The sequence below is a fragment of the Sminthopsis crassicaudata genome, chromosome 1 (genome assembly GCF_048593235.1).
Source record: "Sminthopsis crassicaudata isolate SCR6 chromosome 1, ASM4859323v1, whole genome shotgun sequence".
Classification (NCBI taxonomy): Eukaryota; Metazoa; Chordata; class Mammalia; order Dasyuromorphia; family Dasyuridae; genus Sminthopsis; species Sminthopsis crassicaudata.
In genome coordinates, this window is record NC_133617.1 from 112,431,250 (window position 1) to 112,575,428 (window position 144,179).

General features: G+C 34.8%; 1 long non-coding RNA gene across 1 annotated transcript; it reads right to left on the bottom strand.

Moving 5' to 3' along the window:
- Positions 1-1,935: 1,935 nt before the first annotated feature.
- Positions 1,936-115,775, bottom strand: LOC141552820 (uncharacterized). The gene is made up of 5 exons (XR_012485250.1): positions 115,590-115,775; positions 56,477-56,560; positions 12,658-12,767; positions 4,293-4,461; positions 1,936-2,694 (listed from the first exon to the last, which is right to left on the bottom strand). It is a non-coding gene; the product is annotated as an uncharacterized LOC141552820 (long non-coding RNA).
- Between the last annotated feature and the right edge of the window lie 28,404 nt (positions 115,776-144,179).

Genomic DNA, 144,179 nt, shown 5'->3' on the forward strand with positions numbered 1-144,179 from the left:
TTATATCTGGAAACTCCCACTGATGCATAGTAACCTAGAGCACTGAACTATTAAGTGATTTTTTTCAAGATTATACAATTAGCAAAGGCTCCTTCTTGGTTGAAATGATGAACAGACTGACTTCAGAAAAAAAGCCTGGAAAAATTTACATGAACTGTAGTTGAATGAAGTGAGTAGTACCAAGATAATATTACACATAATAACAAAATTATGAGGTGATCAAATGTGATGGACTTGACTCTTCTCAACAATGCAGTTATTCAAGGCAATTTCAATAGGTAGATGGATGGAAAGTTCTGCTTGCATTCAGAGAGAGAACTATGAAGAATGAATGTGGATCAAAGTATAGTATTTTCCACTTTTTGTTTGTTTGTTTTTCTTTCTCATATTTTTTCCTTTTGATTTGATTTTTCTTTTGTGGCCTTATGAATATGGAAATATGTTTGGAAGAATCACATGTGTTTAGCCTATATTGTATTGTTTGCTTATTTGGAACACAAGGTTTTGCAAAGGTGAATATTGAAAACTATCATTGCATATATTTGAAAAGAAATAAAATACTATTAGAAATTTTTTAAAAAATGATTTTACAATGTCTACGGTTCACAAACAATTTCAATAAGACCCCCCAGTTATCAGAACTAATCCTACCTCACCTACACTTAGGTTGTAACTATAGGAGAAAAAGACTGAATGAGATGTCATTGGTACAGGCAACTCAATGAATGTAGATAAGTATGCTCTCTGTATATTGTAGACTTAGAGATTAAGTCACTTTCCCAGGTCACATAGTCAATACGTATCAGAGATAAGATCTTAAAACCATGACTTCCTTGCAATGACACCAATTCATCATAATGCCTCTGCTAAGTGATGTAGGATGTTAAGAACTATAATCACTAATGGACTTTAGCAAAATAAGGCACTGCTCTGAAAGAAATCAATCAATCAATTTTACTTAATGCCTATTGTAGATAATGGCAAGATCAAGAATATGATCATCTTTTTTTTTTTATTGAGATGAAGCTTATGGGAAGTAAGAAGTTTATGAGACTTGAATAATTAGGATATTTGAGTAGTTAGGATGTTTGAAGGAGAATCTTTCTCTTTTCTATCTCTCTCTATCTTCATATGTGTGTGTGTTTGTGTGTGTTGAAATCCCTTATGGAAGGCATGAGTTGGTGAGGAGAGATAAATTATGAGCATAGTACTAAATTCACTAAGGAAGGAAGAACAGCAACTGAGGATCTGTAGACAACAGTTACCAGGATTTTGAGTGGGTGGTACATGAGAATAACATGAATATTAGAAGAAGAGAGATTACTGAGTGATGCAGGAAACTAGATGTGAAAGTGTGAAGCCACAAGTATTTCAACTTCCTTTCCTCAACCAAGGTGTTGAGGAGAATGAGTGAAGATAAAGCCAGGATTGGAAAGGGAGTCCAAGGAAATAATCAAAGGTAAATCAGGTCAGATGTCAGGAGTTGAAAAGCAAAAGATTTAAGATGAATGGAACTTTGTTATTTATGGAACAGGCATTTCAGAACGCAAAATTAGATAGGGTTAGGTATAATTAGGTTGGAACCTGGGTAAGGAAAGTTAAAGGGGATAGGAATGAGGAATCAGGTAGTAGAAGTGAGGAATAGGGTTTGGATGATGACCTACGGTAATATTGTTGAGGGAATTCACCAAATCAGTATTCCATTCCAGAAACAAAAGACTTGATATTATAATACTCTGCATGTGAACATTTTAAGAGACTCCTATTAGTGGGCCATCTGGATAATCCTCAAAGAACTCATGAAAAAACCACCATTCCAGTGTTGCATTATCAGTATTGATACATGGTGGTACACTTAGTAGAATGACAAACATGAAGCCAAGAATGAAATACATGTCACTTCTCTAAGGATCAGTTTCTTTATCTGTTAAAAAAAAAGGGAGGGAGGAGTCAATAATATAACATCAGTCTAATAGGCTGTTGTGACAATTAAATAAAATAAGATATGATGCAAAACTATAGGAATTTTAAAGGGTTATATAAATATCAACTACTATTTCTAGCATTGCCATGGTATCTGACAAGAAGTTTGTAGTCCAAGATAAATCTTAAAACACCCTGATTTTTAAAAATAAAGTTAATTTTCTGATTTGATTAAATGTGTTAAATAATTAAAAATACTTATTTTGTGCAAAGCAATACTGTCCATGACATCTCAACTACTACCTCCCTAAACACAAACTGGACTTTTGTGTCTAGAATGTTCTCCCTTATCACCTCCCCTTCAGAAAACATTTAGCTACCTTCAAAGCACAGTCCAAGTGTTACCTCTGTAGGGGGTCTTTCTGGATCCTTCAAGTTGTAGTATTTCCCCTATTTCTTCTCATCCTCTCTCCACCAATAAGAATTTATTATTTACTCTCTTTATAGTTGGTACAGAATAATCCTTGTATATATTAAATATAATATAAGAATATAAGCTTTGATATTTAAGTACTTGATCTAAATATGTTCAAAAACTGCAAAAAGATTAAAATTATACAACAAAGTAGCTCAGTGGAGAGACCATTAGGACCAGAGTAAGAAAGATGTTTTTTTTCAGGTGTGCAGGATTCTTTCTGAATACATTTGGATTTTTTCTTGAAAAAGGTAGCAGAGTGATTTACCATTTCCTTCTCCAGTTCATTTTGTACTCTAGAAAAATGAAACAAATAGGGTTAAGTGATTTGTCCTGGGTCATACTACTGGGAAGTATCTAAGCCAAGATTTGAGCTCAGAAAGAAGAGTCTTTGATTCCAGGTCCAGGACTCTATCCAATGCATTACCCAGCTTCCCTAATCCAGATTTAGACATTTACTAATTGTCTAACTGTGGGCAAGTAATTTAATCTTTGTATGCCTAAATTTCCTTATCTGTAAAGTAGGGATAATAATAGCACTAAGGTCCTACTTCTGTTGTGAGTATTAAATAAGATAATATTTTTGAAGTGCTTTTCTATTTTATTATTACCATCATCATGAACATTGTTATTACATCATTATTTACTAGATATAAAATAAAGTTTACAATTATCATCATGTTTATGAAGATTCTTCCCTACCTAAATATGGTTCTGATCTTCTCTTCCAACATTGTCATATTTAAATGACATACTATGCTATAGAAATGCCAGATTAGAAATGTTTTTGATTTCTAAAATTAAACTTAACTCAAAGATACAGATCAACTAAGTGATTCTGTCATATGAATTAAACTTTTTTGAATCCACAAAGAAGACCACAATAAAAGAAGCCATAGATGTATATAATGAATTAAATTTCAGAGGAATCATATGAAAATGAAAATATGCTGAAGAAAAATCCTTGGGAGTGATACAAATTATTCTGAAATACATCTTAGTGTGCCAATAGTATACTATGAAAAGTACTTGACCCTTGCTTTTTGATATGCAATTCTGTGTTGGATTTCACAGATCATGCCTATCTGTCACATAAAAGGAAACAGCAAATAATGGAAAGAAGTAATCATTTACATTGACCTATGGGACTCAGGTGGCAGTAGGAAAAGGGGTCTAGTTGACTGGGATTATACTAGTTAACTAGCAGTGATCATTTGGAAAATAAAAAAGGGTGAGATGAGGCATTCAGTGTGGTTTAGTAAACGTAAAAGACTTGCTTGTGAAAAATGAAAGAAAAAAAAAAAGTTGCCAAAAGGGGAAAAAAAAAAAAACAACAGTTGCCAAAATTAATCTAAACACTGAAACCAAACTTTACAAAGACAAGCTTATACACTATGGTAGCCTTTTCTGTTTTAAGCATATACATATTTCATAGATAAGAGAGACTCTCCCTACTCATCTTCTTACCAAAAAGATAATTTTCCTAAAGTACAGGTCTAATCATGTCACTCATTCAATTAACTTCAGTGACTTTCTTTTACCCTCTGGATGAAATACAAAAATGTTATTTTTGCTATTTAAAGCCCTTAATACCTAGGCCCCCTTCCACTTTTCCAGTTGTCTTATACTTCCCCCCCAAACATACACTCTTATATACTGTATAGAGACTAACTTATTGCTGCTCACACACTTTGTTGTTATTCAGTCATGTCCAATTCTTTTTGATCCCATTTTACAAATGAGGAAACTTTGGCAATAAGTGTTAAGTGACTTTCTCAGGGTCACACAGGTAGTAAGTATCTAAGGTTGGATTTTAACTTATTGGATTATCCAGGACTGGAACTTTTTTGACTGAAGTACCTAGATGCCCCATATACTATACCTCATTAATTACCTGGATGTTTTTGCATTAGTCTTCTCCTGATAGAAAACTTTTTCTCCTAACTTCTGCCTCCAGGGTTTTCTTGTCTCCTTCAAAACTTTTTTCTTCAGAAGAGTCACCCCAATCCACCAACAAGTAATTATTTCCTTTGGAGATTATCTTCTTTTTGTTCTGCATACATCTTGAAGATACAAAATTGTTTTGCATGATATGTCCTACATTAGAATATAATCTCCTTTAGGTCAAGGTGTAGGATTTTGCTTTTCTTTATATCTCTAGTAGTTAATGCAATGTCTAGATATAATTGGTGTTTAATAAATTCTTGACCAATATTCCCCATTACTCCTCCAAAATCCAGTGCTCAATGACAAAAAAAATGCTTTGGGAGTCAAAGTTAGGAAGGATTAGCTCTAAGGACCCCTAAAGGTAGTTTATGTGTTAAATACCTCTTTATAATATGATATCAGCTACCCAATCTTTTTTAGGCATTTCCCTTTTTAGTTATTCTACAACAGCATGGGGAGAGTCAGTCTCCTCTGGCTCTCTCCACTTCATTTCTTTTATATTTCATTGTAAATTTCATTTCATCCAATATATGTACCCAATATGATTCCAATTTTTGTGTTTTTTTCTTGTTTGTTAGACCAGTGAACCTGGGTAACTAGAGGCATATAGCCAGCCATCTGGTAATGATAACAGCAACATCACAGTAGAAGAAGATCAAGGATCCAATGGCCAAAAGGTAATATGGAGTGTATTTGTGGAGCTATGAATAATATTTAATAGCATGTTTTCTGCTGTGAGACTTATGTTCTCCAAACTGACAAAAGTAGGTCAAAGAACCCAAGCATATTACATGCATTGCATTAGGCAAGGAGAAAACAACTTTTGGCTCACATCTGTTCCAAATTTTGGCCCTGACTTACAACTTTTACTATGATTCTTAGAATCCCTGAATCCTAGAAAAACAGAAAAAAAAAACAATCCATGAGGAGGTCACTGGTCCTAGATAGATGAGCAGGCTGGCTCTGTGCAATTTATTCCTTCCCATATGTCCCAGACTCATTGTTAGTTTCCCAGTTGTGAGGCTTCCGCTACTTCCTGGGTAGTCTGAGTTGTAATTTAATAAAGTTCATGACTTTCCTTGATATTCATTCTAAACTTTCTTTCCCTTCATTTCATCTCATTACACCCAGATTTCCTTTTTAAAAAATATTGTGGTAAATCATTCTCTCTTCTCTTTGGTGTTTACACTAGCCTAATATTTATAGATTGTTAACTCACCACACATTAGCTATTTAAATAAGCTATTCCTATTTCCATTCCTTTGTTTTTCTTTACAAATGCTTTTATTCCCTTAATCATCTATGTTCCCCCAACCTGAATGCCTTCAATTGGGTTTCCTAGAATGAAGGCTAGCTTCCAAGTAGTTTGACCCAAGCTGTATAGGGTAGAAATGAAGCCTTCCTATCTTGCAGTAAAATATCTCTGGAATCACTCCATTCAACAAATAGTTATTAAGTGCAATTCTGGGTATCAGGGATGTAATAAAGTAGTCCAATATGCACCTTAAATTTTTTGCATTTCAGAATGATGAGGAGTAAACTGAGGTTCCAAACCGAGATGGGTCAGTTCCTTTTCTTCTGGGTCTGATTAACTTCTGTCTTTCCCCAAAGCAACCAAGGGTGGGTTAGGTAGCAAATTCATTTGCTACTCAATGCTGTATGGAAACAAAGTGTTTATTGATAGTAAAGGGATAGACAAGCATTTGGCCTTCAGGAAGACCAAACTGCCTGCAAGGGGACACCAACTGATCCATCTCAGTTTAGAACCTCAGTTTACTCCTCATCAAGCATAACCTGAAATCTACTCTCATATCCTCTGACCTGATTATTTTTTCAGCTTTATCTTGATCATAGAATCCACAGCTTTTACTTATTTTACCCATCACCATCCCAGTTAAAGTCATTTTCCCCTTTTCAGTAATTCTCTAGTGGCTTCCTGCCAGAGATGATTTTTTTTTCAATACAAACTGGTTCTTTTTGATAATTTGAATACCATTCCCATGCTTGCATGAAATAATCAATTAAATAACTAGGATTAATTAAATGCCTACTATATTTGTCACTGTACCAAGCACTGGAGAAAGCAAAAAGTCTGAAGAAGAATAAAATAGACAGCTGACATGAAGAATATAAAACCTGAATTGTTTGATTCACATGCTTGTTATGTGAGGGGGCAAATTAAATTATATGTGAAAAGTACTTTGTAGTAACAAACATATGTAACAAACACATTTTTTAATACTGAGTTAAAGCTTGGAAAGACTTTGCATGAATTAGTTTCTCTTTAGAGAACTTGTCTTTTATGACACTTTATAAGTGACTGTCTTAAATTCCCAATACAACTTTAATCCCAGTTTGTTTATTAATTAGTAGGAGAATTGAAAAGAAGAAAGGAGATAGGTTTAAAGGTCATTAAGAGATTAAAAAAAAACTGCTGATGGCTATGCTTCTACTGAAAAGGAGCTATGTTTTCCTCATTTTTCTAAACTCTAGCAACTCTCTGAATCATACTCTTCTCCATTCAGAATTTAATAAGTACCTGCTCTGTGCAAAGCATGATACTAAATCCTGGGATTAAAAACAAATCAGTCCCTGAACTCAGGGAGTTTACATTCTTCAAGGAAAAAAATGGCATATATAAAATATATATGTAGCTTAGCTTTCTCTTTATAATACATGATAGAGAATTATTTTTTATCTGTCACAAAGACTGACATTTAATTAACTGTTGAGCTGGAAATCCATGAATATACTAAACAGGAAATTCCTGGTCCTCCTGCTGATCTTAAAGTGATGGACAATTCTTAGAACTCTGAAAGGACCATCACAGAAGGGCCTTCATTGCAGTTGGATAGCCAGTGAACTCATGATATCCTTAAGCAAGCCTGTGTTTGGGTTAGAGCCACTTCCTCTTTGTGTCTTCTTGCCTTCAGTTGAAGGACTCGGTAAATCTCAAAAGGCAGCTGGTAAATTCCCATTTCCTGGGCAACCCAGTGGAATATTGGATACTGGAACAGTTCTACCAGATATGTCAGTGTCAAAGGCATCCCCAGATTAGTTGAGGGGGACCAAGTTACCCACAGAGAAAAGAAACTAGCACAAAGAAAAGCATTCATTTGGCAGTGATAAGGCTGAACCCAGTGGAGGGGGAACAAACAGATCTCTTACAAAAATCCTAGTGAGATTTTCATATTGTCAAATAATTGGAATATTTTATTCTCTATTGTTAAATCAGTTCTTTTCTGTAATAGGTATAAAACTGCCCTGTCTATTACTGATATATGTTTGTACTCACCTAAAAACAAAAGAAAACACAATACTATTGTTGCTTAGGATTTTTAGGTAGGCTGAAATAAAAGAGTCAAAGCTCAATCCTTATGGACTACCTTAACCTGACAATTGCCTTGAGAATGATCAAAATTTTAAAGTAATCTTTTAACTTATTTATTTACCTTCTTTTTCATTTTCATGGAATAAATATAACAAATAAGTTGTCTTTAAAATTAGCCTTTATTTTCTATGCATTTCAGGTGACTGAGTTACTCCTGAAATACTATTGGAATTTTCATCACTGCTAACATCTCTTTATTAAACATAATTTCTCTCTTTGCAGGAAGCACAGATAATATAGATATTTTTTCTTGGAAACCCTAAATTTCCAACTGATAAGAAAACTAAGGAACAAACAGGGGAAAGTGACTTTGCCCATGGTTGCAGAGGTAGTAGGAAGGAAGAGCATGATTTGAAACAAAATTCCAAATTTCCAAATCTATTGTTCTTTCTAGCATAGCAAATTATCTCTTGGTCAACTATCTACTTCTTTATGAAGTGATGAAAGTATTTCTGTCCTAAATTTTGTACAAATCTTATAAAGTACATCAATCTGCACACTTCTGACCTTTTGATTACTATTAACTTTTCAGGGTGGAAGTGGGGGAGGGCTGCTTATTCTCAGTTGTCAGGATAAAATAAACCAATAAGAAAATATGTCATGTTTTGATTTGAAGTCAATCTTTACTTTTTATAACCATTGTTCTTCTTTTTAAGATGTTTTTATTCATTCCTTTCTGGAGTTTTCTTGGCAAAGATACTGAGGTGGTTTGCTATTCCCTTCCCCAGATCATTTTATACTTAAGAAAAAAAGTGAGGAAAATAGGGTTAGGTGACTTGTCCAAAATCACACAGCTAGAAGTGTATGACATCTGATTTGACCCCAGAACTCTATCTACTACTCCACTAAACTCACCTCTTATTATTCTACTTGTTGGTATACTGAATAAAGGGCTAGTCTTGGAATTAGAAGGTTTTGGCTTCAAATTACATTCTAAATAAGAAAAAGAAAAAATCTCTGTATGGCTCAGTTTCCTTATCTGTGAAATGAAAATGCTAGACTGAATGGCCTTTGAGGTTTCTTTCAGATCTAAATCTAGAATAATTACAATGTATTACATTATCAACTACAATCTGCCTACTTTGTAACTTTGTCACCTTTATGATCTCTAAATCAGAAATGTCAAATGTGTACAAGACTACTTCAGCTGCAATACTCCCCAGCACAATCAAAAATATGATTTGGAAGTAATTGGGAAACATTTAGCAAAATCAATGAAAATATAATAGATAATGTTGCTAAGTGAATTTCTAAGTCAATATGCCACCAGTTGCTTACTTTTCTATTTGACTTTGACATCACTGCTCTAAATAATATTCCTCTCCCTTTCCAAATTAAAACACCTCTCTTCTTAATCACTGATTTCTGAAAAATTTTAGGAGGAAGGTGATATGATTCAATTATTCTATTGTGAATCTCCCAATACATCTTATACAGAATTATTCACTTACTATCTTGATTTGGATACTTCTTTCATTGTGGTTGGAGACACTAGCAGTTTTCTTGGCACTCTCTTGTTTATTGTTAGGATTCCTTTCCACGCTCCTACACTTCCTCGAGGGAAAAACCCTCATGGTTTGAGACCCAATGAAATCTGGCAAATGGATATGACCCATTATAAATCTTTTGTTCATCTGTCTTTTATCCACGTTGTGGTAGATACCTTTTGCAATGCCAACAGCAAAAGAGACAGCCTGAGTGGTCACTGAATTCCTTATCCAAGCATTTACAATTATGGGTGTGCCACAAGAAATAAAAACAGATAATGGACCTGCATATACTTCTAAACATTTTACACACTTTTGTGCACAGTATAAGATTTTACACACCACTGGCATACCTTTTAATCCTCAAGGTCAGGCAATAGTAGAAAGAAGAAACAGAGACATTAAGACACTCCTCAAAAAACAAAAGAAAGGGAGAACCATGGGGAACCCTAGAGAGCTTCTAAATTTAGTTCTATATACCATTAATTTTTTAAAAATTTTTGACAAAGATGCACTGGCTCCAGCAGACAGGTTTTATAATCCACCAGAAGGGCAGTGTCCAGTATGAGCAGCTCCACTGGCTTTAGATAATCACCAGGTGATGTGGAGAGATCAAGAAAGTGGTGAATGGAAAGGACCAGACAGGTTAACTACTTGGGCGAGAGGGTTTGCTTGTATGTCCACAGATGGAGAAGGAATCAGATGGGTACCAATGAACCATATTTGCCTTCTCCATCAGAGAGAGTCAGAAAAAAAGAAAAATCTGGAAACAAAGGGAAAGACTTAAGAACAAAATCTGCAGGAATCATTGGATTCCCTAACACAAGATGAGACTATTGCAGGACTTGAAAACCATCAGGAATCATTGGGTTTCCTAACACAAGATAAGACTGTTGCAGGACTTGAAAACCAGCAAAGGATTAATGGATTCCTTGAGATGAAAAAATGTTCATGAGACTATTGAAGGACTTCAAAATTTGCAGGAATTATTGGATTCCTGGCACATGAACTAATGGACAATGGATTCCTTTTGGACTATTTCTAAGACTTGTGGATATGTATAATTCCTCATGTGTTATGTTACTATGTGCTTATGCAATTTATGTAATTATGTGTAACACTTCCAATATTGATGGATTTATGTATACCTGTTTCAAGTGAGCCTCTTCAGAAACCCACTAATCTGATTTGATTTCCCATTTCCTTTGATATTTTCATCTCCCTGAGAAGTTAGAGAGGGTGTGACTACCTCCTTTTTATGATGTTTTCACTTCTTTTTTGAGCCTTCAGAGAAGGAGTGATCACCTACTTTTTTGGGGTTCTCATCCCCTTAAGAAGTGATGACCACCCTATATTCTAAATCAAAAGAAAGGGGGAGATGTTAAGATTTTTACAAGGTACTAAGTCACTAAACTAATAATTATCTAATTTAGCATGGTTCAGTATGACTGATCTGATCCTACAAGGAGATGTTATGGGCCAGAACTTGAAACAAGGTACTAAGTGGAATTGAGGAGACAATGATTAAATCTAATTTAGCATTGATTAATCCTACAACAAATAATGGTTTCCTAATGATGAAATGATTAGTATGTACTCAATGGGCAGCATATAAGCAAGAAGCTCTCAGGGCCAAGGAAGACTTCAGAAGAACTTCGGGAGAGGACTTTGGGATATTTAGAGTCAAGATTCATTACAACTTCCACCTTTATGCTGGCTGGAGACATTGAGGAGACTTCAGGAGAATCAGATTCAGGATTCAATCAAGGAGATTCACAACTCGGGCAGAACGAAGGAAGACAGAAAAGTGGTGGCAGGCTGTCCTGTGGAGAACACTGAAACCAAGATCCAGAAGGCCTCCAGAAAACAAGCCAAGCCCCAAGTGAAGGAGGTAAGATTTGGAAAGAGACAGTAAAGGATTTGGACTCTTGGCTGCATTTGGAATTATTGAACTGGACTGAAACTAAGGCTGCCTCCAGAAGCTCCCCAAGAAACCTGCTCCCAGAGAATGATTACAATTTAGAGAAAAGAACATTACAGGTTTTCATCTGACAGTAAATTTCAAATAGTCAGTAGCATCATAATTTTTGCACTAATCTATCATGGATACCTTAATTGATTGGCATTATAGAGATGAAAAGCAAACTCATTGACATGCCTTCACCTAATATAACTCATTCTTTATCCATCTTGTGTTGATAGACTTTATTGATCACAGATTTAAAGTTGCAAAACTATTCAAAGGTTAATTAGAATGCCTCTTTCTTTGATAGGTGGGAAAACTGAAGCTCAGAGAGATTATCCATAGTACCCAGTATTAGAGAGGATATAAGGGTTAATGATATCAAAAGTCAGAATGCAATCAAAGATCCTCTGACTTCTAAATTTCAAATTATCTCCCCCATGTCATTTTATCTTCATGGATTCCTCCACCACTTCATTCTCCCTAACATCTGCAAATGTCATACATTTGGAGCTTTATTGTTTTCAATTTGCTTTATCAAAATTTATTTTTTTAAGTTAGCTGATATGTACACAATAATTCATTTTCAAAACTCTATTTGTAAAGTTTTGTAAACTTCATTTCATGAGTCTTGCAACAATCCACAGGCACTTTTGTTTTGTTTTGTTTGTGTTCTTTTTCTTTGTTTTTTGTTTATAACTATGATCTTATTGCTGGAAGGGACTTCTGGTAAGAAAATTCTCTGCATCACTAATTCATATTGGCAACTTTTCTATAATTTACAACCTTAAAAAGGTAGCCTCTGAGGGTTTGTGACTTGCTAATGGTTACATAGATAATATCTGTCAAAGACAAGATACAAAACCTGACATTTCTAGCTTAGAAGCCAGGCTATTCACTCTTTTGCTACCTGAGATGAACAACAAAAATAACATTTTCCTCTTTTTTTTTTCTTTCAAATAGATTAAGCAATAGAGTAGGTGACTGTTACTTGCATACTTTCACATAATTAGTAGCTATTAGAGGCTAGATTCAATTATGAGGATTTTTCATTCTAGATCTAGCTTTTTATCAAGTCTTCCATGGCACCTCTAGAATAAAATGTAACTGCCTAGTTTGGCAATAGAGGTCCTATGCAATATAATGGGCAGATATGTGCCACTGTGGATAGAGATCAAGATCTGGAATTAGAAAAAATTCATCTTCCTATGTTTAAGTCTGGCCTCAGACACTTACCAACGGGTGACCCTGGGCAAGTCACTTAACCCTGTTTACCTCAGTTTCTCATATGTCAAATGAACTTGAGAAGGAAATAGAAAACCTCTCCAGTATCTCTGCTAAGAAAACCCCAAATAAGTCATGAAAAGTCAGATGTGACTGAATAACAATAACAATAACAATAGATAATGCATTAGGAAAATGTACTTCTTTTAATGTCAGGGGACCTGGTTTCAAATATTATCTCTCTTACCTTATGTCCTGAATGAGTGTCCCTGGACAAGCTTCATAATCTTAGCTTTCTCTTCTGTGAAATGTGGAAGCTTTACTAGATGACTCAGGAAATCCCTTTCTCCTCCAAATCTGGGATTTTAGGAAAACAATTAGCTCTTGTCAGGTGAGGTAGAATTTGAGATTAATTAATACAAGTTAATTAATTTTATTCCTCTCGTCCTTTTAAGAAGAGAGTAAAAAAAGGGGAGGAGAAAGAAAGGCCTAGTTGAACTGAGAAATTACATCTGGCTGCCATACTGAAAGCCCACATCTGTATGATAGTTAATTTCATTGAAAGCTGTACAGTAATTATCTCACAATGTACATAAATCCTGGCGGAAATGTTGATTTTTCTTTCCAAGAATTTTGAAGCCAGCCAGGGTTTTTTTCCCCCCTTTCTTACCAGTGTTTGCTTTTTCTATATGTTCCTTTTTTAAATACTATGATTGAAAGAAAAGGGAGAGGGGGAAAAAAGGCATTACTTAAAGAGTTCTGTTTAGTAACAGATATCTCAAAGTAGCCAAAAATATGTTCCTTTTGCCAGAGCATCAATGTCATTACCAGTCACCTCATTTTTTTTTCTTTTGGATATTGAATTATGAACTGTCAGGGCTAGAAAGAAACTTTGAAATAACCTGGTCCAAGATCCCCATTTCATACAGGAGGTAACTCAGGAAAAGTGACTAGCTTGGGTGACTCAGAACCAAGCCAAGAACCTAGCACGGTTTTGGACTCTTCTTCAGAGTGCTTTGCAACATATCAAACCGATCCAATTTAAAATTAGAAAGATATCTTCTTGAACTCATTACTATTTACACAATAATATGGCTTTTAAAAAAATTATTATTAAACACAAAAATTGAATTAGTGTCCTCCATAATAAAGACTTAGTTTGTGTCTTGCCAGAGCAAATAGAGGAATCAATCATTTTAAGTGATCTTTTGACATAATATCACATCCAAATTTTTCTGAATATCCAGCTGTTTTAGCATCATGTAGACTCAGTGAAAACAAAAATGGGGAACTGAATTTGTTCTGCCTCTGACAAATCCAATATTTGGAGAGGAGAGAGGAATTAAGCCTAGAGTTTTCATGCAAACCAGCCTGCTTATTGTTCCCCATATATTGCTTTCCATTCCCTCATCCTGTCCATTTGTCAGTTTGTCCCTCTGTCCCAACCCCTTTAGGGTCACCCCTTGATGATACCACCTCTTCTATTTATTAGAACCTCTACCTTTCTTTAAAGCTCATCTCAAGGACCACTTTCTAAAAGAACCACTTCCTTATTTCATCAATTATTATCTTGTATCAAATGACAAAATTTATATTTACTTATCTCTGTTCATGTTCTCTCCCCCACCTCATTAGAAAGTGTCAATCTTGGGACCCTTTCTTTTCTCCTGTAATACTTTCTTGCTTGGTCTTTTCATCAATTTCACTAACTTCAATGATCATCTCTAAGCAGAAAACTCCTAGATTTATATAAACATCGCTAAGATCCCTTCTGAGAAATCTAGCATCTCCAATTGCCAGTTGGACATCATGAACTGAATGGCTTATAAGCATCTCAAACTCAGCATATCCAAAATAGAACTCATTAGCTTTTCCTAAAGTCTTTACAGCTTACTGTTGAGAAAACCCATTTTCTCTAAGTTACCTAGTCTAACAATGTGTATGTAATACAAGATTCTTCACTGGAACTCACCTTTCTCAAAATCTCCTGTGATTACCCCTTTTCTCCTCTGAAATACCTGCCACTGTATTATAGGTTTTCTCATTACTTAGTGTCTAAACTATTAAAATAGCTTACTGATAGTCTCCCTGTAACAAATTTATACAAATTATAACAAGAGTAAATGGTGCCCTAAAAGAAAGAGTCATGGGATATGGGACATCAAATTCCAAAGATGAACTCTAATTCCTATTAAGGCTCTCAACTAGGCTTCCTAGAGTTACATTTTCTCAAGGTGTAACTAGAGCAATGATTAGTAGGGAACATTTGTATTACATGAAAAACACTCCAATGAACTCAGGTCTCCCATAATTCTTAAGAATTTATAGGTATAGGTCAGGAATTTGAGATAGTGTAACTCAGTGTTAAGTGCACTGAAGGATTGAGTTCAGAACTTATCTCCATCATTTGCTACCTGTATGAAATTGGGCAATTCACAAGTTCCCTAGGTCACAGTTTCTGAATATATAGGATAAGAGGCTTCAACCAGCTTTTACTTCTAAATCTGTGATTTTATGAAATAGCAATAAGGGTCCAGAACTATAAATACAAGGCACTTACCCCTATAGACTAATTTATAAGCCCTTTATCCCCCATGTCCCTTTGGACTTGAACATAAAGAACTTTCATAATATTGAGCACTCATTTCACATCTGTTTTGCTTCATTCTCCTCAAATTTTGGAATTTGATATTGGGGGAAGAACACAGCTATTATTTATATGCAAATCAAAATTCTTTCAAACTTAATTGTTTAAAAATCCATCCCATGTTTCTGTAGATGTTTACAGTGAAATTTGAGACAACTTATTTAAGTTTCAAGTATTTTGAATTAATAAAGCCAGAGATGAAAGACTCAGAGCTAATTCCAGCAGGCAGCAGACCACACAGTGAGTAGCCTTTCCATGGGCATTTGATATCCTGGTGTCCACAGAGGAAGGAGATAACCTGAATATCATGAGCTATAGGGGATTTCTCCACAACTGATTATCAGAGATTAGAAATCCTTTTAATTTTCAAAACCTGCTCTTGTATTTTCTCCAAGAAAAACACACATAAACTATTCTTCTTTCAATTCTCTCTCTAGACATCCAAATACATGTTACAATATGAGTCTATCTATTGTTTTTCATCTCCCAATCCTGTATATAATTTATGCTATTATGTAGTTACTTATCTAATTTAGTGAAATAAAAATGAAGAATTCAAGGAACAGATACCAAGGAGATATTGCTTTATTTCTGTTGTCAATTCCAGTGATAATAAGACACATGGTAGCATACAGGATAGAGTCCTGAATTTGAGTTTAGGAAGATCTGATTCATATCTCATCCCAGACACATAGTCAGTATATATTTTTTACATGTCTATTTGTCAGATACTGCCTAAGCACTGACAGTACAAAAAAAAAAGTTATTATCTAAATCTAATGGAAGAGACAACAGGCAAACAACTGTGTACAAAGAAGATATATACAGAATAAATTGGAGCTAATCAATAGAAAGAAAAATGCTAAGATTAAGGTGGATTGGGAAAGATTTCCTGTGGAAAGGTAGATTTTTCTGGACGTGAAGAAAGTCAGGGAAGTCAGGAAATGGAGACATAATTTTATTAACTTTGACTAGTTGCTTTCATTTCCTCAATTTGATCTTTAAATGAATATAATTAGTAGTTTCACATCATTGGGTTGTTCTGAGAATCCAATGTGATAGTATATTTTAAAAATACATTTACTTAAAAGGCTATATAAACATAAAAATCATTATTAACTATTTTCTTGGGTTTTTTCAACTTTATTCACATCTCTGGATATATTTCCTTTGGTATTTCAGTTTTTGTCTGTACATCTCCCCACTCCTCACTTCTGCTAAGAAGGATCCTGTGTCATAGTGAGATCATTTGAAAGAATTAGAAATAGTAAGCCTGGAGAAGAAAATAGTCAAAGTAGAAACCATTAGTTGTATCCCATTATTTGAACAGATTGTATGGAAAAGAGATTGGACATATTCTGTTTTATCCCAGCATGGAAAACTTGCAGTAATAGATGTAAAATGCAAAAAAGATGAATTAGAGTGAAAACTTCCTAACAATTAGAATTATACAGAAATGGAATAAGAGATCTGTTCAGGAGGTAGAATATTCTTCCTTACTTGAGGATTCAAGCTAAGTAAGATAATCAATTGTTAAGTATGTCTTATAGAGGAGTTGTTTTCTCATTAAAATTAGGACCAGATGACTTAAGTCACATTCTTATTCATAATCTATCTATGTATCTATCTGTATAAGAGTTTATCTTGAGGCCATAGTAGTAGTATAGAATTTAGAGAATAAAGGGATCTTGAAGATCATTTGATCTATCATTTTACAAATAAGGAAATATCATTCAATTTAAAAAAAATAATTTTTTGTCAGCCAGGTGGTCCAGTGGATAGAATGTTCTTTCTATCCTTATCTTCATGAATTCAAATCTGACCTCAAACAAGTAATTTGTCTCAGTTTCTTTATCTGTAAAATGAACTGGAGAGGGAAATGGCAAACCACTAAAGTATTTTTGCCAAGAATAATCTCAAATGGAGTCAAAGAGTTAGACATGACTGAAGTGACTCAACAATAACAATCAAAATAATTTTAAAGTGACTGCTGTGTCAGAAATTATTCTAAACACTAAGTGATTTGCCTGAAGTCACAAAGAGAGTGTCAGCCCTAGGATTTGAATCCAAGTCCTTTGATTCCTCCCTCTAATAAGGAAAAAAATTATTACTTCTTAAGGCAGCCTCTTTCATTTGTGACCTCTTGAAATTATTAGCATCTACCCAATGCAGGCTCCTCCATTCACCTCAAATTTAAATTTAACTCCGGGCGGAGCCAAGATGGTGGAGAAGAAACACACGACTCTGTGAACGTCCTCACTCCCTCACAACCAATTAGATAAATCAGCCTCACAAATAGCCCTGGACTGATAGATACCACAAGGACTGGAAGCACTACTTACCAGCTGAAGAGAATCTGGAGTTTCAACAGAAAAGGAGGAAGAAGAGAGGTCAGCACAGATGGCTGGGTGCTAGCATACTGCGCCGATTGCGCTGGGAAGGGCTCTGGGATCAGAGAAGCCACTGAGATAAAGGAATCTGGCACAGGCCGTTAGCTCTTCTCTGCTTATAATATAGCAATTCAGAAGAGAAAGCTAAAATACTTTTAAAAAAACTCAGATAGATTAGATTTTCCAGGACCCTGGGGGTGAATCAGCAGATCTCGGCAATAGGGGGTGTGGCCTCAGCTACCACCTGAGAATAGTTAAGTGATTGACAAGTGGGTGGATACGGCCCAAGGCAACACACATTGCCTAGCTTAGCTGGAGGGAGTGGAACTCAGATCCGGAAGTACCAGAGAAGTGGAACCTTTGAACTAGGGACCACGGTTTCTGGCAGACACTTCCAGTTTGAGCACAGGGGCTTCTCACGTCACCTGCTGCAGACATCCACGCCCCACCAGAACTCATAGGCTAGGCTTTGTGCTGTATTTACTGTTCAATATCAACCTCAGGGAAGCCGCTAAAACACAGCGCCCTCGGGGCACAGCAGTGCTAGTCACCTCTGAGGCACTTCCAGGGAGGGGGTGGGGAACTCTCTCCCAGAGCTCTATCTTAGCTCAGGCACAAGAGCCTCTGCATCCATCCTGTCTGGGAGGAAGCTGGTAAAGAAGTAAATAAATAATTTCCTACCCTAGGGACAGACCCCAAAAGATTTTTTAAATATGAACAAAAAAAGCCAGAAAAACCATAGATTCCTTCTACACAGAGAAAGAGCGGGGATACAACCCTGAGGAAGTTAACAGCAGAGAGACAGCAGATAACAACCTAAAGGGGAACGATTCCTGCCCCCCATCACATAACTCTCTCCTAGATGAGACTATTAAAAAGTTAAGAAAGCTTGAAGAAAAATAGGGAAAGGAAGGGGAAGCTATGATAGAGAATAACAACATCCTGAAATTGGAGTTGGAAAAAATAAAGAATTCACAGGAGATACAGGAAAACAAAATTTGTGAATTAGAAAAGGTCAAAAAATCACAGGAAAGTAGGATTTCTGAATTGGAGAAGATAAAAAAGTCTCAAGAAAATAGAATTTCTGAATTGGAAAAAGAAAATAATTCTCAAAAAAAAAAATTAGGGAAATGGAAAAAAATTCAATAGAGCAAAATAATTCATTTAAAAACGAAATTGGGCATTTACAGAAAGAACTAAAAACTGTGAAAGAAGAAAATAACTCCTTAAAAGTCAGGATGGAACAAATAGAAATGAATGATTCACAGAGAACCCAAGAATCAGTCAAACAAAACAAAAAAAAAAATGAGAAGCTGGAGAACAACGTCAAATACTTACTGGGAAAATCTATAGACCTGGAAAATAGATCTAGGAGAGATAATCTGAGGACCATTGGACTTCCCAAAAACTATGACCAAAAAAAGAGCCTAGATTCTATTTTACAGGAAATTATCAAAGAGAACTGTCCAGAGATAATAGAAACAGAAGGGAAAGTAGATGTGGAAAGAATTCATTGAACTCCTTCTGAAATAGACCCTAAAAAAAGAACACCACAGAATATTGTGGCTAAGCTGCAGAATTACCACACAAAGGAGAAAATCCTGAAAGCAGCTAGAAAAAAACAATTTAAATACCAAGGTGCACAATAAGGGACACTCAAGATCTGGCTGCCTCCACTTTAAAAGATAGAAGGGCCTGGAACCTGATATTCCGAAAGGCAAAAGATCAAGGACTGCAACCAAGAATGAACTACGCAGCTAAGTTTAGCATCTTTTTCCATGGAAGAAGATGGTCATTCAATGAAATAGAGGAATTCTATGTGTTTCTAAGAAAAAAACCAGACTTAAACAAAAAATTTGATCTACATCCACAAGACTGAAGAGAAACAGAAAAAGTTACACAGAACCCTTGAGAACTGTAACTCTGTTGTGGGTATATAAAAAGTACTCAAGGATAATTTGATTTTACTGATATATAAAAAAAAAAGGTGGGGTAGTAAAGAGAAGGAGGTTGTTTCAGAAAAAAGGGGAAGGGATGATAAAAAGAGGGAAACTACATCCCAGGAAGAGGCATAGAAAATACACCATATCTGAGGGAATTTAGTGAGGGGGAGAATTATTGTGTGAATCTTACTCTCATCAGGAGAGGCTCAAAGAGGAAATAATCAACATATTTGTTTTTCAGAGAATTTTCTCTCACCTCATTAAAAGGGGGGAGAGGAAAATGGAAAAGGAAAAGAAGAATAAGTGAAGGGACTTGGAGGGAGGGGGGAGGGATACTAAAAAAAAAAAGGGGAGGGTTGCGCATCACAAGGGGGGTCTGTAAATTAAATATCAGGAAGGGAGATCAGGGGGGTCAAGGGAAAAAGCATAATCTGGGGATAATATGATGGCAGGAAATACAGAATTAGTAATTTTAACTGTAAATGGGAATGGGATGAACGATCCCATCAAATGGAGATGGATAGCAGATTGGATCAAAAATCAGAACCCTACAATATGTTGTTTGCAGGAAACACACTTAAAGCAGGGAGATACATACAGAGTAAAGGTAAAAGGTTGGAACAGAGCCTATTATGCTTCAGGTAAAGCCAAAAAAGTAGGGGTAGCTATCCTTATCTCAGATCAAGCAAAAGCAGAAGTAGATCTAGTTTAAAAAGATAAGGAAGGAAACTATATCCTGCTGAAAGGTAGCATAAATAATGAAGCCATATCAATACTAAACATATATGCACCAAACGGTATAGCATCTAACTTTCTAAAGGAAAAGTTAAGAGAATTGCAAGAAGAAATAGACAGTAAAACTATAATAGTGGGAGATCTCAATCTTGCACTCTCAGATTTAGACAAATCAAACCACAAAACAAACAAGAAAGAAATTAAAAAAGTAAATAGAACATTAGAAAAACTAGGTATGATAGACCTTTGGAGAAAACTGAATGGCAATAGAAAGGAATATACTTTCTTCTCAGCAGTTCATGGATCCTATACAAAAATTGACCATATATTAGGACATAAAGATCTCAAAATTAAATGTAGGAAGGCAGAAATAATAAACGCCTTCTTCTCAGATCACAATGCAATAAAAGCTACATTCAGTAAAAAGTTAGGGGTAAATAGACCAAAAAGTAATTGGAAACTGAATAATCTCATCTTAAAGAATGACTGGGTGAAAGAGCAAATTTTGAAACAATTAATAATTTCACCCAAGATAATGACAATGATGAGACATCATACCAAAATCTTTGGGATGCAGCTAAAGCAGTAATAAGGGGAAATTTTATATCTTTAGAGGCTTATTTGAAGAAAATAGAGAAAGAGAAGATTAACGAATTGGGCTTACAACTTAAAAGGCTAGAAAAAGACCAAATTATAAACCCCCAACCAAAAATTAAACTTGAAATACAAAAATTAAAAGGAGAAATCAATAATATTGAAAGTAAAAAAAACTATTGAATTAATCAATAAAACCAAGAGTTGGTTTTATGAAAAAGCCAATAAAATAGATAAACCTTTGGTAAATCTGATCAGAAAAAAGAAAGAGGAAAAACAAATTGATAGTCTTACAAATGAAAAGGGGGACCTTTCCACCAATGAAGAGGAAATTAGAGAAATAATAAGGAGTTACTTTGCCCAACTTTATGCCAATAAATTTGATAATTTAAGTGAAATGGATGACTTCCTCCAAAAATATAGGCTTCCTGGATTAACAGAGGAGGAGATAAATTGCTTAAATAGTCCCATTTCAGAAAAAGAAATAGAACAAGCTATTAATCAACTCCCCAGGAAAAAATCCCCAGGGCCAGATGGATTTACATGTGAATTCTACCAAACATTTAAAGAACAATTAGCCCCAATGTTATATAAATTATTTGAAAAAATAGGGGATGAAGCAGTCCTACCAAACTCCTTTTATGACACAGACATGGTACTAATACCTAAACCAGCTAGATCGAAAACTGAGAAAGAAAATTATAGACCAATCTCCTTAATGAATATTGATGCTAAAATCTTAAATAAGATATTAGCAAAAAGACTTCAGAAAATCATCTCCAGGATAACACACTATGATCAAGTAGAATTTATTCCAGGAATGCAGGGCTGTTTTAATATTAGGAAAACTATTAATATAATTGACCATATTAATAATCAAATTAATAAGAACCATATGATCATCTCAATAGATACAGAAAAAGCATTTGACAAAATCCAACATCCATTCCTACTAAAAACTCTTGAAAGTATAGGAATAAATGGACTATTCCTTAGAATAATCAGGAGCATATATTTAAGACCATCAGTAAGCATAATATGCAATAGAAATAAACTACAACCTTTTCCAGTAAGATCAGGAGTAAAACAAGGTTGCTCACTATCACCATTACTATTCAATATAGTACTAGAAACGCTAGCCTCGGCAATAAGAGCCGAGAAAGAGATTCAAGGAATTAGAGTAGGAAATGAGGAAATCAAACTATCACTTTTTGCAGATGACATGATGGTATACTTAGAGAACCCCAAAGACTCTGCTAAAAAGCTACTAGAAATAATTCAAAATTTCAGCAAAGTGGCAGGATACAAAATAAATCCACAAAAATCCTCAGCATTTTTATATATCACTAACAAAATGCAACAGCAAGAGATACAAAGAGAAATTCCATTCCAAACAAATGTTGAGAGTATAAAGTATTTGGGAATTCATCTACCAAAGAAAAGTCAGGAATTATATGAGAAAAATTACAAAACACTTGCCACAAAAATAAAATCAGATTTAAATAATTGGAAAGACATTCAGTGCTCTTGGATAGGCCGAGCGAATATAATAAAGATGACAATACTCCCCAAACTAATCTATTTATTTAGTGCTATACCAATCAGACTCCCAAGAAACTATTTTAATGAACTAGAAAAAATAACAACAAAATTCATATGGAAGAATAAAAAGTCGAGAATTGCAAGGGAACTAATGAAAAAAAAAAAAAAAAACTCAGAGGAAGGTGGTCTAAGTGTACCTGATCTAAAGCTATATTATATAGCAGCAGTCACCAAAACCATTTGGTATTGGCTAAGAAATAGACCAGTCGATCAGTGGAACAGATTAGATACAAAGGACAAAAAAGGGTACATCTATAACAATCTAATCTTTGACAAGCCCAAAGATACCAACATTAGGGATAAAAATTCATTCTTTGGAAAAAACTGTTGGGAAAACTGGAAATTAATATGGCAGAAATTAGATATGGATCCACACTTAACAACATATACCAAGTTAAGATCAAAATTGCTCCATGATTTAGCCATAAAGAGGGAGATAATAAATAGATTAGAGAAACAGAGGATAGTCTACCTCTCAGGCTTGTGGAGGAGGAAGGAATTTATGACTAGAGGAGAACTAGAGATCATTATTGATCACAAAATAGAAGATTTTGATTGCATCAAACTTAAAAGTTTCTGTACAAATAATACTAATGCAAACAAGATTAGAAGGGAAGTAACAAATTGAGAAAATATTTTTAAAAGTAAAGGTTCTGACAAAGGTCTCATTTCCAAAATATATAGAGAACTGACCCTAATTTATAAGAAACCGAACCATTCTCCAATTGATAAATGGTCAAAGGATATGAACAGACAATTCTCAGATGAAGAAATTGAAACTATACTCACTCACATGAAAGAGTGTTCCAAATCACTACTGATCAGAGAAATGCAAATTAAGACAACTCTGAGATACCACTACACACCTGTCAGATTGGCTAAGATGACAGGAACAAATAATGATGAATGTTGGAGGGGATGTGGGGAAACTGGGACACTAATCCATTGTTGGTGGAGTTGTGAAAGAATCCAGCCATTCTGGAGAGCAATTTGGAACTATGCCCAAAAAGCTATCAAACTGTGCATACCCTTTGACCCAGCAGTGCTACTACTGGGCTTATATCCCAAAGAAATACTAAAGAGCGGAAAGAGACATATATGTGCCAAAATGTTTGTGGCAGCTCTTTTTGTTGTAGCTAGAAACTGGAAGATGAATGGATGTCCATCAGTTGGAGAATGGTTGGGTAAATTATGGTATATGAAGGTTATGGAATATTATTGTTCTGTAAGAAATGAACAGCAGGAGGAATACAGAAAGGCCTGGAGAGACTTACATCAACTGATGCTGAGTGAAATGAGCAGAACCAGAAGATCACTATACACTTCAACAACAATACTGTATGAGGATGTATTCTGATGGAAGTGGAAATCTTCAACATAAAGAAAAGCCAACTCACTTCCAGTTGATCAATGATGGACAGAGGTAGCTACACCCAGAGAAGGAACACTGGGAAGTGAATGTAAATTGTTAGCACTAATATCTGTCTGCCCAGGTTACATGTATCTTCGGAATCTAATGCTTATTGTGCAACAAGAAAATGATATTCACACACATGTATTGTATCTAGGTTATATTGTAACACATGTAAAATGTATGGGATTGCCTGTCATCGGGGGGAGGGAATAGAGGGAGGGGGGATAATTTGGAAAAATGAATACAAGGGATAATATTATATATATATACATATATATATAATAAAATAAAATAAAAAATAAATTTAACTCTATATCTTCATCCACTTTTTCCAGTTCTGTTGTTCTGTTCTCTGGGACTAAGGAGAAAAAAGTTTCATCCATTTTTCATAAGATCTTTTTATTTTATTTATTTTTTGCTAAGGCAATTGGGGCCAAGTGACTTGCCCTGGCACAGCCAGGAAGTATTGTGTGGGAGACCAGATTTGAATTTAGGCCCTTTTGCCTTCAGGGATGGCGTTCTATCCACACACCAACTAGCTGTCCCAGATGCTTTTTTTAAAGTTTTATTTTTTTGTTTGTTTTATGTCTTCCTGATTTTTAAAAATGCTATCAGGTTCTCCCTTATTAAAAGAAATTTATTGGAGCTTTAAGCTTTCTTTAGGTTTTTTAAGCTGACATTAAAAAGAAAATGGAGAAAAGTAGCTTAGTCAAAACAACAAATCAATAGTATTCGATGGTCTATGTTATGCAACATTCCAAATCAATAGTGCCCTACATCACGAATAAATGAAGGGAGATCCATATTTTCATTTCTTCCCTGAGTTCATGCTTGGTCATTATATCAAATTACTCCATTAAAAATTATTTTGTTTTTATATAACCTTCACTTACAAGTAAGTATATCTCTCTTCCCTTTCTCTCCCATAAGACTATCTTGGAGAAGTAATGTGGAAGAAACTCAGAAAAAAAAAAAAAAAAAAAAAAAAAACAAGCTTATTAACATATCAGCTAAGTCTGATGATTATGTGTTGTGTCCCACACCCATAGTTCCTAAACTCTATAAAGAAAGGAGAAGAATATAATCTCCTCTTTTCTTTGGGATTAAATTTAATTATCATAATTCCATTGTTTCAATTATTACTGCTGCTATTTTTCTATGTATACTGTTATAGACATATGTACTGCTGAGTTGTCTCTAATATCTCTTTGCATTAATTCTATACTTTGCCAGACTTTTCTGCACTCATCATGTTCGTGGTTTCTTACATCACAGTAATGACATTTCATTACATTTTTAACTCACAGTTTTCTGAACCATTCTCCAGTATATATCAGGTCACATATATTTAACAATCCTCTTCATGTTGAGGACCCTAAGATCAAAATACCCAGCCAATGTCATTCTGGTGAACATCTGTACTATTGACTGTTAGTTGATTACTTTGACCTGGATGTCTTACTGGCATCTCAAATTCATTTTGTCTAAACTCTCCCCTCCTCTGAACTTTTTTTTAGAGCACTAATATCCTTCTAGGTTTAATATACTCCTCCATATTTACTTTTAATACATATATCTATTCAGTTTGGATGTTAGTTTGTTCCAGTGGCCATGAAGGTAGCTGAAGCAGTAACACAAAGTTTGATCAGACATCAAAATGCCAAGGTAATACACTGCATTCTGTTGCATGGCTAGTTATCCTAATTGTTGTCTTATTCTTGGAAAGAGACAGTGAGGCTAATAACTGTGCAACTCAGCAACTCAAGATTTAACCCAAAATATTAATGGTCCTCTTTGAAAATGAAGGACAAACAACAATATTTCCATCTCCCTAATGCCCTTCACTTATGTTTCTTTTTCTATTATCCTACGTCAGACTTAAATCTCCTATTATTTTGACTCTTGCAAGAGCTTCCTATATTAGGCTGCTTGCCTCAAGAATTTATTTTTCTGTAAGATGTCCCCCACATAAAATAAATATGTCTCCCACATCATAGTTTTTTTTTTCTAAAGGGCAAAGCTGACCAACATCACTTCTCTATTCAATAAAAACCAGTGGCTCCCTATTACTTCTAATATCAAATATAGATTCCTCTGTCTGACATTGAGATGTCTTTGTAACCAATACTATCCTTAGCTTGTCAGCCTTCCTATATATTATTCCCCTTTATACCAACTATACTCAAGCTATTCTGGATAACTTGTTGTTCACTCACAATACTTCATCACCCTGGAGTGGTTGGTCCTTATACTTAGAATGCACTCATATTTCATTTTCACCATTTAGAATTCTTTGGTCTTTCAAAACTTTGAAATACCACCATCTCTTTGACACCTTTTCTGATCCCACCTTCCTTTCCCCAGTTGTTTGTGCATATGCTGCCAAAACTAATTCATATTCCTTATTTATCATTATCTTAGGAAAGGGACTGTTTCATTTTAATCTGTGATCTCGCATACTTGGTGTAGCACTTGACAAAGAGTAGAAGCAGCTAGTTGTAGTATGGGCATAAATTACTAGACCTGGAATTAGATAGAACTGAGTTCAGATATATCCCCAGATTCTTACTAATTATGTAATCCTGAGGAAATCACTTAATCTCTACCCACTTCTGTTTCCTCTTCTGTAAAAGAAGATTATAATAGTGTTTGTCTCAAAGAGTTATTATGAGGATCAAATGAGATATTTGTAAAGAACTTAGCACAGTGCATGGTACATAGTATGTGCTGCATAAATGTTAACTATCATTAACAAATGCTTGCTGATTAGGTCTTCTGACTTTATCCATTATTATAAAGCCTTCCCATGCTTTGTTGTCCTTTTTATATTTATTGTTTCTGTAGTCAATAATACTCTATTCCATTTATGTATCACTACTTGTTTATGACTTCCAAATCAATGGACATCTACTATGTTCCTAGTTCTTTCCTACAACAAAATATAATGCTAAAATATATTTGGGTGAGGCAGTGAGATATCTGGGATATATATTTTAGTTGCTTTCTTGACATAATTCCAAATTATTTTTCAGAATGACTGGGACATTTCATTGGTCTTCTAGAAATAAATTATTGTGCCTGTCTTTGAAATGCCTTCAATATTAGTCATATTTTGCCATCTTTACCAATTTGCTGGGTTCGTGATGTGAAAATACATAATTGTTTTGACTAACGTTTCTCTTATGGTTGATCTGAACAACCTGTCATGTGATTAATAGTTTGCAAATTTTCTTTTTTTTTTAATTTAATTTTTATTTTATTTTATAATTATAACTTTTTTTGACAGCACATATGCATGGGTAATTTTTTACAACATTATCCCTTGCACTTACTTCTGTTCAGATTTTTTCCCTTCCTCCCCCAAACCCCTCCCCCAGATGGCAGGCAGTCTTATACATGTTAAATATATTACAATATATTCTAGATACAATATATGTGTGTAGAACCAAATTTCTTGTTGCACAGGAAGAATTGGATTCAGAAGGTAAAAATAACAGTTTACACTCATTTCCCAGTGTTCCTTTTCTGGATGTAGCTGATTCTGTCCATCATTGATCAATTGGAATTGGATTAGCTCTTCTCTATGTTGAAGATATCCACTTCCATCATAATACATCCTCATACAGTATCATTGTTGAAGTGTATAATGATCTTCTGGTTCTGCTTGTTTCACTTAGCATCAGTTGATGTAAGTCTCTCTAAGCCTCTCTGTATTTCTCTTGTTGGTCATTTCTTACAGAACAATAATATTCCATAACATTCATATACCATAATTTACCCAACCATTCTCCAATTGATGGACATCCATTCATCTTCCAGCTTCTAGCCACTATGAAAAGGGCTGCCACAAACATTTTGGCACATACAGGTCCCTTTCCCTTCTTTAGTATTTCCTTGGGATATAAGCCCAGTAGTAGTATGGCTGGGTCAAAGGGTATGCACATTTTGATTACTTTTTGGGAATAATTCCAGATTGCTCTCCAGGATGGTTGGATTCTTTCACAACTCCACCAACAATGCATCAGTGTCCCAGTTTTCCCACAGCCCCTACAACATTCATCGTTATTTGTTCCTGTCACCTTAGCCAATCTGACAGGTGTGTAATGATATCTCAGAGTTGGCTTAATTTGCATTTCTCTGATCAATAGTGATTTGGAACAATCTTTCATATGAGTGGAAATAGTTTTAATTTCATCATCTGAAAATTGTCTGTTCATATCCTTTGATCATTTATCAATTGGAGAATGGCTTGATTTCTTATAAATTAAAGTCAATTCTCTGTATATTTTGGAGATGAGACCTTTATCAGAACCTTTAACTGTAAAAATGTTTTCCCAATTTGTTACTTCTGTTCTAATCTTGTTTATATTAGTTTTGTTTGTGCAGAAACTTTTTAATTTGGTGTAATCAAAATTTTCTATTTTGTGATCAATAATGGTCTCTAGTTCTCCCTTGGACACAAACTCCTTCCTCCTCCACAAGTTTGAGAGGAAAACCATCCCATGTTCCTCCAATTTATTTATGATTTCGTTCTTTATGCCTAAATCTTGGACCCATTTTGATCTAATCTTAGTATGTGGTGTTAAATGTGAGTCCATGCCTAGTTTCTGCCATACTAATTTCCAGTTTTCCCAACAGTTTTTGTCAAATAATGAGTTCTTATCCCAAAATTTGTGATCTTTGTGTTTGTCAAACACTAGATTGCTATTTTTATTCACTATCCTGCCCTGTGCACCTAACCTATTCCACTGATCAACTAGTCTATTTCTTAGCCAATACCAAATGGTTTTGGTAACTGTTGTTTTATAATACAGTTCTAGATCAGGTACAGCTAGACCACCTTCACTTAATTTTTTTTTCATTACTTCCCTTGAAATTCTCGACCTTTTGTTGTTCCATATGAATTCTGTTGTTATTTTTTTCTAGATTATTAAAATAGTTTCTTGGAAGTCTGATTGGTATAGCACTAAATAAATAGATTAGTTTAGGGAGTATTGTCATCTTAATTATATTTGCTCGGCCTATCCAAGAGCACTGAATGTCTTTCCAATTATTTAAATCTGACTTTATTTTTGTGGCAAGTGTTTTGTAATTTTGCTCATATAATTCCTGACTCTCCTTTGGTAGATATATTCCCAAATATTTTATACTATCGACTGTTATTTTGAATGGAATTTCTCTTTGTATCTCTTGCTGTTGGATTGTGATGGTAATGTATAAAAATGCTGAGGATTTATGTGGATTTATTTTGTATCCTGCAACTTTGCTAAAATTCTGAATTATTTCCAAAAGCTTTTTAGCAGAGTCTTTGGGGTTCTCTAAGTATACCATCATGTCATCTGCAAAAAGTGATAATTTGATTTCCTCATTTCCTACTCTAATTCCTTGAATCTCTTTCTCGGCTCTTATTGCCGAGGCTATCGTTTCTAGTACTATATTGAAAAGTAATGGTGATAGTGGACAACCTTGTTTCACTCCTGATCTTATAGGGAAAGGTTCTAGTTTATCACCATTACATACGATGTTTACTGAAGGTTTTAAATATATGCTCCTTATTATTTTAAGGAATAGTCCATATTTTCCTATATTCTCAAGCGTTTTTAGTAGGAATGGATGTTGGATTTTATCAAATGCTTTTTCTGCATCTATTGAGATGATCATATGGTTTTTATTAATTTGACTATTAATGTGGTCAATTATACTAATAGTTTTCCTAATATTAAACCAGCCCTGCATTCCTGGTATAAATCCCACTTGGTCATAGTGTATTATCCTGGGGATGATTTTCTGAAGTCTTTTTGCTAATATCTTATTTAAGATTTTAGCATCAATATTCATTAAGGAAATTGGTCTATAGTTTTCTTTCTCAGTTTTCGATCTACCTGGTTTAGATATCAGTACCATGTCTGTGTCATAGAAGGAATTTGGTAGGACTTGTTCAATCCCTATTTTTTCAAATAGTTTACATAGCATTGGAGTTAGTTATTCTTTAAATATTTGGTAGAATTCACATGTACATCCATCTGGTCCTGGGGACTTTTTCTTAGGAAGTTGGTTAATAGCTTAGTCTATTTCTTTTTCTGAGATGGGACTATTTAGACTACTTACTTCTTCCTCTATTAATCTGGGCAAGCTATATTTTTGAAGGTATTCTTCCATTTCATTTAAGTTATCAAATTTATCGGCATAAAGTTGAGCAAAGTAGCTCCTAACTATTGTTCTAATTTCCTCTTCATTAGTGGTGAGTTCACCCTTTTCATTTTCAAGACTAACAATTTGCTTTTTCTCTTTCCTTTTTTTAATCAGGTTTACTAAGGGTTTGTCTATTTTGTTGGTTTTTTCATAGAACCAACTCTTAGTTTTATTAATTAATTCAATAGTTTTTTTACTTTCAATTTTATTAATCTCACCTTTTATTTGTTGAATTTCAAGTTTTGTGTTTGTCTGGGGGTTTTTAATTTGTTCCTTTTCTAGCAATTTGAGTTGTAAGCCCAATTTGTTGGCCCTCTCTTTCTCTATTTTATGCAAGTAGGCCTGTAGAGATATAAAATTTCCCCTTATTACTGCTTTAGCTGTATCCCACACATTTTGGTATGATGTCTCATTATTGTCATTTTCTTGGGTGAAGTTATTAATTATGTCTATGATATGCTGTTTTACCCAATCATTCTTTAGTATAAGATTATTTCGTTTCCAAATATTTTTTGGTCTGTTTTCCCCTGGCTTTTTATTAAATGTAATTTTGATTGCATTGTGGTCTGAAAAGGATGCATTTATTATTTCTGCCTTACTGCATTTGATTTTGAGGTTTTTATGCCCTAGTATATGATCAATTTTTGTATAGGTTCCATGAACTGCTGAGAAGAAAGTATACTCCTTTCTGTCTCCATTTAGCTTTCGCCAAAGATCTATCATATCAAACTTTTCTGGTATTCTATTTACCTCTTTGACTTCTTTCTTATTTATTTTGTGGTTTGATTTATCTAATTCTGAGAGTGCAAAGTTGAGATCTCCCATTATTATAGTTTTGCTATCTATTTCCTCTTGCAGCTCACTTAATTTCTCTTTTAAGAATTTAGATGCTGCACCACTTGGTGCATATATGTTTAATATTGATACTGCTTCATTATTGATGCTGCCCTTTAGCAGGATATAATGCCCTTCCTTATCTCTTTTAATTAGATCAATTTTTGTTTTTGCTTGATCTGAGATGAGGATGGCTACTCCTGCTTTTTTGGTTTTGCCTGAAGCATAATAGATTCTGCTCCACCCTTTTACTTTTAGTTTGAATGTCTCACCCTGTTTCAGGTGTGTTTCCTGTAAACAACATATAGTAGGATTCTGACTTTTAATCCAGTCTGCTAACTGCTTCCTCTTTATGAGGCAGTTTGCCCCATTCACATTTATGGTTAGAAGGACTAATTCTATATTGCTTGCCATCCTATTAACCCCTGCTTATGCTTTTCTCCTTTCCTTCCCTCTTACCCCCCTACCCAGTATTAAAATTGTGAACACCATTTGCTTTTCACAGCCCTCCCTTTTTAGGATGCCTCCCCCACCTTAAAGTTCCTCCCCTTATTTTACCACTTTTCCACGAAATTTCTGTATTCCCTTCCCCTTAGCTTACTCCTTCCCTTTCACTTTTCAATGAAGTGGAAGAAGTTTCACCATAAATCAAATATGTCTGTTGATACACACTATGTTCATCTCCCTCTTTTCTTTCTCTCAGATATAATAGGTTACCTTTGCCTCTTCATGAGATGTAGTACCACCACTTTACACTTTTTTATGATATAATTTCCTTTCCACCTCTAGTTTCTAAGACAAATGGTACATATGTTCTTTACATATTTTTTTGGCCGAAGTGTAGTTCTCAAGATTTCTTTTTACCTTTTTAGAAATCTCTTGTGTTCTGTATTTGAAGATCAAACCTTTTATGTAGGTCTGCTTTTTTTCATCAAAAATAGATGGAATTCATTTATTTCATTAAATGTCCATCTTCTTCCCTGGAAAATGATGCTCATTCTTTCTGGGTAAGTTATTCTTGGCTGCATAACAAGTTCCTTAGCCTTTCGGAATATCATGTTCCAGGCCCTTCGTTCTTTTAATGTGGACGCTCCTTGATCCTGGTTTATCCTTATTGTGGATCCTCCATATCTGAATTGCTTTTTTCTAGTAGCTTCCAATATCTTTTCCTTTGTCTGATAGTTCTTGAACTTGGCCACTATATTTCTTGGCGTTTTGATTTTAGGGTCCTTTTCAGTAGGTGATCGATGAATTTTTTCAATGTCTATTTTACCCTCTGTTTCCAGAACATCTGGGCAGTTCTCTTTGATAATTTCCTCGAAAATGGTGTCCAAGCTCTTTTTTTCCTCACATTTTTCAGGGAGTCTGATTATTCTCAAATTGTCTCTCCTGGATCTGTTTTCCAGTTCTGTCATCTTTCTAATAAGGTACTTGACATTCTTTTCAATTGTTTCATTTCCCTGGGTTTGCTTGACTACCTCTTTGTTTCTCCTTGAGTCATTCATTTCTACTTGTCCGAGTCTAATTTTTTTTTTTTTTTTTATTATATATATATTTTATAATATTATCCCTTGTATTCATTTTTCCAAATTGCCCCCCCTCCCTCTATTCCCTCCCCCTGACGACAGGCAATACCATACATTTTACATGTGTTACAATATAGTCTAAGTACAATACATGTGTGTGAATATCATTTTCTTGTTGCACAATAAACATTAGAATCCGAAGGTACATGCAACCTGGGCAGACAGATATTAGTGCTAACAATTTACATTCGCTTCCCAGTGTTCCTTCTCTGGGTATAGTTATTTCTGTCCATCATTGATCAACTGGAAGTGAGTTGGATCTTCTTTATGTTGAAGATTTCCACTTCCATCAGAATACATCCTCATACAGTATTGTTGTTGAAGTATACAGTGATCTTCTGGTTCTGCTCATTTCACTCAGCATCAGTTGACCTAAGTCTCTCCAGGCCTCTCTGTATTCCTCCTGCTGGTCATTTCTTACAGAGCAATAATTTTCCAAAACCTTCATATACCACAATTTACCCAACCATTCTCCAACTGATGGACATCCATTCATCTTCCAGTTTCTAGCTACAACAAAAAGAGCTGCCACAAACATTTTGGCAAATATATGTCTCTTTCCGCTCTTTAGTATTTCTTTGGGATATAATCCCAGTAGTAGCGCTGCTGGGTCAAAGGGTATGCACAGTTTGATAACTTTTGGGGCATAATTCCAGATTGCTCTCCAGAATGGCTGGATTCTTTCACAACTCCACCAGCAATGTATCAGTGTCCCAATTTCCCCACATCCCCTCCAACATTTGTCATTATTTGTTCCTGTCATCTTAGCCAATCTGACAGGTGTGTAGTGGTATCTCAGAGTGGTCTTAATTTGCATTTCTCTGATCAGTAGTGATTTGGAACACTCTTTCATGTGAGTGGATATAGTTTCAATTTCTTCCTCTGAGAATTGTCTGTTCATATCCTTTGACCATTTATCAATTGGAGAATGGTTCGGTTTCTTATAAATTATGGTCAGTTCTCTATATATTTTGGAAATGAGACCTTTGTCAGAACCTTTGTTTTTAAAAATATTTTCCCAATTTGTTACTTCCCTTCTAATCTTGTTTGCATTAGTATTATTTGTACAGAAACTTTTTAGTTTGATGTAATCAAAATCTTCTATTTTGTGATCAATAATGATCTCTAGTTCTCCTCTGGTCATAAATTCCTTCCTCCTCCACAAGTCTGAGAGGTAGATTATCCTCTGTTCCTCTAATCTATTTATTATCTCCCTCTTTATGCCTAAATCATGGACCCATTTTGATCTTATCTTGGTATATGGTGTTAAGTGTGGATCCATATCTAATTTCTGCCATACTAATTTCCAGTTTTCCCAACAGTTTTTTCCGAATAATGAATTTTTATCCCTAATGTTGGAATCTTTGGGTTTGTCAAAGATTAGATTGCTATAGATGTACCCTTTTTTGTCCTTTGTATCTAATCTGTTCCACTGATCTACCGGTCTATTTCTTAGCCAATACCAAATGGTTTTGGTGACTGCTGCTATATAATATAGCTTTAGATCAGGTACACTTAGACCACCTTCCTCTGAGTTTTTTTTCATTAGTTCCCTTGCAATTCTTGACCTTTTATTCTTCCATATGAATTTTGTTGTTATTTTTTCTAGGTCATTAAAATAGTTTCTTGGGAGTCTGATTGGTATAGCACTAAATAAATAGATTAGTTTGGGGAGTATTGTCATCTTTATTATATTCGCTCGGCCTATCCAAGAGCACTGAATGTCTTTCCAATTATTTAAATCTGATTTTATTTTTGTGGCAAGTGTTTTGTAATTTTTCTCATATAATTCCTGACTTTTCTTTGGTAGATGGATTCCCAAATATTTTATACTCTCAACATTTGTTTGGAATGGAATTTCTCTTTGTATTTCTTGCTGTTGCATTTTGTTAGTGATATATAGAAATGCCGAGGATTTATGTGGATTTATTTTGTATCCTGCCACTTTGCTGAAATTTTGAATTATTTCTAGTAGCTTTTTAGCAGAGTCTTTGGGGTTCTCTAAGTATACCATCATGTCATCTGCAAAAAGTGATAGTTTAATTTCCTCATTTCCTACTCTAATTCCTTGAATCTCTTTCTCGGCTCTTATTGCCGAGGCTAGCGTTTCTAGTACTATATTGAATAGTAATGGTGATAGTGGGCAACCTTGTTTCACTCCTGATCTTACTGGGAAAGGTTGCAGTTTATTTCTTTTGCATATTATGCTTACTGACGGTCTTAAATATATACTCCTGATTATTCTAAGGAATAATCCATTTATTCCTATACTCTCAAGAGTTTTTAGTAGGAATGGATGTTGGATTTTGTCAAATGCTTTTTCTGCATCTATTGAGATGATCATATGGTTCTTATTAATTTGATTATTAATATGGTCAATTATATTAATAGTTTTCCTAATATTGAACCAGCCCTGCATTCCTGGAATAAATCCTACTTGATCATAGTGTATTATCTTGGAGATGATTTTCTGAAGTCTTTTTGCTAATATCTTATTTAAGATTTTAGCATCAATATTCATTAAGGAGATTGGTCTATAATTTTCTTTCTCAGTTTTCGATCTACCAGGTTTAGGTATCAGTACCATGTCTGTGTCATAAAAGGAGTTTGGTAGGACTCCTTCATCCCCTATTTTTTCAAATAATTTATATAACATTGGGGCTAATTGTTCTTTAAATGTTTGGTAGAATTCACATGTGAATCCATCTGGCCCTGGGGATTTTTTCCTGGGGAGTTGATTAATAGCTTGTTCTATTTCTTTTTCTGAAATGGGACTATTTAAGCAACTTATCTCCTCCTCTGTTAATCTAGGGAGCCTATATTTTTGGAGAAAGTCATCCATTTCACTTAAGTTATCAAATTTATTGGCATAAAGTTGGGCAAAGTAACTCCTTATTATTTCTCTAATTTCCTCTTCATTGGTGGAAAGATCCCCCTTTTCATTTGTAAGACTATCAATTTGATTTTCCTCTTTCTTTTTTTTGATCAAATTTACCAAAGGTTTATCTATTTTATTGGCTTTTTCATAAAACCAACTCTTGGTTTTATTTATTAATTCAATAGTTTTTTTACTTTCAATTTTATTGATTTCTCCTTTTAATTTTTGTATTTCGAGTTTAATTTTTGGTTGGGGGTTTACAATTTGGTCTTTTTCTAGCCTTTTAAGTTGTAAGCCCAATTCGTTAATCTTCTCTTTCTCAATTTTCTTCAAATAAGCCTCTAAAGATATAAAATTTCCCCTTATTACTGCTTTAGCTGCATCCCAAAGATTTTGATATGATGTCTCATCATTATCATTATCTTGGGTGAAATTATTAATTGTTTCTATAATTTGCTCTTTCACCCAGTCATTCTTTAAGATGAGATTATTCAGTTTCCAATTACTTTTTGGTCTATTTACCCCTAACTTTTTACTGAATGTAGCTTTTATTGCATTGTGATCTGAGAAGAAGGCATTTATTATTTCTGCCTTCCTACATTTAATTTTGAGATCTTTATGTCCTAGTATATGGTCAATTTTTGTATAGGATCCATGAACTGCTGAGAAGAAAGTATATTCCTTCCTATTGCCATTCAGTTTTCTCCAAAGGTCTATCATACCTAGTTTTTCTAATGTTCTATTTACTTTTTTAATTTCTTTCTTGTTTGTTTTGTGGTTTGATTTGTCTAAATCTGAGAGTGCAAGGTTGAGATCTCCCACTATTATAGTTTTACTGTCTATTTCTTCTTGCAGTTCTCCTAACTTTTCCTTTAGAAAGTTAGATGCTATACCACTTGGTGCATATATGTTTAGTATTGATATGGCTTCATTATTTATGCTACCTTTCAGCAGGATATAGTTTCCTTCCTTATCTTTTTAAACTAGATCTACTTCTGCTTTTGCTTGATCTGAGATAAGGATAGCTACCCCTGCTTTTTTGGCTTTACCTGAAGCATAATAGGCTCTGTTCCAACCTTTTACCTTTACTCTGTATGTATCTCCCTGCTTTAAGTGTGTTTCCTGTAGGCAACATATTGTAGGGTTCTGCTTTTTGATCCAATCTACTATCCGTCTCCGTTTGATGGGATCGTTCATCCCATTTACATTTACAGTTAAAATTACTAATTCTGTATTTCCTGCCATCGTATTATCCCCAGCTTATGCTTTTTTCCCTTGACCCCCCTGATCCCCCTCCCCGATATTTAATTTACAGACACCCCCTTGTGCCGCACAACCCTCCCTCTTTTTTTTTGGATCCCTCCCCCCTCCCTCCAAGTCCCTTCACTTATTCTCCTTTTCCTTTTCCCTTTTCCTCTCCCCCCTTTTAATGAGGTGAGAGAAAATTCTCTGAAAAACAAATATGTTAATTATTTACTCTTTGAGCCTCTTCTGATGAGAGTAAGATTCACACAATGATTCTCCCCCTCACTAAGTTCCCTCAGATATGGTGTATTTTCTATGTCTCTTCCTGGGATGTAGTTTCCCTCTTTTTATCACTCCTTCCCCTTTTTCTGAACCGACCTCCTTCCCTTTACTACACCCCCTTTTTTTCTTTTATATCAGTAAAATCAAATTATCCTTGAGTATTTTTTATATACCCACAACAGAGTTACAGTTCTCAAGGGTTCTGTGTACCTTTTTCTGTTTCTCTTCAGTCTTGTGGATGTAGATCAAATTTTTTGTTTAAGTCTGGTTTTTTTCTTAGAAACATATAGAATTCCTCTGTTTCATTGAATGACCATCTTCTTCCATGGAAAAAGATGCTAAACTTAGCTGGGTAGTTCATTCTTGGTTGCAGTCCTTGATCTTTTGCCTTTCGGAATATCAGGTTCCAGGCCCTTCTATCTTTTAATGTGGAGGCAGCCAGATCTTGGGTGACCCTTATTGTGGCACCTTGGTATTTAAATTGTTTTTTTCTAGCTGCTTGCAGGATTTTCTCCTTTGTGTGGTAATTCTGCAGCTTAGCCACAATATTCCGTGGTGTTCTTTTTTTAGGGTCTATTTCAGAAGGAGTTCGATGAATTCTTTCCACATCTACTTTCCCCTCTGTTTCTATTATCTCTGGACAGTTCTCTTTGATAATTTCCTGTAAAATAGAATCTAGGCTCTTTTTTTGGTCATAGTTTTCGGGAAGTCCAATAATCCACAGATTATCTCTCCTAGATCTATTTTCCAGGTCTATAGATTTTCCCAGTAAGTATTTGACGTTGTTCTCCAGCTTCTCATTTTTTTTGTTTTGTTTGACTGATTCTTGGGTTCTCTGTGAATCATTCATTTCTATTTGTTCCATCCTGACTTTTAAGGAGTTATTTTCTTCTTTCACAGTTTTTAGTTCTTTTTGTAAATGCCCAATTTCGTTTTTAAATGAGTTATTTTGCTCTATTGAATTTTTTTCCATTTCCCTAATTTTTTTTTTGAGAATTATTTTCTTTTTCCAATTCAGAAATTCTATTTTCTTGAGACTTTTTTATCTTTTCCAATTCAGAAATCCCACTTTCCTGTGTTTTTTTAACCTTTTCTAATTCACTAATTTTGTTTCCCTGCATCTCCTGTGAATTCTTTATTTTTTCCAACTCCAATTTCAGGACATTGTTATTCTCTATCATAACTTCTCTTTCCTTTCCCCATTTTTCTTCGATCTCCCTCAATTTTTTAAGAGCTTCTTCTAGGAGAGAGTTATGTGATGGGGGGCAGGAATCGTTCCCCTTTAGGTTGTTATCTTCTGAATCTTTGCTGTTAACTTCCTCGGGGTTGGATAACCGCTCTTTCTCTGTATAGAAGGAATCTATAGTTTTTCTAGCTTTTTTGCTCATACTTAAAAAAATCTTTTGGGGTCTGTCCCTGGGGTAGGAAATTATTTACTTCTTTACCAGCTTCCTCCCAGACCGGATGGATGCAGCGGCCCCCGCGCCCGAGCTAAGATAGAGCTCTGGGAGAGAGTTCCCCACCCCCTCCCCGGAAGTGCCTCAGAGGTGATTAGCACTGCTGTGCTTCGAGGGCGTAGAATAGTGAAGACAGCAGGAGGCCCAGTCTATGTGTCCGGGTGGGGAGTGGATGTCTGCAGCAGGTGACGTGAGAAGCCCCTGCGCTCAAACTGGAAGTGTCTGCCAGAAATCACGGTCCCTAGTTCAAAGGTTCCGCTTCTCTGGGACTTCCTGGAGCTGAGTTCCACTCCCTCCAGCTAAGCTAGGCAGTGTGTGTTGCCTTGGGCCGTATCCACCCACTTGTCAGTCTCTTAACTATTCTCAGGAGGGAGCTGAGGCCACACCCCCTGGTGCCGATTCTCTGCTGAGTCACCCCCAGGGTGGGGGGGGGGGGAATCTAATCAGAGTTTTAAAATATTTTGGCTTTCTCTTCTGAACTGCTAAATAATTAGCAGAGAAGAGCTAACAGCCTGTGCCAGATTCCTTTACCTCAGTGGCTTCTCTGATCCCAGAGCCCCTCCCAGCGCAATAGGCGCAGTGTGCCCCTACCCCACCGTCTGTGCTGGTCTTTCTTATTCCTCCCCTGAGAACTGACCTTTCCTGTTGAAACTCCAGATTCTCTTCAGCTGGTAAGTCGTGCTTCCAGTCCTTGTGGTATCTATCAGTCCTGAGCTAATTTTGAGACTTAATTTATCTAATTGGTTGTGAGGGAGTGAGGACGTTCACTGAGTCGTGTGTTTCTTCTCCGCCATCTTGGCTCCGCCCCCCGAGTCTAATTTTCAATGATGTATTTTCTTCACTCACTTTTTTTATATCTCTTTGTAATTGTCCAATTGAGTTTTTATCTTCTATGGAATTTTTTTCCATTTTATCCATTTTATTTTTTAGAGAGCTGTTTTCTTTTTCCAGCTCACTAATCCTGTTTTCCTTGGAGTTGTTTACCTTTTCCAGCTCACTAATCTTGTTTCTCAATGATTTGATTTCTTTATCCACTATGTCTTTAAATGCATGGGATGACTTCTCTAGGCTCTCTTTCCAAGCTTCCCTTTCCTTTTCCAGTTTGTCTTCTAGCTCTCTTGTGAGAGCCTTTTTGATTTCCTCTATGAGATTCTTTTGTATTGAGGAGCAGCTCATATTCCCCTTAGGGGATTCCTCTGGGGACAGTCCGTTTTTAGTCTCCTCAGTGTTTGAAGTCTGCTCTCTCTCCATACAAAAGCTGTCAATGGTTAGAGCCCTTTTGAATTTTTTGTTCATTTTGTCAGAGTAGGAATGGAAGAAAACAAATTGACAAGAGAAACAATTGGTCTGTTTTATGGGAGATGGGGCTGGATGGTATTTATGGGCTTCCTCTACAGACTGGGGGTAGGGCAGCAGAGAGCCACTAACAGAACAGTGATGACTGTACTGAGTCTGAGCTCTGAGGCTCTGAGAAAGCACTGAGTCAGTCCAGGTTTGGGTTGGGGGTGGCCGGGTTCTGAGAGATGCTAGCTTTCCAGGGTTTTAATCTTCACCTCAGGTGTTTACACCCTCTCAGCTGCTCTTGGCTTGCTGCCAAGACGGAGTATCCACACTGGGGTAAAAGCCTTTTCGCAGAAATGGCAGAGATCGTACCCCTCCCCCTCTGGTCTGAGCTGTGTGAGCTGCCTGTGTCGCTCTGGCTTTCCTGCCCTCAGTCTGTGCCCAGTCTGATTGACCCTCCCCAGAGCAAACACAGACCTTTTCTGGGGACTTTCAAGGATGTCTTCTCTTGGTAATTATTTGTGGGTTTCTTTCTGGGTCAAGCATTAACTCTGAGACTTGTCATGAAGTAAGTTCTGAGAGAAAACGCAGAGCTCAAGCAGCTGTCTGCCTCCACGGCCACCATCTTGGCCAGAAGTCCGCAAATTTTCTTTTGATAATTGTTTTCATATCTTTTGAACTCTTGTCAATTGGATAATGTTGGGTATTACATATCTATATCTATATAGATCTACGGTTCCATTTCTTTGAGTTATATAGATATATTTGTATATGTATACACATATATGTATGTACCTCCCTCTGTGTATGTGTGTATATGTGTGTGTGTGTGTGTGTGTGTGTGTGTGTGTGTGTGTGTGTGTGTAATTGACCATGACATCTTGGATATCAGATATATATCAGAACTATTTGGTACAAAAATACTTTTTCCATAAACTTATTGCACTTTTATGCTTCTTTTTCTTACAAAGTCAGCTGTGGCACAATGGATAGCTTTCTGGGTCCAGCATCAGGCAGTCCTAGATTCAAATTTGGCCTTAGATAATTACTAGCTATATGACCTCTGAGTAAGTCATTTCCTTTCTATTTGCCTCAGTTCTTTAATTATAAAACTGAGGAAATAATAATACTGACTTTGTAGGCTTGCATGAGTATCAAATGAAGCAATATTTGTTAAAACATAAGAAAAAGCACTTAACATAATACCTAGTAAAGAATCAATATTACATAAATGCTTATTCCTTTTCCCTTATTCTGTTTCTATTGATTTTGTTCACAAAAACAATAAGAATAAGAAAGAAAGAAACAAGCAAGAAACAAACAAAAAGAAAAAAGAAACAAAGAAAGGGAGGGAAGGAGGAAGAAAGGAAGGAAGGACAGATGGAAGTTTGCCTGTGAATTCAATTGTATGTTGAAGCTTCTAGATGCTCTGAGAGTACCTTCTTCCCTATTCTCAAAGAAGGCTGATAGTACTGGGTTGTGACTTTTAGGAAGAAAAAAAAGTGTGTGTATGTGTGTATGGGGGGGGGGGTGCAAGAGAGTGTGAGAAGTGAGAAGGAGAAGGTGCTGGATAGTTCTAACAATACTCAGTATTTGAAGAGGAATATTTTGTGGGAAGGAGGGAGCAAGGTGGCTCAGTGGATAGAGTTCTGGACCTGCAGTCACAAAGAACTGAGTTCAAATTTGACCTTATACCTTATCAGCTGTGTGACTCTGGACAAATCATTTGACTCCTATTCCCCTTAATCCACTGGAAAAAGAAATGTTAAATTACTCTAGTATCTTTTCCAAGAAAACTGTATGGGCAATATGGTCCATAGGTCGCAAAGAGTTGGACATGACTGACCAATAATTATGCTGTGGTAGAGGCATCAGATTGGCTTTGTTTGGCTCCAGATGGCAGAATTAGACCATGAAAATTGAAAAGCAGAAAACTCACACACTGTCAAAAAATGATCCTAATAAGCAGAGATATTCATCAATAAAATGGTGTGCTTAGGAGGTAATTAATGGCTTCTACTATCAGAAGTCTTCAAGCAATTCAACAAAATCACTTATCAGGTAGAGAAGGATTTTTATTTAAGAATGGTTTGTGACAGACCTCTTTGTGGTGGCCAGAAACTGGAAACTATGTGGATACCCATCAATTGGAGATTGGCTGAATAAATTGTGGTATATGAATGTTATGGAATATTATTTTTTAGTAAGAAATGACCAACAGGATGATTTCAGAAAGGCCTGGAGAGACTTACATGAACTGATGCTGAGTGAAACAAGTAGGACCAGGAACTTGTTGTATACTTCAACATCAATACTATATGATGATCAATTCTGATGGATATGGCCATCTTCAACAATGAGATGAACCAAATCAGTTCCAATAGAGCAGTAATGAACTGAACCAGCTACACCCAGCAAAAGAACTCTAGGAGATGATTATGAACCATTACATAGAATTCCCAATCCCTCTAATTTTGTCCGCCTACATTTTTGGATTTCCTTCACAGGCTAATTGTACACTATTCAAAGTCCTATTCCTTTTGTACAGCAAAACAACTGTTTGGTCATGTATACATATATTGTATTTAAATTATACTCTACCATATTTAACATGTATTGGTCAATCTGCCATCTTGGCGGGGGAAGGAGGGTAAAAATTAGAACAAAAGTTTTGGCAATTTCAATGTTGTAAAATTACCCATGCATATATCTGGTAAATAAAAACTATTAAAATAAAAATAAAAAAGAATGGTTGCACTAAAGTGAATAAAGAAGTGGTTCTGAAAGTCAGGAGAGCCTGAGTTAAAATTCAATCTCAGATATTTTACTAATTGTATGATCTTAGACAAGTCACAACTCTAACTGACTCCAAAAGAATGATTCATTCTAAATGACACCTGTCTAAAGTTCAATAAAAGATCTTTGTAACGAGCTGTCGTCTCTTGAAGCTGCCGGATCACTCTCTGGGAAGAGATCTGCTGTGTCTTCTACTCAAATCTCTCAGACAGATTCTTCTTCCTGTAACGAACCGTTGTCTCCAGGCAGTTGCTGTTAACTCTTGTCCAAAGAAGTGACTTCCCTTCCTGCAGAGAGCCCCGTCAAGCCTGATGCAATTCAGAGTCTTTCTCTTGAATCCTGGCTCTGAATCTCCTCCAACTCTTATCCTTCTTCAGGCCGATCTGCTCTCTGCGCCCAGTGCTGTCTCTTTTTATTCTCCCAGAGAATGGGCGTGGGATAATGCAAGGGCTTCTGGGAAGAACCACCCCAGCCAATGTGCTTGCCCCCTCTATCAAGTCAACCTGAGTTCTCACCTTGTAATTGTCCAGAAAACCTGAATTCTCACCTTGTCACTATCCAGACAACCTCAGTTCTCACTTAGTAATCCTAACAGATCTTTATGATTCTGAATGAGTATCCTGTAGGCAAACCTATGAATTATTTAATCTCCAAAAGCTCATGACAGCCTATTCTTTCCTTGAGGAATTGAGAATAGATAAGCCTTATTAGAAAAGGAAGTGCATTTGTAACAAAGAAATGCCTTTTTCTTCCTGAATATCACTATACTACCTGAGATTCACCTACTTTCTTATGCATATTTTTAGAGTCAGATTATTTTTTGACATTGGACTAATTTTTGCATACTGATTATTTCTGAGGCTTAGTCTCTATGAATATAGTATAAGTAGCACCAAGAGCTATACCTTTCTTTACCAGATTGGCCCTCATAGGTTTCCAATTGGGTTCCAGAAAGACATTCTGGGATATTACTTCTTATAGATACATGCAGAATCAGTGGGAAGAATAGATACTCATGGAGGACACTATTAGTGAAGCAGGGATGTAGGAAATGCATGAAGCCAAAGTTGTTACATCTCTGGCACTCTATAGCCTCAGAGATCTTTCTCATGTAGCTTCCTCAAGGAACAGTAAATGCTGGATGGATCACTTGGCTAGTCTCCACAGACCTGGTATTCTTCATGGCTCAACTTCTTATTGCCAAGGCAAATTTTCTCTTGAAGCCAGAGTTGACTCATTTCCTTCCACCTGGAAGTCACACTTTTTATAACTGTTTCAATTATCTCCCCAGACTATGTCCTGCTTTTTGAAAGACACAAGAGACACAACTAATGCTTGGCCAGAAAACATCAAGTTGATACCTTCATTTTTTTTTCCCAAGGAGAACTTATTTGCATTCTGTAAAGGGGTGATAGAGTATAAGTATATATCTTTTCTCAGTTCCTAATCATTTCCAACCCATGTTGTCTGTTCTCTGGCTATCATTCTCTTCCTATCCCACCAGTATCTTGAACTCTAGCCCCAGGATATTTGGCTTTTATAGGTGAATATTCACTTCATCTTGCCCAGAATCAAGCCACCATGTGACTTCCTGGCCATCTCTACATTATGCTGCTCCCCCTATCCACTCTTTTCTAATTTTACTTTACTTGCTACTCAAATATAAACATCAAAAAAGTGACTAGGATCACATTTGAACTCAGATATTCCTAAATCCTAATCCAGCATTCTATCCACTGTTCTTGACCAATATCTTACAGGCAAAAACATCATCATAAATACTTCCCATGAAGCCAAGCTCCCCTATCTCTAAATGTATTCTTTGTCTCCTTGGGCTCTATCCCTTTTGAGAGAGAGACAAGAAAAGAAGCTTTGAAACAACTACAGCAAAGCCCAAGATAGCATAGAGCTGAAGGTTCAATTGTATAGATCAGAATTCAACTGCTGTAGAGTTGATGAGGAAGAAGGGGAGTTCAGTGTAGTGAGAAAGAGCACATTTCCTAGAGAACAGTCTAAAGTGCAATTCACAAAGTTAACTTGATTTCTTCTGGCTAGGTCCCATGTGAGCACTCTCCAGGATCATCTCTGGAGGCCAAGTCTTTGGAGGGTTGAAAGAGCCAACAGTGAATGTCACTGTAGCATTTTATTATGCAAGATTCAGATATGTGTTTACCATATCCTTTCTCACAGATTTCTTCTCCCTAGTGCCCAATTTCAACATTTGTTACATATTATTTTGAAAACATTGCTGGGGGCAAAGCCACATCTAACAGCTCTTATGTCTATAGCTTCCAATTTTGATTTGAACATTCTCCAAAGTCATAGACCAAAATTACAAAGAACCATATGGAAGGTATGGATAAGGTAAAGGTGTCATTAAACAAGAATGCCAGGTACCCTGAGAATCATTGCCCATTTATGTCCAGCTTATCTTGTTCTACTTCCTAAGGCAGTGAGTTGTCTTTGAAAATGTTTGAGAGGAAACAAGATGGCTCTTTAAAAAAAAACAATATTATAAATGTAAAATATCATAGCAGAGAGAATGCAAGATCTGGTATCATAGAATCTTGGTTTCAAATCCTACTCTTGATAATAAACATGTCATGAACAAGTTTACTAAAATCTCTGAAACTCAGTCTTATATAAAAAATGGGAATCATAATAGTATGTAATAATAAACAAGCAGATTGACACTCAGATGAAATCATGCTTATAAAGCAACTAGTGTTATTCAGGTAAAATACATAAAGAAGATGATCTTCAAAGATGTGTGGGATGTGTTTCCAGAGAAGTTAATGAGAGCAAAATCATGACCAGTGGGTAGAAAACAAAGAGAAATCTTCAGGCTAAATGTCAGAAAACACTCCATAACAGAGTTATCCACAATTTTGACAGTCTTTCAGGTGTTAATAACAAGAAAATAACACTGACATTTACCTGGCATGTTAAAGTATACATAATATTTTATGTTCTTTACTTTTATTTCTGTCTCACCCTGTAAGCAGTTGATAAAAATAGTTTTATTCCCATTTTACAGATGTTAAAATGAAGATTCATAGAAAGCAAGAGGCTTTCTTATTCAGATACTCTTTGGACTATATATCCTGTAAATTCCCTGACAATTCTGATTCTCTAAAATATATATTTGGGGTCAAGAAAGCCCTGTTACAACAATATGTTCTGTTGAATTCTGCCCTAATTTTCCCATGTCTCCCTATGTACTCAAATAATTCTATTTTGTGAATTTGTATATACTTAAGTGATTTCTTTGAGTGTCTTTGTTAATATGATCAACTTCATCAAAAATGGTCATTTGAGGGCAGAATGCTGAAGCAGCTCCATAGCCTACCTCAGACTTCAGAAGACCTGAGTTTGGCCTCTGACACAAACTGGCTGTGTGATTTAGGTAAGAAACTTAAGTTCTCTTAAAGTCCTGGGAAAATAAGGATTATAAATTAAAGAACAGGAATTAATCTGCATCAGTGGAAGGAATTTACTCATCAGGAATTCCAATGAAATCATAAATCTCCCCTTCCCCTAAATTAAAAAATAAATAAATAAATAAAATAACAAAACAAAACAAAATGCCAAAAAACAAATGCTGTAAGTGGTTAACTACCTGGCTCTGATTTTAGGATTTCATGTCTCCAATGGACCTTCAATGAACAGAGGAAGGTGCTGAATTCTGGTGATTATACAGCTAGCCTAACGATACTCTAATTCTCTCACCTTTTTATATAGGATTTAGGCTCTAAATCAAAACTTGGAAACTGCTTATTGGTATTAAATCTACTCCCTCTACTGGTAGACATGGTCAATGCCTCAAAATATTGTCCCTTAAGATTATATACATTTGGAACTGAAAGAGATTTTAGAATTGATCTAATCTGCCCCATCTCATTCTACAAACAGGGAAACAAAGACCTTTAATGACGAGCCTAAGGTTCAACAGAAAACAAGTACCTAAGTTTGTATTGAGAGCCTTTGACTACAAATGACAAACATCCTATCACAGAAATGCCTGAATCTACCACTCTACCTGTTTCCCATTAAACTATACTGTCTCTCACCCAGATTCATTTGGCTTGCTTTATTTATTATTTTATTTTAAAAGGGGCTTTTCATTGTCATTTCAGCTTTCAGAAGCATGGCTGTATTATATGTATAGGTGACCTTGCTGTAATTTAGTTTTGGTTTTGTTTTTTGGTTTTTTTTTTTTTTGTTTTTGTTTTTTTTTTGTTTTCTTGAAGACAACAAGGTTAAGTAACTTGCCCAGTCACAAAGCTAGTAAGTGTCTGAGGCAGGGCTTGAAATCATATCCCCTTCACTCCTGGCCAGTGCTCTATCTAACTGCCCTTAAGAGGGCTTTTTTATGCTATTTTGAACTACTAAATTAAACCCTTACCTTGAAAAAGTCTATAAAGAAAATCACAATAAATAACCATGAATACTACTTTACAATATCTCAAAGTAAGAGAGAACAACTAGAAATCCTTATGTAAATATAGTACATCATTTAGTACCAGTAATGATAAGGAAAGAGCTTCCAGTTTTAATTTGGCTCCTCTTTCCCAGACAGCTATCCCTAGAATCTTTTGCAGTTATCTAATAAAACATTCTTAAACTTGTTTCTCATAAAATACAAATTATGACTTTCCTCAAAAGACTAGACTAATATGTCAAAGGATTAGCAAAACACCACATATTTTCAGGGAAATTTCTATATTAGTAGCAACAATATGAAACCAAAAAAAGTAGCTTTTGTATGTTGAAATTGTAATTAGTACAGACACACACAATTCCCACAGAATAACAACCTATTATATTTTACCTAGATACCAATGAATGCAAAATACTAAGTCTAGAGTTTTTGATATAGAAGGTATGTGTGTGGGAAGGTGCCAGTTTGGCAGAGCATCCTTTAATCTCTCCCTCGAAACAACTTTAAAAAATGCTTCCATACAAATTTTGGGCTATTAGAATCCACAAAAGCATGGAATGAAACAATTTTCTAGTCCAAGCTAACTGCAGTTATCAAAAAAGTCTGCTGTACTAATATGAGAGTGTTGCACAGCCCAGTACAGGCTGAGGCCCAGCAAACTAGCAGTAAGCTTTGGGAACTACTGACTCAGCAACAGCAGAGATTGCTTCCTGACTTCTCAGGCCACAGATGGTAAGATAGTCAGAAAGGGATTATAGAAGTCTCTGCTGGCACTGGGCAGGGGTAGAAGTCTGTTGCTTTGCCAATATTTTGACTCATTTCATAGTACTGGGGAGAAATACTGGGTGAGGATGAATAGCTTGTATCCACAGTGGAGCTGAGACTCATAATAGTTCCAGGGCAGAAAAGAGTGCTTGTGATTTTTCATCAACCAGAGTATAGGATAGGAGGGTAGCAAATGCAGGTTTCCTTAGATTATACCACTTTGGAAGAACTAAACATGTGCAGGTCCTTAGAAGTAACTAGGAAAACACACAAAAATTTCTGAAGTTGTAATAGTGTGCCCTGTAACATGCTGTCCTGGCAGTAACAATTCTAGTCTGTCCTAGGCCCAACAGAGTACCTTTGACCACTGACCTTTGCAGTGTCAACTCTACCCGGCTCGCCTCCTCTGAGGCCTTCAAAGGTCTCTGGCAACAATTTCTTGAATAGTAATTAAACTACACTCAAGCACGCTCAAGAACAGCCACATGTAATCTTAAAAGCCTTTATTATACATAATATATTATCACATAATGCCCTGACTTGATGCCCTGACTTGTTAGTTCCCTAATGAACACCTGGTCTGAAGAGCCACATGTTCACTACCAAACTTCTTACCTCTCTCGGCTATCCATCAGCTTGGCTTGGCTACCCCAGGGTAGGGAGCCAAGTTAAAGAGCGCCAGATTAAAGAGAGTGACTGCTGTCTGCAGTGGGCTTATAAAGGGCCTGTGAGGTCACACACACAGCCAACCAGTAAGAGAGCCGTCACCCATTACAAAGCTATCTCAATATGGCCAAGATCCCACCCTCAAGGCAGTCCTATATCCACAGCATTGTTGTTGAAGTATATAATGATATGCTGGTCCTGCTCATTTCACTCAGCATCAGTTCATGTAAGTCTCTCCAGGCCTTTCTGAAATCATCCTGTTGGTCATTTCTTACAGAACAATAATATTTCATAATATTCATATGCCACAATTTATTCAGCCAATCTCCAATTGATGGGCATGCAAGTAGTTTCCAGTTTCTGGCCACCACAAAGAGGGCTACCACAAACTTTCTTGCACATACATGTGCCTTTCCCTTCTTTAAGATCTCTTTGGGATATAAGCCCAGTAGTAACACTGCTGGATCAAAGGGCATGTACAGTTTGATAACTTTTTGAGCATAGTTCCAAATTGCTCTCCAGAATGGCTGGATGTATTCACATTTCCACCAACAATGTATCAGTGTCCCTGTTTGCCCACATCCTTTCCAACATACGGCATTATCTTTCCCTGTCATTCTAGCCAATCTGACAGGTGTGTAGTGGTATCTCAGAGTTATCTTAATTTGTATTTCTCTTATTAATAATGACTTGGATCATCTTTTTCATATGGCTAGAAATAGTTTCAAGTTCTTCATCTGAGAATTGTCTGTTCATATCCTTTGACCATTTAGCAATTGGAGAATGGTTTGATTTCTTATAAATTTGAGTCAATTCCCTATATATTTTGGAAATGAGGCCTTTATGAGAACTTTTGACTGTAAAAATGTTTTCTCTTCCCTTCTAATCGTATCTGCATTAATTTTGTTTGTACAAAAGCTTTTCAATTTGATATAATCAAAATTTTCTATTTTGTGATCAATAATGATCTCTAGTTCTTCTTTGGTCATAAATTCCTTCCTCTTCCACATGTCTGAGAAGTAAACTATCCTATGTTCCTCTAATTTATTTATAGTCTCATTCTTTATGCTTATATCATGAACCCATTTTGACCTTATCTTGGTGTACAGTGTTAAGTGTGGGTCAATGCCTAGTTTCTTCAATATTAATTTCCAATTTTCCCAGTAATTTTTGTCAAACATTGAGTTCTTATCCCAAAAGCTGGGGTCTTTGGGTTTGTCAAACACTAGATTATTAAAGTTATTGACTGTGTTGTCCTTTGAACCTAACCTATTCCACTGATCAACTAGTCTATTTCTTAGCCAATACCAAATGGTTTTGGTAACTGCTGCTTTATAATATAATTTTAGATCTAGTACAGCTAGACCACATTCATTTGATTTTCTTTTCATTAATTCCCTTGAAATTCTTCACCTTTTGTTTTTCTATATGAACTTTGTTGTTATTTTTTCTAGGTCATTAAAATAGTTTTTGGGGAGCCTGATTGGCATATGGTTAAATAAATAAATTAGTTTAGGTAGTATTGTCATCTTTATTATATTTGCTCACCTTATTCAAGAGCATTTAATATTTTTCCAATTGGTTAGGTCTGACTTAATTTGTATGGAAAGTGTTTTGTAGTTTTGCTCATATAATTTCTGATTTTCCCTTGGCAGATAGATTCCTAAATATTTCTTACGATCTGTAATTACTTTAAATGGAATTTCTCTTTGTAACTCTGTTGGATTTTGTTAGTGATATATAAGAATGCTGATGACTTATGTGGGTTTATTTTGTATCCTGCAACTTTGCTAAAGGTGTGGATTATTTCTAATAGCTTTTTAGTAGAATCTCTCAGGTTCTCTAAGTATACCATCATATCATCAGCAAAGAGTGATAATTTGGTTTTCTCATAACCTACTCTAATTCCTTTAATCTCTTTCTCAACTCTTTTGCCAAAGCTAGCATTTCTAAAATAATATTGAATAGCAATGGTAAGAGTGGGCAACCTTGTTTCACTCCTGATCTTATTTGGAATGGTTACAATTTATCCCCATTACATGTGATGCTTACTGATGGTTTTAAATAGATGCTACTGATTATTTTAAGGAAAAGTACATTTATTCCTATACTCTGAAGTGTTTTTAATAGGAATCGATGTTGGATTTTTATCAAATGTTTTTTTCTGTATCTATTGAGATGATCATATGGTTTTTGTTAATTTGGTTATTAATATGGTCAATTATACTGATAGTTTTCCTAATATTTAACCAGCCCTGCATTCCTGTTATAAATCCCACTTGGTCATAGTGTATTATCCTGGGGATGATTTTCTGTAGTCTTTTTGGTAATATCTTATTTAAAATTTAATATAAATATTCATTAGCGAAATTGGTCCATAATTTTCTTTCTCTGTTTTCAACCTGCCCTGTTTAGGTATCAGTACCAAGTCTGTGCTATAAAAGGAATTTGGTAGGCATTCCCTATTTTTTCAAAGTTTACATAGCATTGAGGCTAATTGTTCTTTAAATGTTTCGTAGAATTCACATATAAATCCATCTGGCCCTGAGGAATTTTTCTTAGGGAGTTGATTAATAGCTTGTTCTATTTCTTTTTTTTTTTTTTTTTTTTTTTTTTTTTTTTTTTTGAAATGGGACTATTTAAAGAATTTACTTCCTCCTCGGTTAATCTGGGAAGCCTATGTTTTTGGAGGTAGTCATCCATTTCACTTAGGTTTTTCAAATTTATTGTCATGAAGTTGGGCAAAGTAACTACTTATTAGTTCTCTAATTTCCTCTTCATTGGTGGAAAGTTCTCCCTTTTCAATTTTAAGACTAATAATTTGATTTTCTGGAGGAAACATTTTGAAGAGAAATGAAATGTGTAAAGGTCCTGTCGTCTGTCTCTCAGTTGTAATCCTTCTCTGGAAGAAGAGAATGGAAGAAAATCATGGGGGAAAAGAGTTAATAGTTTCATTAAAGAGTCATCAAAAATATTAAAGAAAATAACACATTAAAACCAGAATAGGCAAAATAGTAAAAGAGGTATAAAAGACCAAGAAGACAAAAAAAATGGAAAAAATATTCAAAAATTCATTGAAGAGAAGAATTCCTTAAGAAGTAGAATTGGCTCAATTGAAAGGAATGTACAAAAGATCACTGAAGAAAACAATTCTTTAAAAATTGGAATTGGACAAGTAGAAACTAATTATTTTATGAGACATCAAGAAACAATAAAACAAAACCAAAGGAATGAAAAAAAAAAACCAGTTAAGAAATTATGAAATATCTCTTTGGGAAAAAATAGCTAAACTGGATAGTAGATCCAGGAGAAATAATTTTAAAATTATTGAACTACCAAAAGCCATGTTCCAAAAAAAGAGCCTAGAGATAATTTATCAAGGAAAACATTCTTAATATTCCAGATCAAGAGGATAAAATAGAATTTCAAAGAATCCACTGATCACCTTTTAAAACCTATCCAAAAATGAAAACTCCTGGGATCATTATAGCTAAATTCCAGAGCTCCAAGATCAAGGAGAAAATATTGCAAGCAACCAGAAAGAAACAATTCAAATATCATAGATTCATAGTAAGGATAACACAACATATAGAAGCTTCTATATTAAAATATAAGATGGTTTGGAATATGATATTCTAGAGAGCAAAAATCTATGATTACAACCAAGCATCACTTCCCCAGAAAAAGTAAATATAATCCTTCAGAGGGGAAATAGTTATTAAATAAAATAGAGGACTTTCAAACATTCCTAATGAAAAGACCAGAACTGAAAAGAAAATCTGACTTTAAAATACAAGACTCGAGGGAAGCATAAAAAAGTAATCAAAAGGAAATCCATAAGGACTTTAAAAAAGGTTAAATTGTTTATATTCCTACATGGGAAGATGATACTGTAACTTTCTCATTATTGGGGCAGTTAGAAGAAATATTCATAGGCAAAGGGCACAAATGTAAGTTGAATATGATGGATTGATATCTTAAAAATAAAATTAAGAGGTGTGAAAGAAGAATGTACCTGGGAAAAGTGAAAGGGAGTAGTAGAATGAGGTCTACCTCTTAAAAAATGGGGCCAAAAAAGAGCTTTCACAGAAACAGTAGAGATGGAAGATCATTGGAATTGACTCAAAGAAATATACACACCTAACTGAGTATAGAAATGTATTTTATCTTACAGAAAAATGGAAGGGGAGGGGGATAAAAAAGGGGAGGTTGGATTTATAGAAGAGAGGACAGATTGTGGGAGACAATATTCAGAAGCAAAACACTTTTGATGGATACAGGAAGAAATAAAAAAGAGAATAGTATAGATAGGGGAAAATAAAATGGAGGGATATTTAGTAACAAATTTGAACTGTGAAAAATGTTTTGAATCAAGTTTCTCTGATAAAGGTTTCATTTATCAATTATAAATAGAATTAAGTAAAATTTGTAAAAAAGTCATTACCCAGTTGATAAATGGTCAAAAGATATGAACAGTTAGTTTTCAGTTAAAATAATCAAAGTAATAGAAATATGAAAAGTTTTGCTAAATCACTACTAATTGAAGAAATGCAAATTAAAACAATTGTGAAGAGGAGGGAGAGGGGAACAAGAGGAAAAAGGGGAGGAGGGGTAAGAGGAGGGGGCCTAGGGAAGAGAGGTGTAAAAGGGGTAGGAAGAGGAGGGAAAGGGGGAAGAAGAGGATGAGGAGAAGGAGGAGAGTAGAAAGGAGGAAGAGAAAGATAAAGGAGAAAGAGAAGGAGGAGGAGGAAAAAGAGGAGAAGGAGAAAGAAGAAGGAGGAGAGGGAAGTGATCCCTATAAAAAAAATGAACTTTTTTTTTTTAATTTGGCATTTTGAGCTCTTTTTAACCTGACTCTAATTTGCCTTTTCATACTTATTGCACATAATATCCAAATATTACATTTTAGCCAAACTAACCTGTATATTATTCTTCATGTACAGCATTTACCATCTTTAATACTTTATGTAGGCTGTCTCCCTCTTCCTCCTTCCATCCCATGCCTGAAGCCTTGCCTTCTGACTCTTATAAGCTACATCTTATTCAAAGCTAAGCTTAACTGCTGTCTCCTGCTTTGTGATCAGACCTGATGCTAAGACCCTTGAGAAATTATTTTGCATTTGCTTTGCATATATTTTGTGTATCCTTATATGTGTTTGCCTCATCTACACCAATAGAATATAAAATTATCTTAGCAAAGAATAGTCCTAGTTTTAGTACATTTCCCCGCATCAAGTTCTTCAGAATACCAAAAAAGTATTTAGCAGATACTCGTTGATAAATCTATCATAGGAAAAGGTAAGTGAATTGTTCAGAATCTCATAGGCAGAAAGTTCCAAAGCCTGGACTCAAATCCATGACTTCTACATTAAAATTCAATATCCTAAAAAAAAAATCCAATATCCTTTCTACTAGATAGTAAAATAGTATTACCTTTCTCTCTCTCTTTTTTTTTTTTCTTTTTCAATAGAAAAGGAATACTGAGCTTTAAAAAGGTTTAACAAGGTTGAATGAGTTGCTAATGTATCATAGAGCTAGGAAGAGTAATAAGTAGGATTTACAAAAATGTCCAATCCTCTTAATTCTATCTAGTTGGACTGATCTAAGACTAGCTCTAGCATGAACAGCCTTTAGGATCAGGAAAGTATCAGGGCAAGGTTTGTTTTAGTTAGTCTGAAAATCTAAGTCTAAGAGTTCACATAATCTCTGGTCTATCACTAAACAAGAAAAGAGAAGAGGTAAAAGTCCAAGACAGATGCTCTGGAGGTAACAACCAATACTTTCCTACTTTCCCCCCTGACAGCCTTCTTGTATTTACCATAATTTTCCTATAAGTCTAGTCATGTCCCACACACTGAAAATCTCTAGCGATTTTTCTAGGGCTTTCAGGTTTGAAAAGTTATTTGCATATTCTTCCATTAATCTTCCCCAAAATACCTATGATGTAAGTGGTAAAAAATTTAATCCTTATTTTTACAATTGAGGAAAAAGAGGCTAAGAGAGGTAAGGGATCCTACCAGAATCACACAGCTAGTAAATATCTAAGGAAAGATTTGAATTCAAGTCTTCATGAATTTTGATAAAAAATACTACCCTCCTACCCATCTCCTATATTTGTTATCTTCCCATTACAATATGAGTTCCTTGAGAACAGAAACTGTTTCCACTTTTCTTTCTCTATTCTTAGCACTCAGCATAATTCTTTGCATAAAGTAAATCTTAATAAAAGTTTTCATTCATTCATACATGAATATATGCTGTTAAGACTAGATTGAAATGGAATCCTTGGATTGTGGTAAAAATGTCTGAATTGACAAAAGAGGATCTTGCCTTCTGGCAACATCATTCCTGAGGCAAAAAGTAAAAAGGAAACAACATCACTCAGTCATAAGACCTGTATCTTCCATTCCAGTGTGGGATAATCCTTTTTTTAAAAAGTCCATTTTTTCCCTACTCCCATTACCCTAAACCTATATGCCATTTAAAAGATTCAAAGATAAATTTTATATGTTATAAAGTCCAATGGAAGTGAATATATCTTAGAATTGTCAACATTACTGAGGGTCTGAAAATCATATCCCATTTGGGCTAGCTTCATTAAAAAAGATTATATGTTCTATATTATCTTGTAGTCATTTGTGTATATTTTGCTCTTGATTTTGGTTACTTTACTCTGCATCATATCAAGTGAATCTTTCCATGTTTCTCTGTATTCAAAATATTTATTTGTCTCTTCAGCAAAGAACTGTTCCATTATCATGTATCAAAATTTATTTAACATTCGCCAAGTACTAAGGGAAAGTTTAGAGTGAGAGGACAACTGAATTATGGTATTGAAGACTAAAGAGTCCGAATTTTAGGCAGAAGATGAACGTTAAAGATGAAAAAAAATGTACTTAGTATCTCATAGAATTCTACTTTGTCACAACAACAAAAAAGTTGTTTCTATAAATATTTTGCTGTATATATTAATATTTGTTGAAGAGCTTGAAAAGAGATGATTAAACCATCTCACTACAATTTATTCATATTTTCCTGAGAAAAATTGGTGATTTTTGTATATTATTAGCAGAATAAATTTAAAAGAATACCTCCAAAAGTGTGTGTGTGTGTGTGTGTGTGTGTGTGTGTGTGTGTGTGTGTGTGTACATGCATGCAGGTATGGTGATGGTAGAGGAGGAAGAACCTAATCCTTATCATTTTGTTTCCTATTTTCAGCTTCTCCTGGCAAACTTATTGTCACTTAAGGACAATCATTTTATTTTATTTCATTCTTTCTTGCCACCAAGCTCCAAATCTTTACTTACGAGCTCTTATTTCTGCTGATTTTTAACTGCTACTACTTCACCTTTTTTGTTATGGGTTTCTGCTAGCCAAGTTAGACTGAGAATAAAGATAATGGGCTATTTCCTTTTCAGAGAAGAATTCTAGAATCCTAGCAGAAGCGGAACTTTAGAACTTTAGAAATTTAGGAATTTAGAAATGCTTTCTAAAGCAAAATAGTGCTATTAAAAATTTGAATTATGAAATGACAAACATTACTGAATTATTGGTTTCATTTTGGAACTGGAAATAAAGAGCAAGTGATTGCTCCACAAGGTGATTTCATGAATTGAATAAAACCAGCTTTGAAAAATATATTCCTAGGCAGAGAGTAGGGAGAAGAGGGAAAAGACATAGAGAGAGACCAAGAGATAGAGAGATAGAGACAGAGATACAGAGAAACACACACTCATACATATACATATACACACAGAGAGCAAGAGAAAGACAAAGACAGAGACCAAGAGATAGAGAGACAGAGAAAGATACACATGCACACACACACACACACACACACACACACACACACACACACATACATACACACAACAGAAATAAAAAATTAGAGATAGACAGATTCAGAGATTCAAGACTAAAACACAAAATACAAGATTCCAGTGACATGTAATAGAATGGAAAGGCTTGATCTCCCAAGTTGCTTTTTTTCTATTCATGTTCTATTCATGTAATTCCCTTTGGTCCAGTCCTGGAAGAGAATTTGAATCTTCTTTTCTGGTAAATTGCATATTCAGAGATTTTAGGTCTTACTTCATATGACTTATTTCTTCTTTGTTAATGTTATTACTCTTCCATTTTAAGAAAACAAATAAAGGAGTTAGGGAAATTTCATTCTTTCCATCTGAAGTTTTGTGTAGATGTCTGCTTTTTATTTATTTAGACTCAAAATGTATCGAAAGAAGCTATATATGCCTATATAAGTTTGTGTATGTGTATAGATATCTGTGCATGACTTATAAATTCTAAATGTCACTTACCTTGTTTGTTTACTTTGCAGGAATTCAGACATTGATAATCAGATTGAAATACATTGCTAGAGTTAGCTCAGTGTTTGGGAGGCTCTAAAAGAAAGCATAGGAGAGATATTAGTAGACTGACTATCATACTGAAGGTCTACAGAGTTGTACTGACCTCATTGTTGTAATGTCTATGAAACCTGGACAGTATAACAGCACCATGCCAAGAAACTGAATTGCTTCCATTTGAATTATCTTAGGAAGATTCTAAAGATCACCTGGCAGTACTAGATTCAATACCCTGAAGTCCTTTTTCAAACTAAATTACCAAGAATTCAAACTCTACTGCAAAGAGTGTTACTTGTTGGACTGGTCACATTGTTTAATGCCAAATATGTGCTTACCAAAAAGACAATTTTATGGAAAACTCACACAGGGCAAGCTCTCACAAGGTGGTCAGAAAAAAAAAATATGATACAAGGACATTCTCAAGGTCTCCCTCAAGAACTTTGGAATTGCTCGTGTGACATTGGAGAAACTGGTACAGGACTTCCCAGCTTGACATGCCCTCATCAAAGAAAGTGCAATGCTTTATAAACAAAGCAGAATTGAATTAGCTCAGAAGAAATGTGAGATGTACAAAATTAAAGAATCCACCCCAAATGTTCATAGGGACTATTTTGTGCCTCACCCATGGCCAAAAATTCCCAAACTTGTTTTGGTCTAATCAACCATTATCACATTATAACTTGACTCTAATATAGTGATGTCATTTTAGTCCTCTTCAAGAAAAAAGAACAACAACATAATTCGATAACTAAATGTACTCAGTAAAAAAAAAAAAAAAATATATATATATATATATACATATGTATATATCCATCTATCTATCTATCTATATGACATAAATTTATAAACATATGTATGTGTGTGTGTATATATATGTGTGTGTGTGTATGTGTGCATGTATATAAATAAAATGCCCTTTAATCTATTTAGCAACTTTGTGAAATGTTATGATTTGAATTTTATAGAAGAGTAAAGTATATTTCAGATAAATTAAATGACTTAGTAAAACAATAAATTACTTGGAACATAATAGGTTTTTAATAGTATTAGCCATTTAATAATTTTTGACTAATAATTGAAAGAATTAATCAAAGTTACAGATAGTTGTGTTATAAATAGAATTCACACTCAGGCTTTTCCTATTCTAATTTCAGCCTGTTTTCCATGATATCATGTCCCCTGACTGTGAAAAGTGTCACAGATTTAGATCTGACCAGCAATGAAAAGTATTACCACAAGATCTTGCTATCTTATTGCAGCTGGAGCACCTCCCTTAATCTCTAGCTTCAGCTTTCTTCATCAAAAATGAGAATAATCACATTTCTGCGTTTTAAAATGTTTTACAATTCTTATAAGACAATGTTATATACCAGATTTTTTTATTTTTTTTATTGTTGTTGTGGTTTTGATTGACATCATAGATACATTGATATAAAGAACTCTCAGCAAGGATAGATACTCAACAAAGATAGAGAACTCTACCAATGCAGATGGTCCTCAGCACAGGAAATACACAGTTCCCTTCTCCACAGGGATAGTACACAATTTATTACATCTATCCCTGCCAACCCCACCCTTTTTAGCTCCCCTTTTTGTTTTGTCTTCCCCATAAAAAAACATAAGCTTCTTGAGAGCAGGGATTTCTTGGCTTATATTTGCATTCCTGTTGCTTATAAAATTTCTGAAACATAATAAATACTTAATAAATGCATTTCTCTCTATCTATCTATCTATCTATCTATCATCTATTATTCCTCTCTCTATTTTTCTGTCTGTCTTTCTTTCTCCTTCTATGTCCCTTTCTCCCCTCCTCTCTCTCTGTATATCAGATATCTTTTATCTATCTCTATCTTTCTAAAGATCAACCTTTACATAAAGCTTGCAGTGATATATATGTAAATATGTGTGTATGTTCATGTGTGTATGTGTATCAATATGGATATCTATCTATCTATCTATATATATAATTACTGTTTAATGAAATATCATTTATCAATATGGATATCTACATATGTAATTACTGTTTAATGAAATATCATTTGATCTTTAACAATTTCCCTTCTTGGAGTTCCCATATAATTTTTTTGCACCTGCTTGATGCTCCTAAGCACTTAATATTGTCTGTTATAGATTTCTGTATTTGCCTCTCTAGCTCATATGCCACACCACAACTCATATTCCAATTATAAGCCCAAGAGGTCAGAGACTGTGCCCTATGCAAATGTAGAGTGCACTTTGAGGGTTTACTGAATTAACCATTCCTTATATCCCTCCCCAACCTTTACTGGTTCTGGCACTTCCTACTTTCATGTATAGAGCATTGATAATTCCCTCTTGATTTGCTTCTGTTTCTTATGCCCATTCTGGTTTCTATATAGACTATCATTTCTGAGTTATTTAAATTTGAAAATAACAATCAGCTTAGAAACTCTAGACAAATGTTTGAAGTTTGTGGAAACTGGTAGAGAAGAATGTTTGCCCTACCATAGGTAGATGGGAGGGATTCTAGTTAAAGATAATAAAGAGTTCCCAGAGGCATACAGTCCACAGAGAAATATGAATAAAATTGGTTCAGACCTAAGATTTCATTAGTGCTGAGAAATTTCATTGAGCAAATTCTGGATCAATAATTTGCCTGTGAATTAGAGAGATGCATGTGGCACTAAGAGATTAAATGAGCTGATAAATGTTACATAGTCTGTGCAGAGACTCTATCTACCTGACTTCAAGAGCAGACTTCTGCCCACTGCATCAAGTTGCTTCTCAATTCAACTCATTTCAATTCAATTAATTTTTATTAAACATCTATGTGCCAGATACTGTGCTAAACACTAGGGATAAAAGTAAATAAACAAAAACTGTCTGCCTTCAAAGAGCTTACAATCTAATGGTGGAAGACTATGTATTCATTCAATAAACATTTATTAAGCATTTACTATGGGCTAGGCACTATCCTATACATCCTGGATACATACAATGGTGAAAGACATTTCCTGTCTTCAAGGAATGTATGATTCAATGAAGACAACACAAAAATAAATATATGCAAAGCCAACTACACGTGAAATAAATAGCAAATAAATAGCAGAGAGAGGGCACACAAACTAAAAAGGTTTGGGGAAGTCTACCTATAGAAGATGAGATTTTTCTTGGAACTTAAAGGTACCCAATGAGGGCAATAGTCAGAATAGGGGAAGGAGAGTGTTCCAGGATTAAGGATAGTCAGAGAGAATACTTAGAATCAAGAGATGAAAGGTACAGTTCATGCAACTGCCAGGAGATCAGCGTCACTGGATCCCAGAGTGTCAATAGTGAAAAGTTAGGAGAGAATTAGATTGGGAATAATTTTGACTGGTAAACAGAGGATCTTACATTTATTCCTAGAGACAATAGGAAGCCATTGGAGTCTGTTGAGGTGAGATGATCAGAAATGCTTTTTAGAAAAAACATTTTAGTGGCTAAAAAAAGACTGAATTGGAAGAGGGAGGGATTTGAAGTAGGCAGACCCATAACACAGCATAATAGTGGAAGAGCACCAAGAGACCTCAAGGAACACCATCTTGTTCTGTGGAACTGAAACCAGACAGAGCTGTAGAGAGAATGGAAGAAGCTGAAAATCCAGATCTTATAAAGAAAGAGTTTGGGAAGTTTTTAGCACTCCACTCTCCAGCCCTCTAATCAGAGGGGAGAGAAAGTTAAGAACAAGGGCATTCAGTTATCAGCATAGTGATGTGATTACTTTTCCTGGGAGAAAGTTCTTTTTTGTGGAGTTGAAAACAGGAAGAACTGCAGAATGTTATTAGACAATAAAATCACATTTCTAACTGGAGAAGGGGAGTAAGGTCTTAGTGGTGTAGTATTTAATTTTCCTCTTATTTGTAAAAAAGAAAGAAAGGAAGAAAGAAAGAAAGGAAGAAAGAAAGAAAGGAAGAAAGAAATGAAGAAAGGAAGAAAGAAAGAAAGAGAAAGAAAGAAAGAAAGAAAGAAAGAAAGAAAGAAAGAAAGAAAGAAAGAAAGAAAGAAAGAAAGAAAGAAAGAAAGAAAGAAAGAAAGAAAAGGAAAAATCACTTCTTCCCAAAATTGGAATTGTTGATGTACCTTTCTGTATAGTTCATAGATCTGGATCTGGAAGAGACCTTATGCTGTCCAATCTCTTTATTGTATTGATGAGAACACAGAACCCTAGAGATGTTAAGAAGCATGCCCAAAGTTAAACAGATACTGCAGGAAGTGATTTATACAAAGCAGGATTGTAGAATATGTTTGGAACTCAGGTTCTCTGATCTTAAACTCACCCATCTTGCTATTGTTCAGTGCCACCTCAATGGCTAAAAGTCAGTATTGTTTGTGATTCCTGGAAAGAGACACATCCTCTAAGACAAATGTTCTTGCTTCCAGCTTATCCTCATAATTCTCATCTCTAGGGGAAATCCCAAATACCCTCAAAACAAACAAAAGAAAACATTACTTGCCTATGCAAAAGGGGTTTCCATAACCACTACCAACTAACACCATCAGGAAAGCTAAGACAGCCCAGCTCAAAATAGGAAGGACTCCTGAAATTGAGATAAAAGGGGTATGAATTGGAGGGGTCAAGCCATAGTCATTATATTAACCATTGCCTCTTCTTAGCCCAAGGTGGAAATAATATTGGGCCTTGCTCACAAGAGTTCTAGGAATAGAATTATGCCTACATCCCAGGCCTCCAGACCACTGACCATGCTTCCAACCCATCTTCATAGTCATTGTCCAGGAAATCAATCTTTTGTGTATAAAATATAGTACCCTCAACATCATCAGCCATAGCTATTGATTTTAAAAAAGATATATAATTCTCACACCAAAATCCTGGGCACCATAAACTAGCTCATCAAAAAGGAATCTGGTTTTATTAAGGTAACACTAAAGAAAATAGAGTGACTGATTTAACCTTCCTGTTAAACTCTAAAAACTACTGCATCTTTTCATCTGATACCACCTGTTTGTATTATCTTTTAAATCTTCCTTGAATTTAAGAGAGCAGCTGGGTGGCCCAATGGATAGAACACAAGCCTGGAATCATGCAGATCTGGATTCAAGTCCAGCTTCAGATACTTAGTTGGATGCCCTAGAGCAAGTCACCCAGCCCAGTTTGCCTCAGTTTCCTCACCTGTAAAAGCTAAAAGGAGCTAAAGAAGAATATAATATACCATTCTAGTATCTTTGCAAAGAAAACCTCAAATGAAGTTATGAAGAGCAGAACACACCTGAATAGTGACTATGAGATTAGGGACTGTCATACTTTTCTATTTATATTTCTATTAATTTATATTTCTATTAATACAATGCTTGGCACATAGTGCTTAATGTATTTTTTCATTCATTAATTCATAAGTCACAGAATATAGAAGATTTGCTGATTTCCCTGTGGACATATTATTTTTTCCCAACTTGATTGCAGAAAAGAAGCAAAAACTCCACACAGAATAATAGAGGGGAGTTTGTGCCACTTCACCCTACACTGAGTTCACTTGGTGTTCCTGGCCTTGAGGCTCTCTGCCCAAAGTTGTCTCTGCTGTTCCTTGATAGAACACTAACTTTGGTTTTCCTTGTTCCACATCTACTTCAAAACATCCAGCATTTATACACACCTGCATTACCCTAACAATCACACATGTAACAAGCTCATGACACAGCAATCTTCCTGTGAACACCACTTTATTGATTCAGCAATTGTTATCTCCTGCTCTTGAAGGGATTTGAACTTTCTGGAAATTTCCTTGCTCAGGTTTAATCTTCTCCCCTAACTCCTTCCCTCTCCCCTGACCCTGCATTTTTCTGGGAGTTTAACTATCACATATGACTAGGAACTCACTTCCAGAGAGTCTGGAGTTATTTGATTATTTTCACCCTGAGCTGAGAATATGGATAGACTGCTTTCTCAGATAAAGTATTTTTCCTCCTAGCACAGAACAAATATGTATGACCACTTTCATTTATTAGCACCATGGCTACTTAATGATCCATTACTCAGAAATGGGAAATGAGGAACAGATTCTCAGAGTAAATAATAGACTATGGGAAAGGCTCTTCTCTAGAAGCTGTATGGATAAAGACACATCAAATAAACCAATAGAAGTAAAGTGTGATAAAGTAGAAAGAGTGAAAAATTTGGAGTCAGTAGAACTGGGCTCAAATCTCTCCTCTGATGCCTTTTGGCATAACTGAAGCCTTTCAATAAGGCACCAGTGATATAACTCTATTCTACCTGGAGAAATGCCCTTGGATCCTTCCAAAATGCATACACTTTGTAACCTCAGCTAGTTGATTGGTGATTTAATAAGCTCAATCATGGACTCACCAGATTGACCTTCTAGACAAAAGGAAGAGAAAACCAAGTATTTTTGACTAAACAACCATTAGTCTAACAAGGGTTCTCAAACTATAGTCTGCGGGCCAAATGTGGCCCACTGAGGATGTTTATGTGGCCCGCCAGGTTATGACAAATGGGCTGAGGGGTGGAGACAGAGTGTGAGCTTTTGTTTTTATTATAGTCCAGCCCTCCAACAGTCTGAGGAACAGTGAACTGGCTGCTATTTGAAAAGTTTGAGGACCACTGGAAAGATAGAAAGGCAGAAAGATAGATAATAGATATATAGATGAATGCATAGATAGATAGACACACATAGATATGGACATGTAGACATAAATATCTACATATCCATATCTATCTATATGTATATACATGAATATGTAGAGATCTATGTCTATAAATCAATCTAAAGTCATATTCTAAAATATGATTGTTTCTTTGGCAGAGGCCATCGCTTGTTGTTTTCTGCTTGGTGAAAGGGGTGAGGGAGGGAACCTCTTCTTTCTCTTACAACATTTCTGCCATTCTTGATAGCTCTACAAAGTTTCATCATCCATGAAATCTCTTAAGTAATTTAGAATTGTCTTTAGAGTTCTCTAGTCACTAGGTGCTATAATCTGTGTTCAAGAACAGGGCAAAAGAACCAGTGGTCTTACTCTCCCTGGGTATGTTTTTTCTGTTTCATTTTCTTCTTTCCAAAAGTTACAAGCACCACTTTTATTATGCACAAATTCATCTAGACACTGTAATTTATCTATAATCTTTCACTAAGAGGAGGAAATGTGCCAGCACTCACTCCGTGCATATTCATGTTCTATATTTGCTACACTGATTTCTGTGCATGTTGAATTTTCCCTCCTAGAGTGTAAGCTTTTTGAGGACGAGAATAGTGTTTTCATTTTTTATATCTCTTTCATTACCTACCAAGCATAATGCTGTGTACTTAGCATGCACTTTATTCAATTGCTTACCACAATTAGGTGGGAATATCCTACCTCAGATGGATTTAAGCAGAGAGGTTTATTCTTTAGCATTCAGGGATTTCCTATCATAAGGTTGAAAAAAGTAAGTGTGAGGCATACTAATAATGAGGGAATGAGTTCCAGTAGAGTAATAAAGTTCACAATGGACAGGAGATAAAAATATTTATTATTGAATTTAGAAGATTGACCTTTCAAATATCGACACAGTACCCAATAGCCTAATTTGTCTTGTTTTATTCTAAGAGAATCTAAAAATATTTTTTTTGTAGAAGGGATAAGTGCATTTTAATGTGTACCCAATCAAGAGGCTATTATATTCTAAGACCATTTTTTGGCATGTTTATTGATGTTTTGGTCATTTGAATGTCTATAGAAGTAACAGGTAGTATGTTCTGACCTAAATACAGGGAGGCATAAGACAGGTCTGTTCATATTGTCTAACAAATTCAATTATGTATAAATAAATGAATGAGATATACTTGTGAAAAATTTTCTTTCTTGTCAAATTAGGAGAATATTAATTCTTTGCCTGGTACACACAATGATTTTGAGCTTCTTAGAATTTGGAAAATAACTAGAAGAAAGGATGATGATGATGATGATGATGATGATGATGATGATGATGATGATGATGATAATGATAATGGTTTATCAATTAGCAGCCTTGCAAAATACTAAATTTGCTGTTCATAAATGTATTCAGATTGAGCTAGGATGAATGTCAGGCATATTGCTTAGGTGATCATGTTATTGGGTTACGTGAGTAGTTTGATTAGACAATATTTAAGAGCTTTTCATAAATTTTTAGAGTTAGAAAGAACCACTGAAGTCCTCTAATACAACTGTGATATGTTTAAACCCATAAGCAGACTAAGTTACAGAAAGAAAGGTCATGTAGCCAGTAAATTGTAGAACCAGGACCAGAAATCAGGTCTTATCCTTTTTTTTTTTTTTTTTTTTTTTTTTGTTGTTGTTGTTGTTGTTGTTGTTGTTGCCTGAGGCAATTGGGGTTAAGTGACTTGCCCAGGGTCACACAGCTAGGAAGTATTAGGTGTCTGAGACCAGATTTGAACTCAAGTCCTCCTGACTTCAGGGCTGGCCCTCTATCCACTGCACCACCTAGCTGCACCAAGGTCTTATACTTTTTAAAGTGGAACTACTTTCAGTTTCCCACACTTGCCTCTCAGATTCCATCCAACTCTAAAATTCTAAGTGGAAGTTTAATAAGTTTCTATATTCTTCTTTGCTAAAATAAAAAGAAAATTAGTTTGAAATTTCACTGAGACACTTCAAAAATGAATGGTGTTATATCGACATATAAAGTTTGAAATGGGTCTGAAATAATGGTTTACATTGAACCTGAAGTATTTGCACACATTAAACAAGCGTGTTTTTAGAAACAAAGACAACCTTTGGGGACTGGTGTCTGAGAGATTTACATCAGACACATAGTTAGCTGTAGATTTTGAAAATCTGTCAAAATGAAGGATGTGGAAAGAGTCAAAGGAAACAGAATGTACTTGACTAATTTCGACTTAAAAAAATAACTTTAGGGTGTTCTTGGACTAAGCTTAGTAACTTGACTACTTTCAAGAAGGGAGCAAAAAGTGGCCCACAATGTTTCTTTGATGGCCAAGAGGCTCAGTTTACATCTATTTCCTGAAAAAGGAAACATTACGAACAGCAAAATTATGCATTTTCCTTTAAAGTTCAGCTCCAAACCTATTTTCTCTAAGAAGTCTCCTCTGCCTTTTGGGAATTGTGCTATGGGGAAGACATTGATAAACTGGAGAGAGTCCAGAACCATGCAACCAAGGATGGTGAAAGGCCTCAAAGCCATACCATATGTGGACCAACGGAAAGAATTGAAAATACTTAGCATGAAGAAAGAAAGAATTACAGGGGGGGCGGTGTTATGATACTTGTCTTCAAGTATTTAAAGGGACAACATGAGGAGGAATTATTTCTTGATCTCAGAGGGCAAAACTAGGAACAATAGAGAGAAATTACAGAGAACATATATAAGTTTGATGCAAAGATAAACTTCCTAATAATTAGAACTATCCAAAAGTAGAATTGAGGTATTGACATGCTCCCTCACTTGTTGAAAATGGAGCCTAAAAGAAAAAGCTGAATGACCTCTCATTCAATATTCTGAAGTGAGAAAATTGTTTTCAGGTATGAGTTGTCCTATGTGAATTTGTGATTGGTGAATAACAAATCCAAATTAATTTGTGTATGTGGTGTGTGTGTGTGTGTGTGTTGTGTGTGTGTGTGTGTGTTTAGTGCTAATAGTCTATAAAATTTAGCATTGGCTTTTTACATTTGATATTTTCATGGACCATCTTTTCTCATGATTGTTGGTCCCATTTTCCCAACTAGACCCTGAGTAGCTGAAAGGCAGAAGCCAACTCTTTTTTTTGTGTGTGCATTCAAATAGTATTTTACTTTTTCCCTAGTTACATGCCAAGAAAATTTTTAGCATCCATTTTTACAAGATTTTGAGTTCCAAATTGTTCTCCTTCTCACCATTACCCCTTCTTCCAAAGATGATAAGCAGTTTGATTTAGTCTTTTGCACTTGTCTTGACCATTATGTTGCTATATGGTGAGAATTAAGTCAATAATAACTGAATATCATACAATATTGCTATTGTAAGTTTTTTTCTGATTTTGCTCATTTTACTTCTATGTTTTTCTGAAATCAGCCTGTTCATCATTTTTATTGCACAACAGTATTCCACTACAGTCATATAGCATAGTTTGTTCAGCTATTCCCCAATTGATGGACATCCCATTTCTAATACTTTGCTAACACAAATAGTGTAGCTATAAATATTTTTACAGAATGGTCTTTTTACTTTTTTGTAAGTTTATTTATATTTAATACACATTGTTTTATGAATCATGTTGGGAGAGAAAAATCAAAGCAAAAAGGAAAACCTATGGGAGAGATTAAAAAAAAAAATAGAAAAAAACAAGTGAACATATCCTGTGTTGATTTACATTCAATTTCCTTAGTTCGTTTCCTGGATGCAGATGGCATTTTCTGTCCAAAGTCTACTGGGATTTCTTTGGATTAGTGAGCCACTGAAAAGAACCAAGCTTTTCATAATTGATCATAGAATATACTTGCTGTTATTATTTACAATATATTCCTGGTTCTGGTTTGTAAGGGGCTGAAACTCTTGAGTCAATGCACTGAGGTGGGACAATTGAGCACTTGAGGCTAATAACTGATTGGATAATACTCTATAAGAATATGCTTGGAAAATGGCCCTTTCCACTCTCTTGTGCTGGCCCAAACTATATACAGAGAATTGTGGGAGGGACTAGGAGGTCTAGGGAGACTAGCCAGGGTCACTTCGAGAGAGAAACAAGGCAGTGAGGTCACAGAGATCCTACTCATCCACTTTCTTCACTCTTACCACTAAGACCTAGAATAAAGACTTTTGCTTATCCTGACTCCAGATGATTCTAAGATATCCAGGGTGCTAAAGTAGTCACCACACTGCTTGTTTCACTCAGCATCAATTTATATAAATCCAGGCCTTTCTATAATCAGCTTGCTCATTATGTTTTATAGAATAATATCCCATGACCTCCATGTACCACATTTTATTTGGCCATTCCCCAATTATCTTACACTTATTTTCCAATTCTTTGCTACCAAAAAAAAAAAAGCTGCTGCAAACATTTTTGTATATGTGGATGCTAAACCCTCCTTCCCTCCTTTATGAATTCTTTGGAATACAGGCCCAGTAATGCCATGCCTGGGTCAAAGGTTTGATAGCCCTTTGGATATAATTCCAGATTTCTCTCCAGAATGGTTTCATCATTTCACAACAATGCATTAAAGTCCAAGTTTTCCCATACTCCCTCCAACATTTATCATTATATTTTCCTGTCATCTTAGCCAATCTGAGAGGTGTGAGGTGGTGTCTCAGAGTTGTTTTAATTTGCATTTCTCTAAACAGTAGTGATTTGGAGCATTTTTTCATATAATTACAAATTGCTTTAATTCAGTCTTCTGAAAATTGTTCATATATTTTGAGCATTTATCAATTGACAAAAATTGATAAAAATTAATATAACATATAATTTCTATAATAAATTTATTTATAATTTATAAATCAATAAATCACAAATAAATAAATAAATAAATCTCATATAAATGAATTAATAATATATTATGATATAATATATCATAATATATTATTGTTATATTAATAATATAATTATATTAATAATATATTATTATGTTAATAATATTATATTAATAATAATATAATGTAATATAAATAAATTTATTTATTTATAATTTATAAAAGATATAAAATTATTTTATTAAATACATTTATTTATTTGTAATTTATATAAATTTATATAATTTATAAAGTTTATCAATTTATCAATTTATCAACTTGTATTCTTATGAATTTGACAAAGCTCTTTATATGTTTTAGCAATGCGATCTTTATCAGAAATACTGTCTGTAAAGATTTTTCTCAGATTTGTACTTTTCTTTTAATCTTGTTCTTGTTGGTTTTGTTTGTACAAAATCTTTTCAATTTAATGTAGTCAAAGTTATCTGTCTTGTCCTTCATAATGTTCTCTAGTTCTTCTTTGATCATAAATTTCTCCCTTCTCCGTTCTCCAAAGAGCTGCTACATAAATTATCCCTCGTATTCCTAATTTGTTTATGGTATCATCGTTTATGCCCAAATCATGTATCCATTTTGACCTGATTTTAGTATGGGGCATGAGATGTGTGTCTATGCTGAGTTTCTGACATATTATTATTTTCCAGTTTTCCCAGCAATTTGTATCAAATAATGAGTTCTTATTATAGAAGCTGGAGTTTAGAGATTTATCAAGTTGCAAGAGGCCTTGATTATTGTGTTATGTGATCATGTTTATTCTGCTGATCCACCACTCTATTTTTTAGCCAGTACCACATGGTTCTGAATATTGATGCTTTAAAATATTGTTTTAGGTTTGGTAGTGGTAAGCTACCATCCTTTGTATTTTTTTTTCAATAATTTCCTTGATATTCTTGACCTTTTGTCTTCCAAATGAATTTTGTTATCATTTTTTCTAGTTCTATAAAATAATGTTTTGGCAATTTGATTTGTATCCACTGAACAATTAGACCAATTTAGGTAGAATTGTCATTGTTATTGTATTAGCTCAGCCTACCTGTGAACAATTGATATTTATCTAATTATTTAGATCTGGTCATTTTCCTTTTTTAAAAATTTCTTTGGGATCTAGTAGAGCTTTTGTTGGGTCAAAGGATATGCAGAATTTGGTTGTCCTTTGGACAGTTCACATTGCTCTCCAATATGTTTTTATTAATTAACAACTCTGCCAATAGTGCATTAGTGTCCCAATTTTCCCACATCCACTCCAATACTTATCTCTTTAATTTTTTTGTCATATTGGTCAATCTCAGATTTGAGGTGATATCCCAGAGTTCTAATTTTTATTTTTCTAATCAATAATGATTTAGAACACTTCATATGTCTAAATGCTTTGATTTTTTCATCTGAAAACTGCTTGTCATAGCTTTTCATAACTTGTCAACTGGGAAAGACGATGTCTTACAAGTATTTTTATTTGACATTGAATCCATCAGTCTCTACTATGGGATATTTAAAAAAGAAAAAAAAAAAAAAAAGATATATCCTTACTCACAAAGAGCTTGCAAGGGCAACAAGTTCTACATAGCTATAACCATTAGAAGAAAAGACTGTGTGATTAGACCAAGGAATTAGATTTATATAGCCAACAGAATTTTCAGGAACTGTATAATCCAAATCCCTGATTTACATTTGGGGAAATTTGGGGAGTAGAGAGTTTAAGTGAGTTGAACAAGGTTCAGAGATAACAGAGAGCAGAGACAATTTTTGAACCTAAGTTCTTTGATTCCAAATACAGAGATAATTCTGATAGATTGTATTTGATTCATAGATCAAGTCAAAAATTGTGAATTTAGGCAATAAATTAAATTTAAAGACAAAATGGAATGAAAATTCAAGAAGGTTTTATGGAAGAGATGGCACCTAAGTTGGGTCTTGAAAATTAAGTTAGATACTTACAAATCAAGGATAGGAAGGGTATTTCAGACAAGGGCAATAGTAAGATCATAGCCATGGAAAAAAAGAATAAATATGGTGGATAAAGACAATTAGAGCAGATGGCAAACTGAGTGAATCTTATCTTCATATAGCCTAATTCAGAACTTTGGGAAATATTCACAAAGGGCCTACTATGTGCCAGCCACAGTGCTGAGGATATAATGCTAAGACTGTCTTAGCTCTTAGGAAACTTAGAATCTATAGCTCTAACATGGCAATGTTCTATTGGGAGATACCATAATTTACCTATCAGAGCAATGGACATGTAGTAAGAAATCTCAGATACTAATGTTTTTCTCCTTTGCTTCTCTCTATTCCCTCTTCCAGAGGACAAGTAATTTGGTAATATTTTAAATATGTGCAATTATTCTATACATATTTCCATAATTATACTGGACAAGAAAAATCAGATCAAAAAGGAAAAAAATGAGAAAAAAAACCCAAACAAACAAACAAAAAAGAAAGAACAACAAAAAAGTGGAAATATTATGTTGTGATCTATATTCAGTCCATACAATCCTCTCTCTGAATGCATATGGCTCCCTCCATCAGAAGTCCATTGGAACTAGTCTGAATTACCTCACTGTTGAAAAGAGCCATGTTTATCAGAACTTAATCATTACATAATCTTGTTGCTGCATATAATATTCTCTGATCTCTTTTCACTTCACTTAGCATCAGTTCATGTATGTCTCTTCAGACCTTTCTGAAAGCTGATCATTTCTTATAGAAAGATTATATTTTATAACATTCACATACCATAACTTTTTCAGCTATTCTCCAAATGATGGGCTTCCACTAAATCTCCACTTTCTTGCCACTGACAAAAAGGGCTGCTATAAACATTGTTGTAAATGTGGCAATTTTCCCTTTTTTATGATTTCTTTAAGATACAGACCCAGTAAGACTTCCAGCCAAGATGGCGGTATGGAGACAGACAGCTGCTTGAGCTCCGCGTTTTCTCTCAGGACTTACTTCATGACAAGCCTTGGAATTAATGTTTGACCAGAAAAGAAACCACAAATAATCACCAACAGAAGACATCCTTGAAATTCACCAGAAAAGGTCTATGTTTGCTCGGGGGGGCGGGGGGGGGGGGGGAGGAACGAATAGACTGGGCACAGACTGAGGGCAGGCAACAAGAGCAAGAAGGCAACTCACACAACTCAGACTGGAGGGGTAGGGGTAAGATCTCTTCCTTTTCTGCTAAAAGACTTTTACACCAGTGTGGATGTTCCATCTTGGCAGCAAGCCAGGAGCAGCAGAGAGGGTGTAAATATTGAAAAATAAAACACTGGAAATCTCATCTCTTGGGACCTGGCCACCCCCATCCCCACCAGGAGTGATTCAGCACATTCTTAGAGCCTCAGAGCACAGATGCAGAGCAGCCATTGCTGTCCTGTTAGTGCCTCTCTGCTGTCTCCCGTGGTATGTAGAGGAAGCCTGGTAACACTATCCAGAAACAGACCAATTGTTTCTCTTGTCAATTTGTTTTCTTTGATTCCTGCTCTGACAAAATGAACAAAAAATTTAAAAGGGCTCTAACCATTGACAGCTTTTGTATGGAGAGAGAGCAGACTTCAAACCCTGAGGAGACTAAAAGCAGATTGTCTCCAGAGGAATCCCCTAAGGAGGATATGATCTGCTCCTCAATACATAAGACTCTCACAGAGGAAATCAAAAAAGCCTTCACAAGAGAGCTAGAAGAGAAATGGGAAAAGGAAAGGGAAGCTTGCCAAGAGAGTCTGGAGAAGTCATCCAGAGTGGATAAAGAGATCAAATCATTGAGAAATAAAATTAGTGAGTTGGAAAAAAAAACAAAACAGCTCTCAAAAAAATAAAATAGATGAAACGGAAAAAAATTCCATAGAAGATAAAAACTCAATTGGACAATTACGAAAAGATATAAAAAAATTGAGTGAAGAAAATACATCATTGAAAATTAGACTGGAACAAGTAGAAATGAATGATTCAAGGAGAAACCAAGAGGTAGTCAAGCAAAACCAGAAAAATGAAACAATCAAAAAGAATGTCAAGTACCTTATTAGAAAGACAACAGACCTGGAAAACAGATCCAGAAGAGACAATTTGAGAATAATTGGACTCCCTGGAAAATGTGAGGAAAAAAAAGAGCCTGGACACTATTGTCCAGGAAATTATCAAAGAGAACTGCCCAGATGTTTTAGAAACAGAGGGCAAAATAAACATTGAAAAAATTCATCGATTACTTAAAGGGACCCTAAAATCAAAACACCAAGAAATAGAGTGGCCAAGTTCAAGAACTATCGGACGAAGGAAAAAAAAAATATTGGAAGCTGCTAGAAAAAAGCAATTCAGATATGGAGGAGCCACAATAAGGATAACCCAGGATCTAGCAAAGTCCACATTAAAGGAATGAAGGGCCTGGAATATGATATTCCGAAAGGCTAAGGAACTTGGTATGCAGCCAAGAATAACTTACCCAACAAAAATGAACATCCTTTTCCAGGGAAGAAGATGGACATTTAATGAAATAAATGAATTCCATCTATTCTCAATGAAAAAACAGATCTACACAAAATGTTTGATCTTCAAATACAGAACTCAAGAGATTTCTAAAAAGGCTATTTTTACCTTCTGAATACAATTCTTCCTTTGCAGCAGCAACAACAACAACAAAATTCAGTTCTGCACATATATATAATTATACCTAGGATATACTATAACATATTTAATATGTATGGTAATGCCTGCCATCTAGGAGAGAGGTGGAGGGAAGGAGGGGGAAAATTTGGAACAGAAGGAGTACAAGGGATAATGTAAAAAATTACCTATACATATGTACTGTCAAAAAATGTTATAATTATAAAATTAATAAAAAATATAAATAATTTATACTTTAACATATTGAACATGTATTGATCAACCTGCCATGTCGGGGGAAAGAGGGGAAAAATTAGAAAAAAAGGTTTGGCAATTGTCAATGTTGTGAAATGTATCTGGTAAATAAAAACTATTAAAAAAATACTAAGTGCAGCATTCAAGTAACTCTGGCATCATACTGCCTTTTATCATAGTAACAAAAATGGCATCTCAGGACTCCTGGAAAAAGAGTCAGCAAACTAAATTTCTGTGATTATTTTTCTAGTTGACCTCTAATACCTCTTTCAGTTCTGCATTTATGATTCTTTGACTTCTAGAAAATAAGAGGTTGGGAGGAAAATGTTGTACAGATAACATTTCAGAATTTCAGAAAAAAAATCACATCAATGTTTGATTCTACTTTATTTATGAGGCCTTCCTTGACTGGAAATGAGATTTCCCTTCTCTGGTTTCTCTTAACATATCCTCTTTTAACCCTTCCTATTGTACTTACAAATGTCTTACCTTTTTATCACCTCCCTTACAAAACTGTAAGTTCTTCAAGAATAAGGAATATGTTTTATTTAACTTTGTAAATAAATACATGGCACAATGACTTGAATGCAATAATAGGTTTTCAATAAATGTTGGTTGAGGAATTGAAGTCTCTAGCCTAACTCTGCAATTTTGGAGATTAAAAAAAAAAAAAAAATGCGTAAGGCTGATTTCAGAAAAGCTTGGAAAGACTTACATGAACTGCTGCTAAGTGAGGTGATTACAACCAAGAGAGCTTTGTAGACAGCCATGATAAGATAATAATGATCAACTGTGATGGACTTGGCTCTTTTCAACAATAAAGTGATTCAGAACAATTCCAATAGACTTGTGATGGAAAGAATCATCAGCATCCAGGAAGATTGTGAAGACTAAATGTAGATCCCAACATCGTATTTTCATCTTTGTTGCTATTATTATTTGCTCATTTTTTTTCTTTCTTATTTTTTTACCTTTTGAGCTGATTTTCCTTGCACAGCATGATGTGTGGAAATATGTTTAGAAGAATTGTACATGTGTAATCTATATTGGATTACTTGCTGTTTAGGAAGTAGGTGGTGGGAAGGGATGGAGAAAAAAGTTGGAACACATTGTTTTGCAAGGGTGGATGTTGAAAACTGTCTTTGCATGTATTAAAAAAAAAAAAACTAATTTTTTTTAAACAATAAATGCTTGGCTCTCCAGAAATAATTTATTTGATTACCACAACAACTCTGTAAGATATTTAGTACCACTATTATACTTATTTGTCAGATTAGGATGTCAAGATTCAGAAAAAGGGTAAATGATTTGCCCAAGATCATAAAGCAAATTGGTATAAGATTCATGACTCTAAATGATGTGTTTGGATTCCAAATCCAGAAATCTTTATATTATATCACAGCTTTTTATATTGACATATATTTGGGATATTAGATAATACCCCAAATAATGAGATATAAAAGGAAAACTAGCATCTCTGGTGTGAGGTTTTCCTTAACCTTTTTTGGGACTGCTCATCCATCTTTAGTATCTAATTAGTTAACCAACTCTAACCTATGACTATAAGATGCTGTGACATGCACATGGCTGTACCTCAGTAAATTATCTTGGCAAACAGGATAAACCAGGCTGAAAGTAAGCAACAGGCATTAAACCTATTGCTGAGTTAAGGGGATTTCCATCCCAAGCATGGAAGACTTCCCTTGGTAGAACGAGTGAATGAGAATGATTTGTTCCAAAGACTATGAAGTTGACTGAAGCAGGCTCTGAATCAGGCACAGTAGAGTTCTTAGAACTTGGCTGGACATTGAAGATGCCAGGGTCATCTACTGCATCCCAGGCTATCACTAATAGTCTCAACTTTTTATCCTGTGAGAATATTTTGATAATTTTGATAGAGTGAAGCTAATGACATTTTTTGCAATTCTGCCTCATTTAAAACCAATTCACATTCACCTTTTGATGTCATTGGTCTTCTTCAAAAATGAAGGCAAACAACAACAGCTGTTTATAATATTGAACTACTTAACTTCTTTATGACCTCAGTTGCTTCATATTTAAAGTAGGGATAAGAGAAATAAGGAAAGTTTTATGTTCTTTGAGATTACCAACAGTTCTAAATCCTTTAATTATAAATAATATTGTGAGTGGTAATTGGAAACATTAATAAGTACCAAAAAACTAAATATAAATAATATACTCAGAAGTCCAAAGGACAGAAACTTTCTAAAAGATTAGAAGTTCAAGAAGTAGACTTGGACTGGTCCTTGAAATGAAGGTCATATGTAAATGAAAGGAGATACCACTTAATTGAGGAGGGAGAATAGGGGATCATTTCATGGAATAGTATAAAAAAAGCTATATTTTCTGTCATAAAAACTTTTTTCCCCCAAACTAGGGTTTAAATACCTGTGTGGCCTTAAGTCATATGAATACTTTGAACCTCAGTTTATTCATTTATAAATTTAATGCTTTGCTAAGACAGAAAAACGTGCAAAGAATAGAGTGTAAATAATGTTTTTGACAGACAAGATAAGCTAATCTTAATAGGATAGAGAATGCATTATAATGCTGGAGAAACTGAGCAAGATAGAATTTACTAAATGGAGAAATTTACTGGGACCAATGGATTCATGGTTGGTCCCAGGACTGAATGAGACTATTGTCTCAAAGAATCCAGCACCAATGTCAGATACACAAGATTCTTTATAGAATAACAATAACAATGACATAATGGGGGAAGTACCTGGATGGGGCTGACCCTATGGGGGGAGGCACCTAGGATGGAGGGAGGTACTGGAGAGGCTCCTGATATTCTAATGATGTCTAAAATGGATAAAGACCTTTATCCCAACAGACATTAAGAGGATAAGACTATAGCCTAAGGTCTAAGATATAAGACCTTTATCCTAACATTAAGAGGGAATGGTTATAACCTGAGACAGAGTAACTGAATAGGACAATTAGGGAAACTGGGCCAGGACATAGAAAGAGAACTGTGGCACAACAGCATGTATGGGAATAGAGGATCTTAAGGCTGGAAAGACAGTCTGTTTCTGCATTGTGCAGTACTTAAAACTATAAATTTAAGAAATTTAGATTTTTTTTCTTGTGCATATGAAGAAGAAACAACAGGATTTTTATTTGCCTTATTTTGTACTTTAATTGAATCACTTTAGAGGCAACTTGGTATAGTAGAGAGCTGGCCTTGGAGTCAGAAAAACCTGGCTTCATGCCATTCTTATGACACAGACTGAATGCATCCAAGAAAGAAAAAAATTACCTAATCTCCCTGTGCTTAAACCTTATGGGCTGCATATTGATTTGAAAAACATTATTAAGACAAATTAACATTATTTATATTTCATTATGTTTGTATTTATTTTGTTAATTATTTCCCAATTACATTTTAATTTTGTAGGGGCCCTGATACTACTGATCAGCTATTCTCTAGGATTATAAAAGCCAGAGAAGGTACCAGCATGAGCATGTAGAAGGAGTTTCCTGAGTGGGGAGTTCTCTTTACCAATGATTACAATCATAAGCCCTTGACTCCTTTGAAGGACTTTATCTTTTATGCAAAAAATAAGATGATGTGCACAACCCTCTACAGCATATCAAGGCCAAACAATCAATCACCATTTATTAAGTATCTACTATTTGTTAGGTTACAGATGTTAGCTACAGATACAAAAAGAGGCCAAAGATAATCCCTGCCCTCAAGGAACTTACTGTCAAATGAGGGAAATAAATAGGAAAGAATTAACATTAGAGAGACTAAAACTAAGAAGATTTGAGGTAGGCTTTCAGTAAAAGGTGGAATTTCAGTTGGGACTTAGAAAAAAACAGGGAAATAGGTCAGCTATTATGTTTGTGACAGAATTGGACTTGTGCTTTAGGAAAATCACTTTGGTGGTTAAATGGATGATGAATTGGAGTGGGAAGAGAGTTGAGGCAGGCAGCTCTATAAGCAGGTTATTCTAATCATCAAAGTGTGAGATGATGAGGGCTGCATTAAAGAAGACCTTGACAATAGTTTGGATATGGAGAGTGAGAGTGAGGAATCCAGGATGACTCCTTGGTTATGAGCTTCTAAGATTGGGAGGATGATGCTGACCTCTAAAATAACAGGGAAGGTAGAATGGGATAGTGTTTGGGAGATCACATAATGAGAACCAGATTAAAATGTAATTGCAAAATTAAGACAACTCTGAGATTCCACTACACACTTGTCAAATTGGCTAGAATTACAGGGAAAGATAATGCACAATGTTGGAGGGGATGTGGGAAAACAGGAAGACTGATACATTGTTGGTGGAATTGTGAATACATCTAGCCATTCTGGAGAGCAATTTGGAACTATTGCTCAAAAATAGTTATCAAACGGTACATACCCTTTGATCCAGCAGTGTTACTACTGGGCTTATATCCCAAAGAGATCTTAAAGAAGGGAAAGGGACCTGTATGTTCAAGAATGTTTGTGACAGCCCTCTTTGTAGCCGTCAGAAACTGGAAACTACCTGGATGCCCATCAATTGGAGAATGGCTGAATAAATTGTGGCATATAATATTATGAAATATTATTGTTCTGTAAGAAATGACCAACACGATGATTTCAGAAAGGCCTGGAGAGACTTACATGAACTGATGCTGAGTGAAATGAGCGCAACCAGGAGATCATTATACACTTCAACAACAATACTATATGATGATTAATTCTGATGGATGTGGCCATCTTCAACAATGAGATAAACCAAATCAATTCCAATAGAGCATTAATAAACTGAATTAGCTACACCCAGCAAAAGAACTCTGGGAGATGGCTATGATCCACTACATAGAATTCCTAATCCCTTAATTTTTGTCTGCCTGCATTTTTTATTTCCTTCAAGGCTAATTGTACACTATTTCAAAGTCCGATTCTTTTTGTACAACAAAACAACTGTTTGGATATGTACACATATATTGTATTTAATGTATGTTTTAACATATTTAACATGTATTGGTCAACCTGCTATTAGGTTCTTACTAAGTGCTAATGAGATAATGAGATATTAGGTTCTTACTAAGTGCTAATGAGATAATGAGATATTAGGTTCTTCCTAAGTGCTAAGTCAGTACTTGACAATTCTCTAGTTCCAGCTTTTACTGGGAGTTTTACTTGTGAATTCCTGGGGAAGAGCTTGCGTGCTTAGGAGGAGCAAGTTCATTGTTTGAAGTAATTTTTCCCAGAAGCCCTTGCATTATCCCACCCCCATTCTCTTGGAGGATAAAAGAGGGCAGCTCTGGAGGAAAGAGTTTTGTCTGGACGAGACTTGAGGCTGCTCTCTGCAGGAAGGGAAGTCAGCTCTCTACAGGAAGAAGAATCTGTCTGAGAGATTTGAGTTGACACAGCAGATCTCCTCCCAGAGAGCCATTGGCAGCTTCTGGAGACAATAGCACATTACAAACCTGCCATCTAGGGGAGGGTGGGGGGGAGGAAAAATTAGAACAAAAGGTTTGGCAGTTCTCAATGCTGTAAAATTACCCATGCATGTATCTGGTAAATAAAAACTATTAAAAATGTAATTGCAAAATATTTCACAGTATGAATACAAATTCAATAAAATATTGATAATATTTATATGAAATCTTTTTAGTAAATATGCTTCTTTCAGGGATCTTTATGATTTAGTGATTTCTGCTTCTATTTGAAGTTAACTCCATTGCTCTAAGACTTTTAGAGTCTTTCATGTATACACACAGACTAAAAATGTATTTACTATTTTTACATAAAAAATTAGGAAAGCCCATTCAGTTGGACCTTAGCTTAAGACATAAATGTATAAACATTTGTGAAAAGTGTAACAATAAGGATCAGGATTTGAAGGTAAAGTCAAAAAAGCCAAGATATGTTGAAATCAGAACTCAATTAAAGTTCTTTGCTTGCAGCTGAGAGCCAGTAAAGACAAATGCTGTTGGGTGTCCCCTAGGCTGCCACCCCATCTCCATGAATATTTCTAACAGAAAACTAATCATCTGTACAGGGAGAACACATGTGCTAGGAACAACCAAAATGGGAAGACTGGCCCATTCAGGAGAGAATACATGGAGATCATAGGAACACATTCAGCAAAGTGACAAAACATATTTAGGACTCAAAAACAAGCTTCCAGGATGATTGCAGGGATTGGGGAAATGGCTTTCCTCACAAAACTGGTCTGCTTCCAAATGACCGATAAGACACCTAGAAAAGGCATGAGCTTTGGGACAGTAGAACTGGCTGGATAGAATAGCCAATGAGAGCTTAGTCTGAGCCAATAACCAAGATCAGAACCTAGCAGCATTTTAAAATAGTTATTCTCCTTTCTCTTATTCTTTCTGTATGCATTCTTATTTAAAAACAAAAAAAATTAACAACTCAGGAAGAAGGGGGATAGTACATTAAACTGAATCCCAGTCCAACCTACCTGAATTACTCTCTAGCAATGATTGTAACCCACAGCTATTTCTGGAGTCATACCTAAATCCCTATGACTCCACCCGAGGTCTGTGAAAGTCTGTAGTTCTCCCTTCTTTTCCTTGAAGCATAGGAAATTATTTTTGTTTTACTCTTAGATCATTTGAGACAAAAAAGTTGCCTTATTCCTCTCACAAAAAAAGATAAAAAAATATGTTCCTACAACTAAGAGAAAAGGTAAAATAAATAGCCAATCCTGGGTTAATAGAACAGAGATTGTATTAGAACAAAGTGGTTATTCCCTCTCTCTTTTCCTCTCTCATTCTCTTCTTTCCTTCCACCCTGATTCTCTTGCTTCTTCTTTTAGAATATCTTAGAAGAGAGGATCATATGTCCTGTTGCAGGTAGCCAGAATGATTTAGTGAATCAGAACATTAAATTTGGAATCTCAAGATTTGGTTTTGAATTCCTACCTTATTAGCTGTTACCACTGTGACACTAAGAATGATAAAATCATTCGCTTTCTCTTGGCATCAGTTTTTCCATCTAGACAATATGAAATAGAAATAGAATTGGAATACATATTATCTAATATGCTTCTGGCAATATATTTTAACTAAATCATTCCTAGGGCTGGCTTCTCCATATAGGCAGCTGCCATGATGCCATGTAAATAGTTCAGTATTTAGCTGCCTCTTATAGCAACTTGAGACAACATCTTTTTTTTTTTTTTTAACATTATTCTTTTCAGGAAGTTTCCCATTCAGATTAAATTTTAGCCAATTTGCCTGATTCTGAGGATTGAGGTAGTGCCAAACCAGTCACTGGCTTTGCATACTTCTAAGTTCATAAGTAGAAGAGTTATTTGTCCCCAGTACAATACTCCTCTAAAGGCCGCCTTGTATTTTATTTTTTGTTCTACTTATTACTTCATTCATTCTATCTGGTACTTTATACTTACTATATATATATATATATATATATATATATATATATATGTATATGTATATGTATATGTATATGTATATATACACACATATATTTCTATAGCAAGTATATAATATATTTATATATCAAGGTAAAACATCATTAAAGCAAATAAAGGACATCCATTTTAATTTGCTATCTCCTTCCCCTCATGGGCAGCCAGTGACTTCTTGCTGCCAATTCTCTCTTCTTTCAATATACTGCCTCATCCAGTTTAATCTTCCACAGAAATTCAATGAAAATTATGTTGGTTTTAGAATGAGAAAGCTGGAGCTTAAGTCTTAACACAATTAATTATATAGCTTGTAACTCTGAGCAAGTTATTTAATTGCTCTGAAACTTAATTTCCTCATTTGTAAAATTAAAAGTTTGGGTCAGATGACCTCCAATATTTCTCTGTTCCAAATTTATCATTTAATAGAATTTTTCATATCCTTTCCTCCTAAAATAAATGTAGCAACAACTCATCTATATTGTTATATCTCCTCAGTTCCTTAGAACCTTATGAAGTTACTGGTTAACTACTCAACGCACTCAATTTTTATTCATGCTAATGGCTAAAAATGACCAACAATTCAAATACCTTGATAACATTAAGGATAAAATAATTACCAATTGGCAACATTTCCTAACTCTAATCTCTTTTAACCTACAGATGTTTCCTCAGATAATTAAGTTTCTAGGAAATGTGCAGTCTGAATTTGTTTTGTTCAACACTATCATTCACCTTAAAGCAAACAAAGGCGTGCCCACTCAACAGTACTTTGAATGATAAGTTTGACAGATAAAGTTACAGAAATGCTAGAGCAAGAGTGGGGAGCCATTTTTTACCTGTCAAGGGACATTTAGACATTTATAACATCATTTATGGACCATGCAAAATCATCAATTTAAAAATTCAAACAGTGGGAGATTGTTGCATCTAGCTTTAAGTTTGTCATTGTCTGTGGTTGCAGGATCAAAACAAATAATTTCATGAGCATTATATGGCCCGTGGGCCAGATGTTCTCCAAACTTGCTTTAGAGGAACCCTGTACTTAGAACTTAATGGAAAAAGAGACAAGCTTAGGATCAAAGTGGACTTTGGAGAAAAATCTCCCATGTAGTCTTGGCTATCTAATCCTGCCAGAAACATTTGACTAGCAGCAAGATATTATTAGTGGAAAGTGAATAGATTTGACAGCCAAACTCAGCAAGAAGCCATGCAACCATTGTCATTGTTGGCATTCTCTCTGAATATTGACTGATTAACTTTGATGATAGCACCTTTCTGTATAAGCTGTTAATTCAATTAGTTTTGCTCCTCTAAAAGAAAGTTACCATTGTTTTATACAGAAAAGAACTCAAAGGATCCTCCGTGTGGAAGGATCCCAAAAGGCCATTTAATTCATCTTTATGATTTTATTCTTAAATTAACTGAGTTCAGGATGGATGAGTAATTTGTTCAAAATCACATAGGTAGTAAATGTCACTGGTGAGATTTGAAATCAGGTCCTCTTGGTTTCAGAGACAGTTGTCCTTTTTTGTACCACAGTTGACTTATAAAGGCAGCAGATGATTGGGGTGGGTGGATATGGGGATTATATTCAAATAAGAAGGAGGAGAGTTAATGGTTGGGTTGATGTGACCTACCAAAATTCATTGAGATAGAATTCAAACCCTGGCTCTCTGAATTCACATTTTGTGCTCTTTCTCTACAATACTTCTCTACTACCTACCACTACTACTATTTTACTACAAGGGTCAATATAATGTATTGTGTGATGTTTAAGACTTTAAGTCACACACACAAAAAAAAAAATAGTTTTGAGTCTCTGTCTTTATGAGCATTGGAAGTAAAATTTAATTTAAAGCATCTCTGCTTATCTATATCCTTAGGCAAACTATATGAACATGTCTGGGACTCTGTTTTTTCACTTATAACTGATAATAATATCTGAGATACTAAGTAAGATGTCTTCCAGTTCTAAATCTTTGATCATATCATCTTTCCTAGATAATGATCTCAGATCCAATACATACTAGCTGTGGGATCTTGGGCAAGTTTCAACATTTCTGGGCTTTAATTTTCTCATCGGTAAAATGTAAGAGTTGGTCCAAGCCTTAGTTCTGCTTCTTAAAATGAATGAAAATAAATCACTGTGATCCAATGAATCAGAGACTATTAGAAGTGAAAGGAGCCTCAAGTAGGCCAACTGATTCCTAAAGAAGTATCACTTCTATCCCTTCCGGGGGGCGGAGCCAAGATGGCGGAGAAGATACACGCGACTGTGTAAGCTCCTTTCTTCCCTCACAAGCAACCAGATATAACCAGCCTCAGAAATAGCGCTGGACTGATAGAATCCATAAGGACTGGAAGCACGACTTACCAGCTGAAGAGAATCTGGAGTTTCAACAGAGAAGGTCAGCTCCCAGGGGAGGAAGAAGAGAGGCCAGGGCAGATGGTGGGGTAGTGGCACACTGTGCCGGTCACACTGGGGAGGGCTCTGGGATCAGAGAAGCCACTGAGATAAAAGAATCTGGCACAGGCTGTTAGCTCTTCTCTGCTTATAATACAGCAGTTCAGAAGAGAAAGCTAGGCAACTTTGAAATTTAGGACCAGATTGGATCTTCCCGGATCCTGGGGGGTGACTCAGCAGATCTGGGCGCTGGTGGGTGTGGCCGACATAGGCAATCCAGGCTTTCACCTGGGGGTAGTTAAGAGATTGAAAGGTGGGCGGGGCGGTAACTCATAGTGCCTGGCTCGGCTGGAGGCTGTGGAACAGAAGTCCCAGAGAAACGGAACCTTTGAACTAGGGACCACGGTTTCTGGCAGACACTTCCAGTTTGAGCGCAGGGGCTTTTCACGTCACCTGCTGCAGACATTCACGCCCCACCAGGACCCATAGGCTAGGCTTTGAGTCACCTTTACTGTTCAGTCTCAACCTCAGGGAAGCCGCTAAAACACAGCGCCCTCAAAGCACAGCAGTGCTGATCACCTCTGAGGTACTTCCAGGGAGGGGGTGGGGAACTTTCTCCCAGAGCTCTCTCTTAGCTCAGGTGCAGGGGCCGCTGCATCCATCCGTTCTGGGAGGAAGCTGGTAAAGACATAAATAAATAATTTCCTACCCCAGGGACAGACCCCAAAAGATTTTTTAATTATGAGCAAAAAGCCCAAAAAAACCATAGATTCCTTCTACACAAAGAGCGGGTATCCAACCCCGAGGAAGTTAACAGCAGAGATTCAGCAGATAACAACCTAAAGGGGAATGATTCCTGCCCCCCATCACATAACTCTCTCCTTGAAGAGACTATTAAAAAGTTAAGAAAGTTTGAAGAAAAATGGGGAAAGGAAAGAGAAGCTATGAAATTGGAGTTGGAAAAAAAAAAGAATTCACAGGAGATGCAGGGAAACAAAATTAGTGAATTAGAAAAGGTAAAAAAAATCACAGGAAAGTAGGATTTCTGAATTAGAGAAGATAAAAAAGTCTCAATAAAATAGGATTTCTGAATTGGAGAAGATAAAAAAGTCCCAAGAAAATAGGATTTCTGAATTGGAAAAAGAAAATAATTCTCAAAAAAAAAAAAATTAAGGAAATGGAAAAAAATTCAATAGAGCAAAATAATTCATTTAAAAACGAAATTGGGCATTTACAAAAAGAACTAAAAACTGTGAAAGAAGAAAATAACTCCTTAAAAGTCAGGATGGAACAAATAGAAATGAATGATTCACTGAGAACCCAAGAATCAGTCAAACAAAACAAAAAAAATGAGAAGTTGGAGAACAACGTCAAATACTTACTGGGAAAATCTATAGACCTGGAAAATTGATCTAGGAGAGATAATCTGCGGATCATTGGACTTCCCGAAAACTATGACCAAAAAAAGAGCCTAGATTCTATTTTACAGGAAATTATCAAAGAGAACTGTCCAGAGATAATAGAAAGAGAGGGGAAAGTAGATGTGGAAAGAATTCATTGAACTCCTTCTGAAATAGACCCAAAAAAAAAAAGAACACCACTGAATATTGTGGCTAAGCTGCAGAATTACCACACAAAGGAGAAAATCCTGCAAGCAGCTAGAAAAAAAAACAATTTAAATACCAAGGTGCCACAATAAGGGTCACACAAGAACTGGCTGCCTCCACATTAAAAGATAGAAGGGCCTGGAACCTGATATTCTGAAAGGCAAAAGATCAAGGATTGCAACCAAGAATAAACTACCCAGCTAAGTTTAGCATCTTTTTCTATGGAAGAAGATGGTCATTCAATAAAATAGAGGAGTTCCATATGTTTCTAAGAAAAAAAACAGACTTAAACAAAAAATTTGGTCTACATCCACAAGACTTAAGAGAAACAGAAAAAAGTACACAGAACCCCTTGAGAATCTCTGTTGTGGGTATATAGAAAGTACGCATGGATAATTTGATTTTACTGATATAAAAGAAAAAAAAAAGGAGGGGGTGTAGTAAAGAGAAGAGGGTAGTATCAGAAAAAGGAGAGGGTGTGATAAAAAGAGGGAAATTACATCCCAGGAAGAGGCATGGAAAATATACCATATCTGAGGGAATTTAGAGAGGGGTAGAATCATTGTGTAAATCTTACTCTCATCAGAAGAGGCTCAAAGAGTAAATAATTGTCATATTTGTTTTTCAGAGAATTTTCTCTCACCTCATTAAAAGGGGGGAGAGGAAAAGGGAAAAGGAAAAGGAGAATAAGTGAAGGGACTTGGAGGGAGGGGGGAGGGATACTAAAAAAAAAAGGGAGGGCTGCACATCACAAGGGGGGGTCTATAAATTAAATATTGGGGAAGGGGTTCAGGGGGGTCAAGGGAAAAAGCAAAATCTGGGGATAATATGATGGCAGGAAATACAGAATTAGTAATTTTAACTGTAAATGTGAATGGAATAAACGCTCCCATCAAATGGAGACGGATAGCAGACTGGATCAAAAATCAGAACCCTACAATATGTTTTCTGCAGGAAACACACTTAAAGCAGGGAGATACATATAGAGTAAAGGTAAAAGGTTGGAGCAGAATCTATTATGCTTCAGGTAAAGCCAAAAAAGCAGGGGTAGCTATCCTTATCTCAGATCAAGCAAAAGCAGAAGTTGATCTAATTAAAAGAGATAAGGAAGGAAACTATATCCTGCTGAAAGGTAGCATAAATAATGAAGCCATATCGATACTAAACATATATGCACCAAGTGGTATAGCATCTAACTTTCTAAAGGAAAAGTTAAGAGAGTTGCAAGAAGAAATAGACAGTAAAACTATAATAGGGGGAGATCTCAACCTTGCACTCTCATATTTAGACAAATCAAAACACAAAACAAACAAGAAAGAAATTAAAAAAGTAAATAGAACATTAGAAAAACTAGGTATGATAGACCTTTGGAGAAAACTGAATGGCAATAGAAAGGAATATACTTTCTTCTCAGCAGTTCATGGATCCTGTACAAAAATAGACCATATATTAGGACATAAAGATCTCAAAATTAAATGTAGGAAGGCAGAAATAATAAATGCCTTCTTCTCAGACCACAATGCAATAAAAGCTACATTCTGTAAAAAGTTAGGGATAAATAGACCAAAAAGTAATTGGAAACTGGATAATCTCATCTTAAAGAATGACTGAGTGAAAGAGCAAATTATAGAAACAATTAATAATTTCACCCAAGATAATGACAATGATGAGACATCATGCCAAAATCTTTGGGATGCAGTTGAAGGAGTAATAAGGGGAAATTTTATATCTTTAGAGGCTTATTTGAAGAAAATAGAGAAAGAGAAGATTAACGAATTGGGCTTGCAACTTAAAAGGCTAGAAAAAGACCAAATTAAAAACCCCCAACCAGAAATTAAACTTGAAATACAAAAATTAAAAGGAGAAATCAATAATATTGAAAGTAAAAAAACTATTGAATTAATCAATAAAACCAAGAGTTGGTTTTATGAAAAAGCCAATAAAATAGATAAACGTTTGGTAAATCTGATCAGAAAAAAGAAAGAGGAAAAACAAATTGTTAGTCTTACAAATGAAAAGGGGGATCTTTCCACCAATGAAGAGGAAATTAGAGAAATAATAAGGAGTAACTTTGCCCAACTTTATGCCAATAAATTTGATAATTTAAGTGAAATGGATGACTTCCTCCAAAAATATAGGCTTCCTGGATTAACAGAGGAGGAGATAAATTGCTTAAATAGTCCCATTTCAGAAAAAGAAATAGAACAAGCTATTAATCAACTCCCCAGGAAAAAATTCCCAGGACCAGATGGATTCACATGTGAATTCTACCAAACATTTAAAGAACAATTAGCCCCAATGTTATATAAATTATTTGAAAAAATAGGGGATCATGAAGATTGAAAACTGAGAAAGAAAATTATAGACCAATTTCCTTAATGAATATTGATGCTAAAATCTTAAATAAGATATTAGCAAAAAGACTTCAGAAAATCATCCCCAGGATAATACACTATGATCAAATAGGATTCATACCAGGAATGCAGGGCTGGTTTAATATTAGGAAAACTATTAGTATAATTGACCATATTAATAATCAAATTAATAAAAACCATATGATCATCTCAATAGATGCAGAAAAAGCGTTTGACAAAATTCAACATCCATTCCTACTAAAAACTCTTAAGAGTATAGGAATAAATGGATTATTCCTTAGAATAATCAGGAGTATATTTTTAAGACCGTCAGTAAGCATAATATGCAATAGAAATAAACTACAACCTTTCCCAGTAAGATCAGGAGTGAAACAAGGTTGCCCACTATCACCATTACTATTCATTATAGTACTAGAAACGCTAGCCTCGGCAATAAGAGCCAAGAAAGAGATTCAAGGAATTAGAGTAGGAAATGAGGAAATCAAACTATCACTCTTTGCAGATGACATGATGGTATACTTAGAGAACCCCAAAGACTTTGCTAAAAAGCTATTAGAAATAATTCAGAATTTTAGCAAAGTGGCAGGATACAAAATAAATCCACATAAATCCTCAGCATTCTTATATATCACCAACAAAATGCAACAGCAAGAGATACAAAGAATAATTCCATTCCAAACAAATGTTGAGAGTATAAAGTATTTGGGAATCCATCTACCAAAGAATAGTCAGGAATTATATGAGAAAAATTACAAAACACTTGCCACAAAAATAAAGTCAGATTTAAATAATTGGAAAGACATTCTGTGCTCTTGGATAGGCCGAGCGAATATAATAAAGATGACAATACTCCCCAAACTAATCTATTTCTTTAGTGCTATACCAATCAGACTCCCAAGAAACTATTTTAATGACCTAGAAAAAATAACAACAAAATTCATATGGAAGAATAAAAGGTCGAGAATTGCAAGGGAACTAATGAAAAAAAAGTCAGAGCAAGTTGGTCTAAGTGTACCTGATCTAAAGCTATATTATATAGCAGCAGTCACCAAAACCATTTGGTACTGGCTAAGAAATAGACCGGTAGATCAGTGGAACAGATTAGATACAAAGGACAAAAAAGGGTACATCTATAGCAATCTAATCTTTTACAAACCCAAAGATACCAACATTAGGGACAAAAATTCATTATTTGGAAAAAACTGTTGGGAAAACTGGAAATTAGTATGGCAGAAATTAGATATGGATCCACACTTAACACCATATACCAAGATAAGATCAAAATGGGTCCACGATTTAGGCATAAAGAATGAGATCATAAATAGATTAGAGGAACAGAGAATAGTCTACCTCTCAGAACTGTGGAGGAGGAAGGAATTTATGACCAGAGGAGAACTAGAGATCATTATTGATCACAAAATAGAAGATTTTGATTACATCAAACTAAAAAGTTTCCGTACAAACAATACTAATGCAAACAAGATTAGAAGGGAAGGAACAAACTGGGAAAATATTTTTAAAAGTAAAGGTTCTGACAAAGGTCTCATTTCCAAAATATATAGAGAACTGACCCTGATTTATAGGAAACCAAACCATTCTCCTATTGATAAATGGTCAAGGGATATGAACAGACAATTCTCAGATGATGAAATTGAAACTATTTCCACTCATATGAAAGAGTGTTCCAAATCACTACTGATCAGAGAAATGCAAATTAAGACAACTCTGAGATACCACTACACACCTGTCAGATTGGCTAAGATGACATGAAGAAATAATGATGAATGTTGGAGAGCATGTGGGAAAACTGGGACACTGATACATTGTTGGTGGAGTTGTGAAAGAATCCAGCCATTCTGGAGAGCAATTTGGAACTATGCCCAAAAAGTTATCAAACTGTGCATACCCTTTGACCCAGCATTGCTGTTATTGGGATTATTTCCCAAAGAAATACTAAAGAGCGGAAAGGGACCTGTATGTGCCAAAATGTTTGTGGCAGCTATTTTTGTTGTAGCTAGAAACTGGAAGTTGAATGGATGTCCATCAATTGGAGAATGGTTGGGTAAATTGTGGTATATGAAGGTTATGGAATATTATTGCTCTGTAAGAAATGACCAGCAGGAGGAATACAGAGAGGCTTGGAGAGACTTAAATCAACTGTTGCTGAGTGAAATGAGCAGAACCAGAAGATCGCTGTACACTTTAACAACAATACTGTATGAGGATGTATTCTGATGGAAGTGGAAATCTTCAACATAAAGAAGATCCAACTCACTTCCAGTTGATCAATGATGGACAGAGATAACTACACCCAGAGAAGGAACACTGGGAAGTGAATGTAAATCGTTAGCACTACTGTCTATCTACCCAGGTTACTTATACCTTCGGAAGCTAATAATTAATGTGCAACAAGAAAATGGTATTTACACACATATATTGTATCTAGGTTATATTGTAACACATGTAAAATGCATGGGATTACCTGTCATGGGGGGAGGTAGTGGAGGGAGGGAGGGGATAATTTGGAAAAATGAATTAAAAAAAAAAAAAAAGAAGTATTACTTCTATGACAGCTCCAATTTTATGGTTTAAATGAGATGCTGTATGTAAAATGCTTTGCATAATGACTTCGGAAAGATTGACTAGGTGATCTCTCAAATCACACTTTCCATCACTACCTAAAATCAGGTATTCATTGGTATGCCTTGACCTTCCAATGTGGTTGATCCTCTGAATGAATAAATAAGGAAACCCTAAGTTCAGTAAAAACAGTCTTAGTTACTTTTTTAGACCCTTGGAAAAGAGGCTATAAATGGCTCAGGATTTGGTCCCAGCTGATGGGATTTGGGACAGCCTGAAGTGTGTCACAGAGGTGAAGAGGAAAACGTAAATAATGTTGCCTCTAATGTAACATGGTTCAGGGTAAAAACTGGGGTCATGCCATTAAGGAGCCTGTGATGAGATCATTATGCTTTAACAAGGCTACACTAGCAAAAAGGAAGACAATAATGAAAAGTTGCCTGGGATTCTGAAACTGAGACCAGAAAACAAGGGAGGGGGAAATGGAACTTTCTAATGGAAAACATACCCCAGTGCAGGATATGAAGGCTCTGTTCTGAAACAGTAATACAAGAAGGGTGAGTAAGATTGATAGAGATGGAGGAAGCAAACTAAGGAAGTTGTAAATATGAGGGGCAATAGAGGTAAGCATGCTGAAGCAGTGCCCCCAAAGATAAGAAAATAAATGAAAGATTTTTGGAAACAAAGCTTAAAAAGATGGACTTTAGGGGACATACATCGGGGAACATTTGTGTAGGAAACTAACTGTGGAAATCCACAGCCCAAACTATAATCCTGTAAATCAAAATCAATCAAAGAAGGAGATGGTATCCCACAAAGTGATGAAAGGTTAGTTAAAGCTAACTTTATTTGAGGCCACATTGACTTCAGGTGTGCTATAGGATTCCTCTGCACTTCTGATCAGATAAAATAGCAGAGCAAGCATTGCTGACCATTTTCCAATTTAAAACTCAAAAACTATTTGATGTTCTATTTAGAAAGTTTAGAAGTCTTTAGAGCTTCCAGGTTGCCTTTCTCTTATTTACGACCTGTGAAAAACTTCAAAGAAATTTGGGATCTTTATGAGCATTTGCTCCCTCAAAAAACTCCATGGAATTATTTTATCTATCTTTCTATCTATCTATCCATTTGCTTATTTTTTTATTTCATCCATTTATTCATTTATTTATTTGCTCATTCATTCATTTACCTTTTTATTTATTTATTTGTTTGTTTATTTAACTAATGATAGCATTTCCCCCTCTCACCCTCGATAGCCACCAGTAAAATGTAAGGATTTTAAGGACAGGTACTGTTTTCCTCTCTAAGTCTCAGTTTCTTCATCCCTAAAATGAAGATTATCATGACACTTACTTCACAGATTTGTTTTGAGGAGCAGAACATATCATGTATGTAAAGTGATTTGTAATTATTAAAATGCTATATACATGTGTTATTATTGTTATTGCCATATGCTTAATTACTTATCTATAATAACTCAATCCATTTAACATTGAATTGTTTATTTCTTCATATCATTGATGTCTTGTATAAAGTAACTCCTTAGTGAATATTTGGTAAACTGAACTGAATTGTATTGTGGTCTGATGGAAATGAGATTCCTTTAGAAAATAATCAAATAGCAGATGTTAAAACTTGAGTTAATGATTGCCCCATTCTGCTGTACTTAAAAATTTATTTAGGCTGAGACACATTGGGAAAAAAAGAGAGAGATGAATAACAGTTAATATTAAAGATAAGTTAGGATCTATTTTCAAATTTTTACAAATCACATAATCATTTTATTTTTGATTATAAAACACAATGCTACCAGAACTGTCCTTTCCAAACCTCAAAAGTCTGTGTGTCTATCACACTTACTAATTTATTTTAAGTAGAGATACCTTCCTCCAAGGTGAGGAGTAAATGAGTTACTACTTCTACATCTTAGTATTAGAAAGTTGCACCTGTCATTGCTTTGCCCAAGGGCACATTTCAAATATGGCCCACACTAAGGATTTGAAACCATATTTCTGAAGTTTCAATATATACTAGAGTAGAATAAGGGAAGGGAACAGAATGGGAGGACATGGGGCTAAAGGAAGAAGGAGAAGGAAGGCAAAGAGAAAGGGAGGAAAGAAAGAAAGAAAAAAGAAAGGGAAAAAAGAAAAAGCAAGGTAGGAAGGAAAGAGGAAAGAAGGGAAGGAAGGAGGGAGGGAAAAGAGTAATTTATTAAGCACTTTCTATTTGTCACACTTTAGTATATACAAGATCAATATTAGAAAAAAAAGAACAATTTTGAAAGACTAATGAATTGAATAACCAAATGCATTCCAGAGGACTTATGATGAAGCAGATTACCTGACAGAGAGGTGATGAACTCAGAATGATGAAGCCTATTTTTTCCTAATATGGCCAAGGTAGGAATTTGTTTTTCTTGCCTCATGTTGGCTAGTTTATTTTTCCCTTACTTTCTCAATAGGGAGGAGGAAGAGATGAGAAAGATAAAAGGAGAATTTTTATTGACCAAAGAACCCAATAATTTTTAAAAAAGATTTCTTCCCTTAGAAGCCACGGGAACTGAATTTAGAGGGAAATTTGGTGACAAGAGTTCCTGCTCTTCCATTTTATATCTTTTACAAATGGAAGATCGGGTGTGGTGTTTTTTCCCTCTCTGTTCATGAAAGGATAAGCTGCTTAGCCACACTTAATAATATGGGATACCACTGGACTCCACTGAATTCCCTGTTTTTGTCTCAAAGCTTTGTTGGCCAAGAAACTATAAATATAGCAAACTGAAAACCATTAAGTCCTCCATCTGGGACAGATCTCTCCCTCCCAGAAGTAGATGGAGGAAATCTGTTCTAATGGGGCTTCAGGACTACAGCTGAGTGATTTCTCAATGAGAGTATTAGGCTTGAAAATGTGTTTGCTTTGTGATGTCTACATGCAATCCAGTTTCATAATATTAAAACCACTCCCCACCCTTATGCCTAGAACTCTCCTTTCACAGCATTAGATTCTCTTTCTGGGTGGTTCAATTTATGTTGTCTATTCAGCTCACCTGTGTTCCTCAGAGGTTAACTGACTTTTATAACATGATTTCATCAAAATCCAAATTTGCATAGAATTAATTACCAAATTTAGGTATGCTATACATATCGCTTAAAGATTTAGAAGAGGATACTACTAAAATATATAGTGACTTCCCCAGGGTCACTCAACCAGAATGTTTCAACGGCAGAACTTGAACTGGGCCAGCCCCTCATTTACTTCTCTATCATGTACTCACTTAAAAAACTGTGAGCTTTGACCATCATTCTTCCCATTGTCAATGTTATCACCTCATAAGGCAGTTCTTTTGACAATAATTTTTATAAGCATCTCTTAAGTTAGGGATAAATCTGTCTCTCTGCAATTAACTCCTTTCTAATACTAATATACATCTACCCCAGCTCACTATTTCATGTGACAGTTAAATTTGTGAGGGCAGACATACTTGAACACCATTTTGTTACTGTGATACCAGACATTTGGGGATCAATTTTTGTACCAGAATTTGACCCGTTGGACTGGATAGGATCTATGCTTTGCTCCATTTATTTTCAGAGATGTTAATTTCCTCTAAGGGGAATTTATGGGAAGACATGGTCAATAAACATTAAGAGTAAGAAGACATGGCTAAGTTGGAAGGTTCACTATGGAGGAGTGCCAACCAGAAATCTGCCTAAGTAGCAAAGTTAATTTCCCATGTCAAGCTTGAATGAGAGGATAAATGATATTCCATTGAGAGGTCCTGAATTCAATATGTGTGTGTGTGTGTGTGTGTGTGTGTGTGTGTGTGTGTGTGTGTGTGTAGTTAATCTGGCTGCTGTTGAGAAGTGTGTGTGTGTGTGTGTGTGTGTGTGTGTGTGTGTGTGTGTGTGTGTGTGTGTAGTTAATCTGGCTGCTGTTGAGAAGCCATAAATAAAAGGCAATTTATTGTATAGAGAACCTGAAAGATCTTTATGGAAGCAAAGGAAGACCAAGCTATTATCAACAGGGATAGGGGGAGTTGAAGTAGAAATAATTGATAACTATGTAGAAACACAAAGAAGATCTAAATCTCAGCTGAATTGGGGAGTGTAAGGAATTGGGAAGAGTAAGGAGGCATGTTCAGGTTAAGTAAAGAGTAAAGGCAAGAAAAAATATTAACTAAGCAAAAACTTCTTTTTTTTCTTCATCTATGATAAATATACATATATACACACATGTTTATTTACATGAGGGAGGTTGAATAAACTGCCTAATATTAGTAAGTATCTGAGGTGAGATTTGAGTCTAATTTCCTGAATGTAATCAGCATTCAGAATGTTATTTTAGGTCTTCTAATTTCTTGGCTGATATAATTTCCATTATATAAAATTAGAGATTTAAAGACAGAAATGAACTTAGAGATCATTGAGTTCAATCCCCTCATTTTACAGATGAAAAAACAGAGTTAAGATAGATCCAGTGTCTTGCACAGAGGGTCAAGCAACTACCAAGGGTCTGAGGCAGGATTCTCAACTGGATCTTCTTTTGTCCAAATCCCACAAGTTCATGTTCAAGAGACTATACTGCCTCACAATCATCCTGCATTTTTAGAAGTTTGCCAAAATGTTGTTATAGGAGTGAACATGAAGTCTTATTTTCTTCTTGATTTTTCCCATTTCCACCTTTTATCCTTCCTGTGACCTTTGACTTTGTTAAGAGGTTTTATTTCATTCCCAATATCTTTGGTGTTGGTTTGTCATGTAGGTGGCAAAGGGAGGAAGGAGTTTATTATGATTTTTCCTTGGCTCCTGCTTTGTTAAGTCCAGGGGGCATGTTGCTTTGTTTTTAGAATTGTGTTTTATGTATATTTGGCCAAAAGCCCCAAAGCCCTCTAGACACTGAGAAGAAAAAAAAAAGAAAAGAAGAAAAATGACTATTATTGTTACCCATTCCTACCCATAGGCCAGCATTACCACATGTTCCTGTCCCAGGTCCTCCCTTCCATCACCCCAACCCCCAGCCTCTTTCTTAGAGACCAAAGGTACATGAGAATGTTTCCCTTTTAAAAAATAACCCCAATATAAACCAAAGGGCAGCTTTTAAAATGAGTGCCTCATTTATATTACTCTTTCTTTGACTCTCCATACTAAGCAATGCCCAAATTAAGAACCCTCCTTAATATGGAAGATATTATTTAAAAAGGTGAAATATGAAATGTCATTCTCATGATTTGTTTTTAGGGTGACAAATAGCTCAGACATTGCAGTAAAGTCATTAACTGAGCACAAGCCTGGGACTAAGGAAATCTAGATTCTGATATTAATTTTAGACTAATTGCTTTACCACTCTGGGCTTCAATTTCCCCAATCAATCAAGAAACATTTATTTAAAAGGTGCCTGTTAAGTGCTCAGGACACAAACATAGCTGAAAGGCAGTACAGCACAATAGTGAAGACAATACGGAATGGGATTTTGTAAGATCTGGATTTCCTCTGCCAATTACCATTGCAAGATCTGGAAAAAAAAATCACATAATCTCTCTGGACCTTAGTTTTTGCATATTTATAATGGAGGGGGGGAGGTAATAATACATTTATTAGCCTCTAAAGTCCTTTAAACTTGTGGAGCAGGACCTGCCCTCAGGGAACTTACATTTTTCTGAAACAAATAGTGTGCCTACATGCAAAGTAACTATAAGGTCATTTCAGGATTAATTCTATCAGCTGAGAATAAAGAAAGATTTGCTAATGCAATTTGCTATTGCTGAGGAAACCAAGAATTCTAAGAGGCAGATATGAGGAAGGAATGAATTAAAAACATAGAGAGAGCACTCATTTGTACAAAGGTTTGGAGATGAGAAGTAGAATATCATATGTAAAGTAAAGCAAAATCAGAAGAGGTAACAATGTCAGACTGTAAAGGGCTCTATAAAACAAGCCCTTTAATGGTCTCTATGTATCCTTGCCAGCTCTAGCATTTTGTGGCTTTACATCAATAAGAGCTATGTCAGAACTTCTGTAATGTACTATCATGTAAGACTTTGTGTTCTAATTATATGGATTTGGGTCTTATATTACTATTAGTTTGTAGGCTGCATGAGCCCAAGGATTTGATCTCATCTAAAATTTCTAGTTTCCCCTAAATCAGGAATTCTTAACCTGGAGTCACAGACTCTTCCAAAGGATTCAAGGATAGAATTGAAAGGGTCCATGAATTTGAATGGGGAAGCTGTCTTTTATTTTCACTAAATATTCAGTAGGAAAACTTATGAACTCTCAAGGCAAACTATTCCACTTTTGGAATGTTATAATTTGTAGGAAGTTGTTTTGCTTTTTTTTTGTTTGTTTGTTTTGTTTGTTTGTTTGTTTGTTTGTTGTTTTTTCCCCAGTTAATTTTTAATTTTTTTGCATGTTTGTTTGCTTGTTTTTTCTTTTCTCCACGGGAAATTGTTAATTAGCCTGGAATTGGGCATTTTACCCTACATGGTCAGTAACTTTATTTAGCCTCACCCCCTCTTTTTTTTTCTGCCATAAAGCTATCCAAGTATGACCCAAGATCTGCACATCTTTAATAATATAAGAACCAGCATTGGAAATGAGATTAAATAACATGATACATACTAATTAAATGATGACTTTAAGATGTTACTAACCCAGCAGCAACTAACATTAATTAAAGGAGAAAAACAGAAAATCAATGTTATTTTCTTTCCCTTACTTCTTTTCTTGGGCTTTCATAGTCTAAGTATTTCATCCTTACTCATCAAGTGATATTCTCAGAGAACCTGACCTAGGATCAAGCAGTGAACTATAATGAAATATATATAGGCTTTTCACTAAGATGACTTGGGTTCAATTTTTTGTTTGGCTATTTATACTTATGTAACTTTGGACAAGTTTGTTTATTTCTTTTAGCCACAATTTCTCATTTGTAAAACACTTCATCTAGACTGCTATCCTTAAGTTCTCTCCCATTTTAAAATATCTGTTTCCATGAGGCCACTTCTTTGATGTAAGTACTAAAAAGATCTTATATACGAAATTATTTTTGTCTCATGCTTGATGGTCAGTGTGCTCATGTGGAGTTCAAGCAGAATTGAGACATGGGGTCAACATAGTAATCTCAAATACTCACCTGTTAGCTACCTTCAAAAAGGAAAGTCAAATTATTAAGGTGTGCTTTATTTCAGTATCTCTGTCTCAGAAATTGACTCTAATATTGTACAGCTGCAAAAAAAAAAAAAGAAAGAAAGAAAGAAAGGGTTTTTTTTGTGTCCCTCTTTCCATATTACCTTATCCTTCCCAGCAGGAGTTGTAATGATCCGAGGAAATATGAGATAAATTGAGCTTTCAAACCTGAGAGAACATTTTGACCAAAAATCATATTCCTCCTCTCCTTTCCCACCCTCCACCCCCACATAGATCAGTCATACAAAAATGAAATGAGAACTGAGCTATTTTGAATAAAGACTATGGAGATCATTGCCAAGATAATAGCTTTTTATATTTACTAAAAGATACTCCATGCTGTTAAGTAGCTTTTCAGAAACTCAAAATCTAAATGAGATGTAGAAAATTTTAAGAATAGAGATGACTTTTAAAAAGGCAAAAAATAAAATAAAAAATATCATAGCCCCCCCATGCCATCTCACATGGCATATCTTATAGCATCCTCCCCATATTTTTTTCTTTTCTGTCCCAATGTTCTCAGTACTAGGGCATCATTCCAAACTCTCAAAATATCATGAAGTAAAAGAACATTCATTAGTCTTGGATATCACTGGAGACATCTGATTCTGGATCATCACTTTGGTTCTTCCTTTCCAGAGTTCCCAGATTTCTTATTGGTTATAGGTGATAAATAATTAAATATTTCCATGTTGAGAGTGGGCATCCTTGTTGATTGTTTCTGTTTCTTGCTAATCACAGTTTCAGACTTAGATGAAACCTCAGTGGAAATTTGAGAAATAATTCTCTCCATGATGTAGCCAAATATCAATGATAAAGTAAGCTTTACTTGAAGACCTCCAAAGTAGGCAAACTCACTACCTCCCAAGGCAAACTTTTGAAAAGCTCTAATTCATAGGAAGTTTTTTTTTCTTTATTTTTCTCTTTCTTACATCAAGCTAAAATTAACCCATCTTAGCTTTTACTTATTGCTCCTAGCTATACACTCTGAGGTTAAACAGAAAAGTTCAATCAGTCTTCCACATGACAGCCTTTCAAATACATGAAAACAAATTGTTCATCCTTTGCTAAATCTTCTCTTTTCCAGACTAACCATGCCTGGTTCCTTCAAATAGTCCTCACATGGGAGAGCTTGAAGACCTCCTTCCCCAACCCACCACCATTATTGTTCTCTGAATCTTCTCTCAAGTTTATTAATGTCTTTTCCCATGCCTGGTACTAAATATAATACATTAGATTCTTTTCTGATTAGAGCATACTACTGTGAAATTATCACCTCAATAGTGCCTCATTTAGTGAAGCAGTATCACATATGGTTAGAGGTAATATAAATTAGCTATAGAACAAAAGAAGCAATAACCACTGCCTGTAGAATAACTAGAATAACTGATTGTGACAAATATTTCATATCCCAGACTTCTTTGAAGGTGGCTCTTCCCATAAAAAAAAAATATCCAAAGAGTATATTGTTTCCCCCATTTGATTGTGAGCTCCTTGAAATCAATATATTTTGCCTTTCTTTGTATCTTCAGGTCTTTGCACAGGGCCTGACACATGATATTATTTAATTACTGCTTATGGAATAGTTAGGTGTTATAGTGGGTAGAGAGCCAGACATGGTGTCAGGAAAATTCAGCAAGTTTTGTCTCATTTTCCACATCTGAGCTAGAGAAAGAAATGACATATCAATTCAGTATCTCTGCCAAGAATCCCCAAATAGGATCACAAATAGACATGACTGAAAAACAACTGAACTTAACTAAAAGTAGTGTTTGTTGACTTGACTTTATTCAGTCATTCAAATCCTGGGAATATATGAGCTAGTAGATGCTAGTAGAGAGCTAGTAGAAATCATTTATTATTTTCTCTACATCTGGCACATGTCTTCAGATAGTTGAAGTTATTTATTGTATCTGAACTGTTGCAGTAGAAATGTCTCGATGAACTACAGGAACCATAGAACATGGCTCTTATATCCATGAAAGATCTGCTCATTTCTTATTTCATTGGATGTTTAATCTATATCTATATCTAGATAGATAGATAGATAGATAGATAGATAGATAGATAGATAAATAGATAGCCTGCAATTAAATAATTTGGTCCCTGGCTCATTATGTGATTGTCTTGTCCTTAGCTTTCTTGAAGGTATAAGAGCAATATGGAATTTGACTGGGTTAGTAGTGTGGGATTGTGAAAAGCAGTGATCCATTAGAAGTCAGATGACCTAAGTTCAAATATAGCTCTGACATTTATTTCCTATATGAATATGAACAAATTCCTTCCCATTCCTATGCTGCTGTTTCATAATTTGTCATATAAAGTGGTTGAGACTGTATTCCCTCCAAGGTCCTTTTGAGCTCTGTATTTATAATCTTATGATCAAACAGGAATTGTTTGGCTTTGTGCATGACTTGAAATCAGTAGGAGAAAGGTTATTCATATAACTTGGATCATGATCTCTAAAAACCCATATTTTAGTTCAGAATAGGTAGGAATCAAATGGGGACACAACCAACCATTATAGACAGACACAATCAGTTTTACAGCCCTAAATATTTCCACATTCAAATTTGAAATGAGTGATATATGATTACTATCAAAAATTTTGATGGCAACAAATAGAATCAGAAAAGAAAGTCATTATATGCAAAAAGAACTGAGGTAGGATTTGAGGAGTGGGGATTGAGGAAGTCATGAAAAATTACAAATATAGAATATAGACTTGCCTTAAGAAATTCCTGAGATTTTCCATTCATTATCCATATTACCCACATTACCCACATATAACCATTATATTTTATTAGGATAAAGTGTGATGGGGCTGATTAAAAAAAAAAAAAAAAGAATTGAGGTATTTAGAAGAGAGACAGCAATCTTATTCAACTCTACCCTCAGATCTCAGCTGGAATATTGTGTTCAGTTCTGAGTGCCACAATTTGGTAGAGGGCCTCATTGAAAGACTGAAGCATATCCAGAAGTAGAAGAGTAAATAATCTAGAAATAAAGTGATATACTGCATCTTGGGAAGAGGAGATTTCAGAGAGTTCAAAGGAAAAATTAATAGCATCCTATGACTGACAATTCTACTGAGGTCAATTAAAGCAGAAACTCTGGAGAATAAAATATAAAAGTCACAAAGAAAAACAAGTCTAATAAGAAAGTAAAATAGAAATATTTGAAGAGACCAATGTGAATAGGGAATTTAACAATCAACCTCAGATTAACAACAACAAATAAACAAACGCAACTCTGTACAGAGATTAAAAGAAAAGGTTGAGTAAGAGAATGAATATAAAAGTATGTTCTAGCACCTAAAGCACAATATTAAGAGGGTTAAAGTTAAGCATACACTTTTCACTTTTGTGAGGGATCAAAACTTATAATCATTCAAAGATTGGACTTACTCTTTGATCCAACAGTACCACTACTAAGCTTGCATTGGAGAGAGGAAAGGGGGGAAGAGAGAAAGACAAAGATGGAGAGAGCTGAAAGGAAGGGGGAAGAGAAATAATAGATGAGAGAGAGAAACTGGAAAAAAGAGGGGGGGAAAGATAAAAAAGAGAGAGAAAGAGGAAGGGAGGGAGAGAGAGAGAGAAAAGAACCAATTTGTATAAAATATTTATAACATCTCTTTTTGTAGTGGCTAAGAATTAGAAATTGAAAACATGTAAATCAATGGGTAAATGATTGAACAAGTTGTGGTATATAATTTTGTTGGAATACAATGTATCATAAAAAATAATGTTGATTCCAGGTTGATTTCAGAAAAACCTGGAAATACTTACATGAACTGATGCAAAATGAAGTGAGCAGAACCCAGAAAACATTATAGTGACAGTATACAATGATCATTTGTGAATGACTTGGCTCTTCTCAGTAATCCAAAGATCTTAGATAATTCCAAAGGACTCATTATAATAAATGCTATCCAACTCCACAGAAAAAAATGATGGGGTCTATATGTAGAGTAAAACATATTTTTACCTTTTTTTTGTTTTGTTTTGTTTGGGTTTTCTTTCACAACATGACTAATATGAGGAATAAATAATTCCAATATGAGGAAAAAATCAAAGCATATGTTTATTTGTTTGTATCTGTATTAAGAGAAATCCAAACATCCTTTAGGTTTATGAAATGATGATCTCTGATAGCATAAGATCATAGATCTATAGCCCTATATGAAAAGGCTCTCAAGTTTAACCATCTCATTTTACAGATAAGAAGACTGAGGCTAACCTGGAGGTTGAATGACTTGTCAATGTGTCACAGATAGCAAGCATCATGTGCAAGGTTTGAATTTAGATCTTTTACAATTTAATCAGAGTCCTTTCCAATATTCCTGTATTGTATTGCTCCCATAGAAAAAAACAGAGTTGCTTAATTTTTATTTTCCATTTTTTTCCACCAAAAATTACAGAACAAAGCTGATTGACTGGAAATTGGAAATACTAAAAGCTACTATTAAAAGGTAAACACTTAGCTAATAATAGTGAGCCTTTATACAACAGTTTAAGGTTTGTAGTGCACTTTACAAATTCATTATTTCATTTGATCCTCAAAACTACACTATTACACTGGGAGGAAGGTACTATTAATTATTTCTATTTTACAGATCAGAAAACTGAGGTTGGAAGAGTTTAAGTGAGACTTCCCCAAGCTTTAACCAAAGTGTCTGAAGCCAAATTTGTATTCAGGTCTTTCTAAATCTATGTCTAAAACCATGCCAACTAACTACCCTTATATAATCCAACATATTTGGCCAAGATGAAATACATTCTTTGTTACTAAGGGGAAAATGACAAAAGGGTTTATTGTGCTTCTGTTGATAGTATCTGAAAGATTATGAAGAACAAGAAAGGTACTACAAGTGCAGAGAAAAGCAAATGGTTTCTTACTGGTCACAAAATGAAAGAAAATTGGGTTTATAAGTTAAAGGACAGCCAGCGGGTCCCTGATTCCTGCAAAAACCCAGTGATGCTATGAGAATTGATAAGCTATCAGAGATAAAACATCTTGCAAACTTCAAAGTTCCATATAAATGTTGTGTTTATTGTTGTTCTTATCTCCAGGCTTTGCAATCCTAATATTTAACATTACTTTCCTCTTTGTAAAATAAATCTCTAAGATCCATTAAAATACTAAACCCTATGATACATTCCATTAATATGCTTCTCTTTTAGCTGATAGTACAAACATACATTGACTTTAAAAAAAAATAATTATGCTGGGCACTATCAAATTGTAAACTCTGCCTAGAGCTATAAAAATGGCATGATTATTCTTACCCTTTGGGATATAACATCACAAATTTCCAAACTATTTTTAAGTAGATTAATATTCTGGATAATTATACATCTATGAATTGATGGAATTCTTAAGCCAGCCATAACTAGGGTGAGGTTATCATTATTTTGCTCAAGGAGAGGGTGGCAAATTTAAAGAGTGCTTAACAACCTTCACCATCCTTCAGCTGTTTGAAACAACAGAATTGATTGCTTAATTAACAATAATAATTAAAATAAGGAGCTACCAAATGACTATTGGCCTGAGTTCCCTTCCTGTCTCTCATCACAACCCTGATGCTGCTTGAGGTACTTGCACAAGCACAAAACAATCCTGAGTTACAGCTTAGCTTCTAAACCATCCACAAAATGTACAAATATGATAACAAAGCATTTCCTGTGTGCTTGCTATGATTTCAAATTCCTGACCATTAGCAAAAAAAACAGACCAGCTATTTATTCTGTTTCCATGATACCAGGCCTTTCTCCCAGCACATTAGTCTGTATCCCTGGAGGAACTTTATTTTCACTGTAAAATTTGCTAGGGACCAGCAAATCTGTACTTTCTTGCAAGACTCTTTAAATTGCGTCAAATTTACTTCTGTGTTCAAAGGACATGGCAACAACAACCAAAAAAAACCATTAATTTTTCATGAACTGAAGGCTATCTGACTTCCTTCACAACATCTTTGTTATAACTATTCCCATGATTTGTTTCCCTCTAAAAAATTTGTCAGATCATTCCCAAGAACATAGGTAGTGGATATGCCTTTGGAAATATGATTCTTTGACTTCTCAAAGGGTCACTTGAAACTTATATCTACCATCTGCTTTGTATGAAATTACACAAGTCAACATCCAATATCTTATTTGGGCTTTGTCTCTAATTTAATGCAAAATTCTATTTTATGAATACATAAAAATCAAAGGAGCACAATCTTATTTTATAGAATCAGATCATTTTTGTCTGTTTTCTATGTAGAGTTATAACATCAGGCCAATCTCACCCTAACCAGGGATATAAAGACATTGTAGAATGCTTTGATTCATTGAGGATTTTCCATGAATCCATCATTTCCTGGTATACTTTCATATTTCTTGATGCCCGGCAGGTTTAACCAGGCAAATGCAATAATGATGAATTCACTTCAAAGGAAGAAAGAAAGCCCAGAGAGAAGGATCAAAAGACCTTTCTTTGAGCACTATGGACATTTAAATTTGCAACCTGAGCTATTTTAGCATCAGTTTGGTTTGTGCAAATTTCCCAAGACAGAGAAGAAAGGAGATGTTGGAAAAATTTATAGGGCTGACAAAATGAAATATTCCTTGGAACACTTTGTGTGTGTGTGTGTGTGGTGGCAAAGAACTAGAAACAAAGTAGGCACTCAGTCATTAAGAAATGATTTGAACAAGTATAATATGTGAATTTAATATAATATCAATGTGCATTTTGAAGTAACATAGTAGGTAGAGAGCTGAACTCTGAGCCAGGAAAGCCTGTGTTCTTTGTTCAAAATTGACCTCAAATGTATTATTAGCCTTTAGTTTTCTCTCATACAAACATTTAGACTTCCCAGTCTGCCCTAAGGAAAATGCCCCATAGTCATTAGATAAAATCAGAAATTATAAAGTAACAAGAAATGCTGACAAGAATTGTGGGGCATAAATCTGAAGATAAAGGGGCCCTCTACACAATCCCTTAACAAATCACTTAACCTTTTCCCCCCTCATTTTTTTCTTTGTAAAATTAAATTGAGCTAAATCGTCTCTGAGACTCCTCCCGACTTTAAATCTAAAATACTTTGAATACCAAAAAATAAGAAAAAAATCAGGAAAACATTAATAAACTTATACAGAGTGAAGAAAGATTGACATGAGGAACAACAGGAGTAGAATGTGGCATTTCTTAGCATTGGCTGTGTCAGTTTTGCTGGGTTTGTTAATCATATTTTTTTGTTATAAGGAAAGAATAGCTGGGTGAGGGGATGGATATAATCATCATGTTATAAAAATAAAAAAATCTATTAAATTCTAAAATGAACTAAAGCAGATTTTAAAATCTCTATCATGATAATGAATTTTCTTCTGTTATGAAAATTTACTTATTTACCCAATTCCCCAGCATCTAAATCTTTTAATCTCTTTTGTTGAATATCAGTTTTCATAGACACAAGTGCTGGAGATTCCCATGATGTGGAACTCTAAAAATAGAATTCCAATACCCAAACATTCCCCATTTTTCCAGCCTTGCTATGGAAGCAGAAATCTTTCTCAGTCACTCTTGTTAAAGATACATTATTTGAGGAGCAACAAGATAAGCATTCTTTATTATTCTTAAGTAGATTAGAATATATTCAGCTACATCAAAGAATTATATATATATATATATATATATATATATATATATATATATATATATATATATATATGGAAACATAATTAGCCCAACCCACTTTTCAAAAAATAACAACAAACTGAGACGCAAGATGTGCAAGATCCAAGACTATAGTCCTTGTTTGAACAAAGATCATCTAGACTCTTTTCAATGTATCATGATGACTGTATCAACACCATTCTTTGACTTACTGTTACTAACCACACTCATAGAACATGTTTACTGACTGGCTTTTCCTTCTATTCTTGGTAAGAAATACTTGGTCAGATAGAGTACCCTTTGCAAAAGGGAAAAGAAACTATCTTAAGTCTAGACACATTTTTGTGGTCTTCAGCTTTCTCCAGTCCAACCCTATATGTTCTTCAGTTTATGCTAAAGGAAAAATACTATAGGCACTAGATAGGAATAAAAGAGTCACAAACCTTGAAATAAATGTAAGTATAAAACAGTTATCCATAGACAGTGCTCTCAAAAGCTGTCTTGTCTAATCTATTCATTTTATAGATAATCAATCTGAGGGTTAGAGGGCTGTCAGTCAACAATCATTTTAAAAGTTTTTTTTTTTATTATGTGTCCCTCACTACATGAAGTGCTAATGATAAATAAAAGAAAGATTGAAAAATTGTTCATGCCCTCAGATCATGTATATTTTAGTGGGAGAGAGCTATTTATATAACTCAGTACATAGCAGATACATACAAAGTGGATAAAGATAACTTAGAGGGGAAAGACAGCCATTGGAGGGACTTGAATAAAGTCTTAAAGGAAGCAATGGAAACTAAAAGACACCTGAAGATGAAGAATATTCTAGGTACAGCAAATGTAAAGACATAGAGATAAGAGATGGAGTGTCCTATGTAAATAATAACAATATTTTATATATACATATATATACATATATAATATTAATATATGTAAGTATAATGTTAGTAATATATATTGGTAAAATATAAACATTTATATAAGTAAAAATATAAAAGTAATCATATATAATATTAGTGATACCAGAAATTTAATATACTTTGTATACATTATATACATATTATATATATATACATACACATGTGATTGATAGCCAATACATTTATTTTGTTTGATTATATTTATAATACTTTTTGTTTTAAAATAAAAATATTAATAATACTAATGAATATTTGTAGAATAATAAAACTGGATGCATGCATATGTGTATATATGTATATACACAATATACACACATATATACAAAATACATGCTTCATTTTCTGCTTATTCTTTCACTTGCATCATCAGGGAATAAAATATTTTGGCTTTTTAATTATAATGACAGCTTATGATTATTTATTTTTCACTTCACAATTAATTATGGTTAAATTCTAGAATCTTGGAAGAATAAGGGATAAAAAAAATCATATGGCAAAACACCTTAGTTTAAAATAAATAAGAATAAATGTAAAAGAAACAGAAGAAAGAGATGTTGATGAGGAAGACTTTAAAAAAGAAAAAAAGAAAAGAAAGAAGGAGAGGAAGAGAAAGTGATTATTCTGGTGCAATTCAATCATGATCTTCCAGAATGTGAATGTTTTTGACAAAGATGTGGTTCCCAGGTTTTGGGGGACATGTGTTTGCTGTAGTATGAACAAGCTTAGAAGAAAGCATTTTTTGCCTTGTAGTCAAAAAGACTTTGAGTTCAAATGCTATGATGATGACTAACCATAAACTATAGTTAGACAAAATAACTATAACGAAGTCAATTAACTTCTCTGAGCCTCAGTTTCCTAACTTGCTAAATGGAAATAATAATATATAGTCCCTATATAATAGAATCTCAGTGAAGTTCAAGTCAAATAACATTGTGCATGTAAAATATATTAAATATATTTAAACATATAAACAGAAAGATACTATATTTTTTATTTGTGATTCCTGTTTTAAAAGTCTTCTAGAGAAGGAGGAATCTGAAGTTTTAGTTTGTTCTTCATATCTAAATCTGTCAGGGGGATTTTTTGACTCTAAGATCAACTATTTACTAAACCATGGGAATTCTTATGATTTGATTTAATATGATATATAATGTTATATATAGTATATAACAATATAACATGATAAAATAATATAAAATATATTAAATGATATATGTCATATATTTATCTCAAAGTACTTATTCTAATTTAGTATTTTGAATAAAAAACTATGAATAAATTAGAATATCAACCTGTGTAGTATCATGCCACCTTATTGGATAAATCATTTTCATCTCAATTGTTCAATAGGATTTGAAGAAAAGAAATTGAATTACTCCCGAAGCCTTTGCAGGTACTTGCTTTTCTCTGCTTACATATGGCAGAGTTTTTATTTCTTCACACATGTGGCAGAGCCTGCTATGTTTTATCTGGGCCTCTCTCACAAGGAAAGCTGATCGAATAAATAAATTTGAGTATGTATGTGGTCCCAGAAAGGACTTTATGGAGCACAGTCTAACAAAAGCAACAGGGGCCTGTCATTCTATTGTTTGCTGTTTTTCAGTGATGGGACTGACCTACAGCTATATACTGTAAAATCCTTACTCTTCTGCTTTAGCTCATATTTTCCCTAGGAAGAATCCCAATGTAACAGAAGCTTGAGCAATTCTTGGATAAGAATGATATTAGTTGTGTATTGCTTTCAGGGATTTGTTCTTTTCTAGAAAAAAACAAGAAGGATATCTGACATTTGTTACCTATGTGATCTTCAGGAAGTTAATCACTCCAGGCTTTAGTTTTCTCCTCTGTAAAGTATGACATTTAGGCTAGGTTTCATTTGAAATCCCTCATAGCTCTATGATTTTATGCTTCTGTAATTGTTCCTAGGTTTTTGTTATTTGTACACTTGACACTTTTCATAAAAGCATCAGAAAAAAATAATACAAAAATTTGTATCTGCAGTATCTAGAATAATGCTTCACAAATACCAGAGATATATATATATATATATATATGTATATATATATATATATACATATATATATATATACATATATATATATATATAAATATTTATGAAACTGAACCAAATTAAATTTTTTGTCCTTCAATGTATCAGTGACCTTGTCAACATGGGTACTTTCTGTTGGTGCTGATCTCAATATATCCACACCTTCTCATTCTATAGATTTCAGACTAAAAATCCACCTAACTTGCTAGAGGACTTTCTCTCTGTTTTTTCATACTATACATGTCAAAACAATATAATTGTCTTTCTAATTCTTGATTTTACCCCACATAATAATACTAATAACAATATTTATATAGCTCTTTAATGTTTATAAAACTGTTTCCAAATAGAATTCCATTTCAACATCATAACAATTATAGGACTTAAATGCTTATTATTATCTCTATTTTATAGATATGGAAACTAGGAGTAAGTTATTTGCTAAGGGACAGACAGCTAAGTGTTTAAGATGTAAATGCTGGATCTGAACTCTGTTCTTTCTGATTTCAGGTCCAGTGTTTTATCTATTCTTCCACCTAGCTGCCATATTGGATTAGAAGAGTAAAATCTAAAAAAAAATTCTGTTTCCACCTCACTAACCCTGGGATAGCAGAATTTCATGAAATGACACTAGAAAAACTAAAGTAAACAGCTTGAAACACTGAGAAAATTTTACTACCTTTGCAAAAGCATTAATAGATGTATTGTTCTAGAGTTTACTCTTCTAATCCAATATGGCAGCTAGGTAGCAGAGTAGATAAAATACTGAAACTGAAATTATGAAGAACTGAGAAATGAAAATCAAACCAAAGCAAGATATTTCTCCTAGGTCTTTGCTATGCCTTCTTTCTTTAATTAGTTCTGATTACTTAAATAATAAAGATTATTCCCCTTTTCTGTTACTTTCTCACTGTAAACCATGCAATTGCCTTTTACCTCAGATCATTATGAGGGTAGATGAAAAAAACATCATTTTCTGAAATCCATTCTTGAACATACCTTTATACCTGTGTATCTAAGTCTAAAAAAGGTCCATCAGTTTCCCATAGTCCCTCTCAAATCAAATGACCATCACTCACACCTTCTCTCCAACTCTCTTCCCTTAGACAGAAAGTAATCTATGTTAAACTGTATAATTCTTCTATATATACTTCCACATTTATCAAGCTCCACTAGAAAAATCAAATCAAAAAGAAAAGAGAGAGAGAGAGAGAGAGAGAGAGAGAGAGAGAGAGAGAGAGAGAGAGAGAGAGAGAGAAAGGGGAAAAAGTAAGTAAACTAATACAAAAAAGGTGAAAAAACTATGTTGTTATCCACATTCAATCCCCACAGTCCTCCCTCTGGATGCAAATGGCTGTCTCTCACAGGTTTATTGGAACTGAATTGAATCATCTCATTGTTAAAAAGAGCCATGTCCATCAGAATTGATTATCACATAATCTTACTGTTGCTGTGTACAATGTTCTTTTGCTTCTACTCACTTCACTTAGCATTAGTTCATGTAAGTCTCTTCAGACCTTTCTGAAATCATCCTGCTTTTTTCTTACAGAACAATAATATTCCATAACATTCATATACCATAATTTATTCAGCAATTCCCCAGCTGATGGGTATCCACTCAGTTTCGAGTTCCTTGCAACTACAAAAAGAGCTGCCATAATTTTTTTCAGATGTGTGTCTTTTTGCCTTTTTTATAATCTTACTGGGATACAAGCTCAATAGAAAAACTACTCAAGGTACACAAAGTTTGATAGTCCTTTGGTGATGTAGGAAGAAAATGTGAAGCCAAGGACTTCACACAACTCTTTCTCACTTGAATCCAATTCTTTTGCAAATCAAGACAACATTCATAATGCCATTGGTTCCCTTAGAAACACTTCAGTTTCCTTATCTGTAAAACTGGCTTAATAAAAGTAACTACCTCACAGCACAGTTATGAGGATCACATTAAAAAAATATATTTGTAAAGCACATAACAGTGTCTAACACACAATAGGCATTATAGAAATGTTTGTTATCATTGACACATTGATAGATATATAGTACCTAACAAATTTGTAAGAATGGAAAGAGGTTCTCAGATAATAAAGTTTAAGAACCACTGCAATAGAAAATAAAAGCAAACAAACAAACAAAAAGACCATGGAATGATTCAAGATTTTTATCATGTCTTTTAGGTAAAGGATTTGCAAACACTAAACTAGTGGTTCTTGCTCAAAGAAATCAGTCTATCTTCAAGTTTCCAGATGCCAATGAGTTCAGCTAAAATATTTCCTGAGGGCTGTCAAGCTCAATGTCCTGATTATGAAGAGTTCTAGGGTGGGGAGATTCTTTTCATGTTCTCTATAATACAGAGCTGATGGCTGCCTAGCTAAATGGCTTTCATGTCACTGCCCTCTGTGGCATTCATAGGTCAGCTCTGTCATTTCAATTTGTCACACAATTCTTTGGGTGCTCTGGGACTGATAGAAATCTTACAAATTTAGCCTGCTAAAAACTGCAAGAATTGAACAAGTATCCTTAATATAATTAAATTGTGTGTATGCATGCATGTGTGTGCACGTACATGTGTGTGTGTGTGAGAGAGAGAAAAAGAAAGAGGGAGAGAGAGAGAATAAGGTAGAGTGGAGAAACTGACCAAAAAAATCAACCCTCTAAAAATCTGCATATTTTCATCTTTAGTTCACATTTCTAATTCACTAAATATATCCAACTCACCCCAAACCTATTCCTAAGGTCAAGAGCTACATTTATTTCCTATAGAGTCTAGAACATAGAATATTAGCCAGAGTTAAAAACAAAGTTTTTTCTACTAAATGCTTAACAACTTAATTCACCAAAAAAACAAAATGTATATGGGATACATTTTTAGCTTAACCTGCATTAGTAACATTTTCTTAATCACTAAAGTCTTGATCTAATTACATGCTAATAGAAATTTAACAACTGGCTCCCTTGGTGAGGTAGGAGAATATACATGAAACAAAGTTTTAAGTTTAATTTGCATTATTAACATTTAGTTCCAGTGCTTTCTTTTTTAATTTATACAATAAAACAAGCATTTTCAAATTAAAGTGATGATTGCAGATGAAATTGCTAATTCATTATCCTTCCTTGAAGACCGAGTTAACACCCTGGATGCCCCAGAATCAGCCAGAGTCAGGATAAGCAAAAGTCCTTGGTCTTTATTCTTGGTCTTTAGAAGTAGAAGTGAATCGGATGGACATAGAATCTCCATGATCTTCCTTCTCTTCTTCTACATCCAAAAGTGACTCTGGCTAGTCTTACTCCATCCCCTATTCCCTCCTACAATTCTCTTATACACCAAAAGATTAAGCCAGCACAGAATAGTGGAAAGGGTCATTTTCCAAGCATAAGCTAATAAAGTATTGTCCAATGGGTAATTACCCTTAAGTGTTCAGTCCAAGTGTACCTACTCAGAGTTTCAGCACTTTACATTTCCTGCTTTCTTTTGTTTTAGAACACAGGTGGTCATCCCTGACTTCTCAGGAAGGGAGGTGAAAGCACTTAAAAGGAGATGATCACTCCTTCCCTGACTTCTCAGGAAGAGAGATGAAAAACACCAAAGGGAAGTGGGGAGTCAAGCCAGATATTACTAGTGGGTTTATGGGCTGAAGGGTCTTATTAGAGACAGATATGCACAAACCCATCAGCATGGGAGGTATTACACAAGCACATAGAAATAATGCATAGGCTATTAGTGATGACTCTTCTCACTACCAGTGCAAGCTCAATGTGGTGAAAGAAATATGAATTGTACATGCAAGTAGTGATATAACAAACAATATGAATCAACATGGTGTTGTAAAAGATTTCCAAAAGTCCTAGTAGGAAGGTATGTAAATAACAATCACACACATGCCTCTTTCAGTAGCCCAGAGATAGTCCAAAGCCGATCTATTGTCCATTGCTTGATGTGTCAGGGAATCCAATGATCCCTGGAAGTTTTTGAAGTCCTGCAACAGTCTTATCATTTCTCAGAAAATCCAATGATTCTGGAGGGTTTTCAAGTCCTCTGACAGTTTTATTATATTTCAGAGAATCCAATGATTCCTAAGGGTTTTGGAGTCCTACAACAGTCTTATCATGTCTCAGAGATTCCAATGATTCCTGAGGGTTTTGAAGATCGACAACAATCTTTTCATGTCTCAGAGATTCCAATGATTCCTGAGGGATTTCAAGTCCAACAATTTTTGATGTCCATGAGTCAAATGCCATAACTTCCAGGCTCTTTCAGTGGTGGGCATAGTCAGTGATGGAACCACCTGATGTTTCTTGGGTCTTCTTCTTTGTTTCAAGGGTCTGCTTCGTGTCTTTCTAATAGACAAGGTGATTATGGCTTGTTGCCACCCATCTGATTCCTTTTGCATTTGCAGAGAAACAAGCAAACGCTCTCCCCCAAACAGTTAATTTATTGTTTCCTTCCACTCACCACTTTCTGGGTCTCTCTACATCACCTGGTGATTACCTAAAGATAGTGGAACTGCTCACACTGGATACTGCCCTTCTGGTGGGTTATAAAATCTGTCTGCTGGAGCCAGTGCATCTTTGTCAAAAAGCAAGAAGTTAATAGTATAAAGAGCTAGATGTTTCCTAGGGTTATCTGTGGCTCCCCCTTTCTTTTGTTTTTGGAGGAGCGTCTTAATGTCTCTGTTTCTTCTCTCTGCTATTGCCTGTCCTTTAGCATCAAAAGGTATGCCAGTAATGTGTAAAATCTTATATTGTGCAAAAAACATGTGCAAAATGTTTAGAAGTATATGCAGGTCCATTTTCTGTTTTTATTGATTATAGCACACCCATAATTGCAAATGCTTGTATAAGGAATTCTGTGACCACTTAGGCTGTCTCTTTTGCTGCTGGTATTGCAAAGGTAAATCCTGAAAAGGTGGCTACCACAATGTGGATAAAAGACAGACAACCAAAAGATTTACAATGGGTCCCATCCATTTGCCAAATTTCATTAGGTCTCAAAGGATGACAAGGGTTCTTCCCTGGAGGGAGGGAGTGTAGGAGTCCGGAAAGGAAGGCAAGCTGGACAGGCTTTTACTATGCTCCTAGATTCCTTCCTCTCTTGTGCTGTGGGTACCTCTTGTGTAACAAAAACTGATATTTCCAAAGGCTTTTGTGTGACTCTTTCAAGCACATTGAATAGAGCCAGTTCAACTTCTCTCAAAGCCTCCTGAGCTTCTTTTGTAAGCTCATGTGGTGAGCTTAAAGCACTGTCTCCCCTTAAAATGTCATATAATGGTTGCAACTGATAGGTCATCAAGCCTAACACTGGAAGCATCCATTGGATATCTCCTATCAGTTTCTGAAAGTAATTTAAAGTGTTTAGCTTCTCTGTTCTTAAGGAGAGTTTTTGTATTGCAAGCACCTTAGGGTATACTTCATATCTTAAATATTGAAAAGGAGCATGTCTTTGAATTTTTCTGGAGCTAAGTACAATTTGTACTTCCTTAGTGTTTCGATGGTCTTTTATATTAATGCTTCTAACATTTGTTCCTCAGGTGCATATCCCAGTATATCATCCATGTAATATAACATTACTTTTGGAAATGCTTTTCTTGCTGGAGTAAGAGCAGCAACAACATACATTTGACACACAGTAAGGCTGTTTTTCATTCCCTGTGGCAAAACTGTCCATCCATATCTTTTATAAGGCTCAGCTAAGTTAACACTGGACACTGAAAAGGCAAATCTTTTCATATCCTCTTTATCTAGAGGGATAGAATAGAAACAATCCTTAATGCTTATAACCCAGAGGCCATTCTTTAGGCAATTGAGTAGGAGATGGAAGTCCAGGCTGAAGAGTTCCCATAATTTCCATCTGTTCATTTACCTTTTTTAAATCAGTCAACATCCTCCATTTTCCAGATTTTTTTTTTTATTACAACAAATATTGGGGAATTCTAAGGACTTAGAGAAGATTGTAAGTGTCCTTGGTCAAGTTGTTCCTGTACTATATCTAATAAGGCCTGAATTTTATTGCTAGCTAAGGGCCACTCTTCTATCCACACTGGTGTATCAGTTTTCCATTGGATAGGAACAGGAGAAAGTGTTGGCAGGCCTTCAACAGAAGCCATGCCTAAAAGACCGAAGTACTCATTTTTAATCCTAATTCTTGTAAAATGTCTCTTCCCCACAGATTGATGGGGATTTTTTCAACTATAAAAGGAGTAAAAACTCCTGTTTCACCTTCAAAAGTCCAACTCAAAGGGGGTAACATTAACTTCAGCTGCTATTGATCCTCCTACCCAAACATGCATATGTCTGCCTTAATCTTTGGCCAGTGACTGGGCCAGTTGGCACCTCTAATGACTGTATGATCTGCACCTATGCCTACCAGTCCTTCTAATGGTATGGCATTTATATAGATAGCGAGCATAGGTCAGTCAGCTGTCACAGCTGCTGTCCAGTATATTCCTGGATTTTGTTGGTTGGAGTCAGAAGCTGGGTAACTATCACCAGATTGCTTATTAGGAATCTGTGTCAATAAACCTGATGCTACTACTTCACCTGGTTGGTAAGTCATACATTGTCTACCTGTATTAGTTACTGGGATATTATCTACACATTCCCCAGTTTCCCACATCAGTGTATGGATGGACACTGTTTTGTAAGTACTCTCAGGAGGTAAAATAGTCAAGCCTACTGTACCTGGAGGCAAGGAGAGGAACAGATTTCACCTCTCCAGGGGGTGTCTCAGTTGTCCCAGCTACATACAACTCTATTCTCCAAAATAGTAATCTCTTTCTCCCATCATGTTGCTTCCTGGCTGAGTGGTCATGTCTGGGTACTGAACTTCTAGGCATTCTCTGGGTGTAGCATTGGCTGCCATGATGCCCCAAGTATTTTTTGCCTTAGGCCCTGTGGCTGGGACCTTCAATCCGTTTTCCTGAATCAGTCTAAATTCTGATGCCTAATGGAAGCCTCTGTTGCATTTTGGGCACAGGGTATCGGGTCTTGTTCTACCACCCTATTTTTCACTCTGTCTCTATGTCTTTCAGATGCCCTACTTTACTACATTGAAAGCATTGACGAGCCTCTCTGGAAGTCCCTTGCCAAAAGAGACCCTTGTCTTCCCATGTTCATATCTTGTGATATATAAAAAGTATTTGTGCCCACTGTGGCACAGAATCTTATGATCTCCTCTAAAGAAACATCCTTGTGTAGTCCTAGTATAATTCTTCTACAAACCTCATTAGTATTTTCTTTAGCAAGTTGCCTTATCATAATTTCTGTTACTGCATTTTCACCACTAGTTCATATGACAGCTGTCTGCAGACTTCCCACAAAATCAGCAAAGGGTTCATTTGGTCCTTGTGCCATTTTTGTGAAGGTCTAGTGATAAAAGCCCATGTTTTGATAGCAGCAGCAGCAATTTGCTCATGTGCTGCTAAGGGGTAATTAATCTGTACTGAAATGTCTGCATAAGAACCTACACCTGTTAGTTGGTCATAGGTGATTGGAATATTAACTCCACTTTGACTATTTTGTTGGGCTTGTATCCTACAGAGCTCACTATATTCAGAAAGCCACAACAAGTTTTGTTCAGATCCTAAGCACGTCCTTGATCTAGATTTCCAGTCCCTAGGGGTTATGACTTCATAAGCCAAATTCTGTAATAACATCTTAACATAAGCTGATGTAGCCCCATAAAGAGTGCAAGCCTTTTTCAAGTTTTTGAGGATTTTTATATCAAAAGGAGTGTATCTTCTACTTTCTTGACCTGAAGAGTTAAATTGTTGAATCACAGGATATATTCCTATTTTCAAATCTGCTATATCCTGCCCTTCTTCTGTGGCTTTAAGTAATGCCTTTTGCAGTCTAGTCATAGGAGGGGGTGATTGCTGGGCGGGGATGTGCTGGTGGTATCACTGCCCCTCCCACTACTCCTCCTCCCTCCATCCCAGAAAGTGGAGTTGAAAGGGGCTTGTCAATGATCTGCTCCATAGGCCTTGTGAGAGGACAATCACCATGCCCTTGAATCTCACTTAATTCTTCATGCCTTCTGATGATATTGTCATTAATCTATTCTTTGTCTTCCTCTTTTTCCTCACACTTCCTCATCTGGTTATTCTTAAAACTTTTCTTTTTTCTATAACTTGCAGAATTCTTTAAGGCCAATGGTATTACGTTGTATATATAGAATGTTTCCTTGGAAATTGAATCAGGACCTTTATCATTGTAGTATTCACATAGTTGATCTCCTACTCATTTCCAATTATCTGGCCCTATTTCTTCTTCCTTTAAGAACCAAGGGGATGTGCTCATGTACCCAAGAGTCTAGCAATCTGTTCCCAAGTTACAATTAAGCCTTGTCCTTTGATCAACTTAAGTATGCTTTCTATAGAGCCCCTTTGGGGTGGGGGTGGGGCTGGGGCTGGGATAGGGGAGAATCTTTTCCTAATATTTGCCCCATTTCAGCTAGAAAATGTTACTAGTTTAGCCCTTAACAAAATAAGTTCCCTGTTTGTCTATTAATATACTTACCCTATTTCCTGGTCACTGGGGGACTTCTTCAGTGAAATTAGAGTCCTTGGTCCACACATAGAGCACCAAATGTCAAGACCAAGTTTGCATCCTGGATATCCCAGAATCAGCCAGAGCAAAGATAAGCAAAAGTCCTTGGTCTTTATTCTTGGTCTTTAGGGATAGAAGTGAATTGAATGGACACAGAATCTCTACAACCTTCCTTCTCTCTTCTACTGCAAAAAGTGACTCTGGCTAGTCTTACTCCACCCCCCAGTCCCTCCTACAATTTTCTGTATACACCAAAAGATTGAGCCAGCACAGAATAATGGGAAGGGCCATTTTCCAAGCATAAGCTAATAGAGTATTGCTCAATGGGTAATTAGCCTTAAGTACTCAGTTGTCCAAGTGTACTTACTCAGAGTTTCAGCCCTTTACACTTTCCCTTTTTTCCCCTCCACCAGAAATGGCTACTATTATTGGACAAAAATAAGTATAGCTAGATAAGTATAAACACACAGAGAGACATAATAAAATTATTCTATGCAAACTTCTATATGTTAGTTCTTTCTATGGATGCAGATAGTATCTTTCTTAATTACTTTCTTCATTCTAAATAATCAACAAAACACTAATCCTTGATTTATTGTATTTGATGTTTTCTAACGTGGAAATGTCCACACTAAAAATCTGAGTTGGTTTTCAACACACCCTGGTTGGAAGAATATTTAAACAAAAATTTAACATTTAAAAAAGTTAGAACATGAAGTTAAAGAATTTTGGAACTTGAAAGCACCTTGGAACTTAGAATGTCAAAACAAGACTTATGTGTATTAGACTTAGATTAGATATTAAATATTAACAAAATACCAACATATGATTCATGAGCCAATAATGCCCCCTTGATTATAGCAATATGATTTTTTTTACCCTAATTAAGAGCCACACATAAAATAATAGTCTAGTAAAAACTAGAGAAATAACCTACCACTAAAACTGTGTAGTGGACTGCCTTGAGGATAATTCTGGCAGGATTGTATTAATTAGCAATTGTGAATCAGTTTGAATGGAGCTAATTATATAATTAAATTCATGGAGTCTACATAAATAAGTGATTTTTTAAATCACATGGGCTATTATGAAAATATTTGAACTACCTCACTCTCAACTTCTTCCCCTTCTATAGAGGAGGAACTTAGGCAGGGAGATGATATGAAATGACTTATTCAACATCATGTAACTAATTTTTACTTTAGCCCAATCTAGAACCCAGGATTCTTAACTCCCCACTGTGCTCATTTTGTTATCTGTCCATTGTGTTATTTCCATATATCATGTTTCCTCATTTTAAGCAACAAGTACAATTAACTGTCTGATGTCAAGAGCTACTTTCAGACAATTAGTTCGAAGAGGGTTTCTGTCCACAGGTATCTTATGTGACACTGATTTATAGCTAGGGAACAGAATAGAAAAGACAAAAAAAACTAAAAACTAAAGACCTAAATAGTCTCATCCCCCTCTTCTCAAGAAATATAAGTGATATTTTTTGCTGTGCAATGAAGGAAAAATTAAGGTTACTGAATAGAAAAATATATTTCTCCTATCTTTCTTCCATTCTTTCTCATCTTCATCCTCTTTCTTCTTTTTCCTCCTCCTCCTCCTTTTTGCCCTCCCTTATTCTTCTTCTTTTTCTTCCTCTTTTTTCATTTCCTTTCTTTCTCTTCTACCTTGCCCTTAATAAAAATCAAGTTTTTTCTGAGTTTTACTCAGTATTCATTATGGACTAGAAGAGATCTGATTATGTCAGCAACCTAATCTTACCAAGGTGAAAAGGCTTCAAGTATAAGTTAAGCAATGAATGAAAGTAGGCATAGTGGAAAAGAGAGACTTGATATCATCATCATTATTATCATCTAATATTTATATAGTGCCTACTATGTACCAGTAGTTATTCTAATTTAAAATTTACAATTATATTTACAATTACAATTATAATCTCTACTGATGTTCACAATAACTTCAGGAGATAGATATTATTATCCCTGTTATGCAGATAAGAAAATTGAGACAAAAAGAAACTAAGTGGCTTTGCCCAGATACTCAATCTACTATGCTAACTAGCTGCTTTTATTACATTTAGAAAATCACTTAAACCAGCCCCACTACCATTGGCTTCAATTTCCTAACTCTTAAAGATCTTTGTCATTAGATCATATAACTTCAGAGACAGAAATGACTCTTAATCTAACTCCCCCCACCATTACATGATTTTGCCATCTGACAAGTTTAAAAAGCCATTTAAATTTTTCCCTGAATGATATGTACATTTTATTAAAAAAGAAAAAAAGTGGTAGGAAAAAAAATCTGTGATTTCATCATCATGATGATTTCTTCCTTCCACTGGTACAAATCATATTTCATGACTTAATACATTGTCTTCATGAATTCCTGTATCTGCCATCCTTCGGTGACTACCCTTCAGACAAGGAGCCTCTTGATATTTGTGCTCCTGGTCATCACTAGAAGGGACATTAGAGGTCATGCAGGATAATATGATAATTCCCTAATTCTTTTATATTGCATGTGAGAAAACAGCCTATGAAAGATAAGTAACTTTGTCGAATGCCATTCAGCTAGTCAGATTTTGATCCTAGTTGTTTGGAGGATAACTAAAAAGAGCAGAGGGTAAAGCATCAGACCTAGAGTCAGATAGGTCTAAACTTAAACCTGATCTCATCTGCTATCTATGGAACCCTGATTAACTCATTTACCTCATCTGCAAAGTGTGGATAATAATATACTACCTACATTAATGTAGGCCAAAGATGGTAGATCAGAGGCAGCAACCCAGCTGATTCTTTCAAGATTCCCTTCTAGACAACTTTAAAATAATTCCTGAAATTAAATTTTAAAGCAGTAGAGACAACAAAAGTTAGGGTGAAACATTTTTTCCATCCTAGGATTACTTAAGAAGTTGGCAGGAGAGGTCTATGGCACTGTGGTGGGAGACCACTGTGATGGTCTACTTGGAACCAGCTGCTATAGTTGTAGCAGCAGTTTCAGGAGCTCTAAGTACAGAGATTGATTAGTAAGGGGATGGACAACTAGTCTGAAAGAGAATGCAGGGTATTGTGGTGTTCTGGTTAGTTTTCTGGAGGTCTTGGAACAGCCTTTATTTTAGCAAAGTATTCATCAAGGAGAATAGCCAAGTATTATGTCCAAATTCTTTATTGTCTCCTTGCCTAGGGCCCAGGCTAGCTTGGTCTCAGTGGAGGAAATGTAGGAGGACAGGCCAGTCACCACAGTGGTATAAGATGGAGTGAATTTCTCTGAGTCCAAGGATTTGTGCTTCAGCCTCCAGCCACCAAAAAGTTGGACGATGAAATGAAGCTGTCTCTGAGTTCGACCCTGCCTGAGTTTGTTCCTGCTTATATGAAGTATACTGAGTATAAACCAATCATTATATCACTAGGAAACAATTATTTGTTGTAAGATTAAATCAATCACACTGAACTAGAGAACTATTAATCACCATGCTAAACTAGATAACCATTGTCTTATCAATTCCACTGAGTTAGCACCTTGTAAGAATCCTTGTTTCAAGTATAGAGTTCTGGCCCATAACATTATACCCTTTGTTGGCACTCAGTCCAGCAATGCTAAATGACAACTCACTTGCTCATTTGCAGTTTGCAATTGCAATTTCACATTAGAGAGAAGAGCTTGTAGTTGATCTGAAGGAAGCAGGGGCCCTGAATATTCAAGGCAGAAGGGAGTACTAAAACTTGTGGTTACAGAAGAGCAGGGAACCAGTTCACAATTCAAGTGCCAAACACTTGTATCTGTAGAGAAAGAAAAGAGCCTTCTTGGGTAAGTACCAGAATGCCAGCCAGGAAAGCACTGACCACACTTCTCATATCACACTATCTTGGAAGCACTAAAATCTTGTAGATGGCCAGAACTACCCCTGAAAACAGGAGCAAAAAAAGTCTGAAGCTTGGAGAGGTCCTCCCCACCCACATTCATACAATTCATGTGACATAGGCCAACTTTAACATGAAGTTCAAAGTCAAGAAAGAAATTGAATGCTCTTTTTTGTAGTGGCAGGGAACAAGAAATTGAGTGGATGCCCATCAGTTGGGAAATGGCAGAATAAGTTATGATATATGAAAGTAATGGAATGTTATTGTTCAAAAGAAATGAAGGAGAGTTCTGGGGGTGGAGCCAAGACGGCAGAATGAAGTCAAGAAGCTGCTCCAACTCTCCCAATTTCCTTGGAAAACCACATGAAACCAAGCTTTGAGCAGAGTCTGATGGAATGAAATCATTCCTCAAATCAAGACAAAGTGGAAAAACTTCAAGAAAAGTCTGTCTCACTGGGGTGAAAAGGGTGTTTGGTCCAACTTAGACTCTGGGAAAGCCAGTAAAAGGGTTTTAATTACAAAAAATCAGCAGCTGAGACCCTTGGAGGAGCACATCAGTAGAGCAACCTTCAGTCCCAACTGAGAAGACAAACTCTGGGAAACCAGGCTGTTTTCTGAAAAGAGCAGGCAAAGTTGCTCCCTGCAAACTCAAGGGGCCCCTATGCTCAAAGCCAAGGCTCAGAGCTACACAGGAAGCTTAGAACAATGCCCCCTTTACTGCCAAAGGAGATCTCAATCAACAAAATGAAAAAGAGGAAATGCCAGAAGAGAAGAAAAGAAAATGAGCAAGAAATAGAAAAGAATCTTGATCATAGAGAGCTAGTACGGTGACAGGAAAGACAAAAATAATAACTCAGACAAGGACAAAATATCCACAGAGAAAATCTTAAAGAGTGATATGAATTGGTCTCAAGCCCAAAAATGCTTCTTGTAAGCACTCATGAAAAAGAAAATGAGAGGTATGCATAAGAGAGTCAACAGCATAGAAAAGGAAGGAAACATTGTCTGAAGAAAACAATCCTTAAAAAGTAGTTTCAGAAACGTGGCTTAAAACTACATCTCACACCCCATACCAAAATAAGGTCAAAATGGGCATGTGATTTGGGCATAAAAATGATGTTCTAAACAAATTAGGAGAGCAAGGGATAATTTACCTATCAGATCTTTGGAGAGGATAGGAATTTATGACCAAAGAACTAGAGAACATTATAAAAGGCAAAGGGGACAACTTTGATTACATTAAATTAAAAAAGGTTTGTACCAATAAAACCAAAAGAAGCGAGATTAAAAGGGAAGTGTAATCCTGGGAAATAATTTTTATAGCCAATGTTTCTGATAAAGGTCTTATTACTAAATATATATATAGAAAGAGAACTGTGTCAAATCCATAATACATTCATTCATCAATTGATAAATGGTCAAAGGATAGGAACAGATAATTTTCAGATGACAAAGTTAAAGCCATCTTGAGTCTTATGAAAAAAATGTTCTAAATAAATATTGATTAGAGAAATGCAAATTAAGATAACTCAGAGGTACCACTTCACACTTCTCCGATTGAAAAAGATTACTGGAATAGATAATGATGAATGTTGGATAGGATGTGGGAAAGCTGGGATACTAATACATTGTTGTTGAGTTGTGAACTGATTCAACCACTCTGAAGTGCAATTTGTACCTATGCCCAAAGGGTTATCAAACTGTGCATATCATTTGATCCAACAATGTCTCTAGTGGGCCTATATCCCAAAGATATCACACAAAAGATAAAAGGACTCACATTGCAAAAATGTTTGTAGCAGCCCTATTTGTAGTGACAAGAAACTAGAAACTAAGTGAATGCAAATTAGTTGGAAAATGGCTGAATAAGTTATAGCATATGAATATTATGGATTATCATTGTTCTATAAGAAATGATCAGTAGGATGATTTCAAAGAAACCTGGAGATACTTATACTGATGCTAAATCAAGCCAGGAGATTATTTTACATGGCAATAGCAAGATTATACAATGATTAATTATGAAGGACATGGGTCTTTTCAACAGCAAGGTGATTTAGGCTAGTTCCAATGGTCTTCTGATGGAGAAACTTCTGTACCCATAGAGAGGACTGTGGAGATTGAATATTGATCACAACATAGTATTTTCACCTTTTTATTGTTGCTTACTTGCATTTTGTTTTCTTTTTTCTTTTTTTCCTTTTTGATCTGATTTTTCTTGTGCAGTATGATAATAAATGAAAATCTGTATAGAAGAATTGCACATATTTAACATGTACTGGATTACTTGCTGAATGGGGAAGGGATAGGAAAATGGAAGGAAAAATTTGGAAGACAAGGTTTTACAACAGTGAATGTTAAAAATTATCTATGCAGATGTTTTGAAAATAAAAAGCTTTAATGAAAAAATAAAATAACTGTAAATAATATACCTGCCAAGACAAAGTCAGGAACTATATGAATACAATTAAAAAATATTTCCACACAAATAAAGTCAACTCTAATCAATTGAAAGAAAATCAAGTTCTCATGGGTAGGTCAAACTAATGTAATAAAAATGACAATTCTACCTAAATGAATCTACTTATTCAGTGCCCTACCAATGAAAATCCCAAGAAATTATTTTACAGAGCTAGAAAAAAAAGCAACAAAGTTCTTTAGAAAGAACAAAAGGTCAACAATTTCAAGTGAATTAATGAAAATGCAAATGAAGGTGGCCTAGCTATACCAGACCTAAAACTATATCATAAAGTGATGGTTATCAAAACCATTTGGTACTGGCTAAGAAATGGAGTAGTCAATCAGTGGAAATGGTTAGGTTCATAGGACAAAATAGTCAATGTCTATAGTAATCAAGTGTTTGACAAACCCAAAGACCCCATCTTGCGGGATAAGAGCTAAAAACTTCTGGGAAAAATTGGAAACTAGTATGGCAGAAACTAGGCTTTGATCCAGACTTAATACTTTATACTAAGATGAAGTAAAATGGGTTTATGGTTTAGACACAAAGAATGATACTATAAGCAAATTAGAAGAACAAAGGATAGTCTACCTTTCAAATCTGGAGAGAAGGAAGGAATTTATGCCAAAGAAGAACTAGAATACAATAAGGAATGCAAAATATGCAAATTTTAAGTATATTAAGTTTAAAAGTTCTTGTACAAACAAAACCAATGCAGATAAGTTTAGAAAAAAAGCAGTAAAATGTGAAAAATTTACATATAAATGTTCTGATAAAAGCCTCATTTCTAAAATATATAGAGAATTGACTCAAATTTATAAGAATTCAAGACATTCTCCAATTGATAAATGGTCAAAGTATGTGAATAGACAATTTTCAGATGAAGAAATTAAAAACTATTTCTGGTTATATGAAAAAAATGCTCTAAAACACTATTGATCAGAGAAATGCAAATTAAGAAAATTCTGAGGTACCAATACACACTTTTCAGATTGGCTAAGAGACAGGAAAAGATAATGATTATTATTAGAAGAGAAGTGGGTAAACTTAAACTCTAATATATTGTTTCTGGAGTTATGAACTGATCAAATCTACCAACATGTTGTTTACAAGAAACACACTTGAAATAAAAAGACACAGAGAGTGTTAAAGTAACGAGCTAGATCAAAATCTAATTTGCTTCAGATGAACTTAAAAAAATGACAGAAATATCAATCATGATTTTAGAAGAAATAAAAGAAAAAAAAAAACTACATTTGCTAAAAGGCATCATAGTCAATGAAGCAAAATAAAAAAAAAAAAGTTTTAAAGGCACATTTCTTTAATAAAGTATCATTTCTCAAATTTATAGGGGACTTATAAGGATGCGGTTCCCGCAAAACAAGAGAAGGGAATTGTAAGGGTCCTTTAAATGGGTGGCACCACAGTGCAACAGGAGATTGAGTGTCCCAGAAGTAATCTCTGTGGATCTAGGACTGCCCTGTGGGTGGGATCCTGGCCATATTGAGATAGCTTCATAATAGGTGATGGCTCTCTTGCTGGTTGGCTGTGTGTGTGACCTCACAGGCCCTTTATAACCCCACTGCAGACAGCAAGTCGCTCTCTTTAACCTGGCGCTTTTTAACCTGGCTCCCTAGCCTGGGATAGCTGAGCCAAGCTGATGGATAGCTGAGAGGTAAGTAGTTTGGTAGTGAACACGTGGGTCTTCAGACCAGGTGTTCACTAAGGAGTTAACAAGTCAGGGCAGTAAGTCAGGGCATTATGTGAGTAGGTATAATAAAGGCTTTTAACATTACATGTGGCTGTTCTTGAGTGTGCTACTGGTTATTAAACTATAGATTCAAGAAATCATGACCAGAGATCTTTGAAGGCCTCAGAGGAGGCGAGCCGGGTAGAGTTGACACTGAAAAGGTCAGTGGTCAAAGGTACTCTGTTGGGCCTAGGACAGACTAGTAATTGTAACTGCCAGGAGGGCATGTTACAGGGACTGAATCATATTTATTATAAAAAAAAAAAAAAAAAAAAAAAGCCATTTCTCAATTGATAATTGGTCAAAGGACCCAAACAGGAAGTTTTTGGAAGAAATCAAAGCTATTGCTCTTAGATCCAGCTTCTTCAACTATCACAAATGGGGTCTCATGACCAAATGTGGAGGTCCCAAAATTATGATTTATTATCAGTAAATATTTGATTTGTATATATATATATATATATATATATATATATATATATATATATATATATATATATATATATGTGTGTGTGTGTGTGTGTGTGTATATATATATATATATATACATATATATATATATATATATATATATATATATATATATATATATATATATATATATATATATGTATATATATATATATATAATGCACCTATGTACTCAAGATCACATAAAATGTCTCATGTGAAAAGTGGTCACAAATGGTGAAAATTTAAGAGGCATTACTCAAAGTGACTATTGATTAGGAATATTTAATTTAAAACCACTTTGAAGAACCACTTCACACTCATCAAAAATGGCAAACTACAAGAAATGAGGGAAAATAGGTATGCTAAAAATGTTGATTAGAGTTCTAAACTTGTCTAACTATTCTGGAGAACAATTTGGAATTACACCCAATGGGCTATGAAATTGTAGATAGTTTGATTCACCAATAGTACTACTAGGTCTGTAACACAAAGAAATCAAAAAAGAAAAGGACCTATGAGCATAAAATATTTTTAGTAACTCTTTATTTGGCAAATAATTGGACATTGAAGTAATGCTCATCATTTGAGTAATGGCTGAACAAGTTGTTGCATATGATTATGATGATATACTATTGTGTTATAAGAGATGACAATGTTTCAAAAGAACATAGCAAGATCTTTATAAACTTATGAAATTGAGGGAGGAAGAACTGAGAAATTATTGTGCAAATAGAAGAAATGTTCTAGTAATAACCAACTGTGAAAATTATCTATGCAACTCTGATCAATACAATGATCAAAGGCAATTCCAAAGGACTCACAATAAAAAAATGTTCTCCAACTCCAGAGAGAAAACTAATGAACTCTAAGTATGAAATGAAATAAAAACTTTCTTTCTTTTCTGATTTATCTTGCCTTTTTATATGATGTAGCTAAAATGTCATTTTTTTTCATGATTTCATATGTATAATTGATATTATATTGCTTGACTTCTCAGTGGGAGGAGGAATAAAAGAGAAGGAGAAAATTTAGAACTCAAAATTTAAAACACAAGCATGTTAAAAAAAATTATATATATATATATATATATATATATATATTCTATCTATCTATTAAAATAACAATGCTCCTATCACCCAAGGCTATTGTGAGAAATAAGTGAATTAATGTTTTTAAAATGCTTAGCTCAGTGTATGGTATGTAATAAATACAGTGTAAATACCAGCTATCCCTCCAGGAATATGTGTGTATTTGAGTATTGCATACACAATACATATTTATTTATTTACAGTTGCATAAGGAAGATATGACACATATGATATCATAATTATATTATATATTACATATTACATACATATGCAATATATATTATATATAATATGTATTATATATGTTTATATGTATTATATATAATATGTATATATAACCTATAAATAATATACATAATATATCTATATCTATGTATATACATAGATAAATATAGTAGATATATAGTAATATATACATATATAACCTATATATAATATATACATATATTACATATAATATGGCATGTTACATGTTTATATGGAAAGAGAGAGAGAGAGAGAGAGAGAGAGAGAGAGAGAGAGAGAGAGAGAGAGAGAGAGAGAGGTAAAGGAAAGGAAGAGAAGAGGAAGAGGGATTGAGAAAGAGAGTTTCAGAAACTTCAAAGGGCTATCAAAATGATAGTTATTATTAGTACTATTAAGTACTAATTAGTGTAGTGTTAATACAAATTAGTGACAGGAATAGGATTTGATCCCAGTGCAAAATTCTTTCCATGACTCAGCTACCTTTCTGTCAGAATGAAGAATGAAAAAGGTATTCCAACATAGGGAAGAGTCTGAATGGCAACCACAGTTTATGCATGATAGGATCCTAAGGAAAAACAAATAAACAAACAAGACACAAAACAACTAAGTTTTTGATGGGAGATTCAGAATCATGTGATGCTTTTTATGCCCTGGGGGAGTCCTAAGAATAGGAGTTGTGGACATTTAGGGGAGATTTATGAGATTTGTGAGTTTTGCCTTTAAAATATTTATTTTCACCTTTCTTTCTATCTTCATTGTTTAGCACAGTGTCTGACTGAAGTAAGTGGTAGTAAATCTTTTTGGAGCTAAGTGAGTAATGAGGCTGCAAAAGAAATAATATGATTGATTTATTAACAGTGGAAATAACACATGTATATGTAACTTTGCTATTTAAAGTGTTATAGAAGAGGAAACAGATTCAAAAAAGTCAATATCTTGCCCAGATTCACATAATTAGATTGGAAGCTTTTTACTTAGCAAAAGTTATGATCTGCTTTGAAAGGTAACTAGCCTGTTTGGTGAATTCTTTTTGATAAGTGATGATAAAACCCAGGAGCAGGGTATGAAATTCTTCTGGGCAGGATGAATAAATAACATGTGATTTGATCCTTTGCTTTGTTCTCCATTTGATCAGCAATCTTTTTTTTTTTTTTTTTTTTTTTTTTAATCTATCATACCAGGGTAGTCCCCCAATGAGGTAAGCAGTGACTGGCAGGCAAACTGAGAGATGAACAACATCCTGCCTTCCCACCTCCCCATCCCCAAGGCCCATTTTGACTGATTGCCAATCCTAAGTAAAGTGGAAGCCCAGAATGGGCTGGACCTTCAGGGTGGAGGGGTTTACTACAGATTAGAGTGTTCCTCAGAGACCTGTCCCACCCAGGATCCTCCTCTAACCAAAAGATTCATATAGACCAGTTTTGTTCTTGGTTTGGTTCTCTTCCAGAGTAAACTTAGAGGTCTGTGATGAAATCAAAGCTTTATATATACCCAGAAATGCAACTGAATCCTTTATCACAAAAGCTAAAGGTAGTTATGTAGATTACGAAAAGAACATAAGACTAAGAAATAAACTTGACTTCTGCATCTTCCTTCCCTTGTGATCTTAGAATAATTATTTAAATCCTCATGGTCTCAATTTCTAATATCCAAAATGGGAATAACAATACTTGACCCACATATTTTTTTCACTAGTTCTTTGTAAAGATAAAATTAATTACTGGACAAGAACAATGCTTAAAATCATTAAATGAGCTATGTGCTAAATGAGCTTTTGTGTTCCAGTCATTTTTAGTCATATTTGAGTCTTCATAACCCACTTGGGATTTCTTGGCAAAAATTCTGGAGTGATTTACCATTTCCTTTTCCAGTTCACTTTACAGATGAGAAAACTGAGGCAGATAAAGTTAAGTGCTTTGTCTGGGGTTGCCCTTCTAGGAAAATTAATTTTATTGATTCCAAACACATCACTCTATGTAGTATGATATTTAAACTGGCTGAATTATAGCTGTATATAACATTATTATCAAGGTTGAGAGCCTTTCTTATAGGACTCAGAGTTTGGATGAGACCAAGACAATCATGGAGCCCAACTTCTTCATTTCAAAAGAAATGATAGAGACTCCAAACCTTGCTTCAGGTCACACAGTTAATTAAGCCTTGAACCAAGGTCTTTTTTTGCAATAATGTCAATATTCTTTGCATTAAATCATGCTGTTTTACTACATCAATCAGTACGGATATTAAAAAAAATCCATTTTTTTAAATGATGGCAGTGATGGTCAGTGAAAAAAAATAGCCAAAAGAATAACTCTGGGTTTTCTTATGCATTTTATGGGATAAAGAGAGTATACCAGAAATACCTCTCAATACCTCCTGATTATAAGATAAAATACAAATTTTTCTCTTGGCCATTTAAAGCCTCTCCAAAATCTATGACTGACTCCAAAACAATTACAATGACTTCTTCCCTTCTAAATACAACTTGACAATTATTTGGGCCTCCAGGCTGTTCTCTAAATTCAGCATTTTCTTTTCTGCCTCTGCACATAAGTGTGACAAATCCATTATACCTGAAAGGCCTCCCAGAATCCTTATTTTCTAACGAGGCTCAGATCTAGTGACACATACTCTATGAAGTCCTCTTTTATTTCCCATCAGATGTTAATGATGTCTTCTTGTCTTTAATTCAACTTCTGTTCATTTAGCTCTATATATGTTTTATGTCCCTTGGGCAGGCTGGTGAAACCTGTGAACCCTTTCTTAGCACAATGATTTAAAGGCACAAAAGAAAATATGTAGGGTTTCAAAAGAAACAGTGTATGAAAATTTATATTTATACATATATGTATGTATATATAAGGCACACATATACATAAATGTATATGTGCATGGATAAGAATCTTTGTCCTAGTGCAACAAAATGTTCTTGAGACTTAAATCTGTTCTGTGATTGTATCTCTATCTCTACTTTCTGGTAGAGTGCTCTTTCTAGACTCTTTATAAATATTTGTTTTGAGGAATGGTTAAGTTTTTGTATTAAAGATTGAGTGATTCAGCATGGCATAATCACTGAGGGAAATCAACAATAGAATAGCAGTTGGAAATTGCTCACATTTGTTAGTGTTTCAGGTAAGATACTGTAACTGTTTTAGGTTTCCATTTCTAGGGTATATGCATCAATTTGAACTTGATATTTATTTCTATTTATAGAAGCTTGTCCATCAAATTACAAAATTGTTTTTAAAAAAGAAAGGAAAAAGAAAAAAAGACTGCATCATATGACTATGAATAGCTATGGGGTGGGGGTAGAATGAGGGATAGAGGGGAAATATAAGCTACCCTAGGTAACTATTGGTGGCTTTCAGATTCTTACTCTATGATATGTCAACCATTGGAAAATAAACAAAATAAATAAGAAGCAAGAAGAACAGCAGCAGCTTATATCTTCAACGAATGGATTTTAAGAACTAGAAAGAACTTCAGGTGACTTTCTCCTTCTCCATTCTTTAAAACAACGTTGGTGTTGACACATACATATATACACATACACACAGCTGTTCACACTGATGTATATATACATATTGTTTCTTCTTACTTCTGAGGTGCATGAACTCGTGTATACAAACACATACATCTATATACACACATATATAATTAAATTTTATTAATTTTCTGTTTTTAGCTGTGTGTATATATACACACATATCATATTCCCCTAGTGCAGGAACTTCCTGTACCTTTTGAACATTCAGGTGAATCCTATATATACTCTCTCACACTCACTCCACATATATATATATATATATATTCAATATTTTAATGGTCTTAGCAAAATTTCAAAAAAATGCATACATACACATGTATAATATTGCAGAAAGGTATGCTTGAATCAGACATTATTAGTCTGACAATGACATTATTAGTATATATTTGGATAAATGGCTTTTCTCACTGTTGGTGCTTGCTAAATGTTTGGTTTTAAGATAATCATAGGAAAGCATTGGAGGGCAGAAGGAGACAGGACAAAGTGACTATTGATTATTTTTTTTAACAATAGCTTTTGTTCATTTCATAGTGTGAAAATGGGTGTTAACCTTAATTTGGGGATATTTAGCATATTATGTGATACAGTCTAATCAATTTGAAGGGGATCTAGAAATCCTCCTTTCCTTAGGCAGCCTAGTAGATGCTATTTTTTCTCTCCTAAAATAAGGTGCAAGGATACTTACCTTCTTTCAGTGAAGCACATGATGATGCTCTAATAAACCCACAAGAGAGAATGAGGCTCTAACTATCTAACTGTAAATGCCCCCAAACACAAGTCTGTTATTCCTTGATTTCTTAAAAAAAAAAAATAGACTGTTTTTAATTAGTGTCTAGAAGATTTCAGATTTATATTGCATTAACAATAGTTTCACTTAGAAACACAGATCTGCATATATTTAGATCTTTAGTTTCATTGGTGGGACTATGAATTTTGTCACAACTCTCCTTTGTACATTGAATGACATACACTCACATATACACACGTCAAACTTCTAATCACTTTTGCTAAATGATGGTTCTTTTGTTCAGTCAAGACAGGGAAAGCTCATTAAATATTCCTGAAACTGAAAACAATTCAGCAAGAAACAGATGTTGTGACTCTTCACCAAGGCAACAAAAATTGAGTTTGCAACAGTGTTTAGCAACAGCTCTACAACAAATACACATGTACTGATCTGGGGCTTCATGAAAAAATGAAAGAAGATGCCTTAGTAGAGATTCCCAATACCTCATATTATGAGCAGCTCAGAGTAACATCAGTGATGGGAAGAAAGAGCTGGGTGGGGATGGGTCAGGGGAGGGGTAAGAAGTTAGCAGAATGGACAAAGGTCTGATCTCAAAGTGAGAGAGAACTGACCTACCCCATACTAGTTATGGGACATCAAGAAAATCTTTACAATTATAGCTTGCACATTTGAAACTGACTCCTTATATCAATGAAATCAAAGATATGATTGTGCAAATATGTATTGTGCAGGTTATAATATCACCATCTTTCAAACAATTAACTTCACACCTAGTTTGCAGATGGAGAAAGTAAGGACCTAACTTTAATGGATTTGCTTTAGATTTCAGATTCAACAGAACAATCACATGCCTCAGAAATATATATTTTTATACATCTGTACATATATATTATATACAAATATTTTGCTTATCTGACAATAAACATGTCAACACATACACACATACAGCATATGAATTATGTGTCATAACTAATGGAAAGCCAATCTTTGGAATTAAAATTATTTGGATTCAAATCTTGTTTCTCACATAAACTAGCTATGTGTACATGGAAAGGTCACTTAAACTTGTCAATGCCCAGCAGATTTCCTAAATCTGTAAGTTACAGATGGCTTGCCATCAGTGGGAACAATTTTCATGATGGAATTTTCTTGTACCAAATTTATTGTAACTGTAAATGTGTAGATATTCATGCATATACATGCACATGTGTCTGTGTATATAGATATGCGTTTATATGTGAGTGAGGTCATACATGCTTCTGTATGTGTGGAAATGAGAGGAAAAGAAAAGAAAGGAGAGCATGTGTGCACATAGACCAATATGTCAATATATATATATGTAAATTAAAAAATTATATTTAGACATAGGTCATAGGAAACCTGTGTCATACACCAAGATTTTTGGTCTTATGAGATCTATGGAAAGTTCATTAGACTCAGGACCTCAGTTTTCTCATATAGAAAATGGGGAAAAGAATTACTTCATTCTAATATTCTGAGTGCATTGTGCATGATAAGTGGCTAAAGACTGCTCCACAAATGCCCTGGCTTTCAATCACTGGGTTTCTGCAGAATTCTGGGATGATTTATTATGGAATTTGCATAGGAAAACAGAAGCCTAAGGCCACAGGCTGACAGTTCTGCAGGTTCTTGATTCACTGGAGTTTTAGACACCAAGAGTTTCTCCTGTGCAGCTAGAAGCTTTAACAGATATATTGTCCTAACAATTTACTGACTCTGTGGTAGGTTTCCTATTTGGAGTAATGATGAAGTTAGATTCTTCTAAGGAAAATGAGTCAAAGCAGGGGGAGGGGAAGGAAAGTCTTTCCTTGAGCTGAACTGTGTTGATTTTTACTGAACCATGTAACAAAAGGGCACCTTCCATTGGTGACTGCTGTCTTTGGGAGGAGGCCTAGCTGGGGTAGAGTGCACAGGTCACCAAATGTGGAGAAATGGCCAATCTGTTTGGCCATTGACTTGTGGTGAATTACTGAGGGCAATGAACTCTCATAAAAGGGACTTTAAATTATGAACTACAAGAATAACTTTGTTATTATTTTCCAGTTGGAAGAAAGTGGCCCTTGATTTTTAGGCACATTTTTTAGACCCCCATCCATCTTATAATTCTATAAGCTGAGAGGGCATGAGGGTAAGCCAATAATGATTTCCTCACTTGAAGAAGCCTGGCTGAATCTGCAAAATTGTAAATTAAACCAGGGTCATCTTTGATGCCTCCAGTTGTCCCTTTTTTGCATATGTGCACATTATAGGAGTATGTTTTCCCCTCTAGTATATGAATGATTAGTGCCTTTCGCTCTGGATCTCTCATAAGAAAAAGGAACAATTAAAAAAAAAAAGTATTCAATCAGAAGTGCTATAATTTTTCATCTTTGATTTTTTTATTAATTTTTATTATTTGGGAGGAGGTCAGGACTATTTCTCCGAGTTAGGAGGTTATTAAACTGGCTGGAACTTGTCCCATAGGATTTGAAGATTTGCTTAAGGCCTCAAACATTCCTCAGATAAGAAGCCAAAAAAGGAGTCAAGACTTCCCAAATAATTCAACAAAGGATGCATCTGATACTGACTCTATAGGCAAGTAAATCTCCCCCTTCTGTAGCCTAAATTCTTTAAATATAGTTTTATTGAAATCTGACTTAGTTTACTTATAGATGCTATTTGACTTGGTTTGCTTCCTTAGGGCACATAGGAGATTATGATTCCATTTGTTCAACTTTTAAGACATCAAACAAGACATAAGATTATGAATCTATCTTAAAAACAACTTTATACAGTTTAAAATCATACACAAGACTACAGTATATAAATAATGTACATTTCTGGCACTCGACATTTTTTTCCATAAAAATCTATTTAAAATCATAATCTTTGTTTAGTATTTTTCCTGAGCATAAGTATAAGCACAATACTTCTTAGATATTTACCTCTATAAATTCTACATTGTTACATTTATTTCAGTACCACATAACCTCAAAAGTAGAGCTATTTCTTCTATAACAGTGACTTGATGACTTAATATATTATACCATTTAAGAGTATTTCTGTTTTAAAAAAAATGGGGCCCTACCCATGTTTGTAGCAAAAGAAACCAATAACTGGTAGAATTTCAGGATCTCTCTAGTGTTATGGTCAGAAAAAATTGTAAACAAGAAGAATATTTCATGTGATGTTCAAATCACATCAATAGACAGCCACCTACTCTCTTTATGCATACATACCTTCACCCTATAGAATGTCCTCCTTTCTTAATACAACTGTTGGTTTTGCTCATAGAGGGTCTAGAAGCATCATAGGTTAAGTATTTTTACTTCTTACTTTTTACTACTTACTTTATTTACATTACTTTTTCTATATTTTTGTTATTAATGTTCCTTGGCATTCTAAAGATTATTTTAAAATAATGATAGAATAAAGCATGTGGCTCTACCTATAAAGACCAGATGCATGAAATAATTCACATTCTTAAGACACTTCATACCTTTAAGTAAAAGAAAATATCCCTACATTTATTTCTATTGGGACATTCTTTTGCTTATATACGTCTTGTCCTTTTGAAGCATAGGTAGAATTCATCCTACTCAGTATTTGATTTTAGACATTTTCAACCACATATATATAATGAGTGGTTTAGACTAAAGTATCTCTAAGGTTCTTGCTAGATCTGAGCTGCAGAAATAAGGATATTTGGAATAAGATAAGATAGTGATACTCAGGATACTCACATACTTTAGATAACTCATGAAGGAGTTGTAATAATCAACAATAATTCAATAATTCAACCACCAATTTAACCAACATAAGCATCTCCTATGTGTCAAACACAGTGAAAGAAGTTAGGGACACTAAATCCCATGAAAATTTAAATAGCTATGTCAATGCAATAATAGCAGAAAGTAATAAAGTCCTGTGTCAGGTCTTTATAAATGCCAATGACTTGTTCAGATGGACAAATTTAAGAGAGGGTGTGCTAAAAGTACCATTATAAAATAAATATAAAATTATAAAACATATAATGTATATAATATATAATTATATTACATACAATTATATATAAAATATTAAAATACATGAAATTATAAAATAAAATAAGGGTACCATTATAAAGCTTCAGTCAAAAGTTGCAATATGATTTGGATATTTTCTCAACAGATTCAGTGTTTGAAATGAAGAGCATTTATAGTTTTTTATTGCCCTTGGGGAAAGTGAAAAATTCATAGCAGGTACAAATCAAATCAGACAAACATATGGACTTCATTCTAATTATGGCATTTCGGTTTTCAAAATTCATCCTGGCTGCAGTGTCATACAGCATCACCAGAGGGCACATTGACTTTTCCCATCTGCAGTTGCCCTCTAGAGAGAAATAAAGAAATGGGCTGAACCCCATATACACCACAGCTATTTAGTTCCTTTTGGACCACACTGTTCTGACTTTCATTGCCCTCATGGACTTATATTTGAAGAGATCTTGAATCTCCTTTCCATATCTCATAGAGTAGAACTAAGCCTGGAGTTAAGGGTGTGCTAGGGCCAACTGTACAAGCTAGAAAAAAAAATGATTGTTAATTTAGTATACATATTTATACCTTGGAAACTTGCAAACTACAGTTTGGTTTGTTTTGGTTGTTCTCTAGACTAAAGAAAAGGATGGAAAAATAATAATGCAGAGTGAAGGTGTATCTCCTATATTTTTTCTCCTAGATAGCGACTTGTTAAACATTTACCAGTACATCACTATCTGGAATTCTTAGAAGGAAGGGAATAAATATACAATCAATCCCCAGACCCTTCTTGTGTTTAACTACCCTTATGTTTATCTCTCTTAAAATCATAGAAAAATATTTCTTAAGGCACCCATAGATTGATACAGAAGCATCATGGAAGAGCAGAAAGAATATTCAATTTGAAGTTCAAAGATTTGGATTCTTATCTCTAATTGTGCCCTTTATTAGGTGTGACCTTAGGCAAGTAAACTACCCATCCTTTCTTTAGGCCTTCTGACTTTCATTTACAAAATTATGGGATTGGACAGCAGCTGGCTGGTAAAAACAGCAGTCAGGAACCCTGAGTATGAAAATTACCTCAGACACTTTCTATCTGATATGGGGCAAATGGCTTGAGCTTCCTCTTAACCAAAATGTAGTTATGGAATACCATCAATTTTGGTTTTCTCATCTGTAATATGAAGAAGATAAAAATAGCATTTGTTCATTGAGTTAGTGTGAGGATTAAATTAAATCACATATGTGAACCATTTTGCAAATTTCAAAAAGTATAACAGAAGTACTGGCTGTTAAATGAATTGATCTCAGGAGAAACTCAGGATTTGGAGATTAAATGAACCTCTCTAGATCTATATTGATCCCACATTGATTGTGTTTATTTGGGTTTCCTTAAATTTAGAAAAATCTGGATATTTGAAAATCTCTGAATTTTTGATAATATGAAGATGTAACTTGTGAAAAGATTGGTTGAAGTACATGCAAATAGCTGTTAACATGAACATCTTGGGGCAATGTAATGGCACTGTGAATAGAGCACAGGGCCTGGAGTCAGAAATTTGTTGTTTAGTTATTATAGAAATGTCTGATTCTTTGTTACCCTCTATGGGACTTTTTTTTTTTTTTTTTTTGGCAAAAGTAATTTGTTATTTCCTTCTCCAGATCATTTTACAAATGAGGAAACTGAGACAAAACAAACTTGTCCAAGGTTATATAACTAGCAAGTATCTGATGATGAATTTGAATTTGGATCTTCCTAATTATAGGCCTAGAGTATCCATTGTGTTACTTAGCTGCCCCTGGATTCAGATAGACTTGATTTCAAATCAAGCCTCAGAAACTTACTAGCTGTGTGGTCCTGAGTAAGTAACTTTATTTCTATGTGCTTTGGATTCCTCACCTGCAAAATGGGGATAATCATAACAGCTAACTCACAGAGTTGTTGTGAAAATCAAATGATAATAGGTGCTTAATAAATATTCATTCTTTTTCCCTTTGCTTATCTAAAAGACAAACAGAGAGAAAGGATTTGAATAGTAATCATATAGAATGGATAGAGATGGGTCATTGGAGGGAATAGCTAGTTCACTGAAGTCACAGATCTCTTAGAGTACTGGAGTACTTAAGAGATTTTAGGATTTTCTAGGGAATGGTAAGGATATATCCATTTTCAGAGGTAGTAATAAGGCATTTCAGAAAATCGGCTGCAACTTAGAAAATCTTTTGAAGATATTTTGACTGTGAGAGAGAGCAGCTGTCATCAGATTTGTGAGACTGGTGACTGGCTCACATCCCATGTAGTCATAATCTCACCAAGAAAATCTCAGTCCAAAGAGTTTACCAGAGACAAGTGGAATTTCCTATGTCCTTTGGTGTTATTTATATTATCAGAGGCTTAGAATCTTAGTATTCTTCATTTTATGAATTTAGATAATTGTACATGTTTGGACTATAAAATGTTTTGAATCTAAATTCCCTTCTGGTTGTTCTCAATACATTTTTCCTTGCTTCCCCCTCCCTCCCATTTTCCAGTATTAGATTTTTAGTGTCATGGTGTATAGTTGAACCAAAGTAAATTTTCATCCAGAATTGCTTCCAGACCTCTGAGATTGTGATTCTTGTCTAAATCAGCCAAATACTCATGAAGCAGAAACCTGGATTAAACAGAGATATGAGTCAAAATTCGGAAATGGACCAAAGTGCACATAAACATCCTTTGCGGATAGAAATTCCTGGCTCATTGGAGAAGAGGCAAAACAAAAGATTGTTGCGACAGGTTAATCACTTAGGTTTCATAGGGTACAATTCTGTGTGAGGAAAAAGGCAGAGATATTTGAATCAATTTTCACTTTTAACTTTATTAAAAATGGTGGGAAGAAGCATCCTTCTGTCAATGAAATAAACATGCTGCAGAATATGTATCCTTATGCTACAAAGCTACAGTATAGTGGACCAGCTTTGGAGGGAGAACATTATTTAAAGTCTGCTTTGACGAATATTAGTTGTGTGAACTTGGGGAAATGATGTAATCAGTGTCCCAGGCAACTCAGAGATTATTTAGTTTTTGCGATCCATAATATAGGTCAATAGAAGAAATTTCCATACTAGAAATTCCCTACACTAATGAATCATTAGTCCAGGAGGCTGGAGGCTCATATTCCCCAGTGTGTTTATGTGAACAGCCCCATTTCCTCAAAATAAATTCTTCATGGTATTACCCCAGTCACCCACTCAGATTTTACCCTTCTCAGGATTGCCTGATAGGAAACATTGATAGCTAAAGTTTTACTCCTCTCTGCTGAGGCTCTGACAAAAAGACAACATGAAATTACAATTGAAATAGGATGATTATAGGGAAAAGTGATTTTAGGAAAGACCATTAAAACTCATTAAATTAATCTCAAACACCACCAAAACTTTTATTCACTAAAACTTTCATTGTATGTCCTTGCTATTCTTCATTAAGGCATTAGCTGCAAGGAAAATTCATCATTGTGGGGGTCAAATATTCAGAACTTCTCATTTGAGCCATATAAAAAGTTATTTCTATTTGGGACCTCTAACTTACTATAGTAACTTTAGTTGATGCAACTGATCAAAATTCTAATTGCCTTCATTAAATGACACTCTAGCCATTATTCTAAAGATTTACTATCTTTGTTTTTTAAACTTTTCCTACAACCTCCTCAATTACTTATGTTTTGTTCTATTAGAATATAGAAGATCTTTGAGAGTAGAGACTATCTCTAGTTTTGCTTGTATTTGTATTCCCAATACTTAACATTGTTCCTGGCATATAGTAAGTGCTTAATAAATATTTGTTTCCCTTACTTTGGGGAACCTGAGTTTTCTCTGATTCCCCAACAAAGAAAGCCACTCTTTAGGAAGTAATATCTTGGAAGGACAAGTAGTATTTTGATAAATGTGAAACTCTTTTTACTAGCTCTGGTTCTCCACCTTCATTTTCATTCTTAATCCTGTTCTTTTCACTAATAAGTCCAATGTAGGTAAAAGTCATTAGGTAGGTTCTTGAACAAAAACTCTGGGTCAGGATCTTGCTTTCTATATGCAGACTATCAATACTCCCCCATCTTCTCCTTCTCCTCCCCCACAACATATTGGGTGCAGAGAGTAAAATAAAAATTTAAGTAATCTAGCAATCACTTCCTGAAAGAGATCCTCCAATGAAAACTCCCAGAAATAATGAGCCAAATTCCAAAGCTCCCATGTCAAGGAGAAAATATTGCAAGCAGTTAAAAAGAAATAATTCAAATATTACAGACTCATAATATTAATTCTACCAAATTTAGCATTTTACATCTTAATAAAGCAGAAAATTTGAAATATAATATTTCTGAAAGTGAAGTAACTAGGATTAGAACTAAGAATAACCTATCCAAAAAAAAACAAACAAGCAAAACTGAGTCTAATGCAAAACTGAGTCTAATCCTTCAAGGGGAACATGGATATTTAATGAAATAGAAAATTTTCAAGCATTGCTGATGGAAAAAAAAAAAACACAAACAAACAGAAATGAATAGGAAATTTGACATTCATATGTAAGACTATAGAGAAATATAAATGTTAAAAAAAAATAAAAACCCACCACCACCACCAACAACAACAACAAATTCTCATAAGAGATTAAATATAGTTGAATTGTTTGCATTCTTACATGGAAAGATAGTATTTGTAACTAAATTTTTTATCATTATTAGGGCAGCTAGAAAGAATCTACATAAATAGAGAATATAGACATGAAATGGTTACCTTGGAAGATCTTTAAAAATAGTAGTGAGAGGTGGAAAACTATGTATCAACAAAAAGGGGAAGAAAAGGAAAAATGGAGACAATTATTTTACCAAAAATCAGCTTGCAAGAAAGAATTTTTTATAATGGAAGTTTAAAAAGGGGAGTGGCAAGCAAAACTTAAGCTTCACTCTCATTGGAATTGTTTCAAAAGAGAGAAGACTATCCCCTCACAAAACTAGGCAAATGTTATGAGAAAGGAACCATACAGAAGTTAAGGAGGTAAATAGAATTTTGGAAATGTTAGATATGATAGAAAAGTGAATGGGGATAGAAAAGAATGTACCTTTTCTCAGCAGTACATTGCACCTAAAAAACTGATTATGTATTAAGGCACAAAAGCCACACAATAAATTAAAGAAAGATAGAAATATTATATTCATCATTTTCAGATAATGATCAATAAAAATTGAATTCCAAAAAGGGTAGGGAAGAAATATATTATAATTAATTGGACTCTAAATATTCTAAAGTTAAAGAATGAGTGGGTTAAAGAACCAGTGAAAAATCGATAATTTCATCAAAGGCAATGACAATAATGAGATAACCACAAAATTTATGGAATATAGTCAACACAATACTTAAGGGAAAATTTATATAGCTAAGTGATTATGTCAGGAAAATAGAGAACTGTACATGTATTTTTTTTAAAGCTAGAAAAAGAACAAATTAACAATCCCTAATTAAACACAAAATTGGAAATCCTAAAAATCAAAGGATAGATCAATAAAATTGAAAATAAAAAGGAGAGAATTGATTTTATGGAAAAAATATAATATTAACAATTTGTAATGATTCTAAAAAAGAAGAAAATCTAATTACTAATATCAAAAATGAAAAAAAGTAAATTCACCACCCACTGGGAGGAAATTAAAGTAATCATTAGGAACTATTTTGTTCAATTGTATGACAATAAATTTGAAAATCCAAATGAAATGGGTGGATATTTGCAAAAATATAAATTTCCTAGATCAGCAATAGGGGAAATAGAATATTCAAACCCATTTTAGAAAAGCAAATTGAACAAGCTATCAATAATACAGTTTCTAATAAAATTTTTCAGGCATAGATAGAATTAAAAGTGAATCCTATTAAAATTTTAAAGAACAATTAATTCCAAAATTATATAACTATTTGGAAAAATAGATGATGACGGAGTTGTAGGATTATATAATTAAAACTGAGAAGCTACTAATAAGCTGGTAATGAGAGTAGGGGAATGAGGTACTCCAGCCTATGATCTTTCTGACCCAGAGTCCATTTCTCTGGAAATAGTGCCACGGGACTCAAAAAGGAGAGCTGATTCTAGTAAACTTCAGCCCATGATTTAGAAAGCCCTCTTGATTGTCCTATCAATAAAATCACTGACTTCTTTCTCAGAGGAACAGACTGTGGGTAGCTGAGCAACTTCATTGACCCTGACACAGCTTCCTTCCTCCATGAAACTTGATTAGGTCCCTAATAGAGTTTTGTGGTCTAGGGGTATAAAATGTTTCAATTTTATGCACTCACCACATCTCAAACTTCAGGAGTGCCTGAGAGTCATACCCTGATGACAGATGGAAAAAAAGGGGGCAACTGAAGGGAAATTAAGTGTCATTATCCCTTTGTTGAATAACCTTGTCCTGTTAGAACAAAGTAAACCTCCTCCTTTGTTAAATCACAAGTGGCCCAACATTCAATATGTACTAAGAGGTTGCTGGCATTAAACCTGTGACTATAACACCTTCTGTTCCTGATCTTATTCACAGAAAGGCTTCCTTCTAACATGTGACAAATTTTAAGAGTAAGGATGTAGATAATAGCTATGTATATGTGTGTGTATATATATATATACCTATGGCCCAGGATGGATGGAATTTTAAAGACTTTTCAGTGATATCCCTATTATTCATTTTGCTGCTAACCAATAATTTTAAAATCTGTCTGGTAATTTAGTTTTCACATAGGGATGTATATTCCTTCCATCCCCCCCAAAAAGCATCAAACTAGCAAAGCACAAAAAATGGGAGAACCTTAATTAAAATATACAGAAAGGACGGTGAAGTGGTCACAATTGAACTTAACAAATGAATCATGTTGCTTTTTTTCTCCTTTTATCAAGAGATGAAATCAATCCCTTGGGAAAGAAAGTAGCAGTACCAACAAAGGAAAACCTATTAGGATGAGGAAAGTAGAAAGTTATCAGTAAAAAAAAAAAAAAAAAAAAAAAAAATAGCTTCAATGTATATTTGCTTGGTCATTTCCTCTGGGAATGTGCTCATGCACACATTGTCCACATTCTTGGTCTTTATCCAGCCATGTGCTGAAACCGCTTAGGAGATCCTGTTGTTAAATTTTCTTTTTTTTTTTTTTTTCTTTTTTTTTGGGAATATGGAACATTGGCTATTCAGCTTTTATTTTTTTTTTTATTACATTTTGTTTACCTTTTTCTTTTTTCTTTTCTTTTTTTATATTTTAATAATTTTTTATTATATATATATATATATTTTTATAATATTATCCCTTGTATTCATTTTTCCAAATTATCCCCCCCCTCCCTCGACTCCCTCCCCCTGATGACAGGCAATCCCATACATTTTACATGTGTTACAATATAACCTAGATACAATACATGTGTGTAAATACCATTTTCTTGTTGCACAATAAGCATTAGATTCCGAAGGTACATGTAACCTGGGCAGACAGATATTAGTGCTAACAATTTACATTCACTTCCCAGTGTTCCTTCTCTGGGTGTAGCTACCTCTGTCCATCATTGATCAACTGGAAGTGAGTTGGCTCTTCTTTATGTTGAAGATTTCCACTACCATAAGAATACATCCTCATACAGTATTGTTGTTGAAGTGTACAGTGATCTTCTGGTTCTGCTCATTTCACTCAGCATCAGTTCATGCAAGTCTCTCCAGGCCTCTCTGTATTCCTCCTGCTGGTCATTTCTTACAGAGCAATAATATTCCATAACCTTCATATACCATAATTTACCCAACCATTCTCCAACTGATGGACATCCATTCATCTTCCAGTTTCTAGCTACAACAAAAAGAGCTGCCACAAACATTTTGGCACATATATGTCTCTTTCCACTGTTTAGTATTTCTTTGGGATATAAGCCCAGTAGTAGCACTGCTGGGTCAAAGGGTATGCACAGTTTGATAGCTTTTTGGGCATAGATCCAAATTGCTCTCCAGAATGGCTGGATTCTTTCACAACTCCACCAGCAATGTATTAGTGTCCCAGTTTTCCCACATCCCCTCCAACATTCATCATTATTTGTTCCTGTCATCTTAGCCAATCTGGGAGGTGTGTAGTGGTATCTCAGAGTTGTCTTAATTTGCATTTCTCTGATCAGTAGTGATTTGGAACACTCTTTCATGTGAGTGGATATAGTTTCAATTTCTTCATCTGAGAATTGTCTGTTCATATCCTTTGACCATTTATCAATTGGAGAATGGTTCGGTTTCTTATAAATTAGGGTCACTTCTCTATATATTTTGGAAATGAGACCTTTGTCAGAACCTTTGCTTTTAAAAATATTTTCCCAATTTGTTACTTCCCTTCTAATCTTATTTGCATTAGTATTATTTGTATAGAAACTTTTTAGTTTGATGTAATCAAAATCTTCTATTTTGTGATCAATAATGATCTCTAGTTCTCCTCTGGTCATAAATTTCTTCCTCCTCCACAAGTCTGAGAGGTAGACTATCCTCTGTTCCTCTAATCTATTTATTATCTCCCTCTTTATGCCTAAATCATGAACCCATTTTGATCTTATCTTGGTATATGGTGTTAAGTGTGGATCCATATCTAATTTCTGCCATACTAATTTCCAGTTTTCCCAACAGTTTTTTCCAAATAATGAATTTTTATCCCTAACGTTGGTATCTTTGTGTTTGTCAAAGATTAGATTGCTATAGATGTACCCTTTTTTGTCCTTTGTATCTAATCAGTTCCACTGATCTACCGGTCTATTTCTTAGCCAATACCAAATGGTTTTGGTGACTGCTGCTATATAATATAGCTTTAGATCAGGTACACTTAGACCACCTTCCTCTGAGTTTTTTTTCATTAGTTCCCTTGCAATTCTTGACATTTTATTCTTCCATATGAATTTTGTTGTTATTTTTTCTAGGTCATTAAAATAGTTTCTTGGGAGTCTGATTGGTATAGCACTAAAGAAATAGATTAGTTTGGGGAGTATTGTCATCTTTATTATATTCGCTCGGCCTATCCAAGAGCACTGAATTTCTTTCCAATTATTTAAATCTGACTTTATTTTTGTGGCAAGTGTTTTTTAATTTTTCTTATATAATCCCTGACTTTTCTTTGCTAGATGGATCCCCAAATACTTTATACTCTCAACATTTATTTGGAATGGAATTTCTCTTGGTATCTCTTGCTGTTGCATTCTGTTGGTGATATATAAGAATGCTGAGGATTTATGTGGATTTATTTTGTATCCTGCCACTTTGCTGAAATTTTGAATTATTTCTAATAGCTTTTTAGCAGAGTCTTTCGAGTTCTCTAAGTATACCATCATGTCATCTGCAAAAAGTGATAGTTTGATTTCCTCATTTCCTACTCTAATTCCTTGAATCTCTTTCTCGGCTCTTATTGCCGAGGCTAGCGTTTCTAGTACTATATTGAATAGTAATGGTGATAGTGGGCAACCTTGTTTCACTCCTGATCTTACTGGGAAAGGTTGTAGTTTATTTCTATTGCATATTATGATTACTGACGGTCTTAAATATATGCTCCTGATTATTCTAAGGAATATACTATACTCTCAAGAGTTTTTAGTAGGAATGGATGTTGGATTTTGTCAAATGCTTTTTCTGCATCAATTGAGATGATCATATGGTTCTTATTAATTTGATTATTAATAGGGTCAATTATATTAATAGTTTTCCTAATATTAAACCAGCCCTGCATTCCTGGAATAAATCCTACTTGATCATAGTGTATTATCCTGGAGATGATTTTCTGAAGTCTTTTTGCTAATATCTTATTTAAGATTTTAGCATCAATATTTATTAAGGAAATTGGTCTATAATTTTCTTTCTCAGTTTTCGATCTACCTGGTTTAGGTATCAGTACTATGTCTGTGTCATAAAAGGAGTTTGGTAGGACTCCTTCATCCCCTATTTTTTCAAATAATTTATATAACATTGGGGCTAATTGTTCTTTAAATGTTTGGTAGAATTCACATGTGAATCCATCTGGTCCTGAGGATTTTTTCCTGGGGAGTTGATTAATAGCTTGTTCTATTTCTTTTTCTGAAATGGGACTATTTAAGCAATTTATCTCCTCCTCTGTTAATCTAGGGAGCCTATATTTTTGGAGGAAGTCATCCATTTCACTTAAGTTATCAAATGTATTGGCATAAAGTTGGGCAAAGTAACGCCTTATTATTTCTCTAATTTCCTCTTCATTAGTGGAAAGATTCCCTTTTTCATTTGTAAGACTAACAATTTGATTTTCCTCTTTCTTTTTTCTGATCAAATTTACCAAAGGTTTATCTATTTTATTGGCTTTTTCATAAAACCAACTCTTGGTTTTATTTA